The sequence below is a fragment of the Hylobates moloch genome, unplaced genomic scaffold (genome assembly GCF_009828535.3).
Source record: "Hylobates moloch isolate HMO894 unplaced genomic scaffold, HMol_V3 SCAFFOLD_24, whole genome shotgun sequence".
Taxonomy (NCBI): domain Eukaryota; kingdom Metazoa; phylum Chordata; class Mammalia; order Primates; family Hylobatidae; genus Hylobates; species Hylobates moloch.
The window spans coordinates 17,929,594-18,073,772 of record NW_026652299.1 but is presented as its reverse complement, the minus strand read 5'-3'; the positions used below and the strand labels follow the sequence as shown (position 1 = coordinate 18,073,772).

Here is a 144,179-nt window from a genome sequence, read left to right as displayed (position 1 = left end):
ATATGGGATTATAACTGGAGGTTAAGAGCTAAAACATGGATTTTAGAAAGTCATGGTATCAAATCTGGCTCCACCCCTTACCAGCTCTGTGACTTGGGGAAGCCACTTTACCACGTAAAGCGCCTATTTCCTCTCTGCAAACAGAAGTAATGCCTGCTGCATCAGGATTTTGTGCAGAATAAATGGGATAATGCATGTGTAGCATATAGTATAGTGCAGGGCTTATCATAAGCCCTCAGTAAATGATAGTGTTAGCTGGTAACCTGAATACTCCCATCCCTGAGCACACTGATTAACTTCAGCTATATGAATATATTTCAGTTTTGAAAAAGAAGGTATGTTTCAAAGGTGAGATTATTGCCTATAAGTAGTCTCCATTTCCCACCTCAGAGATCTTTCTCACGCTAACTCATATACATGAATCTCCCTTGTGTGTACTACATGCTACCTTATTATAAACCACAGACTTCAAGAAAACATGTATTCCATTCATGCATGCATAAATATAGCATCAACATGTATTGTGCATATTTCATGTGGCAGGCAGTAATCTCAGCACTGGTGTAGGGTGATGAACAAGATCCCTACCCTCATGGAGATAACCTTCCAGTAGATGATGCAGGCAGATTACAGAGACTCCATTTCATCATTAGAGACTCAAAAAACTAAGATTTTAAGCCAAGTATTTCCCTAACTCCCTCATAGCTTGAGCTCTGTTGCTATTCATATTTCATCCAGGAGGCCCCCTGTAGTGGGATTTGAAAGTCAGAGTGAAAATCAGGAGTTAGGTGCTCAGTTTCTGCTGTTCCTACCAGAGGTGTCAGGTAACCTGCAACATCTGTAGCAAAGGCCCTAATATCCTATTTCTAGCTTCACTTGTTTCAAGAAACAAAGATGCAGCCAGGAGCAGTGGCTCATGCCTGTAATCCTAGCACTTTGGGAGGCTGAGGCGGGTAGATCACGAGGTCAGGAGATCGACACCATACTGGCCAACACGGTGAAACCCCATCTCTACTAAAAATACAAAAAATTAGCTGGGCGTGGTGGCAGGCACCTGTAGTCCCAGCTACTCAGGAGGCTGAGGCAGGGGAATGGCGAGAACCCAGAGGCGGAGTTTGCAGTGAGCCAAGATCGTGCCATTGCACTCCAGCCTGGGTGACAGAGCAAGACTCTGTCTCAAAAAAAAAAAAAAAAAAGAAACAAAGATGCTTGTTTTGGTGGAGGAGATGAGAGCAGAGGCAATGTGATCCTGGAGGTAGTGGTGGTGGCATTAGTGCAACAATGTGAATATCTGTCCCCTCCAAAACTCATATTGAAATAAAATCCTCAAAGTGGCTGTATTAAAAGGTGGAGCCTTTAACAGGTGATTGAGTGATGAAGGTTCTGCCCTCATAAATGGATCAATTAATTCATAGATTAGTGGGTTAATTGGTTAATGGATTAATGGGTTATCATGGAAGTAGGACTGGTGGTTTTATAAGAAGAGGAGGAGAGACTTGAGCTCACACGCTCAGGCCTCTCACTGTGTGATGCTCTACACCACCTCAGGACCCTGCAGTCTCACCAGCAAAAAGGCTGTCATCAGAGGCAGCCCCTCAACCTTGGACTTCCCAGACTCCATAACTGTAAGGAATTTATAAATAAATCTATTTTATTTATAAATTACCCAGTTTCAAGTATTCTGGTATACACAACAACAACAACAAAATGGATTGAGACTATCAGCTTCCTGATATCCAGCTTTGTGATAGCGACAGAGACATAATTGTAAACATGCTGCCATGCCCTGTGGATTACTCTCGAGTTCTGCCTGCTCCCCCATTCCTTCTACAAGATTTTATATGCCTGCTCAAACCAGTACAAAATTCCTTTCTGCTTAAACTAGCTGAAATAGATGGTGCTGTTACTAAATCCTGACCAAAACAAACAAATAAGAAGGAGATAAACAAATAAATAAACTGATAAGTATTGATTGCAATAAATGCTATGAAGAAAGAGTGATGAAAGATGAGGAAAGATTTTTCAGACGGACTTCTTTCAAAACGCTCCTTTGACAAAATGAATTTAAACAGAGACCTAAAGGAAAGGAGGAGCTAAGAGAAGAGTCAGGGAAACAGACTTCTAGGTAAAGCAAACATCAGCAGCAAAGGTCCAAAGATGGGGAAGGGTTTGTTGATTTTACTCATAAGAGAGGAGAGCATCTTTGGAAATTTGGGACAAGTGGCACACGATGAGGCTAGAAAACTATGCAAGGACCAGAACTTCTCAAAGTGTGGTCCAGGAACTGGTGCCAGTCTGTAAACTATTTGTTGCTCATCTGTGATAAGCACAAAAATTAAGAATAAATATTTAGAACTTTTGTAGCAATATGACATCACCACAACATTCATGCAACATTTCTATTATATTTAAAGAAACTATCAGTGCATAAGGGATTCAAAATTTAAAACACAAAACAGGTTCTTCACCACAGATAGTTTGAGAAGCATTGTTCTATATGTCTAGCCTCTCAAACTTTTCCTTTAAAGAACCCAATAGTAAATGTTTTAGGCTTTTCAGGGCCATAGAGTCTCTGTTGCAACTACTCAGCCCTGCTGTGGTAACACAAAAGCAGCAATAGATAATATATAAACAAATGGGTATGGCTCTGTTTCCATAAAACTTTATTTACAAAAAAACACATGGTGGCAGATTTGGGCCTGTGATCTGCAGTTTGTCAACCCCTGTTCTAGGCCACAGGAAGGAGATTGGACTTGACTTTAAAGCCAACAAAACCACCTCATTAACTGAGGCCATCCTTTACTCTTGATCACCCCTCATTACTGCCTGCACATATTCATAAAGTCTTTGTGTGACTGACTCAAAATCAGAAAGGACCTTGGAACTCCTCTCAGCTCTGATTCCATGTTCCTCTCATAGCAATCTTGGAAGTGAAGTTCCTGCTTACAGGACTTGTGTCCAAAGGCAGAGTCCATTCTGTCTCTTACCTGCATCCCCCAAAATGATGATGACACCATATACTCTGCATTAACCTGATGAGCCACTCAGAGCCCCACATGAGGTCACAGTCTTATGTTCTCCAGGACCTGGCCAATCAATCACAGGTTGACATAGTCCTCTGAGTCATTAAGTCACCTCCACTGCCCCGTTTTCAGAGGTGTGCCATCCCACTTTTCTTTTTCTGCAAAGCTGTGCTTTTGTCCAAGTGAACCTCTGTGGCCATGGTACATCTCTGATGCTGTTATGTCTGAAATAGTTGCATTGGACAGGCAGCACACTGCATGTGTATAACCTTGTTTTTCTCTGGGCTCAAACACAGCCACAGGCAGGAAAGCTTTCTGCGTTCACACATGTCTCTGTTTCATGGCACCAATTTCATAAACACAGCCCACCAAGCACACAGCAGAAAGCCTATTCCCTCCCACTCTGGAGCATATACTACTGTGTGTGTGAGGAGGTGGACTCTTCCCAGTAGGTCTCTCACACAGAGGGTACAGAGCTGAGGTAGCTCTTTCTGAAATCTCTTTTATTTAAGGTTTCTTTCATTGACTCAGGACAAACTTAATGGGTAAAACTTTGCTGTTGCAAGTTTCCTTAAAATATCCCCTTCTGGGCCTACCACCGTTTATCTTGGCAGCAGGTCGCTTGGAGAATTTTGGAAAGTCTCAGCTTGGCATAGCCTCAGAGCTACTGGCACATTAAAGATTAATAAAGCACATTTAACTGAGCTCAGGACACTGCAATGTGATCCTTCACCGTGAAATGTGCAAGATTCTTTGTTTGCAATGAACAAAATTGGAGCCAGAAAGGGCCTATCATGACAAGCTAAGATAGGAAACAATCAGGAACTTTGTATGTCTTTCATTAATCAATTGATGATTAGGAATCAATGCCCCTGCTCAGCCATACTCTAACTTAGCATTCTTAGGAATTTAAGATAGCTGTCTGAGTATGATCCAAGAGCTGGGTATTTACTGAACTTGCAGCACCACAGAAATAATGCAACTGCACCTGTCTCCTTAAAATATTAGAAAAGAATGATTCAGAGCGAATTCCCAAGTTAGCAGCTTCTCCAGTGAATATCAGAATAAAGCAAGGCATTTCCAAACATTTTGACTTTGCTTTAGTAAACCAGAATGCTTGGGTCTGGCTGAATATTAACCCAGGAAGAGGGAAAAAAGAAAAACAAACAAAAAAAAAAACGATTGACATGCATAGTGTGGGGCTGGCTGCGGAATGAACCAGACAACATGAAAATGAAAATAAAAATTAATCAGGCATGTACATCATAACTGTTTGTTCTAAGGAGGAATTAATCTCCAGGCACCTGGATACACAGCAGCAAGTACTAGGCTAGGTCAGCAAAGGCAAACATTTAAAAATGTACCATCCTGAATTCTGGAAAAGCACTCGCAGACACCACGTGCCGTGTAATTCCCTGTGTCTATTTACACAGTGAGTGTGATCCCTTCATGTCCTCCAGAAAAATCACAGGCAAACTCTGCACGCTGCAAATCAGAGCTCCAGACCAGAGCACTTAACACATTGGGTGCTTTCCTCTATACCAACATGAACATTCAAGGAAAAAAAAAAAAAAAAAGAAGAGAAAATTCTGTCCTTACCGAGAAGGCATAGCAGACAGGGACGCTGAATGTTTCACTTTAGCCCACTCATTGCTTTCTCTTTCATTCGATCAATGTTCTAATGCTATTGAGGAGAGTTCCTGGGGTTTTCGGATCTTCCTTCAAGAGTTTTAATCACTGGTTTCCCCAGTCCGGGTTTAACAAACACCGCTGTGTTCTGTCAACATTTGTATGCGGCACCACATTGGGCAATCAGCCAACACACAGAGTTTCAAGAGGCAAGGAGAGAAAACTGACACCCTAACAAACATGCTTCCCTCTTTTGTGTCCTGTAAGGTGGTGCTCAAAGTGTCATCTTTGATTCTGACGGGGGCTAAAGATAGCCTCTTTTTATGACTTTCTCCACTGCCCCCGAACGAATGCCTTGCTGGGCTGCTAGAGCTGGGTTTCGCAAAGTTTGTTTTTTGTCTCACTGCCCTGAAGTTCTCCGCACAATCGCATGGTTTGCCTCTCCACCAGCTGCACTTTAAATGTATTTTAATTGGCTGGAATGTCGAAAGAATCCATTTGGCAGTCGTTTACATGTGAAGCACGCCCAGGGCAGCTGAAAGAGGCCCCAGAAGCAGCCGATTACTTCATCAAAAGCTGCAGTTTGAATACCATTGACTCCTACATAACTACAGTGAACTCAATTCTATAGGCAAGAAGGAGTAATTAATAATTTGCTGAGAAAATTCTTCATTCATCTAAATGCCAAAAAAGCAAAGGAAAAAAAATCCCTGCAGACACAACAGTTCTTCTGAAAGGCTTGATTTATAGCCGCCAGTTCTACTCTTCACAAACATTGACTTTGTATAGCGTTACAGGAGGGGTATAATGCATAATTCGGTCCGCCTGAAAAGTTAATTTAAGTAATTTTCCTTTTGAGTGATCCCCTGAGATACATCATTCTATTACCTCTTTTTACATTAACCATATGCTACAATAAATATTGTCAATACTTCTGGCATTTCCTCATTCTCTTTATTTTTCTTGGTTGGTTGCAATAATTAGTTTGTGGCCTCTGCTAGATCCAGCCACAAATAAATTCACCCAGAGTCAAAGTGGATAATCATCACCACACAGAACTTGCAAGCCACACTGAAGTTTAAAACATTCTGAACAACAACAAAAAAAGTCCATTTAAACAGATTCTAACATCAAGCTGGTGGGGAGGGTAGCATACACATGCACAGATATGCATGTATGTCTCAAAAAATCAAATAATGATAAAAGTCATAAGATATATAAAATAACAAATAAATGGAATTGTTTTCAAATGCTTCTTTACCATCGTTTTACTGAGAAGACTTTTCAAGAGCATAAGTAAATTAGGTTTACAGATTTAGAATCCCTGGGCATCTCAGGTAAGCCTGAGCTCACTCCTCATTAAGAACCTCTGGTTTAGACTCAGTATATCTAGTAGGATCTCAGCACCCCAAGGATGCGTCTCTCTGGAAAGTGTGAGCCAATGAACATTGTCAGATTTGTTCTGGCGCCTTTTCCTCACGTCAATAAAATTGTCTGTGGTTCGTAACAAGATGGCACAAGAGAAAGAATGATGTATGCAAGTTGCTTGGGTGGATTTGTTGAACCACTCAGAGTCTAAAACCAGTACCCCGAGTGAACAGGCATCTTTAGCAGGAAAGAAGAAGAGCAGAAGATTGCGGGAAAAGATCAGGGTCAGCCCCATGGGTGTGCAACCTGCAGAGTCACCCGCAGTCCTGTGCTTAAAAGGGACCTGTACTTGGATTAGTGCTGTACTGGCACCGTCTTCTAATTCTTAACTTCTGAACAAGGGTCCCCATGATTTCATTTTGCATCAGGCCTGACAAATTATGTAGCTGGTCCTGAGAGAGATAGTGTGTATCTAATCTGATGCAACACATGGTTGGAGTTGAAAAGCACTGGGAGGAGCATACTAAGGGTGTGGGTGACAAATGTTATCCCTACTCTTGTCTTGCGCAATGTCCTGCCTTAGATTTTGGAACCACTGAGATGGTTGAGAAGGACGATTTAGGAAGGGGGATCTCTCCAGCCAGCACCAGAGGTGGGAGTGATCTGGTAGGTGGTAACTGCTGTGTCCCGAGCTAATGGCTCACTGTTTCTTGCGTGGCTATACTTCATCTGACTGGTTCAGGAAGATTTTCTGTTTCCCATACAGTCAGTTCCCCTCTGCCATACTATGAGAAGAAAACTCCATGAATGTAACCATCATCTATTTTGAAATTATCCTAGAACCATGATTCAGGGTTTGATGAAGTTAAATTCAGCCCCGAATTTCAAAGGCACTGCTGACTCACTGCTGTGAGGTCTGATAACTCTGAAATTACTAGAATACTATAGAATGATTAGGCATGGGTCACCTTCTGCTCCTAAAGGTGTTCTCAAAGACCTGCACTTGCACCCAGACTTGACCTGCTCCAGCCTTTGCAGAAACCATACAGAGAATTTTCCCTCTCAGAAGAGAAGTTGGTCTCGGATGTCAAGAACTTCATGTTGCTGGTATCTTGTATCTGTTAGCAGGACTGCTAATGTGCTCTGACACTGGTACTTAATAAGTAAAACAGATTAGCATTCTAGAAATAGAAGAGAATTTAGAGACTGGCTGATCCAAACTATTCTTATTTTTAAAAAGGAAAACCAAGGCAAGAAGTGACGAATGACTTCTCAGAAAGTTAATAAAACAATATGTCCAGGTTGCATACTTCCTTTTGCCACATATGTTCCTACTTTCAACTGCCCAAATGATTCCCCATTCTGACTTGCCTACTGACTCCGAGGTATTTTCCGGGCTCCAGTCTACTTTTATACTTCCAGAGGTATTTCAAGTGCCCAAGTTCTAATTCCTTGTCTTACCCTTATGAGCCACTTTCACACACAGCACTGAGCATGCTGCACCAAGAGGAAATCTATTGTTACACAGGAACATGGCTTAGCCATCACTGATCAAGGACACCTAAGAATTCTTAGATCCCAGGACATAAATTCCTCTCTGCCACTTACAGACCTTTTGTATGCATCCTGGTAATCTTGTTACACAGGAGAGTCAGGTGTGAGCAGCTCACAATATCCAGGAAATAGCAAAGTGATCCCATTTGTTGTTGTTGTTGTTGTTGTTTTGTTTTGTTTTTGAGATGGAATTTCACTCTTGTCACCCAGGCTGGAGTGCAATGGCGCAATCTCGGCTCACTGCAACCTCCGCCTCCCGGGTTTAACCGATTCTCCTGCCTCAGCCTCCCGGGATTACAGTCCCCTGCCTCAGCTGGGATTACAGGTGCTCGCCACCATGCCCGGGTAATTTTTTGTATTTTTAGTAGAGACAGGGTTTTGCCCTGTTGGGCAGGCTGGTCTTAAACTCCTGACCTCATGATCTGCCTGCCTCGGCCTCCCAAAATGTTGGGATTACAGGCGTGAGCCACTGTGCCCGGCCGAAGTGATCCCATTTTAACTCCCTCCTGGAGCTTGTGGGCTTGTGCTACCCTTCTTTGTCCACCCTCTGAGTTATAGCTATCAATAGGTCAGAGGTTCCTTGGATTGGGGCTGGCCAATAGGGTATGGATATATGATGAGTCATAGGCACAAAGCAAGAAATCATGTTTGGGGAATACAGAACAATCTATTAGAATAATCTGATGGGTTCTGGAGGTCATAGAAACGACAGAGGTCAGAGCCAGGAAGGCAAAGTGAAGGGCGATGTATAGGAATGGGAAGGTCTTGTTGCTGCAGAGAAGCAAACCGAATTCCTAATTGTGGCTTTTCAGGCACTGACTCTGACCAGGCCTTAACTTTCTCATGAGTAGCATGAATACAGCTATGCTAACTATACCCAAGACTAACTTTGGGTGTGTACAGTGCGCACACTTGACTTGCTCTCAATCATAGAAAATGCTGGAGTCATGGAAGCTCAGAGAGCACACAAGGCTCATGTGACAAACCTCGGTCAGCCGAGCGGAGGGTCAGAATCCAAGAAGACAGATGGAGCCACAAAGTCCCAGTTTCCAGCACACCGGAAGACTCCCACAAGGAGATGGCCAAATCTTTGAGAAAACAGTCAAGAAGAGCCCAGGCCACTTGAGTCCTCAGGAAATAAAGAAGCAAATCAAGGCAAATGGAGAGTGAATTGAGATACTGGTGTTCAAAAAACACCAGAGAGAGGCTTCTGCATGGTGAAGCAGGAAGCTTGCTTGTGACATGGCCAGCCTGTGGCTTAGTGATGTTGTTCGAGAGGAGTGTAAATTAAAAAAAAAAAAAAAATTTAGGAGAAAAAGCCAAAGCAGGACATTTGGTTGGTTACATTCAATGAGACTCTCCTTAATGGAGCCTATCTGAATGCCAGGCCTGCTCAGGATAACAGGGCTAGTGAGAAAGGGTCTCAGCATGGGGTGGGGCATGAGTCTGCTGGGAAGCCATAACGAAGTTCCACAGACTGCAGGGCTTAGGCAACCAAAATTTATCTTCTCACAATGCTGGAGGCTAGAAATGTGAAATCAAGGTATCGGCAGTTTAGTTTCTTCTGAGGCCTCTCTCCTTGGCTTGCAGAGGGCTGTCTTTTTCTCCATGTCTTTACGTGGTGTCCTTCCCTGTGTGTGTCTGTTCCAATCTCCTCTTCTTATAAAAACACCAGTCATACAAGATTAAGGCCCACCCATATGACCTCATTACCCTTTTAAAATCCTATCTCCAAATATAGTCACATTTTGAGGAAATAAGGGTTAGAGCTTCAATATATGAATCTGAGGGCATAATTCAGCCCATAACGGGTGGTTTTCAGATCATCTGAGAACTGGCCAATATTTGCTCCTCTTACTGCATTGACAGACTGTGCTAAGAGCCTTGAGGGCCATTTCTAACTTACTCCAAAACTACCTTACTATTAGTCATTTACAGATTGGGAGACTTGGGCTTGGAGAGCTTAAGAAATTTGTTGGAGGATACAGAGCAGAGCCATTATGATTTCAGAGCCCAAGCTCTTAACCTGACACTTAGCTGCCTTTCTGGAAGCCAGGTATGTTGATATATTTGATTAGCATGATTCCTAAAACACCTAGTTCCCAGAATCAGTGTGTCATACTCTCTGAGTTCCTGGGACATGGCCATGACAGTTCCAACTTATCAAGCATGTATTTAGCATCTACGGAAGAGGCCAAACTTTTCTGCTTGCTGGTGATTTTGCCCAAAGATGATGAGGGTAGTCTCAGGGGTAAAGTAAATTGGTCACTAAGTTTCAGAGAAAGATGAGCCCGAAAGAACTGAGCTAATGACTTCATCTCTACTGAGGAGCTTCCCATGGCTAGGAAGAGAGGCTGAGGCTGATGGGAAAATTTTAGGTTGATGTTCAAAATTCTGGGACCTAAGGTATGGTTTCCTGATACAAGCCCTAGATGCTATAATTTAGAATCATACAAGAAGCCCTGGGCAAATAGAAGATCACATATGAGGAAGGAAGAGAGGGAAAGAAGGAAGAGAGGAAAAAAGGGAAGAAAAGGAGGAGACAAAAAGCATTTGACTAACACCTGCCACGTGGCAGGTATTATTTTAGACACTACTTGTATTGCCTTTTTTAATCCTCACAAAATGCTATGCAGTCAATTTTATTTATCCTCATTTTACCAATTTGTAAACTGAGGCTCAGATGAGTCAAAACTTTTGCTCACATTGTCACAGCCAGAAATTGACAAGGCCAAGATTTAAACTCTGCCGTATCTATGTTTTCCTTAAACCTCCCTGCCAACCCTTATTTTTCCTTAAAACTTCTTGCCAACTCTGAATTAAACAACACAAAGCAAGTAAGTAAGCAAGAAGCTTATGCTAGCTGCCGACTGGACCAGGCTGCATGATGTGGTTCCTTTAATGGCAACCTCTTCTGCCACACAAGTCTGTTGCTTATGGAGGTCAACGCCTCTGGGTGTGAAACCAGGACATTGATTTCAGAGTAGATTGGCTGCTGGTGAGGTAGTGCAATCCGGTGTGAACTGAAGTGAGAAAGGTCAGAGAGACTGTCTGCTGATGGATAAGGGCACAGGGCTATTTCTCTGATAACAAAATAAATGGAGTTTATTGATGGGGTTCACTTACTTTATGCAAATGATTCTTCCTTGTGTATTTATTCCTTTGTCACATGGGGATTTGCCTTGGTAAAATATACCAGCTCCAACCACCAGGGAAAATAAATCTTACCAGCCATTCAGAAACCAGACTCCATATTCAGAGTTGGATGAGACAACCTTTTAGTGAAATCAGTGGGCTGCTGAGCACCAGGGAATTCAGATGTTGTTTACCCAGTGAATAGACAACGATTTATGGCCAGAAAAGAGAGAGGGGGAGAGAGAAAGCAGAGAAAGACTCTAAATTGTATCTGTATTCAATGACAGTACTTTAAAACACCAATATTTAAACAGTTGTCAGAAGATTAGGGCTCAATCAATAATTCACTAATATTTTATAAATCCACAGATGGTACACCGTTATACGGTGGTAGGTGCTGAAAACAAACATAGTTACAACTTTTACTTTATCTTGTCCACTGAAGAACTCATCAAAATAATGAAAGATAAATGAAATAATTGCTATGCAATTTTGAAATCCATTTTCAATGAGCAGTTCTTCCTAATTATTGTCACAAATAGGATCATAATGAGCGCTTGTATCCTCCAAAGACTGGATACTGATTAGTTGAGAAAGCAGTTCAACAGCATGCTTGAAAGCCAACTTGTGCACAGTGCTTTCTATGTAACGAGCCCTGTCCCAAGTGCCTTGGCTAGTATAGCTCTATGGAGATAGGTGCCTTTATTACTCCCATTTTACAGATGGAAGAACTGACGCACAATTGCTTATCTTCACTCACAATGATGTAAGTGGGAGAGCTTGTGTCAAACCCAGGCAGTCTAGCTCCTAAACACTGCTTATCCAGCCACTCACGGCCACACGCTGCCCTGGGCTGTATGGATTGAACAATTGTACACAGAGTTCTGGCTCTGTCTGGCTTCACTTTATTGCCCTGCCTGGTCTTCTGCTACTTTCTCCAGCAGTTATGGGTGTCCTCTCATCCTCTCTGTAGGACTATACAGATGCCTAGTTTCATAGAGATGTTCTAATACTTGTTTTTTGTTTTGTTTTGCCCAGGAAGATGTTTTGCTAACGCATGTTGTGCAGATTGACTTTTTTGTCAAGGCTGAATACCTTCAAAAACAAACAAGTGTTTGTCATCTTGAAATGATAAGATCACACTTATTTTGATTCGCATTTTTTGTGAACAGAACTTTCTTTGGCTATTCACTGATAGTGTTGTTAATCCTCCCCAGAGACCAGGGCTTGGGAAAATAAAAACAACAGGCCTAGAGTTCACCATGCGGGGGAGGAGGAAGAAAGAAGTGAGAGATTCTGGGCCCAAATATCTCTCAAGGCTTGTTCTCAGGTTGACCAGCTGCCCAACCCATACCCCCATTCTATGATATATCTCCTTGCTACCAAAAAAGATACCCTTCTATTCAGGTAGAGGCAATGGTTTCCAGTGGAAGAATGGCAATCCTTACAGTCAGACACATCTAAAGTCTGCCTCTGCTCAGCCGTTTATTAGCTGTGTGACCTTGAGCAAGTGACTTGACCTCTCTGAGCCTCAGAGTCTTCATCTCAAAGAAAGGAAGGTAAAATGTGGCTTTGTAGAGAGTATAGAGATCATAAAATGTAAAAATGCCTGGCTTATTAGTGGTCCCTAGTTCATGTTAATTCCTTTCCCTTCCTTATCATCCCTGGATTAAAGCTACTAACACAAAGACAACTGGATCATTCTTACTCACAGACTTCTTCTCAAGTACTCTGGCTTTGAATACATTATAACCAGACATTGAGGCTCCTACTAACATTATCTTTAGCCGCATAAACAAAATTGGTTGCTAAGAGAAGCCCTATGTAATGGTAAATAGCATCATTTAGTTGTTCTCTAGGGTTTCTGAATAAAATGTAGCTGAATTTCAATTGCACCTGAAACCAGAAAACAACCAGCTTACCAGCCAATGTGTTCCTCAGACGTACCCAGTGTGATAAACCTTTAAACTGACATAATAACAAGGGTATACATAATTATTTAGTAGTTTTAAAATCATTTCAAAGAGAACTCTTACCCTATGCTCTTAAAGCAGCAAAAACAATAATAGTTTCATATGTATGGTTACACTTGAAAAGTTAATCTTTCAAAGTCACCACATGTAAAGGGCATTTTTCTTATCCTCCCCATTGGCCATTTTTCAATGTCTTCCCTATTTTTTACTTTTGTCCCTTTTCATTAAATTATGGGAAAGGCATTTAAGAAAAGCAGACTAGGACACTTCCCAGGGAAAAAAAAGAAAGAAAGAAAATTTAAATGCAAGCCAAGCAAAGTTAAAAATAATTTTTGACTATACAAATACGATAAGTTTAGGAAATGGCAGTTTCAGGTCCAGCAAAGACATCTGGAAGAAATAAATAAATAAATAGTTTCTTATTTATCCGTTTTAACTCAGAAAATGGCTTGAACAATGTATGAGAAGAAGGAAAAATTTATAATAGCGATCGAGTACAGGGGTCTGGCAAGATATGTGCAAAATGATGATATATGGGAATGAAAAACTTTCAAAGAGGAAATCAATAAATGACCAAAAGGGAAGCCATTTACTTCGAAGCCAAAGATCAAAATAGCGAGATAGTAATTACAGGAGATTCTTCTAGGGCTGAGTCTCTTTATTCTTCACCTTTAGAAGAATACTGACCCAGATGCACATATGTTAGAAGCTTTTTATTTAACATTGATAGAACAGCTTGGAAATGAACAACGGGGAGATTACAAAGGCTTTTGTCCCAAATGTTGTAGAGTTCCTGGTTTGGGGAATCTGTATAGAAATTACACCCACTTAGGAAAAAGCAAGATGGAAATAGTAAAGGCCTTGTGCTCTGAAGTGCCAGATAAGATTGTGGGGTTCACTTTAACCTACAGACTCAATTCTAACTCTATGTCTCATGTCAGGCTGTACATACTCAGTACTCCAGCTACCCTTTGTTGCCTTGTTTTCTTTCCTTAATGTTTTGGGCTTCTTCACACAAGCATGCACACATGTGCGCATGCACACACACACACAGACACACACACACACCACAACAACCCCTGCCACACTTACCTCTGCCCCAGGGATGGAATTCCCCATCATTCCAGCCCACAGTGAATTACACATCCTCTTTATCTGCAGTAAGTGGCAAATAGTAGAAAAACGTGCCTTCTGCTGGGATTTTCTCATGAATATGTTCCTCCGTCCATTTACAATTGATTATAAGCTCTTTAAGATAAAGGATGTAATTGTGTACCTCTGTGAATTCCAGATTTCTGCATCTTGCACAGGGAAAGTGAGCAGCAGCTCTCCACTGAGTGTATTGGTGCCCTTTCTGACATTAGCAGTCAGGTTAAAATCTGTTGCAACAAAAAGAAAAAAAGCAGTTCCTTGAGTATTGTTTCTCTGGATCAGTCTCCAATGAGACTATGCTAAGGATGAGACCAGAAAAGACGCAATCATAATGGACCATCAGTGGCCCAGGAGAAGGTCGGTTTCTTCATAGGATAAAACAGCTAACCTGAAGTCAGTATGCTGAGTCCCACTGTATGATGTTGAGCAAGTTTTTTTAAACTTTTTTGTGTCTCGGTTTCCCCATTTGTAAAATGGGGATTGTAATAGTAATAAAAGTCAACAGTTACAGAGTGGTACTTAAGCCTTTAGCAAATAACAATTCATTCAGTCCTTAATAACAATACTATGAGGTAGGATCTAGTATTACTATTCAAATTTTACAGATTAGGAACCTGAGGCACAGAGAGGATACATTTCTTGCACAAGTTGTTGGGAGGATAAAATGAGATGACTGTGTGAAGCAGTCAGCACAGAGCTTGACTCCTAGTGTGAGCACATTGAGTCTGGGGCCATTATTATCATGATGATCATGATGATGATGGTTGCCATCTAGGGGCTCAGGTACCATGGACATCGCCTGGGCTCTTCACTCTGTCACTGCTCTGCCTTACTCTGCCCAAATCTCCAGTTGGAATCTGCTTTTTTTTTTTTTGTTGGAACTGATTTTAACCTGACTGCTAATGTTAGAAAGGATACCAATATACTCAGTAGAGTGCTGCTGCTTACCTTCCCTGTGCAAGATTCAGAAATCTGGAATTCAAAGAGGTATATGATTACAGCCTTTACCTTAAAGAGCTCACAATCAATTGTAAATGGACAGAGGAAACATATTCATGAGAAAATCCCAGCAGAAGGCACACTTTTTTATTATTTGCCACTTACTGCAGATAAAGAGGATGCCTAATTCACCATGGGCTGGGATGATGGGGAATTCCATCCCCGCCCAAATCTCCAGTTGGATCAGAGGACAGGATGGACAGGCTGAAACTTATGCCTTAAGGATGGGAGTGGAAAAGAACGGAGGCACCTCACATGGCTTGATGCAGACCTCAGCTTGATCCTGGAAGCTCCAAGACCCAAACATATACTCCACACTCCAGCCAAACTAGATTAGTTTTTCTCTCAAATGCCTTGTATTTGCCCATTGCCACTTCTCTGTTCTGTCTATGCCCTCTACCACTAATGCTTTGTCTCCCAAATTCACTATCTGCCAATTATTTTAATTGTCTTTCAAGTTTTACCACATCTACAAAGCTTTTCTTCTTTCTGCTAAGTGGATCAATGTAGTCATCTATTTATTCTTTCTGCAAACATTTATTGACATCTATTCTACTGGGTGGCAGGCACTTTGGGAGGCACTGGAGGTGATAAAACCGAGAGAGCCTCAATTTCTGCATTCAAGGGGAAAGGAAAAATAAATTATTAAATGTCATGCAATAAGTGTAATGGATGGAATTTTTGAACAATATTGCTCCTTTCTTCCTTGGAACTTCATATTCCTTTCTTTGTATTTTTATGGAACTGAGAATATTCTCTCTGCTATAATAGTTATTTATGCTCCTCTACTACTCCCCGATGAGTATGTAAGCTGACTGAGGCCAGGGAACATGTGTTTTGCTTCAGGATTATCAGGGCAACCTCAAGCTCAGAATCTCCCTAGATGACAAAGAGTGAAATATTTCTTGTATTGAGGCTTGAATACTGCCTTGCTGTAGATTATAGAAAGACAACATTTATAACAAGAACTCTGAGGAGATAGTCATTAGGAAGAAAAAAACACGTTTCTTCATTGTCTCTCGGGGTCCTTTAATAGGCAACACCCAGCCAGCCCTTAGCCACACTGAGAGGCAGAGGAAGAAGCAGGGGGATTCAGAGCTTCAGCTGCTTGAAAGCCATTGCTGTAGCAACATACAATCCACCATGACATATGGTTCTTTATTACCGGTCTTATAGCCCTGAGGAATTGTATCTGCCAATGGGAGAATACTCACTTCAGAATTTTGGATGTAAATATTCAGTCCCTTGTGCTTTGCATGTCATTGCTAATGGTATATAAAGAATGATCCAAGAGAAGTATAAATAATCATTTGGCTCCACAATGAAAAGAGCAGTTCTGACTATAACCAGCCAAAAATGAAATAGTGCAAACTTCAAATTCAAATCAGGAGGTTATCATCTGTATCCACCTCAGAAGGAAATTCTTACTGCCAGAGTACAGAACGAATTAAAAGAAAAATACTAGCCCATTTCTGCAATCCCATTTCAGCCAACAAGCTAGGCAGTTCTCAGATACAAGTGGGTTGTATTTATAAAGGTCTTTCATATGTGGAAGGTTCAGAACCCAATTTCTAGCAGAACAATAATGGCTGTTCAATTTCCAGAAATAAATCTTCCATAAGAGATCCTTGAAAGTGTTCCAATGGGAATTTGAGATTCCAGTTCCAATTATAAAATACAGGGATAGGAGAACAATCTGGAAGGATTGATGTGGCTCATCAGGGTAGATGAGCTAGGTGTTCTCTTCTGTGGCAGATTGTAAAAATGGCCACAAACACCTCGCGTTTCTAGATACTTGCCTCTTTGCAATGTGACTTAGTAGCTCCTCCTAAGGTGGAGTGATAGAGTCAGTATATTCCTCTCTTGAATCAAGCAGTGGAGCTATATCTTAAACTCTTGAATGTGGGCTCAGCCATTATGACTTGCTTTGGCCAAGGGGACAATAGCAAACATGATACAAGCAGAGACTTGAAAAGTGTTTGTACATTGGGACTTTCCCTCTCTAGCTACTCTTGGGAACCCTGTATGGCAAGTATCATCTAAATGAGATAAAGCAAACAACTAGACATGTGAGGGAGTCTATCCTAGACCACTTGGCTATAGTTAACCCAGCAGCTAGCTGCCAAGATCAGCTGAATATTCCAAGACCAGAAGAAATGGCCACCAACCCACAGAATCATGAGGAATAAGAAATGTTTGTTGTTTTAAGACACTAGGTTTTGGTGACATCATATGCCACAAAAGCTAACTGGCACATCTTCATCCCATGCTATCTGATCCATGTAAATCTGTCCCCAAGTTCTACATTTTGAGGAAGGGGACAACCTTCCCAGAACTTAACTTAGACTCAGGACTCACAGTGCTGGACACATCTCCCTCTTCTGGATTCCTGAGGATGACAGTTGCAGATAGAATGCAATGGGGAGAGCTGAGGCTCTGGCAATTTTTGAAAGAGACCAATCCTCCACTGTCTTGTGCAATAGCTGTGTTAGCATTGATGAGTGACTAGGAACTCCAGGATAGAGAATGGGAGCAGAAGACATCCTAACCAAGATTCTCCAACAGTGCCAAGAATTCCAAAGTGAAAGATTGGCATGGAAAAGTCTGCCTTTCCTATACCAACCCACTTAAATCCATTGCAGCATCCATGAAACTACCTTCACACCTACAAGGGAGGCTGTGGGTCCTATAAACAGGGACCCAGAATAGGTTCCACACACTAGAAAGGAGTGGATTAGTCTGGGTGTCAAATGAGCTCATTGCTATACCCACCACTTAACTAAATCCTAACCAAGCCCCTCACTCCCCATCATCTTGCTTAGACATCTGCTTTCCTGGTTGTGTACATTTTCTAGCACCAAATGAAGGGTTTTGTCCTTGGGCTAGCAAATACTCAGCACGCTGCCATGTCTCCCCATCTCCTATAATGACTGCTTTATGGCTAAATCAGTTCCTGCTAAGCCCAGTCTCCCATCACACTGCTCCAAGAATCTACTTACCAATCACTCAGGATTGAAACGTAAGCTGACCTCTACTTGCCATCTCTTTCTTGAAGCCATCTTGAGCTGCAAAGAACTCTGTTTCATCCACAATTATCTTGAACACTGTGTGCATCAATATTATTTTTATGCGCTTTCCCACACCAAGTACATCATTTTGATGGGTAACATTAACTCTTTCCTTGGTTCTTTCTTTGCCCTGGCTTTTATTTTCTTCATTGTATCTCAACGACTTTTAAGTCACCTTATTTTATTTCATACGTCTTTAGAAGTTGCCATACATCTGTATTGGAGCAAAGTGATGTGTAAATATACAAAGTATTTATGTGATTGCCTTTTTTTGTTTGTGATCAGAAAGTAAGGATTTCATTTGCCTTTAAGTTCATCCTGTGATTTTCCTGACCTCTCTAGTACATCATTATTTTGAATAATGATCTTTTGAATTCTGATCTTTTTTCAACCAGCATATGATTTAGCCCTCTCAATATCATGTTGTCTGAAAATAGGGTATGTATGTCTTCCCTGAGTTCATCTAGATCTATGATAAAAATCATCAAATGAGAAGGAAAACTTTGGCACACTACTAGAGATGGTCCAAACAACCTCAAATCATTCACCAGCTATGAATCTCCCTAACATTACAGAATCCAGCATTTCTATAATGACACTACAAGAATCTGTCAAACACCAACAAAAGAAGGAAGGGGGACATTGCACACATGGAGAAATACATGAGAAAAGAGCAGAGAAACATATGACTTACTGCTAAAATGTACTTTTTCTGTATTATAAAATTAATATGAGTTTATGTAAAAAATAACTTTAATGTTTTTGGAACTCCACATTTGAATGTGTTTTTAAAGGTGTAATTGTTTACCATTATTAGGAAGGTTAACTATTCTCGGATCTGTGTTTCCATAGAACTTGATTCATAAGCTCTATTTAGCAGTAGTAACCATTACTGTGGTTCACCAAATATTTCCCCTTCATTTCCTTCTGAATTCATGGTACAATTTCACTTCCTAGCCCCCTCTAAAGTTTGGCATGACCACTGTGACTTGCTTTGGACCAGGAAATTTGAGTGAAAGTGTTATGCCATTCTGGCTGGAAACCCTTAAAACCTGATTTCTCTCTGCCATGGTTCCTTTGAAAGCACATGTTGAGATAGCCTGGCATCCTAGGTAGCTATCATTAGCAGAGCTGCTCTGCTGAACTACATTGAACTTACATGTGAATGAGAAGGTGTTGAGGTTTGCTACTGCAGCATAGCTTCTCCTATCCAAACCGATGCAAAGAATTTGCCTGTGTGTGTGTGTGTGTGTGGACAAGAGTATGTGTCTGTATGAGGGCAGGGAGGATAAAGATGAATTTGGGTATCAGGGATACAACAGTGAATAAAACAGACACTGTTGACCTTACACTGTACTATAGAAAAGCAATAACCCTGCGACTTTTCCTGTCATGTGACTTAGAAATTTCATTATCAGTTTTGTTTATAGTGGGATTTATCTAAAAAAGCCAAATGTTGGACAATGTCCTCTTCCCCTCAGTCAGGCAGGGGTAAGGAAAAGGCACTGTGTTATTCTCTGCCATCTATTTTAAAACATGGCCCTGGGGATAGGGGTCATCCCACTCTTTCCTTAGCAACATCCAGGGCTGCTGCCATTTGCTCCACCCCGAATCCCTCTCCGACCAGTTTCCAGGCGATGCTGCCACTGCTGGTGGGTGGACTACACTTTGAGTAGCAAGGGTGTGGACTTCCCAGAGCTTCAACTAGAGTCCTGACACCCTTTGCTCTTCAAGTTCTCAGAACAGCTAGGGTGGGAGTGGGATGAGAAGGAGGGCCAAGGCTGAAGGTCAGTTGGGGATCTTCAGCTCAGATCTCCTTTTTGATGTGTGTTTCCCCCAGGGTACTGCAAGCATTTTGCTTCCTTTCATTTAAGTTGTACTCACCCTGATGGTTCATCTGAGTCGGTATTTTTACAAAGCTCGCATGCAATTCTATGTGCAACACATTGTGGAGAACTGCTTCAGTATTAGATGCCTTTTCCAAGTTTGGCAGAAAGTTTTTTTCTGCAGAAGGTAAGGTGCTGAGGCCCCTTCAGATAGTGCCAATGATTAGCGGTCCCCCTATATGTAATATAGACTTGCCTTGCATTTTTTGACTGCGGTAGGGATGGGGCCACCTCTCAGGAGTGACATTAACCTGTAAAAGGACCTACCCCTGTTGTCTCATGGATGGGTTCAATTATGTTATTAGGGTTCATTTCTCTCCCATTGAGGGAGGGATTGTGAATATCTCCTGCTATACAATTTACCTTTATTAGATTAAATCTAATATTTATTTTGTGAAATTCATGAATTTTTCGGAACAGATGTGGGTTTTGCTTGTATTAAACCTTCAGCTTCTGACTGTGATTAACAGCGTTTATCCCTTCCTCCTCATTGTCACATAATCATCCATTTGTTCCCAACAGATCTAGTCTGTGGGTTTACTTTTGTGATATTTAAGCCCTGAGATTTCAGGGTTTCAATCTTCCCTTTATTTACATCTCCAAGCCTTTAACTGGGTCATGAGAAGTCATGATCCATTTAACAAATAGTCTTGGCCACTGCTTGAGATGAAAGAAAGAAGGCAATGAAAAGGTTTATTAAAAGAAAAGAAAATGTAAGAATTTATCCACAGAAATGAGTTGTCCCTATCTCTAAAGCCCTTTTATGAAAACTGCAGGTTGCCACTGATCAGTAGGTCATAAAATTAATTTAGTCATTTGTGACCAGCAACTTCAGAAGACATAGAATAGAAAATATCAGCATTTCTCAGGCATAAGGAATGACTATTTATGAAATTGTGTTTCAGTCCTGTGCCTGCAAATGTGTGTGAGTGTTTGCATGTGCCCCTGTGAGTCTGAGTGTAAACTGTGATATAAAACACTGAAAATCATCATCTAAAAGGTCTTGGGTGACGTCAGGAATCCTAAAAAGTGTTGGAATGGCATTTTACCCTATCTTTCACCTCCCTGCTGACCACCTCCTTCCCCTCTGTCTTTCAACTTCTTTAGCATTTCACTATCTCCCCATAAAGCTGGTATTTGTCCAAATAACAGAGCAAAACACATTAAGACTGAATCTACATGAGGCTTTAGATTTCCATCAATCCAGTACTATCCAGTTTGGCTCAAAGGACCTTTTCTTTGTCTAGCTAAAGAGTGTATTAAAGCTAACCAAAGACAAGTGAAGCTAACTCGCCAGCTGCCAATGGAGAAGCAGAAAGTGCTGCATGGAAAATTCCACTTATGGTTGTAGAAACAAATATTTTGAAGGCAAAATAGTATTATACACAGCTTGGGTAATTTTGTTTCAAAACACAGATCTTTTTTTTTTTTCACCATCAAAAATTTTAGCACTAATTAATCTAACAGAGCAATACTGGGAATTTAACATCTATTTTCAGTCATTACTTTCCTGAATCTTTCTGCTCTTACCCCTGGAGGGCTTGTCAAATGAAAGCAGAAAGTTTTAAGGAACAAAGACAAAGTCAAAGTGAAATGATAAAGCTTGGGAGTGAATAGGGAAGAGAAAAATGCATACATAGGGCAACTCCCAAAGGGATAGGAGAACACAAATTGTGGGAGAATGGGACTCCATCGGGGAAGAACAAAACACTTTCAGACCAGCTTCAAAGAATTCTTCATGGCCAGGCACAGTAGGAAAAGGTTAAAATAACATGCGCTTCTCTCAGTGAAACTCAAGAACAAAAAGACACTGAACAGGATCAGGGATTTTGTGCTGTCCCACACCTGTTCAGTACAGAAGGACCTGATAGACTTTGGGAAATGAATTCCTTGCAAGGAAGAATTTACTTTCTTGGGTAACTTAATGAGGAATATAGATAGCATTTTTATTCAAGAGACTGTAACAGCCATGTAGGCAATTATAATGTATAAAGGTAATATGAAAGAGTAGAATTTATAAGATACATAGCTATAAAAATTCCAGGTAATAGAATTGAAACAGACCATTTCCTAGATAGACACCCATCAAATCTCACATCAAAGGCATATTTTGGCAAAGCTTACTAATGCCAACAAGCTTCAAAAGGTACACCAAACTCATTTATTACTGTCAAATCCCAGCTAACTTTTTAAGTGGCCCCACATTAGACTCAAATAAATTTTTTTTCTGGTAAAAAGAACAGAATCAAAATTCAAATATGTAATTCTAATATTTTTTATTAAATAACTAAAAATATATGTCATTTTATATTCTAAACCCTGACTTTCACAAACTAAGCTGTACACAAAACCCTTAATTCACAAATGGTACTTGACCTTTTAAGCAACAAATTTGGCAAATACCAAACTATTTATTTCCTGTTCTCAATCTCTGCTCCATGTTACTAGGGCAGCCAGTTCAACTCAATTCAACCAACATTTATGGAGTACACAATACAGTCATCTTTCCTGGTGACAGAATATCTCCATATCTTTTTTTAAACCATGTATTCAAACACATTTTAGACTTATAGAAAATTTTAAAAACTGCTTACAATTTATATCTTCTCTCTCTTTCTCTCTCACTCTGTCTGGTTAGTCTTCCTAGAGGTTTATTAATTTTATTGTTTTTTACCAAAGAAGTAGCTTTTGAATTTGTAAATCTTTATTGTTTTTCTATGTTCAATTTTATAGATTTTGGTTCTTGTATTTATTATTTCCTTCCTAATGTTTACTTTGAGTTTAATTTGTTCTTCTTTTTCTAATTTCTTAAGATGGAAGCTTGGATTACTGATTTGAAACCTTTCTTTTTTTCTAATGCAGTGGCTCCCCGTCTTTATCCACAGTTTCAGTTTCTGAAGTTTCCCTTACTGTCAGTCAACTGCAGTCCAAAATATTAAATGGAAAATCCCAGAAATAAATAGTTCATAAGTTTTAACAATTCATAAGTTAAATTGTACACTGTTTTGAGTAGTAGAATGAAATCTTGCACCACCCTGCCCAGGATCAACCTTCTTTCCAGCATTTCCAGGCTGTATAAACCACCCTCCCATTAGTTACTTGGTAGCAATCTCATTTATCAGATTGAAAAACCATAATATATATCTAGGGTTCATTACTATCCACACTTCCAGGTATCCACTGTGAGTCTTAGAATGTAGCCACTTTAGATAAAGGATGACTACTGTATAAGGATTTTAATGCTCTAAGTTTTCCTCCAATACTGCTTTAGCTGCATACCACACATTTTAATATGTCATATTTTCATTGCTACTATTTTTGCTTTAGATGGTCAGTTATCTTTTTGCGCATCTATTTATTTTTAAAAAATAAATTTTATTTTACTTATATTTTACTTCTAGGTTCTTTATTTGCGTGAATTTAGGTTCACACTTAAGTGTCAGAATCTTTTGAGGCTTTTTTATAGAGTAGCTGTGCTGGCAATAACTTTCCTCTGTTTTTGTTGTTTTAAGAAAATCTTTGTTTCTCTTTATTTTTGAAAGATGTTTTCACTGGGAACAGAATTTTTTCTGGCAGTGGTATTTTTGTTGGTTTGTTTGCTGCTTTAAAATGCCATTTCATTGTCCTCTTATTTATTATAGTTCTAGTGATAAGTCTGCTGAATTGATCACTATCCTTATTTCTTTCTAGATAATGTATCTTTTTTCTCTGACTGCCTTTAAGATTTTCCTTTTGTCTTTGGCTTTTAGCAGTTTGAATATAATATGCCTAAGTTTTAGAGGGTTTTTTTTTCCTCTTAAGGCGGAAGGTTTTTATCTTATTTCACACTCTATGGCCATTTTGGATCTGTGATTTGATATTTGTCATTAATTTTTGAATATTATCAGCCAATATTTCTTTGAGCATTTCTTCTATCCCATTCTTTCTTTCATTCTGAGATTTCTATTATGCATGTGTTAAATTATTTTATATTGCCTCATAGCTTTTGTATGCTCTGCTCTGTTTTGTTCACTATTTTTTCTCTTTGCATTTTACTTTCTTAGAACTCTCTCCAGTGTTGCTGTGAGCATGCAGTGAGGTTTGTGTGCAGCAAAAGCCTGCAAGCGGAGGAAGACCCTACCAATTGCTGTGGCTCTAAGGTCGTTACCGTCTCCAGGGCACACTTGACCTCTACCCATTTGCCAACATCCTAGCAGAACTGCTTTTACCAGTCAATGTCTGGTTGTTTCCACTCCAGGTAAGTCAGAGCTCTCATCTTATCTGTCCTTGTAGATAGCCCTTTCTTTGTGTATTTTGTGACAGTTTGTTGTGGCTTCATCTCTCCAAAGTTTTCAAAAACAGTTGTGAACTTGGCTGGGTACAGTGGCTCACTACTGTAATCCCACCACTTTGGGAGGCCGAGGAGGGCAGATCACGAGGTCAGGAGTTCGAGAACAGCCTGGCCAATATGGTGAAACCTCATCTCTACTAAAAATACCAAAATTAGCCAGGCGTGGTGGTGTATGCCTGTAGTCTCAGCTACTCGGAAGGCTGAGGCAGAAGAATCACTTGAACCTGGGAGCCAGAGGTTACACTGAGCCAAGATCATGCCACAGCACTTCAGCCTGGGCGATAGAGTGAGACTCCATCTAAAACAACAACAACAATAACAACAACAACAACAAAACAGTTGTGAACTTGGCAGTTTGCTCCATTTTTTTCATTGCAAGGTAGTGGAATATTACCTTTTCCAGCTCTCTGAATCTCAAAATGTAAACCAGAAGTATTCCTTATGCCTCTTAAAGAAATTGAATACATAATTAGAACCTTCCCACATGAAAAATCTCCAAGCCCAGATGACACCCTCACTGAATTCTTCTAAACAGTAAAGATGAAATATGACAAATCTTACAAAAATTCTTCCAGATAATAGGAAAAGAAGTAACATTTCCCAATTTATTTTATTTTACAAGGCCAGAATAATCTTGATACCAAAACAGGACAAAGACATCTTACAAAACAAGATAATTATAGGTTCAACTCTTTCATGAACATAAATTTTAAAATTCTAAATAAAATCTTAGCCCTTCAAATATAGCGACATATTAAAATGACAATATATCATGACCACATACATAAAAGATAGCATATCTTGGGCTTATTTCAGGAATGCATGGCTAGTTTAACATTTGAAAAATCAATCAGTGTGATTCTCCTCACCAAATGAATAAAGTAGATGAAACATATGACCAGCTCAATTAATACAGAAAAATTATCTTACAATATGTGACATCTGTTCATAGTAAAAACTATCTACAAACTAGAAACAGAAGGAAGCTTCTTTAACCTGATAAGAAATAGTTACCAAAACAAATTGAATTTATAGCAAACGTCATACTTAATAGTGAAATACTTGAGAATTTTGAATCAAAAACAAAAGAAAGATGTCCATTTTTTCACCACTTATTTCAGCATTATTCTCAAGATCTTGGACAATGAAACAGGTTAGAAGAAGAAATAAATAGTATAATAATTAGAAACAAAAATGCTATGATTTATAAATGACATGATATTATATACAGAAAGTCCAAATTATTGTACATATTAACTATTAGAATGAATAAATGAATTCAGAAAGGTAATTGTATCTCTGCTTATTAGAAACAAATCACTCAAAATTTTTAAATTAAATTTAAAAATAATCCTATTTAAAATAGCCTCAAAAACATCAAATACCTAAGAATAGATCTGAGGAAAGAGACACAAGATCCCTAATAGAAAGCCACCAATGATTAGTAATAGAAATTAAGACATAAATAGAGGGATACATGTTAAAATGTTTTGCAAAGACATCATTTCTCCTCAAGTTGACCTAGAGTCAATACATTTTCAATAAAAATCCTAGGAGAGATTCTACAGTTTAGATCAAAATTTTAAAGGCTAAGAATAGCCATCTTGAAGAAGGAGAGCAAAGTAATATGGCTTCACTATTAGTATTAAAACTTATTATAAAATTACAGTAAATAAGACAGGGGTGCATGATCAGCAATGAGAGCAATGGAACAGAAAAGAAAATCACCAGCCAGATCCATTCCTATAGGGCTCCCTGCCTTATGATACGGTACTACCACAATGGAATGGGGAAAAGATAAAGTATTTTCAATAGCTGGTGCTTTATAAATTGGATATTCATGAGAGGAAAGAAAAGAAATCCTGTCCCATAAAGTCACATAAAAAAATCAACCTCGGATTCTTCATAGAGATAAATGTAAACTATTAGAGATAAAAGAACAACTTCATGACTTTAGAATAGACATTGTATATTCTTAAATTGAATATACAAATACAGGTCAAAAAGAAAAAACCGACAAACTGAACTGCATTAAAATTAGGAACTGCTGTTTATAAAAAGATACCACTGAGAGAGTGAAATGTCAAGTCACAGATGAGAATCAGATATTTACAATAAATACAGCCAACAAAGAACTCATATCTAGAATATTTTTGATATTTCTATAATAAGAAAAAAGACATATCTATCTCATTATTTTAAATGGAGGAAAAAGAACACTTCTCAGAAATGTTAAATAACAGAGAAACTCTGTCTTTCTCTAGGAAAAGGGGTTTGACTGGTGAGCTTTGGAAATGGGTCATTATCCAGGCTCTTTTTGGCCTTCCCTCAGAACCTCTGAGCCTAAAGGCCATGTTCCTTCCCCTCTCTGTTCTTCCCTCTTCCAATTAGCAAATTCACCCACCAGGGTAGATCCTGCACCTTGAGGGGACGGAAGAGAAAGCTTTAAATGGTTAAATCTTAGGTCAAAGCCACAACCTCCAATCCTACTTTACCAATCATAAATTGGGTATGTGACACCATATCTTATGTCTGTATCTTTTTCTCATTTGGTTTAGAATTCTCATTTTTCAAAACCCAACAGTAGTGAAGGGAGAGGAATTTGATGAAATAAGGTTAAATAAATTGAGAGGTTGAAGGGTGAGAGCATGGAGCACCTTGTCTGGAAGCACAGGAGGAGGTGATCTCTAACTGCTGCCTCTGAGAAGTGCAACTGGGGCATCAGGTCAGTTAGAGTTAATGCTGGGAGAAGAAGCTGCCACACCACACCTGTTGCCATCCTGGGAAAGAAACTGATAGTGGTGACTTTCTGTGAACTATTTCCTCTCCACCACATTCTTTCCCAAATGGCTGTCTTGTTTTTCCAGGGGTTTAGGCAGCACAAATTTTAACAACTTTTTAAGAAATCTTTTTGTAGTGGAACGGTACTTCCAAAAGTTGAGCTGGAATGTGAGGTTTTGCAAATTAATAATGTGTAAGAAAAACAGACGTCCTCTTGATCAGATTGTATTGATCAGAATTTTGTTCATCACAATTCAACACTCCCTCATGTAATGCACAAATCTGCAGGATTTTCTAACATAAGTCAGCCAAGAAGATAATTGGTTTGGCCCCATTGTATATGCCAAGCACCTTATCAGACAAAACCAATAATTCTCCCATTTGTATGCAGATCAGAAAAGAAAAAGGTATTCAAGAGATGTCTACATCATTATCTGAATAGAAAATACTGTAACAAGATATTCGTATTTTGGTCTGCATTGCCAGTAGGTAGATTTTTATTATCATTATTATTTAGTGTATAGCATTTGGCTCAGAGATAAGCTTTCATTCAAAGGAATAATGCATACTATTTGCCTTTGTGATACAGGTGCTATCTGTGTTACATAAAAAGCTTTTTTTTAATGTTGTTGTAAGCAACATGCTGTTTGTAACAGATGTCAGCTCAAAGCAGAATTGTAAACAGTTTATGGCATGGTAATGCTGATATTCTGGACTGTTCAGGTATGGGATACAAAGATGGAGAACAGAAATATAGGAATAGCTCAAAGAAAAAGTTGGAGTGAAAATATTATTTTGCTGTTTCCTAGAAACTTTCAAAATCTGTCTCTTCAAATACATTAGGACTGAACCAATTTAATTCCTACCCATTTGACCTTTGAAGTTTGAGAGCAATGTTTCAATTTATATAAACACAATCACAAAGAAAAAACCAATAATATCAATCCAAGTTTGAGAAAAATTTCTAATGATGAAAAAGGTTTCCTTGAAGGATCAATTCCATGTCCAATTTATTAAAATTTCATTAAGCTGAGAAAATAATTATAAATAGCAAGACACATTTACATTCAGGATAGTTACAAAAATTGTAACTTGATATTAAAATACTAAGCTTAATCATACATTCAAGTACATAATTTTTGAGATCCTATTGTGGTTATCATTGCAATAACTGAATTTACTATCTCTAACAAAGTTACAAAGAAGAATGAGGCAATTCCTTAACTTACAATAAGAAGACACTTTACTAATGAAGTATTTAAATGTATCAACACTTTAAGTTGAGGCATGGGGGCAGAGACTATCAAAGTTGTATTCTTAACATTCTTAATTATTCAAGATTACAATAGTGTTAGAACTAAAAAAGAGAACCAAAGATCCATTTAATATGGTGTTTTCAAACGTCAGGTCACAAGTAATAAGTGGGTCCTAAGATCAGTTTAGTGGATTATAATCAGTTTTATTTTATTATTATTATTTTTTGAAATGGAGTTTGTCTTTTTGCCCAGGCTGGAGTGCAATGGCACAATCTTGGCTCACTGCAACCTCCATCTCCCAGGTTCAATCAATTCTCCTGCCTCAGCCTCCCGAGTAGCTGGGATTACAGGTATGTGCTACCACACCTGGCTAATTTTTACATTTTCAGTAGAGACGAGGTTTCACCACGTTGCCCAGGCTAGTCTCGAACTCCTGACCTCAGGTGATCTACCCACCTTGGCCTCCCAAAGTGCTGGGATTACAGGCACAAGCCACCGTGCCTGGCCCAATCAGTATTTTTTTAGATATCATTTTTAAACAGTATTTTTTAAATGAAAAAAAATGAAATAGAAAATACCAGAATGATTCCATTTAACGAGGGTAAAAAATGTTTCATAATTTTCATGAGTGTGTGTCTATACTGGGTTGTGATATAAAATGTCCATCTTACTATGGATCATGGGCACAAACTTGGAAGTCACTGATCTAATCTAGCCTCAGGCTTCTAATGAGGTAACACTATAAGTGTTCTCAGAGAAAAATAAATTAATAAGTAAAGTATGTAAGTAGAGTGTACATATCACTTTAAGTTTGTGACTGCGAAATCTTGGGGCTTAAGGAATGATTTGACTTTATTACACTGCTAATTCATACTCTCTAATGGGATGATTGAACTGCAGGAAGTTGAGAGTAGGGAAGATGTTGATTTATGCAGATTGGTAATACAGATAGATCAAACCCTGAGTATAATTATTCATAATCAGTTTTACTCTGGTTGAAGATTATTTTCCTTTTCCTATTTCCAAATGAAAGAAATTTTCCAGATGCAAGTAGAATAATTAAAGAATTTTTCATGTTGCCCTTTGCCTTTTTTGAACCCTCAATGGAGGAGAGGGAAGAGCTTCTATCCCAGGAGAAAGCAGGAATCTCAGCTCTCACCATTCCAGAAGAGGGAGCAGAAAGGCAATCTAGTAGTCCATGGGGCCCTGAGACACTCGGGATCAGAAAAAATCAGGAATTCCTTTCATGGTTTCCAGCGGTGCAGAAGCAAAGGCATGTCCAGGCTATCCCAGGGAGAAAGAGCCAGGGGTCTTTTTCTATGAAGCCATATTAATTTCTTATTGCTACCATAACCAATTACCACAAACCCAGTGGCTTAAAATAATACAAGTTTATTATCTTGAAGTTCTGTAGGTTACAAGCTGAACATGGATCTCACTAGGCTAAAGTCAAGGTGTCAACAGAGCTGTGTTCCTTTCTCAACATCCTAGAGAGGAATCCAATTTCCTTGCCTTTTACAGCTTCTAGAGGTTGCCCATATTTCTTGGTTCTGGGACCCTTCCAACTTCAAAGTCAGCAATGCTCCCTCCCTCTCAGATCTTCCACAGTCCCATTTCCTTCTGTCTCTTCTATTCTGCATCATCTTCCACTTCCAAGGCCCCTTGTAGTTGCATTTGTAATCACACCAGAAACCACTCGTATAATCCAGGATCACGCCCCCATCTCAAGGTGCTTAATTTAATCACATCCACACAGTACATTTTTCCATGTAAGATAACATATTCACAGGTTCTTGGAACTAGGAAGTGGACATCTTTGGGGGTCTATTATTCTGCCTTCTACAGGGGCTAACTGTAATGTGCTGTAGTCATAGCTATTATCACCAATGGTTGCTTTTCATGGGCTGAGCTACCCATGCACGAGTGAGCTGCCAGTTCTTTCCAATTACATTGTGGAGAAGCAACCACCCCTTAAAATTTATAAATAACATCCGCACTTACACACTACCATCCTCACATACTTCCTTAGAACATTCTTACCTAAAACTAAATACAAACAGCTTTAAATTATTTCAAGGACAGTTGGAGATCCAAAGCAGAGAAAGTCTCATGATAACATGGCATCTGCTTGAAGGGTCTACTGGTATCATCTGAAAATGTGGAAGTCAGATTTTACTGACTTTCAGTGAAAAGAAAGTGAAAGTCAGAGAAGAGAAGTAATTGTCTATCCTAGTGTTTTTTTTTTAAACTGTTTCATGAAGCAAGAGTCCTTTGAGATGCTAAACACACACACATGTGTGCATGTCTGCATGTGCACACACACATACAGGCAAACAAGATTCTGTAATCACTCAGAAAAATGCTGAATACAGGCATACCTTCCTTTAGTGTACTTTCCTTTATTTCTATATGTTGAAAGTTTGTGACCACCCTGCATGGAGCATGACTTTTGGCACCATTTTTCCAACAGCATGTGCTCACTTCATGTCTCTGTTTCACATTTTGGTAAGTCTCACAATATTTAGAAATGTTTTGCTAAAATTATATGTGTTACGGTGATCTGGTTTTTTTTGTTTGTTTGTCTTTTAGATAGAGTCTCACTCTGCCACCCAGGCTGGAGTGCGGTGGTATGATCTTGGCTCACTTCAACCTCCCCCTCCCAGGTTCCAGCGATTCTCCTGCCTCAGCCTTCCAAGTAGCTGGAACTACAGGCACCTACTACCTTGCCCAGCTAATTTTTGTATTTTTAGTACAGACGGTGTTTTACCATGTTAGCCAGGCTGGTCTTGAACTCCTGACCTTGTGATCCACCTTCCTTGGACTCCCAAAGTGCTGAGATTAAAAGGCATGAGCCACCACGCCCAACCTGTGGTTGGTGATTTTTAATGTTACTATTGTATTTGTTTTGGTGTGCCATGAACTGCATCCATGGAAGTTGGCAAACTTAATCAATAAATACTGTGTGTGCTCTGACTGCTCCACTAACTGGCCTTCCCCACATCTCTCTGCCTCTCCTCTGGCCTCCCTATTCCCTGAGACACAAAGTATTGAAATTAGGCCAATTAATAGTCCTACAGAACCCTTTAAGTGTTCAAGTGAAAGGAAGAGTGGCACATCTCTGGCTTTAAATCGAAAGCTAGAAATGATGAAGCTTAGTGAGGAAGGCATGTCAAAAGCCAAGATAAGCCGAAAGCTAGAAACCATTATTATCGATAGGAAGAAAGCTTGGTTGAGTGATCTGGACAGGTGATAGATTAGGGTGCAGAAGCCATGTATATGTGGCTCGCCCTTTCCTCTCTCTTGGGGACCTGCCTGACTTCCACATGGTATACCCTGTGTTCTGCTCCTTCGCCTGACAGTTTCACATGGGCAGACTCTGCCCCTGCTCAGGAGGCCTGCGGGTGCTCAGTGCTGCCTTTTAATGGGTGTGCACATTTGTTCAGTTCTGGATTTCTGTTTTTGGAAGCTCACTATTGTCATGTGTGTAAGTCACATTCTCTCAGATTTTCCAGTACTGATCTGCGCAGAAACGTTGTTTACCTCTAAGTGGTTCCGAACTGGGTCAGGAAAACTCGCATTGACAAACTGTGGGATCTTGGGGGCTAATTTACTTTAACTCAGTGAATCTTTGCAAGCTGATAACACCTTAGGCCTTGTTGGCTATTTATTAGGTGTTGGCATAGGCTGAGTCCTTTCATTACATTTCTTTATATAATCTTCACAATAACTATATAAAGTTGGGATTATTATTGTTCCCGTCTTAAGGTGAAGAAACTGATACTTAGAAAGGGAATAAGACAATGTGGATGACACCCTGATGAAATTACTATTTGAATAGAGAAGCACAGGAGGCATTCAGAGTTACAGCCTGGGTCTTGATCCCTTCCAAAAGGGCAAACAGAATGGAGATGAGATGTTGAAACAAGGGATCTCATATAAAGTGAGTGACCTATGCCAGCTAATTACTCTTGTTCTCTAGTGGTCCATGGGGTTCAGATCCCTGAAAGCTCTACTCTCCCTACCCCAAAATTTCTTTCTATCCCATATGCGTCAAACTTCAAGTTATGGCCCACCAGTGAGTCATGAAATCAACTTAGTGGGTCAAAGCCAAAATTTTTATGAGGGAAAGGGAGTGGAGGAGTAAGAAGTAGAGAAGGGGAGAAGAGGAAATGGCACGGAAAAGTCTGTATTTTTATATTACTGTATAAGTAATATATATAACATGTATTGTATATGTTATATAAAAATATATGTTATATATGTTATATATTTTTTATATTTATATATATTTCATATATAACATATATATTTTCTTATATAAGTAATATAGTAATATATTACTTATATATAAAATATCAGAGTATATGCCACATAAGACCATATTACATTGTTTAATGAAATGACTCTTTTTGGCTGTGTGTGTGCATGTGTAAACTGCATTTTCTTACTGCAGATCATGATCTACAAAGCTTTAAATCCATGGTTCCGTCTTGTTTGGCTTACCATAAGCTTCTTTTCGTGGTATGAAGGCTAGTTCTCACCTTGCTTAAAGTTCTCCTCACTCATCTCTTTTTCTAAGCTATCTCTAAAGGAGGAAGGTGGGAGGGGGCCTGTGTGCATCAGAGAGGGAATCTGGCAGGACGTGGAAACAGAAGGAGAAGAGGCGTATGGGGCCAAGTCAGGCAGGCCTTGAATAACTCATATGGATTTTGTTCTTAAAAGTAATGGGAAGCCTTGGGAGGTTTTTGATCAGGGAAGGGATGTGATTCCATTCATACTGGAAAATGATCCCTTTTTAACTGTTGTGTGGAGAGTGAATGGTCGGGGCTGGAATGGAAACAGAGAAGTTGCAGCAGCAGTGAAGGTGAGAGACAGGTGGTGTGTTCTAAGTTAGTAGTAACTAAAATGGCGAGGAGGAGAGAGCCACGGTTTATGCACCAGCCCAGGTCTACTTAGAGAATGAGAACCACTAGGGAATATGCATCATGAGAACTGCATCCTACACAGTGGGCCAGCTAGTCACTCAGTCTAGGCAAGGCTATTGTTTCCATGCCTGGTGCTAGAGCCCAAAGGCCACAGGGCATGCAGCTGGGAAGGGAGACCGTACATGAAGTGGAGGATAAGTGGGAACTAGCAAGGCTGAGCTTAGTGGTTCTCTTCTCTGGAACCCACCAGAGAAGACTGGAGTCTGGGCTGTCTCCCCACCTCCAAGCCCTCAGCTCAGATGACAACAGCTTTCTGGGTAAGAAATGGGTGCTCTTCGTCAGGGTGCTCATATGTAGCTAACCCATGATTCAGAGAAGCTGAAGCAGAACGTTTGCAGGAGCTGCAGCTGTGGGCCCAGCGCGGTCCCAAACCAACTAGGTGAGGCAGCAGATAAGCAACAGCATGCGTGCCCTGCACCCACCTCCTGAGTATGTGAAGGAACAAACTGCCCCTCCGCTCCCTCTTCCAAATCTTACGCAAAGTTTTTCTTGAAGCCTATGCTAACTAGGAACCACAAGGGGAGGGGAATTCTGGAAAATGTGTTTCTAGCATAGCTACATTGACACAAAATGAATTCATCAGTGGGGTGTTTCCCTTAACGCACAGAAAAAGGGGACTTCTACTTCAAGCTTCCTGGGAAGAAAATAACTCTTGGAGGGAACTTGGCTAGACAATCCTGCAGTAAACAGCAACCCACAATCTCAGCACCTCAAACAGGTAACAGTTTATCTCTTGCTCACACAAAGTCCACCTTAGATCTTGGCAATTGTGCAGTGCAGCCCTCTGCCAGGAGGTTACAGAGGCATCTGGATGCTTCTGCCTTGTGGATCCATCATCTCAACACACGGCCCCATGATAGCTACAATAGGGAAGAATAATGTACCTTGCTTCCTTTAAGTCAAAAGGTTCATTGCACTTCTGTTCACAGTACTTTGACATCACAGGGCATTTTAGAACAAGCCACATAAATGAATTATTAAATGTTCAAAGGTTTATCAGCATTATCATCACCATCAATATTATAATGTAACACGTGCTGCAGACACTCCCGCCACTCAGATCACTCTCGTTAGGTGATAAAAAATAATGATTTACTGTGGATACCACTGTGTTACAATGATATATCCAAGGGTTCTGCTGCATCCATTGCCAATGTGGTATGATTTCTATACTGCTATAGTGCCGGCCAAATAGCTTTTCTGCACCAGCCTGCCACGCTGGAGCCTCCCCACGGTTGCGGACACCTCTAAAGTAAGGTGTTGAGAGTGCCTCATTAAATGCCAATCTGTTGCCTTGGGAAAAAAAGTTTTACATTGAGATTTTAACAATTTTAATATAAATTGATATGATCCTAACAGAGATCAGAGTCTGTGTGGTGTTTTCAGACGCCACTTCTAATACTAAATGTGTGTGGGTTTTTTTTTGACAAAAATCAGTTCCCCCAAAATTCTCTGACACCAACTGGGCGTTCAAGAGTTCAATTCAATTCTGACACCTAGAGTTAGCATAGACCCCACAGGTTATAAGTTCAGCCACGCAAGACTGCCCCACTTCAGATGGCAGCTGCAAATGGGGTGTGCAGGTTACCTACACTTCTATTGACTATAAATCCACGGGTTTCTATGACCCCATCTCAGGTCCAGTAATTCACTACAATGGTTCACAGAACTGAGGAAAGCACTTTCCTTATTAAGGATACAAAGAAACAGCCAAATGAAGAAGTTCATAGAGCAATGACTGAAGGTCCCCAAGTTCAGGAGGTGTGTCCCCATGGAGTCAGGATGCACCAGCACATTAATACATTTGCCACCCTGCAAGCTCCCTGAGTCTTTATGGAGCTTTCTTTATGCAGGCACAATTGATCAAATGATTGGCCATTGGTGGTTAAACTCAATCTCTAGCCCTTCTCCCCTCCTGGGAGGTTGAGGGGTGGGGCTGGAAGTTCCAATAATGGCCTGCTCCTAATGACCATACCTAATAATGACCTGTTGTTTCTGGCACCAGCCCCCATTATGGAACTATCTACCCACTCCACCCCTAATTCTCTACCATGAGTCATCTGATTAGCATACAAAGGCCGCTCTTACGGCTCAGGTGACTCCAAGGGTTTTAAGAGCTCTGTGCTGAGAGCCTAGGAGAAAGACCAAATGTTTGCTTTTCATTATGCCACAAGTCTGCAGGTGTTATGACAGGGGCAGCACACTCTAGAGCTGGGGGCACTGCCCATACTACAAGGTGAGAGGACAGAGGAAAAGGACCACAGTGTGGGCTCATGAGTGCTGAGGACCAGGGCATCCTCTGAGAAGTACCAGAAGGGCAAAGGGGATGACTGATGGTTGAGTGCAAAAGGATGTCCTGTGAAACACTATCTGGCATAGAAGAGCTGGGCTTCAATCCCTGTTGGACGGTAATTAGCCATGTGTGGAATATATCAAAACTGAGCCTAGCAGAACTAAGAAGTCTATGCATCTCAAACACCCCAGGTCCTTCAGGGAATACAATACTGTAACCCAGTGTGCATTTCAACAGCAAGCTTATTTTGACTATGACTACTTTGAAGAGCAAATAAGGAATATAATATAAACACTTATTTAAAACGACACAGGAAGTCAGGGAACATAATGAAAGTCTGAGGTGTCAGTGATGTGTGCATGACAGAGAAAGAGAGAAAATTAGTCATCTGGAACTAGAGGACTATAAAGAACCTGGGCATTTTCTAATTGACTTCCTTTTCCTGAGAGCCAGAAGACTGTAACTATTCAGGTGAGTGATATGGATAATTATCTCAAATTGAGTAACTAATTAGGTGCTTTCATTTTAAATGAAATACAGCCATGAAGGCACTCCAGGAGAATCGGGAAAATTATTGTTATAATTTTTTTTGCCTGTCCTCAAGACTCTGAATAATAAGTGATAATGTCTAAATGATTAAAAACAAAAAAGTTTTTAGAAGATGACACAAAGAAACTCCATAACACATGCACTATGTATTATGTACTGTTCAGTAGAAAGAAACGTGTTTCTCGGTTTTAGGTAAACATTTTTCCTTTGGGACCAAGTATGTAGGAAGCATCCTTGTGCTTTGTTGCTTACTTGGAACACAGTGGGCCTCACGAGTACCTGCCGGGACACATGATTTGAGGCTTTCTAAGAAGCGTCCCTTTCCCAAAATGTCCCTCCTAAGCAGCACTTAGAATCCAATTATTACCCTCTACTGTCATCTCTAGGTGTATATTTAAAATCCAAGAACCTCTGGGATATGTGGGCTAAAGCCAGTTTTTAGACCCCTCAGAATGACCACAACCAGAGAAGGGATTAGATACCTTTAAGAAAAACAAGAGGGCCTCTTGGGACCTTGGATCCTGGCTTGCAAAGCTCGTTAGCTGAAATAAATGTTAAGTCCTGCTTCCTCTGCTGTTTCTTCCCTCTTGTAGCCTGAACCTACCACGCATTCCTCATCACTGGACTCTATCTCAGCGCCTATTCAATTCTGCATCTCCCTCATCCTTTGATCTTCAACTGTAGTCTGGTGGACTTGGTTCCAGCAGCATCTGCTACTGGTTTGATATTTCTGATGCAAATACATATTGGTTCAAATTTGCTTTCCTTTTCGCTGTCACAGAATGGAGGCAATGCCAGTCACATGTGACCACATGAAGGTTCTTAGAATCTGCAAGAGACTAAACATGCCTGGAGGACCTGAGGTGTCTATCCTGTGCACCACACAGACCTGCTGACACATTCCCATTACATTCATTTCTCATTCTACAATATGGGGTTTTGCCTTAACAAATAAATAATGACAATAATACCAAAGGAACAGATTTTATGGGGAATTAGGTCACCAAAGACCAGGCCACCATATTTTCCAGTTCCAAGGGTGTCATTTTCCCCACAGTGTACGTGAACAGTGCTCTCTGGAGTTGTACAGTGCATAGCCTGTGCAGATATACACAGCCACCCTGACCAAGGGAATGAGATATTCATCTTAGATTTAAATTTTGTTAACTAATTTTATTAATTTTTGAATCAAAGGACACAAAACTCATTCTTATATTCTATGGAAACTAAGATGGCCTAGTATCAGCTTTGGGAGCACCCCTTTATAAACAACAAGCTGTTTAACTCCTGGGATTTAGCAAGGCTGTGTCACTAATACCTTCCAAGATCTTGAACATACTGCAGATTCACTGTATTCTGCTGATTAAAAAGATCCTCGAGCTTTTGATGATTATTTGATTATAACCCTACCATCCAGTTTATCCCAGAGAGATGAAATGTCTTGCCTAATGTCACAATATTTATTGGTGACTATGTCAGAACAAGAATCTAGGTCGCCAGTATTCCAAAATCATTCCCACTAGATTCTGAGGTTTTGAGGTCAGCTGACTATTTCTTTATTTTGTTCATCAAGGAAAACGTACAGTTGTTAGGGTAAATTTGCTCATTAAATAAGAATAATATAAGATAATGTGCTAAAGCACTTGTAGATAATTCAGTCATAAGCACATGTAGGGTAACATTACTATCTCAAACACTGTTGTTACGATTAGGCTCTGGTAGAAGTCCACCACTTAACAGATGTGCAATCATGAGCAAGTTACTTAACCTCTATGTCTCAGTTTTCTCATATAAAACAGGGAATCAAGTAACAGAAATTTAGAACAGAATAAAAATACTTACAACAGAGCCTGGTGCGCAGTACGTGCACAGTCATTGTTAGCTATTACCATCACTTTTCAAACATTAAGAAGGCCTAGGTAAAGCCTAAGAGTTAAATTCGATTTATATAAGAACGAGTAAGGTCAATATCATATTGTCCCAGCTTTAGGTAATTTTATTTACTGAAATGGATTTATATCTTACTTCGGTTCAATCCACCACTTCTTTGAGCATGTACCACTGAACAGCCACTTAATTGGGAACTCACCACTTAATTGGGAAAACAAATAATTTATGTATAACAAATGCACTAAAAGACATAAATGCAAAGGCCTATGGCACAGAGGAGGAACTAACTAACCCAAAAGTCAAGATCTGTGATATTTATTTTAAAATAGATATATATGTGTGTGTGTGCATGTGTATTATACATATGTTTATATATATTATTTACATTATATATATCTCATTTGTGCACATGGCTCCCTTTTCCAACAACGTCAACAATGTCTTTTCCTTCTTTCATCCATCTGTCAAAACCTTTCTAGGGTACTACAAGGTGGCTCCAACGCTCTATATCCCCTATATAATAATATAGTATATTATTTACATTATATGTGTGTATAAAGATACATATATAAATATATATATAAATTTGTAAGTATAAACATTATGTATATATACATATAAATCTATATATTATCCATATATACGGTACACATACACATACATACACACACATATACGAATGTAGAGCCCAGATCTAAAAACAAAAATTTAAATTTATAAATCCATGCTGGTATTTTTCCATTATTTTAGACTCAAAGGTCAGTTGGGACAAGGACCTTGACTCTAACATGCTTAGTTGTTTTACTTCACATTTACAGGGATTTTGTTTAAAATTTTTCTTTCCTTGAATAGTCTCAGAGTTGAGAAAAGCAATGACTTTTACACTTCCTATGATACTTTTGAAAGTTAGTATTTAGTTATCCAGTTAATAAAAAGCATTCTAAGTCCCCACTGAATGACCCTACTTTGAATACAATCCCTTGAATGAAAAATTTCAGAAACTATACCTTGAAATTATAGAACACATTCCCTCCTAAATATAACATCTTAAATTGTGCCATGCTTCTCTTGCAGCTAAATATTCAATTCAGCAAGTATTTTCTTAGAATCCAAATTTACAAGATATCGTGCTGGGTGTCATAGAACTACCAAGATGCACAAGCTCCACTCAAGGAATACACGGGGTGGGGGAAGGTATGAAGGGTGAACAGTTAACAGATCCAAGATGAAATGGGCTATGGACTGCAAGAGTATCAAGTATAAGAGCACTTACAGAGGAAAGTGCAATTGATTCTTACTTGGAAGGTCAGAGATAGCTTCGGGGATACAGGCATGGGAGCCACCATATAGTACCCTAGAAGGGGTTTCAGATGTGGAAGACAGAAGGATAAGACATTGCTGACACTGCTGACAAAGGGAGCCATGTGCACAAAGTCTTGGAGAGCAGGTGAGAGGGGAAGATGGGGAGTTCCACCTGCCAGATTATCAGTGCACACAAGTGGAGACTTGGAGAGGTAACTGAAGCTCAATTATTGATCACTCTAGGAAACTTTTCTGATTCTTCTGGTCCTGGAAAGTTGTTACAAATGCTGAAAGCAATAGACTGACGTGGAGTCATATGCATTTGTGGGGTTCTGAGGGTTTGCAACCAAACAGACCTGGGCTTAAATCTCAGCTCCTTTCTTGAGGTATTTAATGTCTCTAAGACTTGATTTCTTCATCTGAAGAAAGGGAATAATAATCACGGGGTTTTTATGAGATGTCATTGAGATGAGACATGAAAAGAAATTAACACAGCAGCCCCTATACAGTAAATACTCAGTAGATGATAAGAATGACAATAACAGCTATGATGATAAAAGAAGAGGAGGAAGAGGAGAACAAAATGAGAAAAAGCTTATTGAGAATGGGGACAATGTTTGAATTCACTTTTAAGCTTGATAAGGATGGGGAAAATGTTTGAATTCACTTTTAAGCTTGTTGGGAATGGGGACAATATTTGAATTCACTTTTATGTGAATGTTGCTTGCATGAATCAAGTGGGCCTGCCCTTTCTTCCATTGCTGATTGGATAATACAAACACTTATGTTAGCATAAAGCCTAGCATATTGTAGGCACTCAAACTGTTTATTGAATTAGATCAAAGAACAAATTCATCCCAGAGAAGCATAAGTATATTTGTTTCTTATCTTCACCATGCTTGGAGAAATGAGAGGGAAACAAGTGTGAGTAGGAGAAAGCAGCCTGAAGAAGAAAATATAGACTAGGTAATTTGGGGTGCTTATTAGAAAAGCTACGTGATAAGAATAATTACTAATTATGACAACCAAATTCATTATTTTTATGTCACAATTGGGGAAAAAATGTCAAGGTCAGTGAAAATCACAGAGCTGCAATGGAAAACTTGGCACCCTTGAGAGGTAATTGGGTGTTCTGAGTTCCCTCTCATTAGATTTGATGTAATTGTTTTTAAAACATCAAGACATAATGACAAGCCTGTATTTCAATATAACCCTGATGCAATAATCAAAAGGGCATTTAAAATTCGCTGTACAATTACAGTCCCATTAAATCTAAGTTAACTGCCCATTTGAGTCACTCAATCTAATCTGTTACCTTGCAACACGCACACAGCATGTTTCCATCATGACTGAATCATAACCAGACTTCACTCATGGTTCTGGGAAATATTCTACAATAGCATCTTAACAGGAGCCTGGTGATGTGTACAGGCAGTAACAGTTTGCCCGTGGATTCACTGGAAGCCAACTGCTCGTATTATCCCATCAGCAAAGGAAAAAAGGGCAGGACCACTTGATTCATGGAAGCAACAGGCGGCCAGCTATAGGCTACTGGCTCTTCCAACTTAACCATGACGTGGGGGAATCTGAAAGAATCACTTGTCTCTGCACTCAAAAAATTGACTGCAAGGCTCCCCCATCTTGCTGAGGATAACTTCTGTGAGATCAGCCAAAATGATCCCTATTTGCATTTTCTCCACACATCACAATGAAAAGGACTTCAAAAGAATCCAAAATGGGTCTGGCCTCCCAGCATTGAAAACAGTTGTCCCTCCTGCAGCCGGTGGTCCACCATAGTTATTGTGCATAAGGAGTCTTAGGAGGAAATAGCTTTGAAAAGACAGACATCAAGTGCTCCTTGGGGCAGGCAAGAGAAAGAAAAGATCCTGCAGGGAAGCAGCTGGCCCATCCAGCTGCAGGGGAAGCAATGTGATGGATGGCTTCAGCTGGGGACAATGAAGGGCCATGAAGGACGACAGGCCTTTGTTTCCGGGTTTCTGCATCCTCTTTCTGACCTGCCCCCACTGACCTGTGTGCTGTGCGTATAGCAGCAACTCCCTGGCCCTCTGCAACTTAATGCCCAACACAATCGCTTGTGCAAAGGGCCACTGCCTGCTGCCCCCCTCCCATTTCCACACAGTCCAACCAGATGGTGACGGGGTTGAAGGTGAAATCCTAGACTACCAAGGACAAGGCTTCCAATCAGCAAACTCATTCCAGGATTAGCACAAATCAATTGCACACAAACATAAAGGCTGGGGATGGGGATGGGGACTTGGCTTTCTCAGGAGGGGAGACCAAGAAATCATACTCAGGTGGTTACTTAAAGTGTAATTAATTTGTGTTCCCAGAGATATTTTCCAACTGAAAGTAGCAAAAAGGACAGACATAACAGCTTGGTGACATTTGGGATGTTCCTCCCACAACTGCAGAGCTCTGGTCAGTTTCGTGGTGTGGAGGGCGGGCCTAACTCCGCATTGCTGCTGCCATCTCACCCACTGTAGCCTCAGGGTCCTCGCCCATAAAATAGGTCAATACTCCTGTCCCTCCTTAGTCATGAGAGCGTCATTGGAACAAGTGAACTTAAAAATACTGTGCAAACACGAGGCAGACTCATCCAATCACCTAAAATGCACATTTCACAAGACCTTGTAATCATTTGTGAACATCAAAGTCAGATAATAAGCAGAATATTAGCTACAATTTACTATACACCTACTTTGTGGTGAGCACCATGAAAAGTACTGGAAGTAAGCATTACTAAGCCTCATGACCCTGCCAGAAAGCATTGTTATTAACCTCATTTTACAGATGAGAAGATGCAGGCTCAGAAGTGCAAAATAACCTGCCCCAGGTCACGCAGTTCATAAACAGGTGAGCTAGGTTTGAACCCAGTTGATCTGTCTGAAAGCCTGTGCCCCTCTCACCGTATCATGCTGTCTCTGTCAGGTCCAGAGCCCCCGAAGTTGTCCTGGAGCCCAAGTTCAGGTTTACATGGAGCACAAAGACCTTCTGCCCAGAGCACCTGGACAGCGTCATGTCACCATTGATGCATGGACCCCCCTCCCCCTATCCCTAACTCCATGCCCTCATCTCAGTGTCTCTGGATGACTCCTTAGGAGTGTCCCCTCCTCAGGAGTGTCTCCTCTCTACCTGAAGTTTCTACATTGAAAGCACACACAGCCTACCCCACAACAGGCAGGTCCAGTGATTCTATCTCTCCCAGTCACCTGGGTGTGGAAACCTAAGGTCATTGCCTGCTCTTCTCTCTCCTTCCACCTCCACTCCCGAATGCCCCCCACGCTCGGGTCAGGTCTTTATTATATTCCATCTGTAGTCACCATCATGGCTAGTCCTGTTTATCCTAGACATAGGTCTAACATCACTTCCTGGAGCACAGCTGGGACCCCATTGTGACCTTGCTCAGAAAATAGTCACAGCCATCATTTCCACAGTGAACTCTCTACTCTTCAAGAAGCATTCAAGACCCTTCTTGATTTCACATCACTCTACGTCCTGAGATAACACCTCTAATTTTCCCACCCACATATATTAATCTATGAGCAGAACCAGCTAGTCAGAATTCAACTGGGCAGGATATGCTAGGGCAAGGACTAAATACCAGATGGCTACTCAGTAGCTGAGGGGAGTCTGGCAACCATCCTGGAAGACATCTGGGCTGCAAGTGGCCTGGAGCAGACATAGGGTGTCTTGCCACAGCACGGACACCAGAGACAGGACCCACATGCCATATCTGCTAAAAATAAGGTGCATTCATTCCCAGGCCTTCGAAAATTTGAACACCAGGCAGGATACTAGTGAGACAGAGGGGAAATAAGATGGGAACATGAGACTGGAATTTCAAGGTGGGAGTGGACCCAAAGAACCAGGGAACAGCCCAGGTATTCAAACAGGGATGATTTAGCAGAAAAGCAGCAGCAGTAAGGCTGATGCCAAGGGGTTAAGTAGCTGGCCTGGGAAGTCTTCAGTTTTCCTAACTTACCAATATGGTACTCATGGTTTTGTTTGTTTTTTAATTACTGAAGTTAAAATTACTGTAGTAAATGACAGGCATACTCTACCTCCCTCCCCTTGTCAGATTCCTAAGTGGAAAAGTGTACACTGAAATAGCAGTGGCAGATTCCCTCCATGATATGTGCAACCTAGCTTACCCTTACTTTTCATTTCTACTACGAGGAAAAATTTGAAAAATTTGTAATGTCCCTGAAACAAACAGAACTGAAATGCAAGTTTCACAATATGTATAGTTGATTTTGTGTTTCATAGTGTGATGGTTTCATAGTGTGATGGTTAATTATGTTTCATAGTGTGATGGTTAATATCCAGTGTCAACTTGATTGGATTGAAGGATGCAAAGCATTGTTGCCGGGTGTGTCTGTGAGGGTGTTGCCAAAAGGAAATTAAGATTTGAGTCAGTGGACTAGGAGAGGCAGACCCACCCTCAATCTGAGTGGGCACCATCTAATCAGCTGCCAGCCTGGTTAGGATAAAAGCAGGCAGAGGAACGTGGAAGGACTAAACTAGCTAAATCTTCTGGCCTCCATCTTTTTCCCACACTGGATGCTTCCTGCCCTCGAACATCAGACTCCAAGTTCTTCAGCTTTTGGACTCACGAACTTACAACAGTGATTGGCCAGGGACTCTGGGGCCTTTGGCCACAGACTGAAGGCTGCATGTACGGCTTCCCTATTTTTGAGGTTTGGGGACTCAGCCTGGCTTTCTGGCTCCTCCACTTGCAGGTGACCTATTGCGGGACTTCACTTTGTGATCGTGTGAGTCAATTCCCCTAATAAACTCCCCTTCATATATTCATCTATCCTATTAGTTCTGTCCCTCTGGAGATCCCTGACTAATACACATAGTTTTCAAAGTTCCTGGCAATTATATGTTTTATTTTGCCCTAGTTGTGGGCAGTTACATTTCTACATTGGGGGCGGATGGCAATGGAGGAGGAATGATATAAACCCCTCCAATGGAGGGGAAGACACTGGGCTATATGATCGTCTCCCCTCCTCTCCCCTCTCCCACCACACTGCATAACTGCTAAAACAGTTATTCTTATTTCAGAATATGGTTTCAGCTACTCTCAACACATTCTTTTGCCACTGCTATAGACCTCAGAGTCACAGAGCCCTGCAGGCATTGTTAGGTACAAATTCCTGGGCCTGGTGGCATCAGAACTGTTTTGTTTGATAGTCTTGTGTCCAACATTGTCAAAACCAATAAGCTGACAGAGACAAAACCACCTTTAACAGAAATGACACCTTAAAAAGGCTTAATTATGGATATGATACAAGCACTTCACTACTACCGCAAAGAATGAGACAGCCTGCAAGACCTTTTTTTTTTTTTTTTTTTTCCAGAACTGATGTAAATTAGAACATTTCCTAAGACAGGTCAGCCTAGAGTAATTTTCCAGTTGACTTGTCATAAAATCAGGGGACAAGTTCCCATATCACAATGCAGGGCAGATGACAACCCCTTGTAATTTCTCTCGGCTTTTCACATTTATTCATTTATGGTGTGGAAAATCGTCAGTGTGTGGCTCAGTGTTTAAGCAGGCTGATGGGAATCCCTCTAACAGTAAACCTGGCATATAGTGGGTGCTTAATAACTATCTGTTGGTTGCCTCTATGAAAACTGAATAGTCCTTCTGGCTCCTCTGTTCTCAAATGCCCAGCAGATGCTTCCAATATTTCAGCCATTCCAGCAACTCCAGGAATCCCCCTATATGTACATTTTCCTGCCAAATCGGCATCAATGTAAAACTAGGGCTTGGGTCCATTTTAAACAAATATGAAAAAAACAAATACAGCCTTGTATCGTACGCCTGCAACATATATCTATCAGGTTGCAGATCCAATCATCATTTAAATATCCCTCCTGTGTTTGGGGAATGTGCTTCCTTGTGAGCCCCACCTCCCTAAGGTAGAACCAAGAGACATGTACCTTTCCTAGCCTTGGACTTCAAAAACTAGATGCACTCAAGAGAGATGTCCTTGTGAAAAGAAGGCAAGAAGACAGAACTGGGGGAGTGCTTTTCCAGCCAGCAGTGATGAAGAGATATCCTGATGGGTAACAACAGTGGCAGAGGCCCATGTTCGGTGTCCAGCATCTGTACGGGGATGAGGTGTCTGTGCCTAAGGGTGGAACAAGTGGGGTTTTTACGGACCAGGCTCATGGGGTGATTTGGGCATTGCTTCTGATTACATAGTCTCCAAGCCCAATGACGGCACTTCTATAGATTCTGTGAACTCTGAATTAACACATTCTACTTGTACCCTTTCTGCTTAAGCTAGCTAAAGAAGGTTTTGGTGTTTCCAGTTAGGAATGCTGACTGCTACGTCTACATTTTGTTAAATGCCACAGTAGCTATGAGGATACACTGGCAAATAAGAAATGAATGAAGCTTCCAAGATTTCACAGGCTAGAGACAGGAGCAGACTCCAGCACATCAATGTAATACAGTGAGATCAGAGCTATGAGGTAGGTACATACGTAGACACTGGGTACAGCAAAGCAGAGGGGAGGGAAAGCCTGCATGGGAGGGTCTTAGGTGTGCACACTCTACTGCACCTTGGCAATGGGCCCTGGCTATAATGCAGACAGACCCTCAGACCACGACTCTATGGAGGGTTTGGTCCCACCCAGCCCTGGAAGCCTAGGACATCAGACATCTTAATCCTATCACCTAGTAGGGCTGAAAATTATACATGAGCCTGGTCAGGGAGGCACAGGTGCAGCCTCAACTGCTGGGCTCCCTCTATCTTACTGCTAATCAGATTTGCTGTTGGACTTCCTTCCTGATGTGACAGCCTTGGCATGGGAACACACGCATCTACAGGAAACTCTGGTTGCTCAGGTGGGGCATGCAGGGAAAGTGGAATTGGCTGGCAAGGCCAGTATTTAACTTCACACTAAATGAGCCCTAGCTGGAACCCTTTAGTGGGAAAAGGCCTAAATAGTCACATGGGGGTGGGGGCAGCACCTGAAGACAGCACGCTTTCAATATCATCCTCTTGAAAGGTATCAGGATATGCTACCCCAAAACATGGCTCTTGGGCATATGGATTCTTTTAAGCTAAAGGCAACTGAAAATCAAAAGACATAAAAAAGCTCTAAAAACAGGGCACACGTTTTCCTTTTGTAAAGGAAATTTACTTTTGTAAAAGGTGTCTCCCTCTTCCATACCAGGAAGAGGAGGACTCTTAACAACTCTTATCAATGGAGAAGACACGGACTTAAATGTGCAGAACACACCTTGCTAAGCAGCCCTTTTTGACCATACTTTTCCTGGTCACCTTCCCAAAACTTGCCTCCTCCACCCAGAAGCCCAAAGCCCCTTTTCCTTTGTTTTAGCCCAAGACAACATACAAACTAAATTCTAACCACCCCCTGAAGTTCCTCATCGCTGGTGCATCCATGTGTCAGTAGGATGCACATGCTAATAAAATTCTGTTTACTTTTCTCTTGTTAATCTTTCTTTAGCTAGTCTCATTATAGGGCACCAACCGGAGAACCTAAGATGAGTAGAGGATAAGATTTTTTTTCTACACTCTCATGGTCTGACCATCAATGCTGCCATCATGTGTTTCATTCCGCTTCCTTAAACGTCTTTTTACGATAATCTTAACAATCTTAGAATACCATGGGTTGTGTGGGCAGCACAGCAAGGAGCCAGGACATAGCAAAAAGGGAGCATCTGGGGATCAAGCCCAAACCAGAAGCAGAGCAGGAAAATTGGGTGTGAAGAGGCTGGAGAGAAGGGCAGGAATCCATCCACATGTGGGATGAGCGGGGAATGTGAACGTGTTGAGCGGTGTGGTCCCCAAGATCAGGTATGCTCAGAGCAAAAGCCCAAAGGCTGTACAGCCTCAAACCACCACCTCATTCCTTCCCCCAGGCTGGATCTTCCTCCACATCCTCAATGGCTACAGGGCTCTTCTGGTCCTAAGCAGAGATCTGTCAGAACAGACCATAACGGCAATGTCAGACTTCTGAACTACTCTACCACTCAAAAGCCTGGCTATTGTTCTGCCGGTGAAATTGAACCTCCTGGTAACTGGTTTTGCTTAAACCACAAATGAACTATGCTGCATAATGTGCCAGGAACAGCCTCCAAATTGTGATTGGTTCCCTAGAGTGCTGTCTTAGTTTGTTCAGGCTGCTACAAAAATATTACAAACTCGGTGGCTTAAACAACAAACATTTATTGCTCATAGTTCTGGAGACTGGGAAATCCAAGATCAAAACATTGATAAATCTGATGTCTGGCAAGGGCCCACTTCCTGGTTTATAGATAATTGTCTTCTCACTGTGTCTTCACAAGGCTGAATGGGTAAGAGAGCTCTCAGGCCTCGTTTATAAGGGCACTAATCTCATTCATAAAGGTCCCACCCTCATGACCTAATTAATTCCCACAGGCCCCACCTCCTAATACCATCACACTGGGGATTAGGTTTAAACGCATGAATTTTCAGGGGACATAAACACTCAATCCATAGAAAGCGCCCTCCCCTACAGTAGAGTAGGGTTTTCCAAAGTGTGGTCCTCCAAGGCTAGACACCAGACTCCTCTAGGTTGTATGTGGATCTGAGGGGAAATAACACTGTATCACAATGAAAATGTTGTTCCCCTTCAATTCTCTTATAATTCCTTCTTACATCAAAAAGGTAGTCTTAGCCTGGCTTTGGTGTATCTTTCATGCCTCCCTCATAGTTATTAATCTCTCTTTATAACAAAACAACCAGCCTCAAGCTCAGGACTTCCACTGGCAGCAATAATTAGCTAAAAGGTAATAATATTGTTTTGTGTTCATACAAAGGAATAGAAACCTTTATTATTACCTATTGACATTCATGATAGTGATATTAACTTCCCTTTTGAAAACAAATAAATGAATTTGAGTTACAGCAGAAGTGAGTAAAATATTAAAAGAATTATAAGGTCATACATATGGCAGAAATTGAGAAAAACCCCAAATAACAGAAGTTTCTTGATCACCCCCTAAGATCTGGATCCTCATCCCGCTCCCTATTCTCTCACTCAGGCACAGTTCCCAGGGGTCCCACTCTGGGGCAGCCAGCCAAAGTCAGGGCACTTTAAGTCATTGGTGTTTGATTCTTTTATCTTGTTCAAATGGTTTCCATTAATGTTTGTCTTTCACCCCATTTGCCCATTATGGGGCGAACTCCTTGAGGGCAAATCTGACATCTCTGTTTTCTTTCCAACTTGCTTGCAGCTGCCAGTGGCGGTACGAGGCACACAGTGGGTGTTCGATAAACACCACTGATCACCATTCAACACTCAGGCAACACCAACATCCCGGCTCGTACCAGACACTGGAAAACTAGGTCATCTATTTGGCAGAGGCATCATGATTCATCAGGACAGGATCTGTGAATGGTGTAAATTAACCAAACACACACACACACACACACACACACACACACACAACTCAGCCTTTTGGAAAAATTACATCTTTGTTGCAAAGATGCCAGAATGTCTGAAAATGACTAAAACCTGGGGATTTTCCATAGATGAGTCATATGGTTTAAATAATTAGATTTGAAGGCCCAGTATGAGATTGCCCCCAGTGAAACAGGAGCAGGTTCCAGGCCAAGTTCAGTCATGTATAAAGAGGAGAAGCTCCTCAAACCGACAGCAAGGAATTAAAAGAAGGAAGAAATCAAGAAATGACCTGCATCCTGGAGAGGAGAGAGAATGCATGTGTTCTACAGGCTGGGCCTGGAGAGAGATGTGCAGAAAACTCAGGCAATGTGGTGAATATATTTCCAATTTTACAGAAAGGGTCTAGTCTGTATCACAGGCATTTGGGGTATTTGTTTTAATAACATTCTAAGTGAAAGCCTTCTCTCTGGTAATAGAATTTCTTTCCGTTTTTATGAAGTCAAAAATGAAAAATAAGCTACAGCAAAAGAATCTAATTTCCTATAATAAGGTTTTGTTTTTAGTCACTTATAAATGCGAAATCATGGGGCCTTAGACACCAGAAGGCATATGCTGATCATGGAAATGAAATAAGAAAAATAAAATAAAATCTGAGAAACCCACTCATAAATATTGACCTTCCCTTTTCCCTACCTTCAGCTCCCACCTAAAACTTCACACGTGTGTGCCCACACACACACTCGTACACCCAGAGGAGAAATAACAACATTGGCTTTCAGAGGCTGTGTGGGACGGACTGTGAGCTGGCCTGTCCTCGAGATAGAACACATTTGTTCAATAAATTCTTCACCTCAGGGTGGAAGTCCATGGAATTCAACACTGCTGCCAAAAACACCCAAACTTAGAAGTGGTCTGGAATACCATGTGGTCCCAGGTACCCCACTAAGGCTGACAGTCATTGGGGGCCCTTCAACTAGGGCCATCAGAATTTTATACCAGATCCTTTCTCAACAAGGTCAAACTCATCTTTCATGAGCAAAAGGCTATGGTTCTATGCAGGCTACAGAGTCCATGATACACTTCTCAAAATCTATTCCATTTTATTAGTTTCACCCAAGCCATGTACCCGTTATCCTTTTTATATGTCTTTTTCTATATAATATTGCCAAGGAATATTTGTGAATCTTTAGTTTCATCAATTCTCCCCAGGTTTTCTTGCTCCTGAAATAGCAAAGTTGGGACTCACACTTCCTATTGTACATATTTAAAATTGTCATCCTGAGCAGTGAGTCAATACCACTCCCCCTACTTCTCTCCTAACATTTTTGCATCTCTCTGAGACCTCCATTCCATCTATTTCCAGGATATAACAATAATTTTGCAACCTCACCTTAGGAAGCCACATGCCTTCCTCTATATTAACTGCCAATCAGTCCTCCTGTTACCAGGGATAGGGGTCAGTTATGCAAATCAGGCCAGAGCTATGGTCCAGTCCTCTCTCATCCTTCTGTCAGATCACGCTTTCACCTCTTTTTCCTCCTCCTCCACGTTGCCTTCTTCCTCCTAGAGGTCTTCTTGTCCCTACAGCAGTGGTCCCCAACCTTTTTGGCACCAGAGACCAGTTTCATGGAAGACAAGTTTTCCATAGACCTGTGGTTGGGGGGATGGTTTTAGGACAATTCAAGCATATTACATTTATTGTGCAATTTATTTCTATTATTATTACCTTATAATATGTGGTGAAATAATTATATAACTCACCATAATATAGAATCAGTGGAAGACTGAGCTTGTGTTCCTGCAACTGGATGGTCCCTTCTGGGGGTGATGGGAGACAGTGACAGATCATCAGGCATTAGATTCTCATAAGGACCTTGCATCCTAGATCCCTCACATGCACAGTTCAGAAAAGGGCTCATGCTCCTATGAGAATCTAATGCTGCCACTGATCTAAAAGGAGGCAGGGCTCAGGTAGTAATTTGAGCAATCAGGAGCAGCTGTAAATACAGATGAAGCTTCCTTCACTCACCCACTATTCACCTCCTGCTGTGCTGCCCAGTTCCTAACAAGCCACAGACTGGTACGGATCTGTGGCCCAGGGGTTGGGCACCCCTGCCCTACAGTACACTCAGCTCTGAACCTGGTACATACACACACAAGGAAAACTTACCCTTGAGCCCCAGAAGCTAGACTAGATCTTTTATAGTAGTTTTTTTCTATTTTTCCCTGGATATACCCTTTATCTCTGTTTTCCACATGGAGACAATATTCATCCAGAAACATTTATTCAACTAAGAAGTGTTTCTGGTAACATTTCCATTTGTGGACTCTAATTGCCCCACAAAGGGGGTCACTGGAAGGACGGAAAGGAATATTAACATCCTGTGTGCTTATATTCACATTGTTTACACAGAGTGCACAGAAATAGTGCGAGTTTATAGGCTGCCAGACCTGGGTTTGAATCCCAGCTCTACTGACCCTTCTAAGTTTCAATGACCTTGCCTGAAAAATTTAATGGCTGTAGTAGGAGCTGTTGCAAAAATAGTGAGTTGGTACAAGAATTAAACAAGATAAGATCCTTAGCACAGTGTCTGGATCATAATAAACTCTCAATAAATGCTAGCAGAATGTTAGTAATGATAATTGTATAATTATTATAACTAGTAATAGTAACAGTATTATTATTATTTGATGTCAGAAGATCTGGTTTCCAAATTAGCTTTGTGAATAACTTATTTTCCTAGAATAACTCTCTGAATGTTATTTCCTCCTCTGCAATAGAGCATGAAAGTTGCTATGGTCTGAGTGTTTTTGTCTTCCCAAAACTCATACATTGAAACTTAATCACCAACATGATTGTATTAGGAGGTGGGGCCTTTGGAAGGTGATTAGGTCATGACGGTGGAGCTCTTATGAATGGAGTTAGTGTCCTTGTAAAAGAGGCCCCAGAGAGCTCCCTTGCCCCTTTCACCATGTGAGGACACAGCAAGAAGCCACCATCCAGGAACCAGGAAGCTGTCCCTCACCAGACACTGAATCTGCTGGAGCCTTGATCTTGGACTTCCCAGCCTCCTGAACTGTGAAAAATAAATGTCTGTTGTTTTTAAGCCACTCAGTTTATAGTATTTTGTTATAGCAACTCAAACAGACTAAGACTGTGGATTCCAATTCTAACTTCTCCTCCATTTATTAGTTAACAATGTTAAGTTACTTACTACTGTAAGACTCAACTTCTTCGTCTATAAAATGCAGATAGTAATAGCAACTACTCCATAGGGCCATTGTAATTATGAAATGAGTTGATACGTGTAAAATGTTTAAAATTGTCTGGCACATACTAAGTGCTCGATACATATTTTTAAAATCTATAAGAGGGTATACTGGCATCCATCACTTCCATCATTTCCATAACTCTGGTTACAGAAAAAACATAAGATAATGTATAAAAAGTGTCCATCACACTGTCTGGCATAAGTAGTTCTGAAACCATGGTGTAACTTAGAATTACCTGAAGATATTTTAATAAATATTAATGTCTTTGTCCCACCCCACAGCACTTATATCAGCATTTCCGAGAGTGGGGCTAGGTTTTTCTAAAAAGCTTCCCCAGATGATTTTAATATGCTGTCAGGGTTAGAAATCCCTTGTCTAACAACTTGGGTAACTCAATAAGGAGTATTTATTATTAGGCCAGGTGCAGTGGTTCACAACTGTAATCCCAGCACTTTGGGAGGCCAAGGCGGGCAGATCACCTGAGGTCAGGAGTTCGAGACCAGCCTGATCAACATGGAGAAACTCCGTATCTACTAAAAACACAAAAAAATTAGCCAGGCATGGTGGCGCATGCCTGTAATCTCAGCTACTCTGGAGGCTGAGGCAGGAGAATCGCTTGAACCCAGGAGGCAGAGGTTGCAGTGAGCCGAGATCACACTATTGCACTCCAGCCTAGGCAACAGGAGTGAAATTCCGTCTCAAAAAAAAAAAAGAAAGTAAAGAAGTAGTTATTATTACTGTCTATCTATACACATATGTATCCAATCCTATAAAAAGAATAAAAAAAGATCTCTGATTTATAAAGGATTATGCACTTCATAAAAACATTCAGGAATTATTCTGCCTATATCCAAATTCTACCTCACCAACTATTCATTTACTAAGTCCAAGATGGCTGCCAGAGAACATTGAAAAACTGATAGACATAAGTTTTAGGAGCCACAGACAAAGTACAGAGCCACCGAAATGTCTTGCACATTGTCAGGCTCAGTGGCTGTTTGCTAAACTGAGTTGACACTTTGATGTAAGTGAATAGGAAAGATAATTATCAAATGATACTATGACTTAAAACAAAATGCACAGATGCATAGATGCATTCATATGTGCACAGTCACACATATACATACACACACACATGCACACACACACCCGTCTCACTGCCCATCTTTTAATCACTGGAATTCTGCTTCCTTCATTTTTCTTTTCTGAACCCTTCTCATTGGCTCTTGACAGCATCACTATTGGCACACAAATAAACAATGTGGTGGAGAAGTCATACCACACCTTAAGTTCATAGCATATACGCCTGCTATCATTAGTCTCTACTACAAAACACTACAAAAAATAATTCTCTCAGAAATGAAAACTTATGTCCACACAAAACCAAGTACACAAATGTTAATAACATTATTTATAATAACCAAAACACTAAAACAATCCAAATGTCCATCAACAGATGAACAGAGAAACAAAATGTGGTATAGCCATGCAATATAATGGTATTTAGCAATAAAAATGAAGTACCGACACATGCTACATGGTGGGTGAATCTCAAAAAACACCATGCTAAGTAAAAGAAGTTACATACAAAAGGCTGCATATTGTATGATTCCCTTTATACGAAATGTCCACAACAGGCAAATTCATAGAGACAAATAGCAGATTAGGGCTTGCCTAGATAGAGGGCAGTGGACAAGGAGGGGTGGTATGTATAAGGAGTGACTGCTAATGAGTATGGGGTTTCTTTCTGCAGTGATGGAAATGTTCTAAAATTTGATAGCAAGGATGGTTATTTAACTCAGTAAAAACACTAAAAATCATTGAATTGTATACTTAAACAGGTAAGCTTTATTGTTGGTAAATTATATTTCAATAAAGCTGCTAAAAACTGATGTTCCTGAAGATGACCCTGATCTAACAACAACAACCAAAAAAAAGATCTTAAAAATATTTTATATACTTGAGTTTTAAAGACAAAATGCTATCCTTAGTATCATATTTATACTTTAGTAAAAATACTAAACACTAATTTATGTTATTATTATATGCATTAGTATAATTTATACTCTTAGTATTTATACTTTAGTATATTTAGCATAAGTATAAAATATTATACTTTTTAGAAAAATATTTAATATTTTAGCCTTTTAAATGATGTGGACACTGTTAATGGAGTCAACCTCATTTCCCAACAGTCAGAGGAATGAGGCTGATGGGCTTTGCAGAACACAAGTCACCTGCAGCCTCAACCTACTTTCAGAAAAGAAGACTCAGGTGTGGAAGTAAGGGCTAATATTTCCCAATAAAGTCCTAGCTTCTGGTGTTTTCTGACTCCCATTGGGCCAACCTGGGAGGGGAGCCTCCCCTCCATGGGCAGAGGAAAGTCCCAGGAGACCCTGCATACTGGTAGATTCCATTAGAGTCTTCAGCTGACCTGCCAGTTCCAATGCCCTTTTAAAAATCTCTTAATACATTAGTGTAGTGTGGGGGAAAAAATCTCTTAGCAAAGTCTGTTATATTACCTGTCCAAAAGCCATTTATTCCTTCTCCCCTAAGGTTCAGAATCCTAATTCTGCTTAGGTTGCAAAGTGTACAACCTCAGAAAGTCCAGTTGAGGCTATAGTGGCAATGTGTATGACTTGCTTAAAAAAAAATTAGAAATGCTCTAGGAAAGGTCAGCCTCTTGGCTTTCCTCCTTGAGTGTGGTTGTGTGTAGTATTTTGAAACTATAAGGGAAATATTTCCTAAATGCTGATGTTGGAAGAGCAGGAGAATGGCAAGAGCCTAGATCCACAATGAGATCACCAAGCTGATGAATCAATTCTGGGGGTGCCTACCTTCTGACTTCCTGTTATATACCCTAATTAAATACTTTATCACTCAAACCACCATTACTTGGGTGTCTATTATGTGCAATCAAAGGATCTTAATTGGTACATCTACCAACCTAAAGATGCATAGTTTCTTCTAGATCAAGGCTTTCTGATCACACAGTCAGAATTAGGTTTGACTGTATATAAACACAGCCTAAACAAGCAGAAGTGAAAGAAGTTAGGAGACAGAAACTCCAGAGCTCATATGATGGCTCTATCATTATCAAGAACTCACTTTAATATTTTTGCAATACTATCCCTTAAGCTGCTATCCTCCAGATCACTTCATGGCCCAAGGTGGCTGTTGGAGCTCCAGCCATTAAATTCACATTCCAAGACAAAGGAAGAGGAAAGTATGGAAGGACAATAGAAGAGAATCCGCAACAAGGAATCTTCTGGAAATGCCATCCAACAATCTGCTTATATCTCATTGACTAGGACTTGGTCGTGTCATATCTAATTGCAAAAACAAACAAATAAGCAAAGAGAAACGAATAAAAACGCTACACTTTAACTTCACCACCACCCCATTTTTTAACTTTCTGTTGTTTCTATTTATATCTCATATTGCCTCTGTCTTAAAAAGTTATTGTAGTTATTATTTTTGATAGGTTCATCTTTTAGTCTTCCTACTCAAGATATGAATAGTTTACACACTACAATTACAATGTCATAATATTCTGTGTATTTCTGTGTACTTAGGATTACCAGTGAGTTTTGTGCTTTCAGATGACTTCTTATTGCCCATTAGTATCCTTTTCTTTCAAATTGAAGAACCTCCCCTTTAGCATTTCTTGTAGAACAGGCCTGGTGTCGATGAAATTCTTCAGTTTTTGTTTGTCTGGGAAAGTCTTTATTTCTCCCTCATGTTTGAAGGATATTTTTGCTAGATGTAATATTCTAGGATAAAAGTTTTTCTTTTCCTTCAGCACTTTAAATATGTCATGCCACTCTCTCCTGACCTGTAAGGTTTTCATGTGATCGCATCTTATTGCAAAGAAGACTGGGAAATGTCTTCTAACTGGGCACATTGTTGTGAGTTCCTATTTTTAAGAAAGAATGGAAAATGGATATCGCTAAGACAACTAACAACCTCTGTTACATACAGAAAGTATAAGACCTTGCCTAATCTCAGTATATTCTTTCATTAAACAGAGTAACAGAAGATATTTTATGCTAAGGCTGCCCGAGGAAGTCAAGCTGGCAGACAATATGGTCAGTGCATCAGTTACCTCCAATGTGACAAAATTCATGTGCTTTTTAAGAGGACACTTTGAAAATGATTAACATTTTAAAATGAATCTAAATCAAACTCTGGGGTTACATGGAAAGCAGTTTGAAAACTCAGGATGGTGGATCACCAATGGCACCTGTATTGTTCCAGAAGATTCTAGAACCACCCGGGAATAAGACACTAGGTACAACTTGAGACAAGAAGACCAATTAGAAGAAAGAATAGCACTGGGTTCCACAACCAGAACTCACCCCCAAAAATCAGTTTTTAAATGGGGAACAACTGCCATGCTGACTTATTTATAATACAGCTTTTTCTGAAGGAAAACTTAGGATACAGTATCTTCTGCTACCTTTGGTTAATTAGAATATTCTGGGACTAAAGGACAAGCTACTTAAAAACAATTCTTACTGCTCCTTATCTGTGTGAACCACTGTTTCCTCATATCTGTGGCAACAAGGCAACAACATTTATTAAAACAAAATGGATAATGGAATTGATAAAAGACCGGGGCATTCAGTTCTCATTTCAGATATTATAGATCATCAAAACAGACCCATTTTTCTCTCAGATTAACTTTATATAAAATGAATGTTATACACTTGAACTCACAAAATAAATCTATGCTGATAAAAATCCTGAAGTGTATATTCAATGACATAGAATTCCAAGATTTAATTGGAAAACAGGATTGTGCTGCTTAACGAATATCTGGAAACAGTTGCTAAAATTGTTTGAAAGCTACTGTCTTATTCTGAAAGTGAAAGTCAGCTCAAATGTAGTCTGTACTTCTTAGTTTCAAGCCAGAAATATTAAAAATCAGCAGCAGTACAAATCTTGGAACTGGATGAAAACCTTACCCCCAGCCACATTCTAATTTACGAGTGGACATGACTACAGCATATCCCAGGCCATCTGCTTGGATTCTAAGAGCCTACCCCCACAAATCATCAGCACTGCACAATTTCAGGCTGAATTAATAACAGGGATTTTCCCTCTGAATTCCCCCACATGAACACCCCAAAGAAGCAGATGTGAGTCTCTAAATCCACCCCTTCAAAGTCATCTCTCCTCCTAATCCCTAATTCCACCTGCCCCCTTAACTTTTATGTTGTCATATCTATTACTCACTATCTCACCCCTTGACTGCTGCTAAAGTTTCTCATGCCACCAAATGCTCAAGAAGTGGTATTGTATCACAAGATGAAATTTTGTCTCTGTGCAGGCATGGAACTTGAATTTTCCTTGTGGCTTTCAGTGTTGCCTCATAGGCTGCTGTATGCCCAGACACCCTAGGAAGGGCTGTGAGACCCTCTCTTACTCCACAGCAGCAGCTCTTGGATTTGTCTTATGTACTGAGTATTCACACAGAAAGGCATTTGAACAAATGCACACACACATTTCACTGTAAGAACTTTAGAATCCATTGTTTAATTCCCACCTGTGAGTGAGAATATGCAGTGTTTGGTTTTCTGTCCTTGCAATAGTTTGCTGAGAATGATGGTTTCCAGCATCATCCATGTCCCTAGAAAGGACATGAACTCATCCTTTTTTATGGCTGCATAGTATTCCCTGGTATATATGTGCCACATTTTCTTAATCCAGTCTATCATTGATGGACATTTGGGTTGCTTCCAGGTCCTTTTTGCACTATTGTGAATAGCGCAATAAACATACATGTGCATCTTTATAGCAGCATGATTTATAATCCTCTGGGTATATACCCAGTAATGGGATGGCTGGGTCGAATGGTATTTCTAGCTCTAGATCCTTGAGGAATTGCCACACTGTCTTCCACAATGGTTGAACTAGTTTACAATCCCATCAACAGTGTAAAAGTGTTCCTATTTCTCCACATCTTCTCCAGCACCTGTTATTTCCTGACTTTTTAATGATCACCATTCTAACTAGTGTGAGATGGTATCTCATTGTGGTTTTGATTTGCACTTGGACACTGCGTGGGGAACATCACACACCAGGGCCTGTCATGGGGTGGGAGTATGGGGGAGGAATAGCATTAGGAGATATACCTAATGTAAATGACGAGTTAATGGGTGCAGCACACCAACATGGCACATGTATACATATGTAACAAACCTGCACGTTGTGCACATGTACCTGAGAACTTAAAGTATTTAAAAAAAAAAAAAAAGAACTTTGGAATCCACTGCTCGCTGAAGTGGCCTGCAGAAACCGCTCGAGGAACAGGGCACGAGTTTTTGCTCTTCCTGTTTTACAGAGAGTACCCAGCATGCTTCCAGCTGTGGAAAACAATAAGTCTCTCTTTTTGTCTTAGAATAAGAGGGGCCACCTGTTTCTCAACTCCTGACATTGAAAGAACAGTTCTGTGTTCATATTGTCCATAATCCAATGGTTGATTTTATGGACTTGGAGTAATATTCCAACGCAGTCTTTCATGTTTTGGAACTGAAGATTAATTTTTGGAAATTGGTCCTTACGCGGAAACCTCTTGATCCTTCCAGCTGCATCTCTCATTACTATCTTGACCATAGGGATGTCTGTCTTCAGGACTGGCATCAGCAGCCAGGCACAGCCCTAGCATGCTGTCCCTTTTGGTGCTTACAATGCACTGCATTTGCATGCTGGTGGCTGGAGAGTATAAGGTAAAGGCACCTGATAGCAATGACTTAAACATACCCTTAAAATGATGCTGTATAGCAGATGCACCAGAATGTGTGTTCCAAGCTAGGGAATCTGGGAGTGGCCAACCCAGAGGTGCATTCCTTATCTACGATAAACATCTGAGGCCCCGGCCCATCCTGTGGAACACAGGCTGTACAGGGAATTGAGGCCCTGAGTTTTGGGTTGGATGAAGGTTGCTAGGTGGATGTTGTTAGGGGGAGGGTGTTCAGTGAAAATGCTGCATATAAACTGCATGATGTTTGTTAGCGGTTGTGGTTTTCTGCCCAGCCCGCTGCCACTGGACTGTAGGAAGGAGGATATGTTGTCCAGTCCACCGCCACTGGACTCTCTTTCTTATATTTAAGCTCCCAATGAAACTCCACGTCTTTTTCTGCTGGCTCTAGGTCTCTTCTTTGGCCTCTCAAACCTGGTCCCATCCCTACTGAGGTTAATAGACATTTGGCACTACAGCAGCTTTGCAGCACATCTTCCTGTACTAACTTCTACAGATGACTTTCAGAAGGCCATGCTTTTCTTTAAAAACCTTCTGCATTTCTTCATTTCCTAGAGGAGCAGCAATTTAGTGTAGCAATTGAGCCCATGAGCTCTGGCGGTGGACTGCCTGAGAACCCCACTTTGACACTTACCTGCTGTGTGACCTCGAACAAGTTGCATAACTTTGCTAAACCTCAGCTTCTTCAGCAGCAAAGTGCATATTCAAAATATCACCTACTTCATTGGGTGCTGTGAGAAGATAATGTACAAGGATAACTCAGCCCAAGTCTGGCAATGTTTGGTCTATATTAGTTATTACAAATTAAATGCATGCCTGTGTCTCTGCTAAAATATAAGCTTCCTAGCAGCTGTGTGGCTGACACATAGTAGTGCCCGATAATCATGTGCTGAATAAATGAGTGAATGGATCCATAAAGTCCAAGCTCTTCTGCTGAGTGTGGACTATCAGAAAGCGCGTGGGCTTTGCTGCCAGGCAGATATAGGTCCATATCCAGGTTTCCTCCATGGTGCCAGCCAGTTGCTTCTGATGCGTGGTGTCTGGGCTGCCTAGGATGTTGAATGATGAATGTAATGTGTTGTGGATGATTATGAGGATGGAACAGGGTTACTCTGCTGTGTCAGGGTGGACTTGAATGGAGTCTCCTCCTCCCCAGGGAAGGTCACCTGGGGCTCTGTGAGCTGGGCAGAGCTCACTCTGTGGTCCAGTAAACACAGGCTGCTTTGGGAAGGAAGCAAATGCGTTCTTAGCAGAACACAACCAGGGTTATAGTTCTTAGCGAATAGTGTGAAGCTCTGTGAATAGGGGGTCTGTGAAGAAAAGTCATCTTTGAGCTGTGAGGTTTGATGCATTTTAAAGATTTTTAGCCAAGAACAAGCTGCAACCAGTGTGGAAGTTCTCTCTTTGGCCCTCCCCACTCTCCAGAGGATCAATGCTCACCCACTTCCCTCCAAGCCCTTGAAGCCCCCACACTGAGAGCCCTTGAAACAGTGTTTCACTGTCCCTACCCCATGGCAGCAGAAACTGCAAAGGAGCAGAGCCTCAGCATTAAGCGAAAATCTATGGCTCAGAAACATGTCAGAGGCAAGGGAGAACCTGAACCATGATGCTTGCTGAGGGAGAGTAGATGGTCCCAGAAGTCTGGTAGGAGAACCCTGAGGAGGAGAAGAGGGGTGAAATTCAGGGGGGATGTGGAGAAAGCCTGTGACAACTGTGGGAATGCTGCTCAGATCTTCCTCTGAGAATTGCTGTCCTGCTGTAGGAAAATGGTTAGCTGAGCCAGGCGCAGTGGCTCAAGCCTGTAATCCCAACGCTTTGGGAGGCTGAGGCGGGTAGATTGCTTGAGGTCAGGAGTTTGAGACCAGCCTGGCCAACATAGTAAAACCCCGTCTCTACTAAAAATACAAAAAATTAGCTGGGCTTGGTGGTGGGTGCCTGTAATCCCAGCTACTAGGGAGACTGAGGCAGGAGAATCGTTTGAACCTGGGAGGTGGAGGTTGCAGTGAGCTGAGATCATGCCATTCCACTCCAGCCTGGACGACAAGAGTGAAAATCTGTCTAAAAAATAAATAAATAAAATGGTTAGCTGGTGGCCTCCAACTGTTAGCATCTTCAGGGTTTGTCTCAGCTCCTGAGCCAAGACCACACTCTTCCTGGTAAGCCATCAGCCAGTGAATAACAACAGCGAGGGAATGCAGATCTGACCATTACACCTGATGCAGGACCCTTCTCATGGGCATCTTTGCTCCAACACATATCTCCTGCATACTACAGGGCTGTCATAGATCAGTGACTCCACATAAAATTGTATTTTTTCACTTTCATAAGAGAAGTCCAGAATTGGTATGATGGCTCCGTGGTCAGCAGAGATCCTGGCACTGTGTAACTTTTTGCTCTGTAATTTTTATCTTGTAGTTCCCATTGTCAAGATTACCCCACCTCATAAAATAGCCACTGTAGATACAGCCATCAAATCAATGTTTTAGGCAAAAGAAAAGAGGAAAAGGCAAAAAAAAAAAAAAAAATGCTTTTTTACAACTACATTAAGCCTTTTCAAAGATCTATCCTGGGAGTCCCAGCCCACCCAAAACTTACCGCATCAGCCATTTTTTTGCTTCAAAAGAAGATGAGAAACATAGTTTTCTAAGTGAATATGTTACTATCTACTGATTCAAATGCTAATCTCTTCTGGAAACACCCTCACAGACACACCAAGAAATAAAGTTTTACCAGCTATCTGGGTATCCCTTAAACCAGACAAGTTGACACATAAAATTAACCATCATAGCTCAATGGTTACCCCAGGCCCAAGACTATGTTGACCATGTGACTCCTGCACTATCTTCTCTAACTGCCAAATCCAACCCCTCATCCAAGCATCCAGGCATGCCTCACTTCCTCCATGAAGCCTTTCCTGACTACCCTAGACGAGAATGAACTCCCCTTCTCTGATACCTCAGGGAAGTTATTCAGTTGGCTACCATTTAACTTTTCAAGTATTAGTCCTAGAAATAAGGGATTATCATTACCTCTCAAATCAACAGCACAGTGCTAGGCACAATTTTAGCTACAGCATGAGCTATGTGCTAGATTAATTATAAACTCTTTGTAACTCATTTTTTCTAAGTAAAGTTTGGATTATTTTCCCCTTACGTTGCACTTAAATGACATTTTCTTTATCATCTCGGAGTCCCATGAATTCTTCCTCCTGCTAATTCCCATTCAGTTGGCATTTCATCTCACTAATGGACTCTGTGAAACATGTCGCCTGGAGCTTAGACTGTGTACATGCCCTCCATCCAAGCAGATGCCTTAACTAGACACAGATTCCTAACCGACCTTCTGGCAGGAGGCCGGTAGGTTTCATCTTGTGCCAAAAACTGCCAGCTGCTCCCTATTTCTACCTTTCCTCATCAGCACAACCCTGATTCAAGGTAGGGAAGGCTAGAAGGCAGCGATGCTTCCAATCCTCCTTGCGGCCATAGATAGTCATATGACACAATCCTAGCCAATGAGATGTCTATGTGGCCATGTGACACAGTCCTACGCAATGAAATGTCTAGGTATCCATATGACACAGTCCTAGCCAATGAGACCTGATGTCATAGTGGAGCCACAGCCTAGGAATGGCTACCTTCCAAAACTTCACTTTATGTGAGAAAAATTAAACCCCTCACAAAGTTTAGCAACCAATGGCCAGGTTTCCGTAACCCTCAGCAGGAAGCCATCATAACTGATACCCCCGCTAGGAGGATGTCCCAGCAGCCACGCATTCTGATCAGGCAGGAAGTCGTTTGGACTGCAGCACTCTCCTCACACAGTCTTTCTATTCAGGCTTCCTGGAGCTCTGCTTTTTTCACTGGAATTTGCGGCTGTGTTGCTATTGCCAGACCTCCCTCAGACTCTGTAATTTCGTTCCCTTCAATCTGGCATAATGGATAATAAGTTTTCATCATTAGTGGTACCCAAAATGTCAACAACTTATACATTCTCATAAAATCTCCAAATGAACGGAGAAAGAACGGTAAACCATGCCTCATCTAGACTGCAATGAAGGGGAAGCTGCTGAAAATAAGATGCCGTCCAATTACTTTGTATTTACCAAGACTCACTTTTTAACCTCAGTGTGACATACTTTTGAAAATGGCTGTCATCTCATGATGCTTAATCCGATTCTGATACGTTGAGAATAAAGCATAAATCTTTGGGCCTCACTAAATTCTGAGAAATACTTTTTCGTTACATTTTCTTAATTATTGTAAGTAGCTGCTAAGAAGTCAGAGCTGGCCCTTCAATTATCAGAAAAATTTATCTCTTTATTAGCCAGCTTCCTGACCAAATTTGGCTGAGTGAGGTGACCAATCAGGGGGTCCCCGTTTGCCTGGGAATGACGGTTTGTAAGCATGCAGGACTCTAGTGTTAAAACCAGGAAATTCCAGGGTGGGTTGGTCACCCTACCATCCCAAGCCTCTGGAACAAAAACCACGGAGCAAGCAGAAAGGGCCCATTGCTCCCCTAAACTACGGTTCCCCCCTCAGGCCCTTGTTTCCAATGTCTGTAGCAGTTATTTAATGACTATTTTTAACAAGCCTGGGTCTCTGTTTCATCATTCATGTGCCAGCCACTAGGGATAGAATGGTGAGCAAGAGATGTGAGAACTTTGCCCTCCTAACATCAATTTCAGTAGGGGTGATTGATAATAAACAACCAAAAAATAATAAGAAACAAGATAACTCCATAGTGGTAAGAATGATGAAGAAACACCAGAATAGAAGAGGCGCATGCTGAAGAGGGCCAGCGACAGTAAAGTTGAGTGGATTTGGGGATTTAGGGACAGTAAAGTTGAGTGGATTTGGGAATGGGAGCAAAATTAGGGTGGGCTATGGTCATGGGTCAGGCATGGGGGCTGTTTCTCCTTGCACTGCCATGTTCTGGCACAAAACTCCAAAGAATCTAAAATTTCTGAATGGGAATCTGGCCTTCCTATTTTATCAGGGTATGAAGGCAGAATATATTTTATTTAACAATTTGCTGACTGAGTACACACACACATCTGTACATGTATATGTACACACGTATATATTTATGTGTGTATATACACAGGCATATGTGTGTGTACACACAGATATATACACACACACACTTTGGAACAATAAGATTAATGGCTGGTTATGTGGTTGTCTTCTAGCCTCAGAGATCCTTGAGGATTTGACCCTTGGTCAACATTGCTTCAGGGAATAGCAAAGCATTTGGAGAATGCCTGTACTGGTTCCAGAACGAATGCAAATCCAGCTGAGCACTGTGTGCCCTTCCAAGGACCTGAACCTCATTATTGAGACTTTATTGAGAACTGAAGAGCCAGTATGGATGAGCAACAGCTGCAACAGAAAACCCTCGCCACCATCTCCGCCTTGCAAGTCAGACCCCTGGGAGTCCCTGAGGGGGTCCAGGGAAGCTGCCACTGAGAGGGAGATTTGCATGCAGGAAGTTTCTGGAAGAGAGCTCCCAGGATCCACAATCCTGAAGGAGCAAAGGTAAGGAGATTCGATAGACAGAGAAAGTGCATTTCGACTCATTTGCAGGAGAGGCCTCAGCTGACCTGGGAGAGTGAGTGAGATGGTCCTTCAGAGATTTCCCATATTGAGGGTGATTCCTGAAAGACAGTCAGCTGTAAGCTGTCAGCAGCCAACATGCCCGGGGAGGATGGGGGAAGGGAGGCAATAGGTGCCTTGGTTTTGCTGTGGAAGATCTAGGAAGAGCTCCCCAGAATCCACCTCAGAGGATATGTGACTAGCTACCGATAAATCTGAAGGGACCCCAAAGCTTATGGCTTTCTGTAGCTGAGATGCCCTCTACCTGCTAAGCTCTGTCTCTTGTGACCGCCGTGTCATACCATGTTGTTGCCTGTCCTTGATGCCAGTAAAGTTGATTGGGGCTTGTGAATTTGAACGTCAGTCTGAACTCATGGCCACTGCTACTGGACAACCCCCAGGAGCACTGCTGGACTTCACTGAGGCTCCAAGCCCAGAGAGGTCAGTGGTTGGCCAGGAGGGTGAAACATACAAGGAGCTCAGTGCACATCTCTCTGAGGAGGTTATAATAAGTGAATGTTCAAAGATTTCTGAAACAGGTCAGAGAACACATAGACCATAGAAGAAATGTGTGTTAAGTTTGACTTCAGACCTTCCATTTATCAAAAACACTATTAAGAGAGTGAAAAGGCAAGCTTTTTCAGATAGACTGGGAGAAGATATTTACAAAACATCTATCTAACAAAGAATGCATACTCAAAATATACCAAGAATTTCTATAAATCAATAGGAAAAAGTGAGGCAATCATTTTTTCTAAAAAATGGCAGAAATATTTGATTGGTACTTTATATAAGAGGCAATCAGCCACTATGCATATGAAAAGATGCTCAACCTTGTTAGCAAGAAAATGCAAATTAAAACCATAATGAGATACCTCTACACATCCACCAGAATGGCTAAAATTAAGTAGTCAGTACCAAGTGCTGACAAGGATGTAAGACAATGGGAGCTCTCACATACTGCTAGTGGGATGGTAAATTGGCACAACCCTTTTTGAAAAACTGTTTAGTAATACCACCTACTATAAACATATCCTTATCTTACAGCCCAATAATTCCACTCTTGATGTATAACCAACAAATTCCCCATAGCAGTGTTATTCATAAAGACTAAAACTAGAAACCAAATGTCCTTAGCAATGGAATGGATAAACTCTGGTATGTACATGCAATGGAATATTACATAGCAAATCAACCAACTACTGTTATAAGAAACAACATGGATAGCTCTCATAGTCATTATACTGAACAGCAGAAACGACACAAAAAGGGATACAAATTGTACGACTGCACTCAGATAAACTTCAGAAACAGGCACAAATGATCTATGGTAATAGAGTTCAAAATACCTTTTGTGGAGGGGGCAGATATTGACTGGCAGGAGCACAAGAGAGCCTTCTGTGGGCTGGAAATGCTTTCTGCTTGATCTGAGTGGTGGTTTTATGGGTGTATATGTATGTGAACATTCATCAGGCTGTATAGTTAAAATATGGGGCCATTTAGTGTATAATGTTATACCTCTAAAAAGGGAATTGCTTTAATAATAATGATGATGATGAAGGAGGAGAAAGAGGAGGAGGAAGAGAGAAAGAGGGAGCTGGAAGGAAAGTGAGGAAAAGGGAGAGGAAGAGGAAGAAAACAAAAAAGAAGAGACGGGGGAGGAGGGAGAGAAGGACGAGGAAGAGAAGGGGAGGAGAACAAGCCATCGCCATTTGTAAGGCAACCAGGAAGATTTCAGACACAGGAAACAGAACGTGCCAACTGCCTGAAATGAGAACAAGTTTGGCATAGACAGCAACAGGAAGGCCAGAGTGCAGGCACCTGATGAAGCTAAAAAGGGGAGAGGGCTGCTCAAACAGGGCTTTATAGGTTATGGAAGAGTTTAGATTTTAATCTAAGGGCAATGGGAAGCAATTGGCCAGTTGTAAGCATAGATGGTGCATATTACTTGATTTATGGCATTTTTCTAAAATAACCTTAGCTGCTGAGGGAAAAAAACGGTTGTGTTATAAGGGGCAACAGTGCATGCAAGCAAGCAGACCATTCATGAGGCTGTTGGAGTTAAAAATAGTGGCAGAAAAGGCTGTTAGAAGCAGACCTGGTAACAAAGATCAGGAGAAGCTATGCTGTACATCTTTCATTTGCCAATCCAGACCTCCTCTCCATCCTTCTCACCCTGCTGTCTACCCCAGAGAGTGCTGTATGGATGCCTTCAATATGCCCCTGACCTTCTCACTCCTGGTTGGACACAGCAAATCAGAGGGCAGGAGAATGGCATGGACATTTGTCACCCCCAACTCCCTCCTGCTGCATTCCCACAGGTCGGCTGAGGGTTATAGCTCCTACGGGGCAGCCTTTTCCTACAGCTATGCAATCTGGGTTCTTGTAACTGCTCCCGCTCTTGTCCCTTCAGCCTTGCCTACACCTTTGTGGAGATTCTCTTTAATTCTCCCCTATTCCCCTACTTAAGTGTGTCATTTGTTTCCTGCTAAGAGACTGACCGATATATGAACTCCCTACAGTATTAAAACATAGACCAATGCTGAATGCAGCAGAATGACTCAGAGTTCTAGAAAAGTATAATGTATCCCTCTCACACATGCCCCTTATAAAACAGAGAATCTTCTAATGTATTTTCGTTGGATTTCCATCCAAAATGGAAATGTTGCATTTGATGTGGTAAGAGTTATCTGGAATATTTGTTCATGTGAAACATTTTATTCTAAGGCAAGCTGAGTAAATGATTTCACTTATACACTTTAAAGGCCTCTTACGTTTCTCCTCAATAGCAGGTCTCACAATTGAAATTATTTGTATTTTTTATGCCCATCTTCCTTCTTGGACTCTAAGCTTCACGAAGTCAGTCCACAGAAATGGTTCACGAAGAAATCTGTCTTATTGCCTGACATATCCTAAGACCTAGAACAATACTTGGGCATAGAATTTCATAAATGAATACTGTTGAATTACGGAACTGAAAGAAAAAAGGCTAAGAGGAAAGAGGAATGGGGATGGAATTTAGAACCAGAAAATGAGAATGGGGATCCCAGCACCCCCAACTGCCATTAGGTATGTGTTCTTATACATCTAACTTCTCAGGGCTTTCATTTCCATATAATGTATATAAAATTAAAATAAGAATCTCCTCTCTATCTAATATTTTTGAGGATCAAATGAGATAATACTTATAAAAGTAAATGAAGCAGTAAATGAAGCTGCCGTCAACTATGAATATCATTATTATTATTATAATAAAGGCAGCATCAGTGAAGATGGGTCTAGGCTTGGTTTTTATGCAGCACACATCAGATTTTGCAGGGCCTGGAAAGTTATTATGATTTTTACAATTTTCATTTAAGAATAATTCAGCTCAAGTGGCTGCAAACCTTGGAATCTGGTAATGTGCATCTAGGTGTTAAGGAATTCAGACAGCCGTGTACAAAACATGACAAGATAACATGTGCCTTATTCTCCCTGGTTCCTGAAGCAATAAAGCGAAGCAACAGGCCAAAAGACACAATCATCTCAGGCAGCTGCAAGAGCATAGCGCACAGTCAGTGCACCTTAACTCTGTTACATCCAAAACACCACTTGATTGAGGCCGTGTAAGAAGCAGTAAGGTTGAACAAAACCCAAGAAGCAGCGAGTTGACAAAAACAGAGGATGAATCCAACAGTGGAGTCCAATCTCTTTTTAGGAACTCTGAAGCCAATAGCTTGACTTGATATTGCATATGACCATAATTCATATCTAAGTAAGAATAAGCCCTCTCAATTTTATATACACTCTTAACTGTGAGATTTTATATTGCATTAGTCAGTGTTCTCCAGAGAAACAGAACCAGTAGGGTGCATATAAATATATAGAGAGAGATTTGTTTTAAGGAATTGGCTCATGCAATTATAGAGGCCAGCAAATCCAAAATCTATATGGTGGGGCTGCAGGCTGGAGACTAGGAAAGGGCTGACATTTCAGTTCAAGTCCAAAGGTCATCTATTGGCAGAATTCTCTTTTGCTCTGGAGAGCAAAAAAAGTACCATTTTAATATATCATTTTAAAACTTGGATCTAATGTGTCACTTCAACAATAAAACACATTTAATGGTTCACCAATGCTCACACAATAAAGCACAAACTCTTAGCTTTGCATTCAAAGTCTGCCATCACTTGCCTACAACTGACTTTTCTTGCTTACCCCTGCCATCCTGGAGTGCTGATTTTTCCCAGAAAACACTGAACAGTCGTGTCCTGTATTAGTCCATTTTCACACTGCTGATAGGACATATTCAAGGCTGGGAAGAAAGAGGTTTAATTGGACTTACAGTTCCACATGGCTGGGGAGGCCTCCGAATCACAGTGGGAGGCAAAAGGCACTTCTTACATGGTGGCAGCAAAAAAAAAAAAAAAAAAAAAAAATGAGGAAGAAGCAAAGGCGGAAACCCCTGATAAACCGATCAGGTCTCATGGTACTTATTCACTATCATGAGAATAGCATGAGAAAGACCAGCCCCCATGATTCAATTACCTCCCCCTGGGTCTGTCCCACAACATGTGGGAATTCTGGGAGATACAATTCAAGTTGAGATTTGGGTGGAGACACAGCCAATCCATATCATTTGCCAACCCCTGGCCCCTCCAAATCTCATGTCCTCACATCTCAAAACCAATCATGCCTTCCCAACAGCCCCGCAAATCTTAACTCTTTTCAGCACTAACCCAAAAGTCCAGAGTCCAAAGTCTCATCTGAGACAAGGCAAGTCCATTGTGCCTATGAGCCTGTAAAACCAAAAGCAAGCTAGTTAATTCCTAGATACAATGGGAGTACAGGTATTTGGTAGGTACAGGCATTCCAAATGGGAGAAGTTGGCCAAAACAAACGGGTTACAGGGTCCATGAAAGTCTGAAATCCAGTGGGGCAGTCACATTTTAAAGCTCCAAAATGATCTCCTTTGACTCCAGGTCTCACATTCAGCTCACGCTGATGCAAGAGGTGGGTTCCCATGATCTTGGGCAGCTCTACCCCTGTGGCTTTGCAGCATAAAGCCTCCCTCCTGGCTGCTTTCACAGGCTGGTGTTTAGTGTCTCCGGCTTTTCCAGGCACACAGTGCAAGCGGTCGTCAGTGGGTCTACCATTCTGGGGTCTGGAGGATGGTGGCCCTCTTCTCACAGCTCCACTAGGCAGTGACCCAGTAGGGATTCTGTGTGGGGGCTATGACCCCACATTTCCCTTCTGCACTGCCCTAGCAGAGGTTCTCCATGGGTGCCCCACCTTGCAGAAAACTTTTGCCTGGGCATCTAGACATTTCCATATATCTTCTGAAATCTAGGTAGAGGTTCCCAAACTTCAATTCTTGACTTCTGTGCACCTGCAGGCTCAACACCACATGGAAGCTGCCAAGGCTTGGGGCTTCCACCCTCTGAAGCCATAGCCCGAGCTGTACATTGGCCACTTTCAACCACAGCTAGAGTGACTGGGACACAGGGTACCAAGTCCCTAGGCTGCACACAGCACAGAGACCCAGGGCCCAGCCCACAAAAACACTTTTTCCTCCAGGGCCTCTGGGCCTGTGATGGAAGGGGCTTCCATGAAGGTCTCTGACATGGCCTGGAGACATTTTTCCCATGATCTTGGAGATTAACATTAGGTTCCTTGTTACTTATGCAAATTTCTGCAGCTTTATTGAATTTCTCCCCCAGAAGATAGGTTTTCCTTTTCTATTGTATAGTCAGACTGCAAATTTTCCAAACTTTCATGCTCTGCTTCCCTTTTAAAACTGAATATCTTTAACAGCACCCAAGTCACCTCTTGAATGCTTTGCTGCTTAGAAATTTCTTCCACCAGATACCCTAAGTCATCTTTCTCAAGTTCAAATTTTCACAAATCTCTAGGGCAGGGGCAAAATGCCACCAGTCTCTTTGCTAAAACATAACAAGAGCCACCTTACTCCAGTTCCCAAAAAGTTCCTCATCTCCATCTGAGACCACCTCAGCCTAGACCTTATTGTCCATATCGCTATCAGCATCTCGAGCAAAGCCATTTAAGAAGTCTCTAGGAAGTTCCAAAGTTTCCCACATTCTCCTGTCTTCCTCTGAGCCCTCCAACTGGTCCAACCTCTACCTGTTACCCAGTTCCAAAGTCACTTCCACATTTTTGGGTATCTTTTCAGCAACGCCCCACTCTACTGGTACCAATTTCCTGTATTAGTCCATCTTCACACGACTGATAAAGACATACCCCAGGCTGGGAAGAAAAAGAGGTTTAATTGGACTTACAGTTCCACATGGCTGGGGAGGCCTCAGAACTATGGCGGGAGGCAAAAGGCACTTCTTACATGGTGGCAGCAAGATAAAATGACGAAGAAGGAAAAGCGGAAACCCCTGATAAACTGATCAGATCCCGTGAAACTTATTCACTATCATGAGAATAGCACGGAAAAGACTGGCCCACATGATTCAATTACCTCCCCTTGGATCCTTCCCAACACGTGGGAATTCTGGGAGATACAATTTAAGTTGAGGTTTGGGTGGGGACACAGCCAAACTGTATCATGTCCCATGCCACAGTGCCTTTTCTGATGCTATCTGCTCTTCCTCAGATATTTTCTTCTCCACTTGCTAAAATTCTGTCTATTCTTTAAGAGCATTCTCAAATGTTATTTAAGTGAAGTTCTCCCTGATACCCCATGGATTCCCCTCATTGCCTTTTCCCAATCAGAATGAATTACTCCCCGCTTTGGGATCTCGGGCACTGTTTGTAATCCACTACTAAGAGGGCTAGACATGGTCTAATTTATTTTATAATTTGCTGTGTACATGTCTCTCTCAGGTTGCTCCCCTCAACCAAAATTATTATCTCTTTGAACATAGATACTAAGATTTCTTCTTTGTTAAATCTTCTAGTAGATAATCCAGTGTCTAGTATAGAATACATAAATGTATTATATTTGTAATTTATTTTATGCATTTATTTGTCATCTGTATTAGTCAGTTCTCATACTGCTAATGAAGACATAACCAAGACTGGATAATTTATAAAGAAAAAGAGGCTTAATGGACTCAGTTCCATGTGGCTGGAGAGGCCTCAAAATCGTGGCAGAAGGCAAAGGAGAAGAAAGTCACGTCTTACACAGTGGCAGGCAAGAGAGTTTGTGCAGGGGAATTCCCATTTATAAAACCATCAGGTCTCATGAGACTTATTCACTACCATGAGAACAGTATGGGTGAAACTACCCCCATGATTAATTAATCTCCACCAGGTGCCCCACTTGACGCAAAGGGATTATTACAATTCAAGGTGAGATTTGGGTGGGGACACAGCAAAACCCTATCTTCATACAATAGAAATATTCGTTTGGCATATTATTGGTACATTTATTTAGCTCTAACTTGGGACTAGGCACTATACGAACTATATATACAATACCTCGAATCCTTACAAAAACCTAAGTTACATATTATCCCCATTCTACAGATGAAGAAACTGAGGCTTAAGGGGTTAACTGGTTTATATAAGAATACATAGTAGTTAATGATGCCACCTGAATTTCAATGCAAATCAATGTAACTCCATTATAAACTTCAAGAAATTGAATACCCTATTCATGACAAGCATAGGGTGTTTTTAAAACAAAGGAGATCACACTCACAATAAGGGCATTTGCTATTTATCACTTTACTATGAAATCTCAGGGAATGAAAATAATCATTCTCTTTTCCATGTCCAAACAAGCACAAATACATGTATACAATTTTGCTTTAAAAATTACACTAAAAACAAAAATATTGCTTATTCTTATTTTGTATAATTGACTAGGAAATGTTTTATGGATTAATGAAATTGAGGGATGAGTAGCTACCAAATCTAGCCACAAAAGGAGACATTCTGGATCATAAAGTATATTTTATTCATCTTGACAGTTGTTTAATTTTAAGTATTTATGATGTTACTTCATAGTAAATATGTCTAAATTATGAAAGCTAAGTAGTATGAGACCCAACTTTGGAAATTTGCTCAAGTTTCTGCCATTAAAGCTATATTTAAATGGATTTTGTCCTAAGAATTATGGGTTTTATATAGTAATGACATGAAAATTATCCATATTCTACTCTACAGTATAATGGCACTACTCCCACTGCTGCTACCATTACTATTACCAAGACAACTACAGTTGATTTTATGTAAGTAAATCAACTAACATATCCCCTGTAAATCAACTAAATCAACTAACATATCCCCATATCATTTGAACTGAATATGAAAAATGCCACAGTGGGGAGTCTTTGTAATACAGAAAAAAAAAATCCCCTTTGAGCTTACTTTAAAAAAATCATTATGTGGTATAGGTTTTGTACCCGAAAGAATTACACTTTCTTATGTCAACAATGTTTTTGCTTTAAAAAGAAATCATTTTTTGATACAGTAAGTCTTCTTTATGTCAGGAGTAAGGGGATGAGAAATAGGCTTTTAAGTGATTTAAATCCTAATAAAGACCACAGATCTGACTCTACCACCAGCTGTGAGGGGAACCAGTCTCCAGGTCAAACATACTGTGGCATATTTACAAAAGAAAGCAGAAAACATAACCTTTGGCTTCCCTTAAAATCCTCCCATAAAGGACTTGGCATGATTTAGGGAGACACAGTGAGGAGTGGTCACAGCAGGTTCTGACCCCACTCATATCATGGGCAGTTGTTAGTCATATGAAACCTCTGAGTTTTGAATAACCCTCCATGTTACTCATAATTTACATCTGGAATATCAAAGAGAAGGACTCAAGAGTGTGGAAGAATTCTAATTTTTAAACAGCAAAAATTAAAACTAAGAAAAGTCTTGAGATCACATTTCTAGCCTGTGGAGGAATGGAAGACAAGGAGAGGAAAGAAACAAGGGCACTGGTGCTCCAGATTAACATCCTTTCATTAGGGAGTTTCTCTGCTCTAAAACGCCTTGGAATTTCCAATCAAAGTCTCTCCATCAACGTCTTTAAAAAGCATCAAGAAGCTTTTCTTGGTCATTCATCACTGATTTGCGATGCAGGCAAATCCCATATCTTAGCCAAGGGATGGGGCCATGGAAGGCTTTTTCTTCCTTCAAGGGCTCTGAAGTAATTGCAGACTGTGTAGATTAAACTCTGTCCCTTCTGGAAGCCTACCTAACATGATAGAACATTCAGGGAACAGGCAGGGGTGAAATGTGTGAGCTAGAACTGGGTCGTCCCAGGCCAAACACAAAGCACACCCATAACATTCTCAGCAGTTATCTTCTTAAGTTAAAAAAAAAAAAAAATCTCCACTGTAGCATGTAGCTAAGCCAGAAGAACCATTTGTCCCCACCTTCCCATTCTCAAGGGGCTTTTAAATGAAGACTTCTGAAGTCATCATCAAAGAAGGTTGTACATATAATGAGTTACAGAGATATAATAACAGTATTCAAAGTGAAGATGATGATCATAGGCATTTAATTGTTTGTCCATGGGCTGAACTACACCAACTTTAGTGAACAAATTGATGCATATAATAAATCCTATGATTATCTTTTGTGCTCAAAATTGTTATGTTTCTGTTAAATTTATATTTGTATTTAAATATTTCTTTTTCAATTAAAAACTTTTAAAATTGCCATTTTTAATAATATGATCTTTAATGTACTAAAAACTTCAAATGCTAAAGAGTTGAGAGAGAACGAATGAGAATGAAAGAGAAAGGGACCCACTTGTTCATCTATGCAGACTCTTTCCATAGTATAGAATGAACTTTCTTCATCTCAGTGCCACAAAATCTATTTTTTCTGTTTTTTTTTTTATTATACTTTAAGTTCTGGGATACATGTGCAGAACATGCAGGTTTGTTACATAGGTATACACATGCCATGGTGGTTTGCTGCACCCATCAACCTGTCATCTACATTAGGCATTTCTCCTAATGCTATCCCTCCCCTAGCCTCTCACCCACTGACAAGCCCCAGTGTGTGATGTTCCCCTCCCTGTGTCCACGTGTTCTCATAGTTCAACTCCCACTTATGAGTGAAAACATGCAGTGTTTGGTTTTCTGTTCCTGTGTTAGTTTGCTGAGAATGATGGTTTCCAGCTTCATCTATGTCCTTGCGAAGGACAAAGCTTTTGTATGGCTGCATAGTATTCCATGGTATATATGTGCCACATTTTCTTTATCCAGTCTATCACTGATGGACATTTGGGTGGGTTCCAAGTCTTTGCTATTGTGAATAGTGCTGCAGTAAACATACGTGTGCATGTGTCTTTATAATGGAATGATTTATAATCCTTTGGGTATATACCTACTAATGGGATTGCTGGGTCAAATGGTATTTCTGGTTCTAGATCCTTGAGGAATCACCACACTGTCTTCCACAATGGTTGAAGTAATTTACACTCCCACCAACAGTGTAAAAGCATTCCTATTTCTCCACATCCTCTCCAGCATCTGTGGTTTCCTGACTTTTTAATGATCACCATTCTAACTAGCATGAGAAAAACTGAAACTGGACCCCTTCCTTACACCTTATACAAAAATTAACTCAAGATGGATTAACGACTTAAACTTAAGACCTAAAACCATAAAAACCATAGAAGAAAACCTAGGCAACACCATTCAGGACACAGGCATGGGCGAAGACTTCATGACTAAAACACCAAAATCAATGGTAATAAAAGCCAAAATTGACAAATGGGATCTAATTACACTAAAGAGCTTCTGCACAGCAAAAAAAAAAGAAAAAAAAAAAAAAAAAAAAACACTATCATCAGAGCAAACAGAGAACAGGCAACCTACAGAATGGGAGAAAAATTTTGCAATCTATTCATCCAACAAAGGGCTAATATCCAGAATCTACAAAGAACTTAAACAAATTTACAAGAAAAAAAAAAAAAAACATCAAAAATGGGTGAAGGATGTGAACAGACACTTCTCAAAAGAAGACATTTATGCGGCCAACAAACATGAAAAAAAGGCTCATCATCACTGGTCATTAGAGAAATGCAAATCAAAACCACAAACTCTGTTTTAGCCTTCATGTGGTCCCTGTCCTCCTGTCTCTGAGACATGCAACTTCTCCCTCCCTAGAATCCCCATAGTCCTTCAGCATTGTGGCATTTAACTATTTTGATCCTTCAGTCAAGGAAACTTTGACTTTAATGTTCACTCCTCCAAGTCCTATTATGCCTCAAGACTCAGCACAGGCTCATGTCCTCTAAGAACTCTTCCAAGACTCACCTCTCTTTGGCCACTCACCCCACTGAGTGCCCTCCCCCACAGCATGTGCTCCTTTAGCATCCTGGACACTCCTATCTCTGCCCTTGCCACAGCAGAGAGAGGATCTGTTCATGTGTTGGTCTCACTGCATTGCGATCTGTGTTAGGCAAGGGATTCATCTTAAGCATCTTTCTCTCCCAGCAGCTAGCACAGTGCATGGCTGAGAGCTATAACTCAATAAATATTTGTTTAGCTTCATGAACTGCTTTGAATTTATTATCCCAATTTACTTCTTATCTCCCTTGTCAGTCTCTCTGCTCCACAAGGGTGGGTAAGATGTGTATCTGATTGTCTGCCTATCTCTAACATTTGCTGCATATCAGGGCTTTATAAATATTTGTTGAATGACTGAATAAGTCTGTCCCGACCTTAGCCTTCCACCACAAATTACAATATGCAGTAGAAATGAGAACATGAAAATTCCATCTGTGAAAGTATTTTTTTTTTATTTGCAACTGTTGTTTTTTAAATTCACTGTCAAGAGGATACTGTAGATTTCCTCTCTTTGGTTTTTGCCAGAAGAGAACACCTGCTGGGGCCTAGAAGGAAAATATACCTATGCTTAAGGGCGGGGAAGGAAAGAAAGAACTTTCCAGGTGTTTTCAGCAAACCTCTGATTTGTAAATGTCCAGGGAATGTCATCAATGAGAAGTAGCCTAGGCAGAGTAAAACAACCTCCAGTGTCCATTCATTCATTCATACAGTCATTCAACAAACATTTGTTGAGCATCTTCTCCAGACCAGGTGAGGCTCTGTGCTAGGTGTCAGGGAAACAAAGATTTGGGTTAACAGACAAACCTTTGCCCTTTAAGATTTTAGGCCCAGCCAGGCACAGTGGCTCATGCCTGTAATCCCTGCACTTTGGGAGGCTGAGGTGGGCGGATCACTTGAGGTCAGGAGTTCAAGACCAGCTTGGCCAACATGGTCATTTTTAGTCTCAACTAAACATGGTCATTTTTGGTCTCCACTGAAAATACAAAAATTAGCCAGGCATGGTGGTGCATGCCTGTAGTCTCAGCTGAGGCACGAGAATTGCTTGAACCCAGGAGGTGGAAGTTGCAGTGAGCTGAGATCACGACACTGCACTCCAGTCTCATTGACAGAGCGAGACTCCGTCTCAAAAAAAAAAAAAAAAAAAGTAGATTTTAGACCCTTCTGAAAACTTGACAGCAATTAAATCAACAACTCCAATGCTATGTGGTATAAGTGCTGGGATTGCAGTAAACACAGGATGTGAATGAAGCAAAAGTTTGTGTTATTTGCTCTGGTCGTTCTGAATTGCCCTTTACTTGCTGAATGGGCAAGGCCACTGTGGTTGTGTGAGGCTGGTGATTCCCTCGTAAGATGCAGATAGCACTAAATCTGAGGGTGAACTCAGATGATGATCCTGGCACAAGAAAGAGGAGGTCACAGAGTCTTGTCTACACTGGGATCTTGCATTCCCATGTGCCCCGAGTACAGACCAGGTCCTCTCAGACTTTCACATGCGTATGAATTATCTGCAAATCCTGCTAAAAATGCAGCTTTTGGTTCAGTGGGGTGGAGGAAGGGGCTTGGGAGTCTGCATTTCTAACAAGTTCCCAGGTGATGCTGAGGCTGATGCTGCAGGTTCATGGACCACATTTTGAGTAGCAAGAACACAGATGAAAGAGCACTATCTTGCAAAGCCTAACACACCTGCACGTCAAATCCTAACTCTAATATTTACTATCTGAATGGTTCTTTGTTGATTGCTTATAATTCCTGATCCTCAGTTTGCAGCATTTGTAAAAGAGGATAATACAATCCAAATCATAAGGTTGCTGTGAGGATCAAATGAAAGTGTCTAGAACAGGAACTCATAATAATAATTACTAGCTATTGCTCAGTGGGTTTTCATTCTTCCCTCAAATGTGTTTGGAAACTATCAGAATAATTTTAATCATTTTGAACTCAATGGAATCCTATTTACTTGTGGTCACTATTCTCTGCTTTTCTTTATGAGAGTCCATTGTCAGCTTGGGGTTTCTTTGTTATTCCCAACACCTCTCAATCTAATATCAGATGCTATTCATGAACTAGATGGCTTGTTTATCTGGGTTATTAATGAAGTTGTTAAATGAGGCTGGAGGGGGAAGACAGAGGCATCCCGCTCTCTACCGCTCCATAAATCACCACCCTGAATGGAGACAGCTTCTGCTGCTTGTCAGTTCCTATCATCCCACATATCTCAATGAATTTGAATGAATTTCATGATTAAAGTTTCATGAGATGCCACATCAAACATTCTCTAAACCTCAAGGTCTAATACTGCCACAGCACTTGCTTTTGTTTTCTCATCCTCCAGTTTTTATCACAAACAAAGCATGCAGGTGCACCTTGCAGGATGGGATTGTTTTTTCCTTCAGACACCTCACCACTGATTCTCCATAAAGCAGTTATCTCCTCAGTGTTGAGCAGCCCGTTTTCAGTCTCAGCTCTCCACCTGACAGGTGACCAGCTGGCTCTACATACGATGTATGCCTTTTACCTTGGTAATAAATCTGGCGACCACACATCTGACAACCTGCCCATGGCTCCGGACACCTGCATATCCATGCTCCTGGACCCAGGCTGGCATTTCCTCATCCTGCTCTCATACAGAAAACAACGACCTCCTCCACATACAGCTATCTGCTCCTAGAGCCACAAGAATGACCTTGCTCTGATTCTAACTGTCTTGGGTCAGACAAGTTACACAAATGTTACACAACAGAGAAATAGGCCTATTTTCTTTTGCAAATGGAAATAGAAACAATTCCTTGCCTAGAATCGCAAGGCTTTTCACCATGCAAATATATCTGCATGTTAATATCATCCAGTGAGCATTTTGGGGGCCTCTCTGAACTATTCAGTATCGAGATTTAACAGCCATGTCCCCAAACTCTTAAAACACTAATGCAACCCTACAGAAAAGATCAAAGAGATTTCAAAAGAAAGCTCATCTTTTTCCCCAGAAAAGAGAAGCGAATATAGAGGTAGGTCATTAGGTTTGTAGATTTGGTACAGCCTTCCTGAAAAAGAGATGTGTGATATGCAGAAAAAAGCTGGGATGCAGAATTGAGGCAGACAGTTTACAACCTTGAAAAGAAAGGGCTATTGACTAGGAATCTAAAGGCCAAAAATGCATGCTCTCTTTTGTCTAAATGTCCTCTTTTTCAGATCCCTAAATCACAAAGAGATACAAAATGGGAATTTTTCTAAAATTCGACAATAATTTCCAACAGAAAGCATCTGGCTACTCCTTTTGCATTCTCACCTGCATTCTCTTTTGCTGTCATCATAGCCACATGTGCATGTACACGTACGTGCACACATGCACATACACGTATTTCTTTCTCTGTTTTTTTTTTTTTTTCCACAACCATCTACACCTATACTGTCCTATAAGGTAGCAATAGCCACAAGTAACTCTGTCACTTAAAGTTAAAAAATAAAAAATCATTTACTTGATCACACTAGCCATATTTCAATACCACATGTGCCAGTTGCTACTGCATTTAACAGCACAGATATACAGGTTGAGTATTCTTTATCCACAATGCTTGTAACCACAAGTGTTTCAGATTTCAGGTTTTTTTTTATTTGAGAATATTCGCATTATGTCTACTTACCAGTTGATCATCCAAATCCCAAAATTCAAAATACAGAATGCTCCAATGAGCATTTCCTCTGCAAGTCACATCAGTGCTCAAAAAGTTTCAAATTTTGGAGCATTTCATATTTCAGATTTTCAGATTTGGTATGTTCAACTTGTAGAACATTTCATTCATTACAGAAAGTTCTACTGGCCAGTGTACACACCTGTATGGTTCGTGCAATATGATAAACACTTAGGAGATACGTGTTAACTAATTGACTAAATGAATGGGTGACTACATATTGCAGTTTTTCCAAATACAATTTTTCCTTTTGTCTCTCTTCAACTTCTCCAAAAATTGCCTATTTCTTAAGGATAAATAAAGTTAAATTTACCTCACAACATAGTACTCAGAGCTATCTTACTTGACATACATTTCATATTTTTTTAAAAAAAAATAAAAACTACTGAAAGAAAATATAGGAGAATTACATAAACGTGAGATGGGGAGAATTTTCAAACCAGAGAGGAAAAGACACGGATTTGTCTATGTGTGAACTGTAGGTTTCTAATGAGGTAAAAATATGAAAAGACCAACAAACATGTGGGGAACTTTATAGCACATGTGAGTGATAAGGGATTAAATCCTTAATATATAAGAATTGTAAAAATCCATTAAAAAAACACCCGGTAGAAAAAAAGACAAAAGATAAGAATAGCCAATTCATAGAATACAAAGTCATTTTATTCATTAAAAAAGCCTAACCTACTACTAATCAAAGAAATGCAATTAAAATAACAATAAGACATTTTTCACCTGCCAGTCTGATAAAGATTTTTAAATGCTCTCATAATTAGCACTAGCAAGGTTATGGGAAAATAGACACATCCAATCTTGATGTTCTGAATTGTAAATCAGTATGGCCTTTGGGGAGGGCACTTTGGCAGTTTCAACCAAAATTTTAAATGTGCATACATTTTCCTCAGCAATTCCACGTCTAGAAATTTATCCGACAGCAATACTAAGGCAAATGCATAGAGATTTATGTACCTAGTAGTTTATTAAAGCATTGTTTATAAGAGTAAAAAACAGACACATCTAAAAGTCTATCAGCAGGTTATACATATATAATAGAATATTGTGTAACTGGTGTTTTTAAAAAGCAGTTTTATATAACTCAAATAATATATTGTTCTGTCAAAAACACAAAACAGCAGGAGGCTGAGGCATGAGAATCGCTTGAATCCAGGATGCGGAGGTTGCAGTGAGCTGAGATCATGCCACCGCACTGCAGCCTGGGGGATAAAGTGAGACTCTGTCTCCAAAAAAAAAAAAGGAAATACAAAACAGAAAAAAATTTATATACTGTCATCCTTATGTGTACTAATATACATACATACACAGAAATGTAGATTGTATGCTCATTGAGGGCTTATCATGTGCCAATCTCTGTTCTAATGGCTTTATATAATAACTCATGTAATCTTCACACACACTCATGATGTAGGTAACATTATTATGTCTCTTTTACATATAAGGAAACAGAAGCCTGGAGAGATCACTAGCACAAAATCACGTTGCTAATTAATGGCAGAATCAAGATTTGATTCCAGGGTCTGTCCACTTAACACTGCCAAGTAGTTGTGTACATGTTGGGTGGAGGGGGTGGGGAGGAATAGAGATAGAGAAAGAGGTACATTCTAAATTGTTAACCTTTATTACACCTGGGGAGGGGAATTGGACTTAGAGATGTGGTTAGATAAGAACATGCAAGTGAGTTTTAGTAAAAGCAGCAAGCAAGGAATTTTTCACTTATTACAATTTTGTAATATGTAAATTTTTATAACAGGCATTATCACTTTTGCACATAAAATATTTAAATCTGAAAAAAACATATTCTATTTCATTTTCTCCAAAGGATTAAGAAATATTGCTTCTTATTCTTAAAACTGAGAGAGTATAAATGTGATTGGTAACTTCTCGGATACCCAGGAATCTAGAGAGAAAGCATTCGTCTCCTGGCAAAGGCTGAAGATGAGTGGAGTCCGCTGGTTTCAGGAGACTTGTAAAACCCACGAGCACGCTGGCCAGGTGCCAAGCTCTGGAGCCAGCTGCCTGCACTGTGACTGCAGCTTGTCCACGAAGCTGTCTTTGTCCTTGTGTCATGACTTGGCCACCCTAACCCTTGGTTTCCTCACCTGCATAAGGAAAATGATGATTGATCTCCCTCTACAGGCTTGGGGTGAGTTGGAATGTGGTCAGAGTTAAGGTTTTTATGGAATGTCTGGTGTATTTTTTGTCTCAATTAACATTGGCTGCCATGCTCCTCATTGCCACTTCAAATTCTCATCACCACCCTCTCCTGGCAATTTGAAATCAAGATTGCAAGCTGATCTGAAATTATCTAAAGCAGCCAAAAGACTAGGACCACTAACTTGGCATGTGGGTATAAATGAGAGACAATGGCCAAATAACTACTGATGAAAAGAATTAGAAGACCCTGTATATGAACACAACGATCACCTCTTGAAATGCTACAGACATTTGCGTTCCAAGAAATCCAACCTATGTTCATCTGCTCTTAGAATAAAGGGATGGTTTTATTCAGAAAAGTGGTATCTATCATCACTCTCCTATTTGCTCAGTGTCTTAGTTCATTCAGACTGCTATAGCAAAATATAGGTTGAGTATCCCTAATCCAAAATTTTGAAACCCAAAATGCTCCAAAATACAAACATTTTGATCGTTGACATGATGCTCAAAGGAAATACTTATTGGAGCATTTTAAATTTCAGATTTTTGGATTAAATGCTCAATTAGTATCATGTAAATATTCTAAAATTTAAAAAAAATCTGAAATCCAAAACACCTCTAAGCATTTTGAATAAGAGATCCTCAACCTATACTATAAAGTGAGTGACTTATAAACAACAAACACTATTTCTATAGTACCAGAGGCTGAGAAGTCCAAAATCAAGGTGTTGGCAGATTCACTGTCTGGTGAGGGCCCATTTCCTGGTTCACAGATGGTGCCTTCTCACCGAGTCCTAACATGGTAGAAGAGACCAGGGAGCTCTGTGAGGTCCCTTATATAAAGGCACTAATCCTGTTCATAAAGGCTTCACCCTCATGAGCTAGTTATCTCCCAAAGCCTTCACTTCTTTGTACTGTTACATTGAGGATTAGGTTTCCACCTATAAAAACAGTTACACCACAGCACTCAGTAAGGATGAAAAGTCCCCAATAATCTTATAAGTCCTTCTCATATCCAAAGTTCTTGCTCTTGGTTCATAGCTCCTTCTTACACTTATAAGAAAAGAGTATGTATTCAGGAAGTGCTCATGAAAGAGCCCGTGTTAAAAAAAAATAGAGCAAAATTAAAAATAGCAGAAACTTCTTTTACAGACAATGGCTCAGAAGGGTTCCACCCAAAACTGAATTGCCATATGATTGAAATGTATGGTTTTGAGGATGGCTGTGTCAATAACCCAATGTCCATCTTGCTCCACATTGCTTCTGTGTGGGGACACATACATACATGCGCAGACACACACATATGTGCATACACACATACCCATGCACAGCTTGCCTCCCACATTCTCAAAGACTGTCTTGAAATACAAGGCACAGCCAGGTTAATAAAACAAACTTGAGGATCTGTTATGTTTGTTCATAAACTATAAAGCATTTGAAACCTGTAATTAATTCTAGGTAAATTAAAGGCATGACACAGCCATGGTACTATTGCAAGAGCATTGGTGCTATTATCTTACATTTTTTTACACTAAAGCACCCTGCTGAAAGGTTTAACAGCCATTCATATTTATAACTGCTTTCTAGATTTTTTTTTTTTTTTTTGCCTTCTCAGTTGTCAAAGCATTAACGAAGCTGGCTTTTGGGAAGAATTCCAATTCAGAGTTATTTTTCCATGAGGTACTTAAGACTCCACACAGCAGCTCGTGATTATGTTGGCAGTGGCTTTGCATAACTGTAGGTTTCCTGTAGTATAAATAAGTGAACAGCTAAGAATGCTAATGTTTTGCCTTGACCAAGGAAAAGCTCTCCATAAATGACAAGGAATCACCCTCATTGGACTATTTAAGTTTGAGTGTTTTTTTTTTTCTCTAAAGGGGTAAGTTAAACCAAAACAATAGAGATAAGTGATCATATAATACATACTACTGCTTTGAGAGCGTTATGTTATAGAAAAAAAAGTTTTAAAATTGTTTAATTTCCGAAGTCCTTTCTAGTTGGCAAACTCAACTGGAGAAAGGCCATGAGAGTCACCGATGAACACCAATTCAGTCAGCAGCCAGTTGTAGCTAAATGCAGTCAAAGAAGGTCAGAGCCTTTGCCCTCTTGAGACTCAGATGGAAAGGGAAGAAAAGGAAGCCTGGGCTGGGAACGAGGACACCCAGGGAGGTTAAAAAGGAAAGGCTACAGCAGAGAGATCTTGGCAAGAAAGGAGCATGCAGTTGGGATTCCGAGGGGCAGCACCCAAGGGCAGCTTTGCTTCTCATCAACCATCACAGTAGAGAGCAGTGCGAGCCCCTCTGTGAGACAGGATCTTCAGGACTTTGCACAGAGCAGTGTGACCTTTGCTTCTTCCACATCCTCCAAGATTTTTAGCACAAAATGCTCACCAACCACCCTACTCCCTCTTCACTCTTCCCCTCACACTCTACAGTCCAGCCCTGTTTAGCCAAAGCCTGGTAAATGCCCTCTCTGAGTGCCTTGCAGTTATCACTGCCTCCCACCTTCTCTCACCTCCTGCCCTGTCCTTTTACCTAATGAGGGCTCAGCCTTCCAGCCAGGGCAGCCTTCTCTCCAGGACAAGTGGGCTGCCCTCCCTCGCTCTGCATTAGGTACCATAGCTAACAGGCCTGCCTTTCCACTTTCTGTGGTTTCTCATTTGTCCATCTTCCCCAGAAGAAAATGAGCTTCTCCAGGGTCACACCACGACTTAGTGTATTAGTCCGTTTTCATGCTGTTATGAAGAAATACCCGAGACTGGGTAATTTATAAAGGAAAGAAGTTTAATTGACTCACTATTCTGCAGGCCTGGGGAGGCCTCAGAATCATGGTGGAATGAGAGGCAAACACATCCTTCTTCACATGACAGCAGGAAGGAGAAGAATGATAGCCGAGTAAAGAAGGAAGCCCCCCATAAAACTATCAGATCTCATGAGAACCCACCCATCACCATGAGAACAGCACAGGGGAATCCACCCCCATGACCCAATCACCTCCCACTGGGTCCCTCCTATGCCACAGAGGGACCATGGGAACCACAATTAAAGATGACATTTGGGTGGGGACCCAGCCAAACCACATCACTTAGATAATTTTTATCCTTAGAGCGTGACCTGGTGCTAGCACACAGTGGACTCTTGGAAAAGAAAGAACAAATTAATGAATGTGATTTGTACTGCTTTTACTTATGTGGTATTCCATAATGAAATGGAAACATGAATTATATTAAGCCAATCATTTTTACTGATTATTTAAAAGGTTTTAAATCACTGTGATAACCCGGGAATGATCTAGATAATACAGAATAACATTATCATATTGATAACTTTATATTATAGATAAAGTATTATTTTTATATAGTATAGGTTCACACAGGAAGGTTTCACAATGAATGATTTATAGTCCTATGTCATCTTCCCTAAATGTCATTAAAATAATTAGTTCGAACAACCATGGTTATTTTTGCCAAGATAGTGAATTTTTAAATTTTTTTTATAATAGACATGTCACTCATACACAAATGTGAGAAGAACAAAATAATGAGCCCCATGAGCTCACCACCCAACAATTTTCAACTCACAACTAATCTTGTTTCATCTATACCCTCACCTAACCCTCTGCCAGCAAATCCCAGACATCACATAATTTCATCTATAAATATTTTAGGATGTATCTCTAAAAGATAAGGATTTCTTTTAAAATACAATATCAATATTACACCTAAAAAATAAATGATCATTTCTTAATATCAAATATCTAGTCAGTGTTCAAATTTCCAATTGAAACAGAAATTTTAATGATTTTCATAGTTTGCTTATTGAATCAGAATGCTAAAACATTCATACATTATGACTGATCGATGGATAAATTTCTTGACTTTCTTTCAATTCATAGATTTTCCCCTTCATCTCCCTTTCTTTCTTACAATTTATTTGTTGAAAAAGCAAGGATATTTATGTTATAGAACTTTCCAGTCTGTATTTTGCTATTCATGTGCTGTCTTTGAACATGATCCTCTGCCTACTGCGCTTCCTATAAATTGGTGGTTGCATTTAGAGGCTTGATCAGATTCAAGTTTCATCCATTGGCAAGACTACTTCAAAGATAGTTATGTGTTCTTTGGTCAAGAGGCACATAATGTCTGGTGGTCTCTTTTTGTGGAGTTAGTGGCCAGGATCCACTAATTCGTTAGTGGTTTCATAAGGGTAATATTCCAGTTCTATCATCTCTTCTTAACTTATTAGCTAGATACTTCTATAAATATAAATTTCCTATTATCAACTTATTTAGTTACTCAGTGGTACAGTTTATATAGAAAAGAAAAAATAAATATTTGATTCTTTCTTTTTAGTGTTCAAAATAATGAGTTGGTTCCTTAGCACCAGACAATGGTGAACAATTAGCTGTTGTAGTTTTTCTCCCCTAGTGTCATTTTGAACTCATGGATTTAATTATATTTGATGAGTATCATCCACTGCAGTTATTATCCTTTTTAATGCACAAATTGTTTCATCTTTCACCAATGAAGCCTGGTTAAAATTGGCCCCTGAGTCTTTTTGATTTGACCCTAGTAGCCCAGGACAGACATTTTAAGACAAATTAATATATCCATGGAATAAAGACAATTTTGATGCAGATAAGCACCTCTGTTCTCTCTTAGATAGCATAGCTAGCAAAATACCATGCTACCCATTCAACTATACTTGTTTCAGAGCTACCTTGAGGAATGCTCTAGGAAACGGATAACCCAGGGAATAGAGTCATGTCCTTTTATCTTTCAGATTATTCTCTAAGCGCTCAGGAAATATGAGAATTTTTTTATTAACTCTTATGAGGTTCACATTATTATTTTCTTAAGACCACAAAGCTTCATGTGACATGTTGATTGGTTTGCAAGAGTATGTAACTACAGCAATCGATTTTATAATGGTTTCTGCTAGAAGTAAACATAATGTAGGTAAGCCCCAAGTTCCAATGGAAAGCAGGATTAATCAAGATCATCCAATGGGCTAGGCTTCTCTTTGCCTCATTCTGTTTAGCAATGGTCAGTTTTCCCATCTCAGATGTATGGCCCAGACATTGCCAGACACTGTGGTTACCCTGATCCTAGGCATGCAACCTAGCAATGAGACAGCAACAAGAGGGAAAAGAAGTCATTTCAGAAAGAAGTCAGGCCACCACTGGTAAGTATGGAATATCTATTCCTGATCATTTTTACTAACTGTGGAAGGCAATATTTGCCTACTATGGCTTAAGGTGGGTTATAATTCGACAAAAAAAGTGATTGGGAAGATCGATTTGGATATTTCTTCCGGCTAATGTGGGGGTAATATTGTCTGGCTAGTTAAGCAAAAAGCACAAATATGTGATCAGTCACTAAGCATTTTCACTGCTTCATTTTCATTCCCTTGCCTCACCATTTTTTTCTCATATTCAAGTTTTCATTCATTCATTCATTCATTCATACAATAACTAATGATTGAACAACTTCTATATGCTAGGAACTGGGGATACATTGTGATGAACAGAATAGGCAAGATCCCTGCCTTCTGGGACTTGTTTTCTGGTTGGAAATAAAACAGCCAAACTATAAATAAAAAATTAGACAAGATAGTTGCAATAGTGACATATGCTATGAAGAAAAAAATAGGGTAAAGTGATAGATAGCCACCTTGGGGCTACCTTAAATGGCTGAAGAAGGTCGCAGATAACTAGAATAGGGATCTGCAAACTTTTTTCTGTAAAAAGTCAGATGGTAAATATTTTAGGCTTTGTGGACCAAATAATAGTCACAACGATTCAACTCTGCTATTGCAGCACAAATGGAACCATAGACAATATGAAAATGAATAGTCACGGCTGTGTTCCAATAAAACTTTATTACAAACCCAGGTGGATTTGACCTGTGGGCCACAGTTGGTTGACCTCTTGACTAGAAATCTATTTCATAGATGGCTTGATGGTCAAGGTCAGGTGGCTCAGCTGTCTTTCCAGAACAGCTTTTGTAAATGTTCCAAAGCCAACCTATTACTCAAAGCACCTTGCAGAGAAAATCAGAGGTCTTAAACAACACAGGCTTACTTGGCTCTATTTTCTCTACCCAAGTGTATAATAATTGAGGATTTAAGAGAGTGCCCTTAGGAAAAGAAAGAGGATAATTACCACTTGACTTGAGCTCTTTATTGCAATGATTGAGGCTCCCCCCTTTGGGAAGGCTGGAGGTGCCACCCAATGTGTGCACCCATTTAACAACACCTTGTCAAAAGCCTTTTGGAAATTCTAATAGTTTATGCCTACTGTCTCAAAAACCCTCTGCTTTCTACATTATCTCCTGCATTCTCTCTCTCTTTTTTCCCACCACATTTGTCAAATAAGATTTACCCTTTATGAAACCACAATGGCTAGTTTTTGTCAGTTCATATTTCTCCAGATGTTTTGTGATCTCATTCCTTCTTAATGTCTCTCAGATCTGCCTACCTCTGAGGTTAGGCTGGACGGTCTATAATTTCTCATCCCCTGCCACTCTATATGGGTCCCTGGCTAAGCAACAGCCCTCTTTGGTGAGGTCAGCCAGAGAAAGTCATACATATCGTAAACATGCCGTGAGCTATTCAGCAATAACATTCAGTGGAGTTTGCTTTAGTTCAGAGGCCAGGGGGATTTGGCAGAAAAAAAAAATACACAAAAGGCTGTTCTGTTGGAGTAAGCTTGACAAAGTCAACTGCTAAAGAAAACTAGAGCCAGACTTCGGCATCTAGAAAGGGAAGAAAAGATATTCTCCCCATCCAGTTCTTTGAGGTGCCCAGAATAAGAAAATAGATATTATATGAGGTTGCCTGTGCTTTCATTAGGATTTTATTCTTCCCATTATTAAATCACAGTGTCAAAACCAAGTTCAGAGGCTAGGAAGAAGTAGAGAGGAGAGTAGGGGATAAAGAGAGGTTGATGCCTATAATCCCAGCACTTTGGGAGGCCGAGGTGGGCAGATCATGAGGTCAAGAGATCAAGACCATCCTGGCCAACATGCTGAAACCCCATCTCTACTAAAAATACAAAAAAAATTAGCCAGGCATGGTGGTGGGCACCTGTAATCCCAGCTACTCGGGAGGCTGAGGCAGAGAACTGCTTAAACCTGGAAGGCGGAGGATGCAGTGAGCCGAGATCACGCCACTGCACTCCAGCCCGGGTGACAGAGCGAAACTGTCTCAAAAAAAGAGAAAAAAAATTAACTGGGTGTGGTGGCACACGTCTGTAGTCCCAGCTACTCAGGAGGCTGAGGCAGGAGAATCACTTGAACCCAAGAAGAGGAGGTTGCAGTGAGCCGAGATCTCACCACTGCACTCCACCCTGGCGACAGAGTGAGACTCCATCTCAAAAGACAAAGAGAGTTTGGTTAATGGGCACAAAAATGCAGTTAGATAGGAGTGAGTTCTAGTGTCTGATAGCACAGAAGGGTGACTATAGTTCACAAAAATTTGTTGTGTATTTTAAAATATCTAGAAGAGAAGATCTGGAATATTCCCAAAACAAAGAAATGATACATGTTTGAGGTGACAGATATCCTAATTACCCTGATTTGGTCATTACACATTGTATGTATGTATCAAAATATCACATGACCCCATAAATATGTACAATTATTATGTATCAATTACAAATTATAAGAGCCTAAGTTCAGCAATGACCTCACCCAGAAGTATGGGTTTACCTGCTGGAGGCATATCTTGCCCTATTCTCTGTGACTGGATCTGCCTCATCCATACACTGATGTAAATGTACAAAATTCAGGGGTGAAGGTACATAGGGAACATGCAGTCCATAGTGCTGTGCCATTGTTTCATTCCTGTTCACTGTTTCCCATTTTCATCTTCTTTCCTCTGAGATGCAAACCCAGCCTGACAACACCCTGTGGCTCCTAAAATTTGGATCAGATCTCCTTGCCCTTACAACCTTGGTTCTAAGCTTCACCTTCTTACCCTACACAACAGGGTTGTGGCTAAAGGGTTCTCTCACTTTCCAATCCAACCCTAGAGAGCAAGGCCAGCCAGGCCAGCCCCACCAAGTCTTTTTTATAGAATTGAAGAATTGGGAAAATCAGTTACCAGAAGTTCAAATATAAGAGCTCAGGGATGAGGGGAAATGTACAACCCTAAGCGGACCCTACTCTAGAAGGTTGCATCAAGTCCAAAGCTAAGAGCTTGAGCAGTGTCGAAGGGCATCAGTAAAATAGCTAGAAGTCTGCTTTAGGGAAGTAATCTAGTGTAAAGAAAACCCTAAGAGATAGGATTTCAAGGCTGGAAAACCATCCTCAGGTATACACTGGCAGTAAGGTCAGAAAAGAATCATCAGCTGGACTGAGTGCTTACCAAGACGGAGCTGCCAAAATGGGGCTTCTTCCATTTTCCTGATCCATGGCCAGGTGGGTCCTTGAGAATACACAGCAACAGGGAACAAATTGGAGCAGTCAGGAAATGACCTTTAGTCTTCCTTTGCCTTTTATTCAAATGATTGGAAAGCTCCTTCTTGCTTTGGCTGCATGAAAAAGATTGAAGTGTAAGGGTTTTCTTCCATGTTTGTGCCAAAGTGTTCAAGAGTAAGTAACACCACCTCTGAGCCCTGGCCCAAACCAAACCAGTGAGGAGGTGGTACTGGGGGGTGGGGGGGTGAGCGGGAGCAGAATGGGGGCCATACAGACCAGCAGCCCCTTAACTGTTTTGAATGTTATTCTCAGCATTCTGTTTTCTCTTTAAGAAAGAAAGCATTTCCTTCCCAGATGTCAATCAGTGTGGAAGGAATGTGGGATGAAGAGTCTCTGTCAGGGAAGCGTGTGAAATAAGTGACTTCAGTGACGGAGACAAAGAGTTTCTCTCCAGTCATTAGCATTCTGGTCCCACAAACACCTCACGGTGTTGCAAGCGGCTGGCCCAGATTGCAAGTATAGCCTAGGGCCATGAAAAAAATATTGACTGATTCACGCTAAAATTGAACCCACAAACAAACTCTGGCCCACATCACTAAGCAACAATAATTAAAGATGGCTTTTAAATGTGTACCCCCCATACCACCACCATGACCTGTAATGGAGTGCCAGTGTCTTTTGCTTCTAAGGGGGAACTTGGACATTGGGAAAAATCAAGTTGTTTATTGTCAGCAGCAAACAGAAGGGAGAGATTATTAGAACAAAGCCTGGCAGTGCCAATCAAAACCATACTTCTCTAGTCAAGAGTTTGGTTTTATTACATAATAGAAATGAGCCACGTTCAGCTTATTAGCAGCACAGGATAGAGCTACAACACATCACCCCAAAGCAGGATACAGACAAGCAGAAGCAGCCTGGGACATATAACGTCTCTTTCCAGGCCTCTCTCCTGACAAGGACAAGATGACACATGTATGTGGATACTTTTCCAGGTGCCTGAGCTGCTGGCCTTCCTTCTATAACCTTCTCAGGATTTGCCTATTTTGGGTGCCTTTGCTTCAAACCCAGCTGGAAGGCAAAGTTACTCTGATCAAGTCATCCAGCGTGACATGGAAAAGACAGATGAGGGCTTCTGAACTCATTCCTCTCACAGAAAACATTTTTCACAAACCCTGCAATGACATAACCCAGAAAATGCTAAGTGGAAGAAAGGAGATATTAGCAGGCATTTTTTAATGTAATGATTAGGAGGAAATAAAACACCAAATTTGGAATAGGATAAATTGGGCTTCAAAGCATGGTATTCAATGTGGTTTTGAGCAAATGACTTCACTTTAAGCATGTCATTTCTCCTCTTCTCTCCTGACTTTTCTCTTTTTCTTCTCTTTCAATAAGAACATTTTAGTGAACACCTTCTCTCTACTGGGTTCATATGTACATTGAGGAAAATAATAACTGCCAGGAAGACTGTTAGAAGAATTCAATTAGGAACTATATATAAAGCATGACTAGCAGAGGAGCCATTTTGGGAATGGAAATTCCCAAACTTCTTTGTATAATAACAAAACCTCAGTTAGCTGAATTGAATACTCGAGTTCAGGAAAGAGCTTAATTCTTCATATTAACCCTAGGTGGCCAGACATCTTTCTCTTTACATAGGAAACTTGAATATCCTTAGCATAAATGCATGTGTTCTCTATGTGGGAGAGAAACAGGAAGCTAAAAGGGCTGAGGCTTCATAGGTTGGCAAAAGAGCAAGGACTTAGGCCATGGATTGTTTTTGGGAAGCTGTCCTTTTGTATTCAAAATCCTACTGGTTGAGAAGAGTCCTCCAATTCAGAGCTGAGAATTCCAGTTGATGATTTCTTTACAATCACCACCCACCAGATTCTAAAGACTCCTTTAGAAATTCCAGAGAAAATTTTTGCGATCTATCCATCTAACAAAAGGCTAATATCCAGAATCTACAAGGAACTTAAACAAATTTACAAGAAAAAAAAAAACCCTATCAAAAAGTGGGCAAAGGATATGAACAGACACTTCTCAAAAGAAGACATTTATGCAGCCAACAAACATATAAAAAAAAAAGTTCATCATCACTGGTCATTAGAGAAATGCAAATCAAAACCACAGTGAGATACCACATCACGCCAGTTAGAATGGAAATCATTAAAAAGCCAAGAAACAACATATGCTGGAAAGGGTGTGGAGAAATAGGAATGCTTTTACACTGTTGGTGGGGTGTAAATTAGTTCAACCATTGTGGAAGACATTGTGGCAATTCCTCAAGGATCTAGAACCAGAAATACCATTTGACCCAGCCATCCCATTACTAAGTATATGCCCGTAGGATTATAAGTTGTTCTACTGTAAAGACACATGCACACATATGTTTATTGCAGCACTATTCACAATACCAAAGACTTGGAACCAACCCAAATGCCCATCAGTGATAGTCTAGATAAAGAAAATGTGGCACATATATACCATAGAATACTGTGCAGCCATAAAAAACAACGAGTTCATGTCCTTTGCAGGGACATGGATGAAGCTGGAAACCATCATTCTCAGCTAACTAACACAGGAACAGAAAACCAAACACCTCATGTTCTCACTCATAAGTGGGAGTTGAACAATGAGAAAACATGGACACAGGGAGGGGAACATCACACACTGGGGCCTGTCTGGGGGTGAGGGGCTAGAGAAGGAATAGCACTAGGAGAAATACCTAATGTAGATGATGAGTTGATGGATGCAGCAAACCACCATGGCACATGTATACCTATGTAACAAACCTGCACGTTCTGCACATGTATCCCAGAACTTGAAGTACAATAAAGAAAAAAAGAAATTCCAGACTTGATTTCCTTACAATCACCAGCCACCAGATTCTAAAGACTCCTTTAGAAATTACTTGAATCAGCTGAATTTCCAGCAACAAGAAAATCATAAATAATATTCACAGCTAGAAAGGACTTCAGAGATAACTGAAGGGATCTAGAAAACTAGATGTTTGGTAGATAAAGAGACTGAGAACAAAAAGGGTGAGAGAACTAGTTCAGTGTCTCACAGCTAGTTACTGAAAGAACAAGAACTAGAAAGAAGGTTTCAGGACACCCACTTTCCATTATGTCCCGTGACTTTAAGATTTCCTTAGGAAAACACACACACACACACACACACACACACACACACCTGGGCTTCCTCATGAAAGAAGGAGAGATTGGTATGGCAGAAAGGGCATGGGCCTAAACAATTCAGCCTATGGAATTCAAGCCCAACTCTGGCCAGCAGGATGAGTGGCTTGGTACATGTAATATCACCATGTGCACATCTGTGGTCAGGAGTCCCTTGTACAGCTGCTGAGAGCTCTGGATCCCTTCCCTGGCTCCAGATATTATAGGCATGTGACACTCCCCTAAAGAGCAATAGAACACCCAGGGTGTGCTTGGCTAACAGACTCACTTGGAGTTCTTTCCTCACTCTGTCCAAATAAAGGCAACTGCTCTCTGAACATCTTTTGTCAATAGCATTTTTGTGCTATCATCCACAGAGTCACTGGTTGTTTGTTCTTGGACTGTATTCTGGGAAGCTTTTTTACTGCCACACTGAGCCTTTGCAATGAGCCTAGAAGAGCCTTTATCACACACGATGCTTCAAAGACAGGAAAAAAAAAGGCAGGATGGGGAGGGCAAGAAGTGGGGAAAATTGCAATATTAAGCTGGCAGATGCCAAATTGTATAATGGCAAAACTGGAAAAATAGAATTGTGGTTTCCTTTGCTCCAAAATCCCCTGTTACTAAGGTAGAACAGAGCAGGTCAAAAGCTCAAATCTTTGTAGGCTAAAGCAAGAGTGAGCCTTTGGATGTAAAATCATCTCTTGGCATAAATTCAACTCAACCAGTATGCATTGAGTGGCTACCCTAAGCTGAGCCAGACATTGTGTTAGGGACTGCAAGAGAGATAAAGGTGGGGATGCCCTATTCCTGCCTTCAAGGAGATTATGGTCTGGTGAGATGGAGGTTAAGTGAAAACAGCATAGGAAGCTACTAATTATAATACCAAGCAGAACATAAATTATTCATTTAGTCATTTGTGGGTTCTTTTATTCTACAGACATTTATTGGAATATCTGCTATGTGTCAAGCACTGAGAATTTAAAGAATAAATAAGCCAGGATCTGAGCCTTCTAGGAATTCATGGTCCCACTGGAAATATGAATATGTCTATGCCATGCGACAGAGCCATGGGAGTTCAGAGAAAGAATGACTTTCATTATGAGGTGGTGAGGCCAGCCCCCAAAGAGAGGTGGCATTTAAGGGAGGGCTTATACATTTCCTGACCCAGTCCTGAAATCAGCCATGTCCCCAGGGGCATCTAAAGACATATTAATAGAGACAGAGGAAAGGTAATCCAAGTGAAGGAAGAGCATAAACAAAAGCTCAGAGGTAGGGAAATAAGAGACATGGTCAAGAAACAACTAGTGGGTCCACTTGGCCAGTATGTGATAGGGTGTGCAGGGGAAAAGCAAAGCTGCAGGTAGGACTTCAGGTCAGGCCAGCCTGAGAAGCACATTTGGAATGACCTGGTAGATCAGAGAGGCCAGTGAAAATGTCTAGATGCAAGTGGGACCTGACTAGTTCTAGGGGATCCGGCAGGAAAAACATGGCACATTTGAAGTCTATAGGAATCAGAAGCCAGGAGGTCAAGTTTGCTATAACAGTTCAGGTTCAAAGTAAAGAAGAACCCTAGTAGTCAAACTGTGGTCTTGAAATAGATTTTCCCCTAAAAGAAATCAACAGTCCTTGGAGAGGTGGCTGGCTTCAAGACCAGAGCAGAAGATAAAGAAGATGAGTCTAGGATATCTTGTTATGTCAGATAAGAAGGATGACTGGTTTTTGTACAAAGAACTCAGAGCCAACTTGGAGAAATTACCACAGGCCAAATGCAGGGAAATTCAAGTATCAAATCAGTACATTAACTGTAGTAAATTGAAACACATCACATGTATTAAATCCAAAATTTCACAGTGATTTTAAAAAGAAAGACACTGATTGGTCATTCCTGGAAGATGCTAGGAAACCAGCTGATAAAGTGAGGGAAAGAATCATACATTTATCTTATCTTTCCTATGTGAAATGTACCAGTAAGAACCCAAATGTTAAATGAAGAGAACTTTATCTTTATAGAGGTATTCCTGCCAGTAAATGAATAAGAAATGGTAGAACTAGAATATCACCGTTTTGCTACTCTTTATGAATGAGTCATTCTAAGCAGCAATAACTCTTAGAAGACAGACAAGTCCATGTTCTGTGCCTCCTATGCCACCATGAAGTGGTCTTGCCAAAAAATAACTTAATCTATAGATCAAATCTATAGGTCTACCAATCAATTTACATGAAATACAATGGACAATGGAATATCTCTACTGACACCACAGGGTACAATTAGCAAGATCGAGGTTTTAGGGGAGAAATCTAAGGACAAAAGACCTGGTTTCTTTAACAAATATATTACAAGAGAAACAAAGAAAATGGATGGAGAACCTATAGTTTAAGAGACACTCAAAAATGTTATCAACTCATCACAAATGTGATTTGATTTGGATCTTCATCAAATTGAATTGTGAATAATAAAACCCTTTCTGAAATTTAGGTGTATGATACTATTAAGAAACCAATATTTCCTTATTTGAGCTAAAAATAATACATTTCAGTTATGTCTCTTAAAATTTCCTCACCTTTTAAAAGTGTTTGTGAATAAAATAATGAGTAAGATTTGAGTCAATATTATACTTATGGGTGGGAATATAGAATTGACTATTACTAAGCCTATGATGGGTGTGTGGGAGTTCATTAAACCATATAGTTTTGTATGTGTTTTTAATGTTTCACAATAAAAAGTTAGTAATGAAATCAAAACAATAATAAAGCAATGAAGGATTGAACAGGAAACTGGGGAGCAAGAGGCAAGGACAAATGCCAGAGACCTATCTGTGTAAGCCTGCGGGGAACCTGGCCTCTGGCAGAGTGCCCAGCTGAGGAGGTTCTCAGGTCCTGACAGTTCTTGGCTGTTTCTCTCCTCTTGCCTTGGCTCAAACTCTCCTTTGTTTGAATTTTCCTCCCTCTTTTTGAAAATCTTCCCACCTTTAACATTCTAATTAAGCTTCACCTCCTCATTGCAGTCTTTTCTGAGCACTGCCCCTCACCAGACGTAGCAGACCATGCCCTCCCTGGAGCCCCAGCCACACTCACCATATCCTCCACCACCATGCCTACCTCTTCCTAATCTTTAAAGCCAATGGCAGTGTGGATGCATATTTGTATTCTCCAAGCCTAGCACAATGCTGCTCGTCACACAATGGATGTTGAAATCACTGAATGAAACAAAGAGCGGGTGACTCTGATCCTTGGGTGCCCAGGGCAAGGGTGGAGCTATTCATAAAGGTAAGAAGCCTGAGAAGTTCAATTAAAAGGTGCATGATGCGTTTGGTTTCAGACATATGGAATCTAAAACTCATAGGACTCAAACACAGAAAGGGAAGTTAGAGCCAGATCTACATATTTGGATGTTCCCTTCACAGAGAAGATAATTTAAACCATTGGAAAGGATAAATTACTTGATGACAACATTATTGAGGGTAGACTTGGGAACTAAGGGGACACAACCAAAGAAAAGCACTTTAAAAACAAGAGAGGAGAGAATGATACAAATTTATCTCAAAGAGGAGTGGTGTAGAACAGAATTAAAGATGAGTATTCAGAGGAAGCAAGCTGTGCCAATCGACTGAACTGTGCCAGAAAAAGAGGTCTTTGGTGTCCTACGAGGCTCAAGAAAGTGGGGGCAGTGAGTGGCAGCAGGCAGAAGGCTAGAAGCCAGACTCAACGGTCAATGGAGTTGGAAATTGTCAAAAGGAAGTGTAACTGTGACTCCCCTTTCACGAATAGCTGATGATAAAGAGATAAAGGTAGTAGCAGCATGGTATATTTTTTTCTGACATTGCAAGACAGAGAGGACTATGATGAAAAACACTCCTGGGAGAGATGTGGTAAGAATGAGGAACTTGTAACTTCCAACCTCTAAATATCTATGTTCATTGTTTTGCTTCCGTTTCTGATGGAATTAGTAAAACGCTATTGGTTCTTAGAGACAGGAACAAAAATATATAAAAATAAATAAGATTTATGTAGCAATTACTATGTGCCAGGTCATCCTATGTGTTTTACATCAGCCAATTGAGTCCTCCCAGCCTAACACTATGAGTATGGTTCTAGTATTGTCATCTCATGTTACAGGTGAAGAAACCAAGGCACGAAGAGGTTAAGTAACTTGTGCAAGGTCAGCTTGTGAAAGGTAGATCTGGAACTTGAACCCAATGGTCTGGCTTCGTTGTCTTTGTTCTTAACCACCACACCCTATATTTTCTCTACTGTGAGGTGAGGTCAGTTTTATTACAACCATTTTATAGAGGAGAAAACCAGTTCAGTGAAGACAAGTAACTTGCCAACCAGTCAGAGGCTGAGCCAAGATTCAAATTGACATCTTCTTGTGCCAAATCTAGGGTATTTTCCATTACCTATTGCTACTTCTTGGTAAAGGAGACAAGGATGTCATCCAGGAAGAGTGAGAGAAGGTTCTTGGGGAAGTGGGTACCTATATTTAAAATATTTTTTAAAACAAAAAGGCTTGAAACAGCTTTTGTGAGTAATATGATAATAAATCAATAATAGGTACAATTTTGATGTATATGTTATAACCAAAAAGCATATTCCAACGGAAATTAAGAATCATTAATAAATATTTATTGAATAAATCAATGAATGAAACTGATAGAGACACCTCCTCTGCCTCCCTCTATTGGCTCCCAGAAACATCACCTAAAATACGCTCTATCAATAGACATGAGAGCTAGCATTTGTTGAAGGTTTTTATGTTCCCAGCACTGTGCCAAGCATATTACATGCATAATCTCATTTAATCTTTGTGACAATGCTATTAAGTACAATACTATTATTATTACACCAATTTTATAGAGATGAGATATATACTTTACCTAAGGAAACATGGCTAGTAAATTGATGACCAAGTTTCAGGCCCTACCTTGGCAGGCTCCGGAGGTTGTGTTCTTAATCACTAAAGATGTCGGTCAGTGTTTGCCCTGTCCACAGGGCTTCTAGGAGACCTGGCCCCCACCTTAGATATCTATGTCACAAGGTTCCTATTGCATGAATCCCACCTAATCCCAGCCCCTAAAAATGACTGATGGCTTGGAAGTGGGCATTAAACCCACCTGTTTTTCTACTAGAGGCGGACCTCCTACCTATGATTGGACATGAAAAGGTAAGCTGAAACAATTAGATTTCTCTTGTGGGACATTAGATGCAAGTAACTGAGATACTTACTTAGCAGTTAGGAAGGAGAAATAAAGTTATATGAGTATGAGTTGGATTGAAGCAGAGAGCCCTTATGGGACTGTGTAAAAACCAACTGATGAAATGAGGAGAGCGAGTCCATGAAGTAAAACCAGAAGAGGATGGAATAGATGTGCGGAAAGTAACAGCAATGCCATGCACAAAAGACCAAACAGTCCCTCCAGGAGTCCATAAAAAAGTAGATTTGTTATCTTACAGTCTTCTAGTTCTAGTTGCGGAGGTCTAGATGTTGTTCAGTTCATTTCTCTGGTAACTAGCCTTCCAGATGGCACCAATGATTCCCCTACCCTTATGGAACCTCTGCCCACAGGGCTGGTATGAATGATAGGTAGAATACGGCAGAAGCAATGGTATGTTACTTTAAGGATTAGGTTATAAAAGACTGTTAGATTGGAAGACTAGACTTAGGTTACAAAAGACTGTGGCTTCTGTCCTGAGTTCTCTCTTTTGAATTACTCACTCTGGGGCAGACAAGCCGCCATGTCATGAGGACACTCAGGTGGTCTATGGAGAAGCTCGCCTGGAGGAAAAGAAGTTTTCAGTCAACAGCCAGCAAGGAACTAAAGCCTTCCAACAACCCCATGAGTGGGTTTAGAAGCAAATCCTATTAGTTAAGCCTGGAGATGATTGCTTGACAGCAGCCTCGTGAGAAAGCTGGAGCCAGAACTACCCTGTTAATCTGCTCTTAGATTTCTGAACCACAGAAACTATAAGATAATAAATGTTTATTGTTTTTAAATTACTAAGTTTTCAGGTAATTTGTTACACAGCATTAGACAACTAATATACTTTTCTTAGCTCCTGGGAGATCTGTTTCATTTAATGCCCCATAAGCTTTGTTTTAAAAAGCATCCACTTCCCTCAACAAGTTTGAATATGCTTTTGTTTCTTCTGGTTGAAAGGACCAGACCTGAACCCATGCCACTACACTCGATTCTTGGGGATAACACTCCTTGAAGCCCAGACAACTCACCTTAATTCCCATCCCTGTTTTCATCCCATCTGTTCTGCTCAAGTAATTGCCTAGTTTCATATTCTACTTTGTATCTGCATCCACTAGGTTCCAAGCCATCTGCCTAACTTTAAGCTACTGGCAGGTGGTGCACTTGACTCTTATCCCCTGAGCTGACTGTCCAGACACTCCCCTGGCCAGCTGTGATCCAATGCTTACCTAACCTTCCAGTCTTAGTTTTGAATCTCACAGGACTAACTTCAAATATGTCACCCTTTCCACCATTGTCAAAGTCTCAGCCTTAAGGAACACTTATACGTTTGTTCTCCAGATTGACGTTGTTAAGGCTGCCTTATAGCAAGAACTGATCATGCTTTTTCCAATGGTGAATATGCCACTAAAATTCACTGGCATATTCACCAGTGGACAAATCATTAGCAGTACTTGCTATAAGGCAGGCTTTGTGCTAGTTCTTGGGGATACAGAGATGACATAAGACACAACCCTACTCATCAAGAAATGTTCAGTCTAGTTGGGGAAACAGGCATATAAGTAAATAATAATTTAACATGACAACTGCTCCCATAGAGATATGTGCGCAGTGATAAGAGGATACAAAGGAGGTAGCAATTAATTCTGCCTAGAGAGGTCAATGGAAACTTCCATAGAGGTGGTGACATTAAGAGGGTTCAGGAAAACTAACAGGGAATCCTCTAATTAAAGAGCAGAGGAAGGGTTCCAGGCAAAGGGAGAAAAGTTTTGCATTAAATGAAAATAGAAAACTCCTGAGAGTTTACAATGGTTGGTTACTCAGAAAGCAGCCGTTTCATACATGGATTACTTAGACCAAGTAATTCTAAGAAACTATTTTATAGATACTCTCAACCTAACCAGAAATTTGTCCTTTTGTTTGTTTTGTTTTGTTTTGTTTGAGACAGAGTCTCACTCTGTCGTCCAGGCTGGAGTGCAGTGGTGTGATCTTGGCTCACTGCAACCTCCACCTCGTGAGTTCAAGCAATTCTTATGCCTCAGCCTCCCAAGTAGCTGGAATTACAGGCATGTGCCACCATGCCCAGCTAATTTTTTGTATTTTTACTAGAGATGGGGTTTTACCATGTTGCCCAGGCTGGTCTGAAACTCCTGAGCTCAGGTGATCTCCCTGCCTTGGCCTCCCAAAGTGCTGGGATTACAGGCGTGAGCCACCGTGCTCAGCCTAGAAATTTATCTTATGGATAAACTTGCATGAAGACAAAATATACACGGAGACATAAACACACAGATGTCGTTGCAACTTGTTTTCAATAGAGAAAGGAAAGACACAATCAAAATCCCCATTATTAGTGGATTGGTAGAAACAGATTATATACATTCGCACGATGGAACTTAGGCAATTGCTGATACAATAAGGTGACTCCATAGGTATAGCTGTAAATTATATTAAATGAACAAATGAGGTACAGAGCAGTGTATGTAGTACACTACCATGTGTGAGTGTGTGTTTGCATTTCTGCTTATTCATTTATTCAACAAATATTATTTGAGCTCCTTTTAGATGTCCAGCACTATTCTGGAAGCTGGAGCTGTAATACTGAACAAGAAAAAAATGTAGGACATGGAGCTTACATTTCAGTACATTCTATATGCATAGACTATCTTTGCAATGACAAAAAGAATCAGGTAGCCATTACTTCCTGGGACAGGTACACCACGAAGTTGAGGGACCAGAGTGTGATACTTCACTTTCACTCTATCTTTTGTTACTATTTGTTACTATGCTCAAGAATTTTCTAGCCCCCCTCCCTAACTTTTAATTAGAAAAACACAATAGCCATTTCATGTCATTAAACCTCTTCTATTAAGACAGATTTAATGCTTCTTCAAAGCACACTCACTCAATCTTTTCTATATAGATAAACTCATGCCAAGAAATGATCCTGGAAATCTATTTCAGACTGATGGTTTCTGGTCTGAGTTTATCTCAAGACTAGAGAAGGGTCAAGTGTAATCAAAGTGTGTGATTTTTAAGAAGAAATTTCATCCTAAAGCCACAGAGAGAAATAAATTGATTTTTGTGATGGGCTCTGAGTTGGTTACTAACACAGAGTCCCTCATGTGAAAGAAATAACAGAGTTGCACATGATTAGTATCATTCTAGTACATTGCCACAACAGAACTTTACAAATGATTCCCAGCAACGAGTCAGAAAGAATGTGCCAAGATTCACAGTAGCAGCCCTAATGGCTGGGTTTTGCAATGGCTGAGGGTGTGTGGGGAGGGGCACTTGCTGAAATATTAGACATCATGTTTTCATTCGAGTCCTATGAGAACACCCGTGCTCCCTCCTCCAGCTGATTAGCCTGCTGAAAATATATTACCTTCATCTCCAACCAACATAATTCACTAATAACACTGCAGATCAAGAACTAAGTTTAGGCATGTGTTTGGATTAGGTGTGATCTGTGATGACAAAGGCTCCAAACCAAGCACAAATAACAAGGATAGATTTATGCAGGCAAGGATGCTCATTGTGATTATTTATCACAGTGACATCATTTTGGTTGGGTGTGGGGAAAGGGGAAACGAGAATTTTGTGAACTGAGTTTCTAGACACATGGAACTGGTTCCAGCCATCACAGAGGCAAGCACTGTTTAAGTGGCTCCCCTGTCCTTGTCAGTGTTCTCCTGACATTCTACATCATCCTGGCTGGCCCTGTCAGACATCTGTTTTAAACAGAGGCTGCCATTCAGACCTAGTCAGATGAGAGTCTTGTGATACCTATCCATGTCCCTCTAGAGCAAAATGAGGTCACTAAGTCCCTGGGAGTGTCACTTCTGTGCTTGGAGGCAACAATTCGACCTAAGATTCCAGAATGTGAGCCTTTATCTGCCAGACTCCATTGAAACTCTGAGTTATACTGACTTCAATGTCTCTTTTTGTTCTTTTTTTTACTGAGTTTTATGGGCAGCGGATTCCCCTCCCTGTTGGATATGAGGTGTTGTGGACTCTCTGGGCCAAAAACCACTCTTGGCCCAGAAGTCTCATATTTGGCTTTCAGACAAGCCTGGCAGACACCACCAAGGAGTTGGCTCAGAGCCTGCTCTACAGACTTGTTAAAGCAATGGGACCAAAACAAGGAGACCTTACAATGTAACAGCTAAACATTGCAAGTTCACCTCACCTCATTCAAATGATGGGAGACATATTCCAGTCAATGTTAACTGCATACATCCATATGTCATGTACATACTCTAAGGGTCTGCAGCATTCTAGAATCCTGGATGTCTTCCCTGGATTTCACACAGTGTCTGAAGCCTCCATAGAGGCACCCTCGTGATAAGATGAACCTCATTCTGGGAAAGGAGAGACTCGCTGGGCTCGAGCAGGTCGGTCAGTACTGACAGCACAATCAGACCCAGGCTCGGCACCAGGCACTCTGGGATGAGGCCGGCACGGGCATAAGGATGTGCACTTGAGACTCCTCCTTGGAGGGTGTACAGGCATGAGACTCCTCACAATAAGCCTGCAGGAATAGGATATGGAAAATACCACTATTCCTCTTTTATCCAGGGAATCCCAGTTGGTGCAAAAGTAATTGCGGTTTTACCATCATAAGTAATTGCAAAAACCACAATTACTTTTGCACCAACTTAATACATACCAAAAAAGCTAAGAAGAAGAGATCAATGACTTAGTGAAAGCCCCAGAGCTAGAAACTCACAGAGGCTGGATTTGAACTTGCTCTCATGGCCCCAGAGGACCTGCTTATCCCAGCGGCCTTCCTGATTCTAGTGTTTGTAGAGCCGTTGAGTGTGTTTCTCGTACACAGCAGTGTGTGAGCAACAAACTTGCACAATTACACTCACAAAACCAGGTACTGAATCTTTCATTTCCCACAAAGTCACTGATCAATTCACCACCTTTACTCTACCCAAAAAATCCCAGGGAAGAAAATAAGGAGAATTCAGAAAAGAGGGATTCAAAATAACGAATGAACGGAAAAGTTACGGAAGCTACGATGGTTTCACCTTGAAATGGAGAAGGTTGCAATCATATAATAGATAATTCTCAATTAAATAAAGTGTCAAGACATATCTCACCCAAAAGTGAGAGATGCCAAAAGCTTCCTCCAGCCCAAATTTCTTCCTTGAAGGATCTGCTACCAATGCTCCAAATTCCATTTCCTGGAGCCCACAATTGACATTCATTTGTGATACCTTATGAATCCTTAATACCTTGTCACAGATTCAAATCCACCACTCACAGGTAGAATCGTGACCCTAGAGAGTAAGGCCATGTGGAAAGAGGAAGCTGAGTAGATTCACTTCGGACAGAAGAAGGCACCAAGGCCTGGGGATGGAGGGCAGCTGAGAGCGAGCAGGAGGGCAGCAGGGATGGGACAGGCCAATGGCAGTTGTGGCAGTAGCAAGGTGGTGGTGATGTCAGTGGGGACAGGGCAAGGGAGTTAGGTCACCGGGGCAACACAGACCCTATAGCATGTGGATGCTGCATACGTGGAGCGCAAGAAGACTATTCAGATGGAACTTTGTTCCTTAATTTGACCACACCCATTTTAATATACTTAAGAAAAATTATTGCCAATAGAGCAAGGCTGTTGTTTTATAGATTTTAGTGCTTTAAAACAAGGGTAGGTTTTTTAAAAAGTGATTTGGTGAAGAAGAAAAAAAGATAAACGTATTCTTTATTGCCACTGAACTGTATACTTAAACATGGTAAAGATGGTAAATTACATATGTATATGTACCTCAATACAAAAATAAATAAAATCAATGTGATGGAAAATGCCAAGTTAAATTACAAGGGGTCCTCAGACATGACAAACATTGGGAAGGTGGCATCCAAATGATGGAAGTTTTGAAAACCCTTATTTAGAGCCTCATATTTTCTCAGCCAGCATTGATTTTGCTCCTGCTTTGTGCCAAGCACCATGTCCCAAACAAGGCTGCCCACCCTCTAGTTTACAGTCTCAGGGTAGTGGGACCAGTAAATCATTACAAAAGAATATCCTATGGCCACTGTAGACACAAGGGGCAAGGGACTCACCAGGCTCAGAGGACACAGGGAAGCTGCCTAGAAGAGGGACTGTGGCATGAGTCTAGGAGTTGGACACCACGGTGGAGGATGATGTTCCGAGCACAGGATGCCCGTATCAAGCCTCAGGAGCACCTAAAAAGCAGGTGTTCCTTACAGCCTCCCCTGCCGCTGTGAGCTTCTGATTCTGTGGAGCGTGCTTGAAGGGCACGGTAGATGGGCAGGAAGGCAAACGTGCAAATTTACCTGCCCGCCAAGCGGACCAGGTCCAACAGATAGTCAAAGCCCACAGAGACTCTCTCTCAGTTGGTCTGATTTTAAGCCCCCACATAGCTCCAGCCCTTGAGCTTGGGCTGTGACAATCCCCAGGTACCATGAGTGCTGACCTTCAGATGTCCTAACCCCTGCCTTCCCAGTGTCCAGCGGCTTTTCTAGAATCACCAATTCCGACATTCCCAACACCCCCCAAGCCTACTTCTAGATTGCTTTAATGTTTGATTACGACACAGTTTTTTGACCTTGACCTTGGACTGCATCAAAAATCTGATAACCCTCCCTATTGTGGCTTAAAAGTCAGGGGTCAAATTCCCTCCCTTAGCACTTCCTAAAAGTAGTGTGCAGCTGACCCACAAAATAACCCACTCTGGGTACAACAGCTGGTGGTTGATTTTCCTTTTCCAAAACCAATGCTCTTCATTTCAGAAACCCCGGAGAACCTGCACAATTAAAAAGTGCATTAATTAGAATACTTAAAATCCACCAGCAGCTACATTCAAAACAGCAGTCACATGTAAAGCAGCAGCCGCCTCTGATGCTGCTGCCTCTGACTAGTCCACAGGGCACTGCCAGCTTAAAGTGATAGGCCCAGACAGCACCCAGGGGGCCACTAAAGGACCATGCGCGGCCTTGAGGTGCTGAAGGAAACAGCACACTGTTATGGGCTGACTCATTTGGCAATGATGTAATTGGATACCTTTAATGAGCACCCAAATAAACTTTTACAAATTTTTACAATCACGCCTTTCTTACCACTTAAACACCACTAACGATGTGTTTATCGTAAACTTTTAAAAAATTTTACAGTCATGCCTTTCTTACCACTGGTTTTCGATATTTCTCCACCTTTAAAAAAGGAGAAAAGAAAAATAATCATGTAATAAAAATATTAAAAAGCTTATTTATGGACCTTTGCATCTCTTTTGCTCTTTGGTAGAAGAAAAAAAGGGGTGGGGGCCTCAAACAGTCCCTGGTATGTAGTAAGTACTCAGTAAACACTAATGTTATAAGGTTATGTACACAAAGAATGAGAAAATATATTCGCTCCAAAGCTGAGATGAATATTTCCCTAAAGATGTTGGTAGGAGGCATTTGAATGATGACATTGATTATGTCTATCATAGCATTTTATAAAGATGATAATCATCTTTGCTTCACCTTCTTCACTTCTCAGAGAGTTTTCATTTATATTTTCTATTCCACAACCATATGATTGGGGGCATCAGGTAATATTATTTCCATTTCACAGATGAAGAAACTAAGACCTAGAGGACAGGATGCATCATGGTCTTGTAGCTGGGTAAGGCAGAAGCCCTGGCTCTCTGTTGGCTCCTCTCTTGCACTTTACCTCCATTAACAATTGCACCCCTGGTTCTCAACTGTGACACTCCACACTGGTTTCCTAAATGTGAGCTACTGGGAAGAAACAAATTTGAAAAAAAAAAATTACCCTGAATCTTGTATCTAAAAAAAAAAATCTTTTTCAGACAGAGTCTCACCCTGTCACCCAGGATGGAGTGCTGTGGTACGATCTCGGCTTACTGCCACCTCCGCCTCCCAGGTTCAGGTGATTCTCCTCCCACAGCCTCCCAAGTAGCTGGAATTATAGGTGCCTGCCACCACATCTGGCTAATTTTTCTATTTTTAGTAGAGACAGGGTTTCACCATGTTAGCCAGGCTGGTCTTGAACTCCTGACCTCAACTGATCTGCCTGCCTCAGCCTAGCAAAGTACTGGGATTACAGGTGTGAGCCACCACACCCAGCCAAGAGAATCTATTTTATAAAGCATCACTGAGCACTCAACCAATTCCTCAGTCCTGAGCAAGTGCTTTTATATGTGAGGCATCATGCTTTTAAAAAGAGAGGGTTAGGAGGGAAAAACAAAACTTGACTGAGATTTCGTCAATGGTGAGCAATAAATACTCCCAATTCTAAAAGTAAATTGGCCTCCTCTAGACAAGATAGTTTTTACCCTGAAGTTAGAGTCTACTCTGGAAACTTCATAACTTCAACAGGACATCTCCTCCCATCTGCTCTTCCCTTCATGGCTGAATCGTCAAGAAGTACCAATTTTCTCCCAACACACAGTTTCCCCAAAATGCCATCTACCCAGACTTCATCAAACCGTGCCTCTCTCCTCCATTTTACCAAACGTGAAATTCATTCATCCTCTGCCATTTTTCATCTTTCCTTTTAATCAGGTCAAAATGCAGCCTACTAGCAACAGGTACACTCTATACTTTGCCCTAATTAAGTGACATATACTTCTGTATATCTTACCACATTTTCCTTGTAGAGGGTGATGTTTTCTCTCCTTAGAATGTAAATTCTCAAGGGCAGAAATCAGAGATTCATCTTTTCTTCAATGACTTTCTCATTTCTCTGCCCCAAAACATCTAATTCATTTGGAGATATCATTGATTCTCTTTCTCTTGCTCTCCTCATACTCTCTCATTGTAGTTATTTTCTCATCTAAAAACAACTTTATCTGGCAATTGTCAAGATAACAATTCAATAGGCAATTCCCACATATTGAATGAAATCAATGTAATAAAAAAGTACTAATAGTTTAATGATACTTTATATTTTTAAAAGTAGTTTTGCAATTATGATCTTCAGTTTCACAAATTCCAGGTGCTGTTTCTGACACAATTCCCTGTATCCAAAAGGGAAACCATAAAGGAAAGTGACTTTAATTGCTTAATCCATTCCAGCTATTTAGGTATTACTCTAATCCACACCATTTTGTTGGTATCACTTACTGGCCATTTTAAAAAATAAGTTCGAAATTCCATTTGCCCAAGTAGCAACATTATATTTCAGGATTAGAAGGTGAGGGGGAGGGAGGGGGACGAAAAAAATGGTCGCTGCTTTATTAAGAGTACTAATGCAGCAACTTCACTCTTTCCAGAGGAATTTTACCAATTTTCTGCTTGCTGGCTAATCATCTTACTGGGAATTTTAAAAACACAGAAAAGGTTTAAATTGTTCTATCCACCAACTGTTTCTAAAAGCTCTTAATTTAATCCTGGGAGGTACCTTTTCACACCAAGTAATCCTGCTGACAAGCTCCTTTGTATATTTTGTGAGCTGCTCTCAGGCTTATAAATTGATGAATCTAAAACTATGGATACAGCGCTATCTAGCGGTAGGAATGGGTAGACTAGGAGCCTTGAAGCAAGTTGCTCCCAGTTGACTTTCGAGACCTGTCCTGTTTGCCTGCAGCTTAGCCAGGAAGCAAAAAGTAAGCCTCGTTGTTCTCATGCATTGAAGTATACTACTATATTGTTAGAACACCTAATGATCAGCAAATTCTTAATGACAAGAGCTTCTTTTATCTGTCCGCCCCCTATTACGTCTGCCTCTCCAATTACAGAGATGAGCCTTAAAGGTATAGGTTGAGAGTTGGTCAGGAAAAGGCAAGTAAGACTGGAAGAGGAGAAACTAGACCTTCCCAAAGAGATATGGTAAGTTTGTGAACAAAAAACAATCTATGAACCAAAAAATGGTGTTCACCATATTCAGTATCCAGTACACATGGATTTTAAAGTGATGATGATGATGATGTTAATGATATAATAACAGTGATGATGGTAATGACGGTGATAATGATGGTGGTGATAATGATGGTGATGGTGATAATGATGGTAACGATGTGTTTATTGTGATGGTGGTAATGATAGTAATGGTGACGGTGGTGGTGATGATGATGATGGTGGTGACAATATGTTAATGGTGATGGTGTTAACGGTGGTGATGATGATGGTGCTGGTAATGATGATAATGATGGTGACAATGTGTTAATAGTAATGGTGGCAATGATAGCAATGATGATGGTGATGACAATGGTGTTGATGATGATGATGATGGTGACTATGTGTTAACAGTGATGGTGGTAATCATGGTAATGATAATGACAGTGATGGTGGTGATGATGGTGACAATGTGTTAATAGTGATGGTGGCAATGATGGTAATGATAATGATGGTGATGGTGATAATCATGGTGATGTATTAATGATGATGGTAATGATGGTGATAATAGTGATGGTGGTAATGATGGTGATGATGATGGTGATGGTAGTGATGATGATGATGAGAGTTGACATTCGTGGAGTGCTTATTATGTCTCAAGTTCTGTACACCCACGGTAACTTATTAAACCACCCATAACTTCCAATTTGCTGTTGAAGAAACTGAGGCAGAAAACAGCCAAGTTATTTTCCCTGGACCACACAGCTAATCAGAGGAGATGCCAGATGTGAACCAAGGCAGTTCAAATCCAGAGGAAGTGCCCTTAATAATGATGACATTATTAATAGTTAATGTTATTGATTATTAATAATGATGTTCAAAATAGTACTAATTTTTAAATTTAGAAAAACAACATTACTTCCAGAAGTAGTATCCCATCTCCAAAGTCAGAACAGACCAGAGCAACATAGCAACATCCAAGAGCCCATGGTCCACCTTTGCAGATATTCTGTTTGGGCTGTTTGGTCTTCGTTTCTCATTTATACACACACACACATGCTGACACACACGCACACAGACAATCATGCTGTACCATGACTAACAGGCAATGTGTTTGTGTTCCCCAGATACAGAACAGCTTTGTTGTCAGGAGCTTCATGGGCTGATGCTACTGGAGCAGGAAGAGGCCTTGAAGACAACTTGGGTACAGTTTCCTCTCCATGTTTCAGAAGATTAAACAAAAGTAAGAGATATAGTCATTTTTGCAAATTCGAATTTATTAAATGCTTGAGGATTATCAACCTAAAAATAATCGTGACAGTCATTTTAAGGGGAGAGGCACAAAGATGATCATATCCCAATAAAGTCCGTCAAGAGGAGTGTGGTCCAGTAGGGCAGAAGAGAGGTGATCAAATAACTCTAACGCATAGAAGGAGGGACCAAGGACTATGATGATAATAACTACCAGTGTTGAATGTTCTCTTATTCCAAGTGTGTTACATATATTACAGCATTTGTGTGTGCAAAAACTCTGAGAAATTGATATGATTATCCGACTCATTTTATAGGCAAGAGAGGTTAAGTTTCTTCCACCCATCTATCTATATATAAAGAAAGGCAGAAGTAAGACTTTTAAGCCAGTTATTTTGGATAGCAAGACCAAGGACTTCAAATCTATGAGAAAAGTACAGATTATTATCCAATACAAAGAGAAAACTAAGTCTGAGAGATCATGGAAGGCTTTGTGGAGGATGCATGCATGAGCTGGGTCATTAAAGATAAATAAGATGGTAAGATTTCAGCCAGTAAATGAGGTCAGAAGGGCGCTCCAGGCAGAGGAAGAAGAATCAATTAGTTTCTTGTGTTTGCTGTAACAACTAACCAGATAGTGGATGTCTTTTAAAGAAAAACAGAAATTTATATTCTTACAGTTCTGGAGGCCAACAGTCTAAAAACAAGGTGCTGGCAGGGTCCTGCTCCTTCTAGAGGCTCTGACAGAGAATCTGTCCTTTCCTCTCCAGCTTCTGGTAGCTGTCAGCATTCCTTGACTTGTGGTCGCACCACTCCAATCTCTATTATATTACCTCCTCCTCTTCTTCTGTCAAATCTCCCTATATTTCACTTCTACAAAGACACTTGTTATTGAATTTAGGGCCCACCCAATCATACAAAATGATCTTCTTGTCTCAAGTTCCTTAATTACATCTGTAAAGTCTCTTCTTCAAAATAAGGTAGCATTCCCAGGTTGCAGAGAACAAGATGTGGTCATATCTTTGCGGGGCACCATTCAGCCCACTATACATGAACAAGGGCGAGGGGAGCAAGAAAGCACATGACAAGTCTTGAGAACCAAAAGCAATCTGATTGGGCTTCTGTAGATGAAGTGTAAAGCTGCAAAGTTTGGATGTGGCCAGGTTGTGAGGACCTTCCGTGCTGTGCTGAGGAGGATACACTTTCCTGTATGAAAGGGAAACAACTGAAGACTTTTAGGCTGATGAGTGACATATTCATGATTATGCCTAAAGCATAATCAAAGTGAATCTTGGAGTTAGTGGGGTCTCTAAGACAGGTACATGGACACTAAAACTAATGAGCAAAACTAAGATGAGAAACAGAATACTTACAGGGTGTCAGAGTATGTTCTTATAAAATACTTATTAACTAAAAAGGGAAAACAAATGATTCTATATGAGGAAAACCTGGAAGTCCCCACCTTATCCAAGTGACCAAAGTTAACATCACCACCTCCAGGACATAGCCATGGCGTGCCTCCTCATCTGATGCACTGAGGAGAACACAACATCACTTCTATGGCTGCCCAGACAAAAATGTAAAACCCGAGTCTAATCATATGGAAAGGATGAAAACAAACTGAAAGACAGCCTATAAAATAATGCCCCTGTACTTCTCAAATTGTCAAGATCATGAAAGTCAAGGAAAAATGGAATAAATATCCCATGTTAAATGAGACCAAAGAAATATGGTAACAAAATGCAAAATGTGATCCTGGATTGGATCCTACATGAGAAAAAAAATTTTTTTTTTCCATTTGCTCCAAGGACCCTTGGGAAACATAGATGAGGAAAATTAGACCTATTATGTTGGTGCAAAAGTAATTGCAGTTTTTGCCATTAAAAGTGATGGCAAAAGTAACAGAATACTTACCCAAAGACATGTTAAGTGAAGACATGGACACAGATAACTCGCTTCCGCAGTCCCATGAACTTTCCAGTCTATCCTACGGTCACTCAATAGCTTAAGTTTTATTTCTAGTTTTTAAAATTATTTCTATGTTATCATCAGCTCACCCAAACATGGGTTTATCTGTAGCAATAAGATGCCCTTAAGTAATGACTCTACCTCTGGTCTCAAGACTTCTGAGGCCCATGGAAAATTCTGCGCTGCTAAACGTAGCCATTAAATGACAAAACACTATGGAGTGAAACCCAGCGAGTTGGATGAATTTTCCATTTCTGTTCAAATCCATTGTCTAATGATGTTTCAAAAACGAAAACCCAGGCGATCAGTGGTTGCACTTTGGCAGTATCAGTTCTGGCAGAAAGGTTTATATTTTTGGATTTAAAAGTATTTCAAAGGGCACTGAACATTTCAAAAACTCTGGGAAACTGGGGAAGAAGTTCTGGGTAACAAATGTCTATTCAGGAACTGAGTATAAAGCACTGATAGATTGCTTGGGTTTGGTGCCCAGTAAAGATAAAGGAATAAAAGGAAACCTTTAGCTTGCATTAGGCTTTATGGTGGGCAGATAAAGCTTAATTGAAACACAGTGAGCTATAGTAAAAGATGTATATTATATAATAAAAGCTTAAGGAATAGGCATCACCATAGAGAAAGAAAAAGAAGTAAAAGTAACTTTTTGTACTGACAGAACTACTGACTTTCAGATCTTTTTATTTTCCTGCAAGATGAGAATATATGTTTGATTCTTGGTGTGGCTTCTTGTTTTTAAGTTGGGGCCCAACGTTTTTATTAAATATGAGTGTCTCTGCCTCTGTCATGCATTCATAATTTCCAACATTGAAAGGTCCTCAACTGCTTGCCATTTCATTTCACTCCCTTTTTTAATGAATTATTTTCCACTTAACAAAAGTACTTTGCCACTTTGCCACTTGTTAAAATATCAGATATATATTGCCAAATATGGTTCTGCTGAACATTTTCATCTTTGACTTAAAGATGAGAATAAAAAATTGGTTCATTGAACACAGGGAAATAGTAAATCCAGTGGGAATATCTTAACTACTCGACATAAAATTGGTCTGTCAAAATAAGCTGTGGTTTATAAGAAATCACTTTACATAACACATTAAATGCAGGAAAACTAAAACAATGTATGATAAAGGTTACTGTATGGTCAAAATGAAACTAAGATAAATATTCAGTAATAATATTAGCACGCACTGTGTGCCCATACATAATTCTTAGAAAAAATATATATATATTACTATGCATATACTAGTTTATATATTTTTTATATATTTTATATATATAAAACAATCTTCACAAACACTTGTTGAGGAATGTACTAATATTATACCCATTTTACAGATAGAGAAACTGAGGCACAGAGAAGTTAAGTAACTTGCCCGCATTCCTACAAACAGTGAGTGTCAGAGCTGGGACTTAAATCCAAGCAGTCTGGTTCCAGGATCCATACTTCTAATCACTTTTAATTGGCCAGTAAATATTTCATGAGTACTTCATAAGTACTATGTTTTCTGTACTTCCTGGACCATATTAGTCAGTTTTTACTGTGGTCAGACAACCCCTAATTCCTAGTGGTTTACTGCTATAAATGTTTATTTCTTGCCCACATTACATAAGGGCTGTAAGTTGACCACGCCTCTGATCAGCACTTCTGGGCTCAGTTTGGCTCACCACAGCCCAGCAACGCCCGTCGTCTTGTAGAACCAGTATCCTTCATCCAGGAACCCCTTCTAGGATTTGCAGTGGGAAGGAATGCTATAGTAGTAAAGATAAGCTGAGCAGAACACACGCATTTATGGCCTCTGCTTGAACACAGCAAATGTTTATTTTGTTCACCTCTCATTAGCCAAAGTAAGTCACATGGCCAAGCCCAAAGTCAACTGGGGGAGGCTGTCTAGGTCTCCCATGGGTACATAGACTAGTCACTCAGAGGGAGTGAATGATCAGGAACAATAATCCAATAGTTCAAAGTCTCTTCACCCTGCCCAGGTGATGTCAAAATTAAATTAAGAAAATAAGACTAGCATTAAAAATAACTAGAGAATCATTATCAGATACAGGCCATCTTCACTTTGCATGGTACCATGTTAAGCGAAACTTGTGCACATAGGAATTCAGTCCTTGCTTTGCAAGATTCTACCGTAACTGAGATTTGATCCTGCAGTGCCATGTAAAGCAAGGATTGCTTTATATAATAAAAATAATAATAATACTTAATGATAAATGCTCAACTGTGAGATGGGGCCCTTAGTACCAGTTCTTCTCAGGGCATTTAAAATGAAATTAGAACCCTACACAACTGGCCTTTGCCCACCTCAGCCCTCATCCTCAGCTCTTCCCCTTTTCACTACACTCCAGCCCCAGGGACTTTGTGCCAAGTCCATTTCTGCCCAGAACCTTTGCATATGCCATTCTATCTGCCTAGAGTCATTTCCTCCAGATTTTCAGAAGGCTGGCTCCTTTTCGGCATTGAAGCCTCAAGGGCAAGCAGACCTCTTCAGAAAGACCTTCCCTGACCAGTCACCCTAAATTAGCTCATCGCCACTCCTCCACTTCAGGTCCACTATCCTGATTTGTTTTCTAAACAGGTCTTACCACTCTTTGAGACTCTTTTATCAATACATGTGTTTACATATGGTTTATAATGGTTTGTCTCTTCCACCAGAATATAAGCTCCAAAGAGCAAGAAACTTGTGTGATTTATTCTGTCTTTACCGCTTAAGACACTTGACTGGCACATGTAGGATGTACAATGAATTTAATTAAATGAATGAATAAGTGTAAACAAAGGCCAAATCACCTAGGGCCTGGTAGCCACAGATTAGATTTTATTCCAAATGCACTGGGAAGCACTGGTGCAATTTGATAGTTATAAACAACCAGAATGGTAATTATTAAAAAGTCAGGAAACAGTAGGTGCTGGCGAGGTTGTGGAGAAATAGGAAAGCTTTTACACTGTTGGTGGGAGTGTAAACTAGTTCAACCATTGTGGAAGACAGTGTGGCAATTCCTCAAGGATCTAGAACCAGAAATATCATTTGACCCAGCAATCCCATTACTGGGTACATACCCAAAGGATTATAAAACATTCTACTATAAAGACACATGCACACATATGTTTACTGCAGCACTATTCACAATACCAAAGACTTGGAACCAACCCAAATGTCCATCAATGATAGACTGGATAAAGAAAATGTGGCACATATACACCATGGAATACTATGCAGCCATAAAAAAGCATGATTTCATGTCCTTTGCAGGGACATAGATGAAGCTGGAAGCCATTATTCTCAGCAAACTAACACGGGAACAGAAAACCAGACACAGCATGTTCTCACTCATAAGTGGGAGCTGAACAATGAGAACACATGGACACAGGGAGGGGACAATCACACACTGGGGCCTGTCGGGGGGTGGGGGATTAGGGGAGGGAGAGCATTAGGACAAATACTTAATGAATGTGGGGCTTAAAACCTAGATGACCAGTTGATAGGTGCAGCAAGCCACCATGGCACATGTATACCTATGCGTGTTCTCCACATGTATCCCAGAACTTAAAAAAAAAAAAAGAAAAACAAATAAAAAATAAATAAGTAAACAACTATGTGTGGGTTATCTAATTATTTCTTTGGCTTTCTTAACCTGATAGTGTCCTTGTGGGGCAAGGATCACCATTCCAATCAACAAATATCAACCTTGGCTACATTTTGAAATCAGATGAGGAGCGAGGGGAGAAATACTGCCATTCCACCTCCAAGAAATTCTGATATGACAGGTTTAGGCTGAGGCCTGGACAGGAAAACTTTAAGGACTGCCCAATGCTTCTCAAATCCAGCCACAATTAAACTCTACTGATCTCAATAGTACTGACTGTATAACAGAGGTTCTGAAAATGCATGTCGCCTCATTACATGCTGCTGATTTGAGCCTTTGGCTCCATTTTGACATTGTGGGACACATAATAGGTACTCAGTCTATACGTGTTAACTGGCTTCCTAGTAAATGTTTGATTAATGAATAAATTAATAAATAATTGATGATTTCACTAAAGTACATAGGAGTTTAGAGGTAGCAGAGGTCAGTATGGATTGGTTTAGATAGGCAGACATAAGCTGAGCCTGAGGTCAACACCTCCTTGTTATAGAATGTTCTGAAATTCTGGAACATCTAGGCTAGAATGGGCCATAGGGAGTGTCCAATTCAATGGTTCATAATATTTTGCTGCTCACAGATCCTTTAGACTTTGATGAAAGTTTTGAACACTTATCCCCTTCCCTCCAACCAAAAAGAAAATCCATAGCTATGTATTCAATTTGAGCAGGTTCAGAAGGCTCCTGGACAACGGTTTCCCAAGCTAAACTCCTAAGGTCCAGCTCAACATGCCCCTTGATAGGAAATGCAACTGATGCCCAGAGACAGTGAGTGATTACTCAAAGCAGAAGCTGAGTCAGAAAGTAACTGGGCTAGATCCTGGTCCTCTGATGCTGAATGTAGTTACCCATCTTCCTTTACATACCCACTGAGGATACAGTTAAGAGGATGAATTTGTAGCTAATTATTTTGTGTTTTCTGCTCTACTCCCTTGATTTCTTAAACCTCACACACCATAAAATTCCAATAACTAATCTAATTCCATAGCTGGGCCACTTCATTAAAAAGTGAAAATTGAAATTCTAGAACAACCAAGTCTTCCAAATCTGCCATATTTTCATGCGAACCTCTAAGAATAGAGTGGTGGGAAACAGCCTCACATAAATCAGAGAAACCCTGAAATGAGGTCCAGCCTGTGGTCAGTCACCACTGCGGCCATCTCAACTGGCCCACATTTGTGAATACACACAGCTGAGGGCAAAAGTTGAATTCCATCCCCCCAGATGTCAGGATGAGTATCACCAAAAACAGCTGTGGCAGTCAGCTGGGTAGCAGGTGGTCAGGATAATATCTGGACTCAGAAAGCAATGGGGACAGATGAGATCAAAGGATTCATGGATTTTAGGAGTAGGAAAATAAACTGTTGTCTGCCTAGCTGGCTAGGTGCGAGTCTTCTAGACTCATAGCAGAGTGAACTATTTAAGAAGGGCTGCTTAATCTTGAAGAAGGCTTATTAACCACCTAAATGAAAGTCGGGCTTATTTTTATCACGAAAAGACACTGTAGAGCAGGTTCCCTGTGCACTGATTACCAACTCACCTGAGTCCAGTGAGACAGAACATTTTCATACACAACAAGTTACATGAAGTGGGTTTAGTATTTGCAGCAAAGGAAGACAAGCCTAGGAACCATTGTGTGCTGGCCCCGCAAGGCTCAAGAAGGCTTCCAGGGCAGACAGTCTCAATGCATGTGTCCCACTTGCACCACAGCCGAGTGCCCCGAAATGCTGCCTGCCGTGGTTGACAAACCTGAGGGGAGACAGGACTCATCAGGCAAGTTTTTGAAGGTCATCCTGCTTCCCAGCAAGACAGAAACAAAGCTTGGGCTATCCTGGGCATTCCTCCCTAACTCAAGATGTTACACTCCCTAGGAGGAATAGAAACAGCCCAAACTCTTTCAGGCAGTTCCCCCATCTCAGGATGCTACATTCCCAACTCGTTCTACAGTTATTCTGGAGGACTACCAGCAAGAAAGTAACGAGATCTGGGTCAGTCCAAGGCCACTTGGAGAACCCTCCTGCAGACACAGATGCAATGTTTGAAGGATACAAAAGTGAATTCTCTAGCATGTGTTTCTTTCTCCTCCTCCTCTCTTCTGCTGCTCTTCTAGGAGGTCCTACCTGTTACCAGCACCTCCTACAGAGATCAAGGAAAAGAAGGAAATCTGATTTAATTATTAGGTTGTCTGTGAGAGCCATGAGAAAGAATTTATGCTTTCATCCAAATTGACACTTGAGAACCTCAGGTTTATCTGACTTGAGAATGTCAGATAAACATGTCTTCTCCTAGTTACTAACATATGCATATGTGTATATGTGTATATATATTTCTGTAGATATGTATTTTAAATCACTGTGTATGGCATTAAGACTCAAAATACAAAATCAAATGGTCAGATTCATGGTCTACATGGTCCGTCTTGCCCAGGAAAGGGTCCGTAGAGCATTGTGAAGGAACATGGCAGATGTCATATTAATAACTGTCTCCCGAGTGCCCCTAACCACTCAGTTATGCCAGTATTTATCTACAATCTCCATTTACTATCTTCAACCCTATTTTTAAGTTTTTCAATTTATCATTTTCAACATGTGTGCCGTTTGAATAATTAGCTCCACAGATTGGTTGTCCTGTCTCACTTCCTTCATCACATGAAACTTGAGATTGGATTAATTAATAGTACACTGTACTCAATATGCCAGGGAAACTCAATATAACATTAAGTACTTATAGCTACTCTGCAGGGTGGACACGTGTCTCAGCTTACGACTAAGTATACCCTTCATTTGAAATAGCTGAGTTCCTAAACATGGCACTAAGACAAAGTAGAAATTTGTCATATGTTTTAAATATGAAAATTGTTTCTGCCAACTTGTTGACATATTTCCCTCCATCATGAATACCAAAAGGTTATGACAAGATTCAGGAAGAAGGGCAAGTGCAAGTGATGCATGGTCTAGCGGGAGACCAGCAAATGTGAATTACAACCACACTTCACCTCTCAGATTCAAAGCCTTATCCCATCACTCGGTAAATGCATGGCGCTTTACTAAGAGACGTTAAATAATGCTGGTTGAGGCACCCAAGACCCTGACATTTCTAAGCTTTCATCAATCACCTACCATAGCCAGAGCCAACATCTCTCTACAGGCCTAAGGCATCCCAGGCAAGTCCTTGGCTTTGTAAACACTAGCTAGGGATTTGGGGCCAAAGCTCAGCTTTATGTCTACCTGGTAAGCTGCCTATGAATGTGAGATATGAGGAGGGAACAGTTTGCCTAGATTAGAGGTGGGTCTCAGAAGCCTGCCCTATGCCTGCTTCCCTCTAAGCCCTAACCCAGTTCCTTCCATCTTTGCAAGGGTAAGGTCAGTCATCGCACCAACTACATTAAAATGCACCACGAGGAAGAGAATTCCAAGAACGCACTTACCCCTCATGGTTTCATGTAGATTTCCTGTCGTCCTCCTTCTTCTAAAATAGCTCTCCTTGAGAGATGGCCTCATATGCATCCCTAAGCATTGATTTTTGTCCTTAACCCATATCAGAGCCCCTCTCCATGATGAAGATCCTGGAGTGTGTAGCTCCTGGAAATATATGGGTAGTCACCAACAGTGACACTCCATATAAAGATTTGCAGTAGGGACCTGAAAATGAATAAAATTTGCTTCCCCCCAAACATGGCTAGTAGCTGGACTTTTAAACCAGCCTTCACAGATAAAACAATTGGAGGGGTTGAGGAGCTTCCTGAGAACTAATTGTTTTACAGGTTTAAAATTAGTTTCCAGAGGGCACAGCAGAAAGAAATAAATCAGCAAATTAGCCACAATCATAGATTTTTCAAATCCTGCAGATTGATATCTAGCCTTCAGGCTGAGAGGTATTCTGCAAAAAAGCAGCCATCCTTATAATCTTCTTTGCATAAAGAGCCTGATTCATCCACAAATAATAACAGGTAGGCATTTTCAGTCTAATTTTCTCATCCATTGGAGAGAGTTCCAAAACCTTCCTTTTACCAAAGTGTTTCTCCCTGATATTTATCTGATGTGAATGTAATAGGCTAATTAATGTAGGCACCTGAAGGAGATCTCAAGGGCCGAAAATATCTGAAATGTCTGAGGCTCCTGCTGGCTGCCCTGCCTGATAAGGATGCTGAGAGCATGTTAGCGACAAGCATCATTAGACATTCCTCACTTTGAGTCATTTTCATTCAGGCAGATGCAGAGGACCTTTCAGAAGGACAGACCACTGATTCCCTGTAATTTAAAGAAGAGAGCCACATTATACAGGTCTCTCATTTGAATTATATAAGACTCAGAGATAAGCATTTTCTCTCTGAGATAAGAGTAGAGGCCCATAATATCCATAGAAGTATTTTCATGAAAGTGTTCTCATTTGCACACTTAGCAGCTGCTAGGAAAGATGTGAGCAGGCGACTGGGGTCTAAAGTGAGCCAGACTCCCAAGCTTAAAGGAAAGACTTGAAGGCAGAGCCACTGGGAAGGCTGGCCACTTATTAGACACCGACATTAGTTATGCTGTTAATCTCCAGTCTTAGACCTATTGGTTCCAGGATCCTGCTGAGACCCGAATGAAGCAGGATGGGAACATTCTTAAGTATGCAATCCAAAAGGAAGAGTCACAAATGTGAGTCATTTAGGGTGACAACTTTTTCCTACTTGAAAACCAGAGCAGCTAGCAGAAAGGAAATTATTTTGAAATGACATCAGATGTGTGAGGCCATCCGACCCGGGAGAAAAGTAGCTTCCTCACTTGTGCACCAGCCAGGATTTCAGTGTGTCTCCTGAGTACTCGGGTACAGAGCTCCTGAGAGACCCTGAGGGTCCCAGTACCCAGCATCACAGCAGCATAGTTACAGAGAGGCCAAGTTATCCTCTTTCCTTTTCTTCCTTTTTTTCCTGTCTGCCCTCTAGTAGGAAAAGAACAGAGTTGACCCCTGACAAAATATAAAGAACAAGTGTGGGTACTGAAGGTGAGAAGAGCCTGCAAAAATATTGGCTAGGAGGCACCGATCAGAGATGGGTCCCTAGGAAATAATATGAAATGGGCAAAGAGCAAGGAGAACTGGGACATGGAGAGGAACTGAGTCCATGCACAGTATGGATGAACACAAAGTGGGGAAGCCGAAGTCAGTCTTGATGTGCCAAGGGCAAGAGCAAGCAGGGACCCAAGAGCAAAGCATGTGGTGCAAACTAGAAATAACAGAAATAGATGCAAGAAACAACATGAGCAGAGGCAGAGAGCGAGACCTAGGCAATCAGAGACACAGCAGGGAGGGCCAAGCTCCGTGTTCATGGATACCTCATGCTGCTCTTCCCATACAGCATGTGGGAAGATAATACAAGATAATACAGCATGTGGGAAGACAATACAAGACAACCCTGGGTGAGTGCATAGAAATATCTAAAATCCCTAAATAATACGTGTGGAAAAGGTTGGGATTAAAAAGAAAGTTTTTCATTAGTCTGAACATTCATTCAACCGCTAAGCATTTTATGTTTTTATAAGGTGCTCCAACTTTAATTATCCTATTTGATTCTCATAAACAAGGGTGTATGTGAGAAGACAATTGTAATGGTTAATTTATGTGTCTACTTTCCTGGGTCACAAGTTGCCCAGATATTTGGTCAAATGTGTTTCCGTGAGGCTGTTTTCACACGAGTATAGGGGATTGGCTCCCTAGTGTAGGTGGGCCTTATCCCATCAGTTGAAGGCATGAATAGTAAGTACAAAAAGCCAACCCTCCCCCAGATAAGAGGGAATTTCTCCTGCCTGACTGTTTTCAAACTGGGATGTTGGTTTTTTTCCTTCTTCAGACTTGAACTAAAGAATTGGCTTTCCTGGATGAGCTTAGGATAAGATCATGGATAGGAGCCGGGAGTAGTGGCTCATGTCTGTAATCCCAACACTTCGGGAGGCCGAGATGGGTGGATCACCTGAGGTTAGGAGTTTGAGACCAGCCTGACCAACATGGCGAAACCCTGTCTCTACTGAAAATACAAAATTAGATGGGCGTGGTGGTGGGCACTTGTAATCCCAGCTACTTGGGAGGCTCAGGCAGGAGAATCGCTTGAACTCAGGAGGCAGAGGTTGCAGTGAGCCGAGATTGTGCCATTGCACTCCAGCCTAGGCAACAACATGAAAACTCCATCTCCAAAAAAAAAAGTCACAGCTTTATTTTTTACTTAATAGACTTTACTTTGTAAAATAGCTTTCGATTTGCACAGAAATTAAACAGATAACACAAACAGTTCCCATATACATCACCACAAACTGCTTCCCCATCATTAACATTTTACATTAGTATGATGCATTTGCTAAAAGTAATGAACAAATAATGACATATTATTATTAACTAAAACTTCATTCTTTATTCAGATTTTCTTAGTTTTTACCTAACTTCCTTTTTCTATTCCCAGAACTCATCCAGGATATCATATTACATTTTAGTGTTGTGTCTCTTCAGGATTTTCTTGGCTTTGATGGTTTCTCAGACTGCTTTTATTGACCTTTGAGGAGTACTGCTCAGGTACACTGTACGATGCCCTTCTATAGAATTTTTTTCTGGTGTTTTCTCATGACATGGGATCTGCATTTTTTAGAAGATTACAGAGTTAAAATGCCATTTTCAGCACATCATATGAAGAGTACAAACTACTGACATGATTTATGGCTGCTGATGTTGACAACGATCATGTGGCTGACATAATGTTCGTCACTGTTCTTTACTGTACTTTTTCTTCCCTTTTCATGTTGTACACTTTGAAAGGAAGTCACTGTGTGCAGCCCACACTCCAGGAGTAAAGAGTTGTATCCCTCCACCTTTAGGGTGGAGTAGCTACATAATTTATTTGGAATTATTCTGTGCAAGAGAATGGTCTCTTCTCCCCATTTACTAATGCATTTGATCTTTGATTTATATCAATATATGTGCAAATGGATAGTCATATTATATACTGGCTTATAACCCAACACCATGTTATAATTGTGTGGCTCACATTGTTTCAGCTTTGGTGACTGGGAGGTTTTTCCGTTGGTTCCTGTGCCCCTTTGATATACTACATTAATGAGTTGTTTTTGTTTTGATCACCTCCTTAATTTCTGATACTACATGATGCTCAGGATTAACCTTGTGTATTTTCTGCCGCAGTCTTAGAATCATCCATTTCTCCAAGGAGACATGGTTCCTTTTTGCTGCTGGGGTATTTCTCTTGGAATCTCTCAGCTGACAGAAGAAATAAATTTGTGTATATTACTATCTATAAATATTTCTATATGTAAACATTGGTGTCTATATCAAGTTAAACATTATGGCTGAGTGACTAATGTCTCTAACTTTAATCCATTACCCTACCTGAATCATTCTAACCTCCTCCTCGTGCTTATCTGTAAATTCCCACAGCAACAACGAGAAACCTGGATCTCACCATCCAGCATCCATTTATTTAATTGTTCACTTTCAGTATACATGTATAGCAGTATCAGAATTGTTAACCTGTAACCCCATAAGAAACAACTTTATCAACTAAAGTACAGTTCTTATGTGCAATACGTTTTGTCTTTATTCTTAGTCTCCACTCACTTCCAAAATTACTTAGGTCAGCACCTTCATCACCCCTCCTCCTTCAGTGAGGTTGTTTTATACATTTGCAACATGGTCAGAATCTCTTGTCACACTACACGTTCTTTCCTAGAATCCCCTAACCACCTACATTACTTCTTAATTATATGCATTAAAGTTCACTCTTTATAAAATTCTATGGGTTTGACAACTGTATAATGTCATATCCAACATTACAGTATCATACAGAATAGTTCACCCACCCTCCCCCCACCACCAAAAAAAGTCGCCTGTGCTTCACCTATTTATCCCTCCCCCATTCCCTACTGGCAACTACTGACCTTTTTAACATCTCTATAGTTTTGTCTTTTCCAGAGTGTCATATAGTTAGAATCTTACAGTTTGTCACCTTGTTAGACTGGCATCTTTCACTTAGCAAAACACATTTAATGTTTCCCAATGTCTTTTCATTGTTTGATTAATAATATTCTATTTTATGGATATACCACAGTTTTTTATCTATTCACTTATTGAAGGTCATCCTGATCACTTCCAGTTTGGGGTGATTATAAATGAAGCTACTATAGACATTTGTGGGCAGGTTTTTATGTGGACAAAATTTAATTCAGATAAATGCCTAGGATCGAGATTGTGGGATCACATGGTGAGACTATTTTTAGCTTTGTAATAAACTGCTAATCTATCTTCCAAAGTGGCTGTATTATTTTGCATTCTCACCAGCAACGAATGAGTTTCTGTTGTTCCACATCCTCACCAGCATTTGGTATTGTCAGTTTTCTGGACTTTAGCCATTCTAATAGATATGTAGTGGTATATCATTGTTATTTTAGTTTGAAATTCCCTAACCACAAATGATATCAAACATAAGAGTTATTTGTATATTTTGAATAGAAGTCCTTTACCAGATGTGTGTTTTGCAAATATTTTCTTCCAGTTGGTGCTTTGTGTTTTTATTCTCTTAATGGTGTCTTTAAAAAGAGCAAAGTTTTTAAATTTTAATAAAGTCCAACATCATTTTTTTTCATGAATTGTGCTTTTTCTGTTGTATCTAAAAACTTAATGCCAAACTCAAAGCCATATAGATTTTCTCCAGACTATCTTCCAGAAGTTTTTAAATTTTGCTTTTTACATTTAGGTATATGGCTTATTTTAAATTAATTTTTGTGAAAGGTACAAAGTATGTCTAGATTTGTTTTTTGTTTGTGGATGTCTAATTATTCTAACATCATTTCGTGTTGAGTAAATGACTTCTTTTCTCCATTGAATTTCTTTGCTCCTTTGTCAAACAACAGTTGACTGATTTGTGTGGCTCTATTTCTGGGCATTCTGTTCTCTTCCATTTATGTACGTATGTATTCTTCTGCAATACCATGCCATCCTAATTATTATAGCTTAATAGTAGGACTTGAAGTCAAATAGTATCAGTCCTCCAACTTTTTTTTTCAGCTTTCTTGAGGTATAATTAACAAAAAAAAACTGCATATATTCAAAGTGTATAACAGGATGTTTTGATATACACATATATTGTGCAATGGTTACCACAATTAAGCTAATTAACATAAACATTACTTCACAGTCCTTTTTGTTTATGTATATGGTTTTAATACTTAAGATCAACTCTCTTAGCACATTCCAAGTATACAATAATTAACTATAGTCATTATGCTGAACATTAGCTTTCCAGAACTTATTCATTTTATAACCGAAAGTTTGTACCCTTTGGGGCAAATCTCCCCATTTTCCCTAACCGCCAAACCCCGGCAGCTACCCTTCTACTCTCTGTTTAAAGTTATACTTTTTCAGATTCCACATGTAAGTGAGATCATGCAGTATTTGTCTTTCTATGCCTGGTTTATTTTTCACAGCATAATGTCCTCCAAGGTTCACCTGTATTATTGCAAATGACAAAAATTTGTTTTCTTTTTTGGGCTAAATAGTATTTTATATATATATGGCATATGTGAGATACATATGTCTCACATTTTCTTTCTCTATTAATCCACTGATAGACATGTAAGTTGTTTTTATGTATTGGCTATTGTGAATAATGCTGCAATAAACACGAGAGTGCAAATAGTTCTTCAACATACTGATTTTGTATCTTTTGCATATATACCCAGTTGTAGAATTACTGGATCATATGGTCTTTCTATTTTTAGTTTTTTGATGACTCTCCATGCTGTTTGTCATAATATCTGTAACAATTTACATTCCCAACATTTAAGAGTTCCACATTCTCACCAACACTTCTTATCTTTTGACTTTTTTCCACATTCTCACCAACACTTGTCATCTTTTGACTTTTTTATAACAACCATCTTAACAGGAGTGGGCTTATATCTCGTTCTGGCTTTAATTTGCATTTCCCTGATGATTAGTGATGCTGAGCACCTTTTTGTATACCTGTTAGCCATTTCTGTGAAATGAAAATGTCTACTAAGGTCCTTTGCCCACTTTAAAATTGAAGCCTATTTTTCAGGTGAGGGTTTTGGTTTGGGTATTTTTTTTTCCTTTTGAGTTGCATAAGTTCCTTATATATTTTGGATATTTACCCTTTATTGGGTATATGTTTGCAAATATTTTCTTTCATTTGGTTTTTTGCCTTTTCACTTTGATTATTGTCTTTGCCATGCAGAAGTTTGTTTATTTGATGTAGTCCTACTTGTTTAGTTTTGCTTTTGGTGTCTGTTTTTCATCATATTAAAAAAATCATTGCCAAGGCCAATGTCATGGAGCTTTTCCCCAGTTTTCTCATAGGAATTGTATAGTTTCAGATCTTATGTTTAAATCTTTAATTCATTTTGAGTTGATTGTTATATATAGTACAAGACAAAGATCCAATTTCACTTTTTTGCAAATGGATATCCAGTTTTCCTAACACTTTATTGGAGATACTATCCTTTCCCCCACTGTCTGTTTTTGGAGACTTTGTTGACGATTAATTGACCATATATGTATGGGTTTATTTATGGGCTCTCTATTCCATTTTTCTAAGTATATGAGTTTATGCCAGTACCATACTGTTTTGACTACTACAGCTCTGCAATATAATTTAAAGTCAAAAAGTGTGATGCCTCTAGCTTTGTTCTTCCTGCTCAATATTTCTTTAGCCATTCAGGATCTTTTGTGGTTCCATATGAATTTTAGGATTTTTAAAATCTATTTCTGTAAAAAATGCCATTGAAATTTTCACAGGGATTGCATTGAATCTGTAGATGACTTAGGGTAGTATGGATATTTTGACACAATACTGATTTCTCTGATATCTTTCCATTTGTGTCAGCTTCTATTTCTTTCATCAGGGGTTGATAATTTTAAGTACACAAATCTTTCATCAGCTTGATTAAATTTATTACTAAGTATCTTATCTCTATGATACTATTAAATAATATTGTTCTTTTAATGTCTTTTTCAGATTTTGTATTGTTAGTATCTAAAAATGCAACTTATTGATTTTTTTATCCTGCAACTTTACTTAATTTGTTTATTAGTTCTAACAGTTTTTTGGTAGTGTATTTAGGATTTTCTACAAATCAAATTATGTCAGCTGCAAACAGAGACAATTTTACTTCTTCCTTTCTGATTGGCATGGCTTTTATTTCTATTTTTTGCCTAATTGCTCTTACTAGGACTCCAGTACTATGTTGAATAGAAGTGATGAGAGTGGACTCTCTTGTTATTGCTCTTAAAGGAAAAGCTTTCAACTTTTCACCATTGAGTATGATTCTACTTTTTATCTTTAGTATTGTGTGGCTACTCTAGGCTTTTGCCTTTCTATATAAACTTTAGAATCCATTTATCAATATCCACAAAATAGCTTTATTGGACTTTGACTGAAATTGCCTTAAATCCATAGGTCAAGTTGGAAAGAATTTACATCTTAATAATATAGAGTCTTCTCATCTACAACCGCAGAATATTTATTTAGGTCTTCTTTTATTTCTCATCAGAGTTTATAGTTTTCTTCATATTTTGAACATATTTTCTTTTATAACTAAATATTTCTTCGTCTTTATTGGCACTAATGTAAATGATATTGTGTTTTGAAATCTCAAATTCCAGTTATTCATTTTTGACATATAGGAAGTCAACTGACATTTGTATATTAACCTCGTACCTTGTGACCCTTGCTATAATTGCTTATTAGTTCCAGGAGTATTTTGTTATTGTTGTTGTTGACTCTTTGGGGATTTTCTATGTAGACAGTCATGTCATCTATGAACAAAGACCATTTGATTTTTTCCTTCCCTATCTTTATGCATTTTATTTCCTTTTCTTGTTATATTACATTAGCTATGACTTCTGGTAGATGTTGAATTGAAGTACTAACAGGGGAAAACCTCTTCTTCTTCTCAACTTTAGTGTTAAAGCATCCAGTTTTTTACCACTAAGTATGGTTTAGAAGTAGTTTTTTATCAAGTTGAGAAAGTTCCCCTCTATCTCTACTTTGCTAAAATTTCTTATCAAGAATGGGTGCTAGATTTTGTCAAGAGCTTTTGCAGGATCAATTGATAAGAACATATGATTCGTCTTTAGTATGTTTATGTGGTGGATTAAAATAATTGATTATTGATTTCGAATGTTGAACTAGCCTTGTGTGCCTGCCTGGAACAAATCCCAGTTGATTGTGACACATAATTATTTTTATACACGTTGGATTTGAGATTCTATGGCTTTTTCAACAGATCAGATAATAGAGTCTAGTCTCATTCTTCCAGGTATTAGAATGTTCAGGTCAGTATTATTTAAAACTTTTTTCTTTTAGTATTACAATATTAAAACTTCAATTGTTCATTGTATCAGAAACTTCTTATCTCCCCAGTTTGTACCTGCCCCAGACTTAGGAGAGGATTGGTAAGAAAAGTTGTATTCTCCCCCTCATCTCCTTCCTTACTCACTAGCTGAAATTTGTAGCCACTCCTAGGTTGGACTCGGGGAGGGAGAAAAGGAAGAAAGCACAGTTTACATGGCTGAGGCAGTTGGGATGGGCCTGGAGGTTTCTGGATGTTTCACACTAAGCAACTGCTGATTCTTTCCCTAACGAGGCATTTCGAGGGTTCTCCAGAGAGCAAATTCCCTGCTAGGAGGTCTCCTACCTGCAGGTGCCTTGCTATGGATGATATCTCCTCTGACAATCCATTTCTGATGCCCCTTCAGTCCCTGGGTCCCTATGGTCCTTCCTTCCCTTGGGGTTGCCTCATTCCTCCTCATGGTCCCCTTGAGTAGGATCCTTTTTCAGGAGACTGCTGTGCTTCCCTCCTAATTGGTCCACACCATACCTGCAGGGAACATGCCTGTACACATCCTTGCCCCACCAAACTGCAGGGTGTTTCCAATGCAACCTTGACTTTCACAGAAGGGATGCAACTGTAAGTTTTATCAGGTATAATTTAGGTATCTTTTCTTATATCCCCTGATTTCAAGGGGAATACGAAAAGTTTTCCAAGCAGCTTTTTAAAGTTTGACTTAAGGTGAGGTGAAGCCTTTTACCCCACCTCATCTACTTTCAGTCAAGATGTGGGGTCTGCAGAAGGCATGCTGATGACTCTCTCCTCATGAATTCCTAGCTCCCCCTTGCATGGCTTAGAGGTGTGTGATGAGCTAATGAAGGCAAATCCTTCTTTCATCATCTCCATTAAGTGAGTATCTCCTATCCCCAAACTGACACTCTCCAAACCTCAGAAGTAGGGGGTGGAGGAAAGACAATGAGAATCCAGAAATAGATGCTACAGGGTAGAGATGGTTTTTCCCTAAGGAAAGTGAATATTCCTATCATCAATCTTTCTAAAAAGAAGTCAGTTCTCTGGCAGGAAATGAAAAGTCCTAAAGTGGGACTTAGACTGGGGAAAGGGGAAAACTTTGTTCTCTGGGCTTCAGGGCCGTTAGGACTGGAACTTTTCAGTGCAGACACCACAGAGGATATTAGGAAGGCCAGCAACTGGGCCAAGGAGGGCCTTGCTCACCTGTGGAAAAGATGGTCTCTGTTTATAGACCCTCCAAGAGGGACTTCATCTGCTCCTAGTGATGACTGAGTTGATGACCATTCTAAATACTGTATGTAAGCCTCCAATTATCAAAAGTAACCTGATTTTGGCTGTGTGGTGGGGAAGCCCAAGAAAGAGCTACGCTTTGCTTAGAAAAAGACGGTAGCAAGGAAAGCAATGACCCCTCTCTGCCCACTGCCCCATCATCTCAGGCCAGATGGGTGGTGGTAGCAGGGGGCACTGTGGAGGCAGCAGCAGCAAAGGCATGGCTAGGCAGCCCAAGACGGGACACAGCTGGGGACACAGCAAGCAGCAAGCTGTTTCTGAGGTCTCATGAGACAAGGCTGGGAAGGATTCTCAGGAATCGCCCACGAAGGTGTGGCTGGCACTCAATCTTCTTCTGCATATAACTAACGGAAATGTGGCCTCGTTTATGAGCAAATGTAGACCTACTAGTTACAGGAATAGAGGAGTCAGAAACTTTAGGCCAGAGTCAAGGACATAGTAAAAAATGATGTGGACTAGATTAAGTTTGGGATTTCCCCAAGGAAATCATTATCAACTTCTGTCTACCTTTTCTATGGTGATTAGCAGTAAAGCTCTAAAAGAAAAAACAGCTTCTGCAGTGGTCTTTGTTGTGGCAATAAAAGGGAAAGGGAAAATTGAGGAGACAGCATATGGGTATTCATCAGTTTTACAGAGAAAAAGAATTCCAAGGGGTAGGGGAAGCAGCAACTTCATCACAGAAGAAAGGAAAGTAGCTGCCCTTAAGGCAGAGAAGGAGAGTGTGAAGAGTGCCAGGACCTGAGGAGGCATCCTATATCCTCCAAACAGAAGCAAAAGTGAGCGCCCTCACTCCTCCTCCAAAATTCTGAGTTTTGCAGTCGAACACTTCAGAGTTAGTAACCTACAGAGATTATTAACTGTGTGGCTTCAGGTAGTTTCCCTCTGAGCCTCAGCTTCCTCATTTCTGAAATGCAGCTCACATTCTATCTACCTACCATTGGGTTATTCCAGAATTAAATGAGATAAAATATGTAAAACACACAGAACAACATGCACACTAAGCAAAAGGTAATTTTTAAAGAAAATCTTATTCTATTCAGTACGGCCTGGAGATAACATTTATTTCCACACGGTGCATTAACCCATGCTATTAATGAAGATCCTGAGATATCAACAAAGAGTTAGAAGCTTTAAAGTTTGGCACTTAAAGGAGTCTGAGCTGGGCATGGTGGTTCATGCCTGTAATCCCAGCACTTTGGGAGGCTGAGGCAGGTGGATCACTTGAGGTCAGGAGTTTCAGACCAGCTTGGCCAACATGGTGAAACCTCATCTCCACTAAAAATACAAAAATTAGCCAGGCATGGTGGAGGGCACCTGTAATCTCAGCTACTCAGGAGGCTGAGACAGAAGAATCCCTTGAATTTGGGAGGCGGAGGTTGCAGTGAGCCAAGATCACACCACTGCACTCCAGCCTGGGCAACACAGTGAGACTCCATCCCCTACCCCACCAACTGCAAAAAAAAAAAAAAAAAAAAAAAAGAGTCTGCTATAGATTTCCAGAAAACTCACTTATTTTGGAGGTGTTTCAAATGGTGGCAAATTATTTAACAACCCTCTCATAAAGGGGTGGGTCTATGTGCCCCTCTCCTTGTGTCTTTGCAGGCTTATAATTGCTTAACAAAGTCTCGTGGAGGTGATGCTATATGTCTGTGAGGCTGGCACATCAAAGGCCATGCAGCTTCTGCCTACTTCTCTTGGGATACTCACTATGGGGGAAGCCGGCCAACATGCAAGAAGCCCAGCTGTCCTGAAACCACCACGCTGGAGAGGCCACTTGTAGGCAGCACTATAAGAGCAGTAACAAGAACACTTGTGTAGAATATCTCATTTGCCTATAGTGGGGGATAGACTTAATGTGGCCTGATGAGTGTTCTCATCAGACCATAATAAAAAATCGCCTGCAAGATTAAGAAAACCATGAACCCAGTGTTTCCAGATTCTTCCCAGGTTTCCCTAACCCCCATTTGTTCAGTGAATTCAGAATCCAAAAAATAAAATAAGCCTCTTCTTCATCCCCATTTCTGTCACCTGCTCGACTGTTTTGATGTTGATGAGCAATAATTCTATGTTTCTCATGTTCCTCTAAGTGCGATGAGTGGCCCTCATCCTTCAAACCAGGACAGAGCACCTGTGCCCACGGCAGGTGGGACTGTCATCTGCAGGAGCCCTGTGGACTGGCAATCACAGGCCTCCCTCCATCAGCGCAGCAGTCTCTATGTCAGCATCCTTCTGCATAGAAAAAGGATCATTGTAGGGAGAATTCATGAGCCACCAATTTGTCAACAGTCATGCGTTTGAAAGGAGGAGGGTGAGGGCGGGGAGAAGAAACACGAATCTCATTTTTTAATCCGCTGGGGTTTGATGTCTGTTTCACTGCTAAGATTTCTGAGAGATAGAGAGTGCCTGAGAAATATACTATTGCAGAGGGAGAAGAGCGCAATCGGTTTCCATAGCAACTTCGCAGATAAGAGCAATGGTTCTACCCAGCCTGGAGGGAGTATTAATACTGAAATGGGCTCAAAATAAGCACTGTTATGGCTTTATCTTTTCCTTAAGTATTTAATTTTAATGTAACTTGCACTTGCTTGTTTCACATATTCTAACTCTTACCATGAGGAGTGATTCCCCATGATCACCTGTTTTTGGGGACCTCATGAAATGCAAAACTACACTCTGATACCTAATATATTATACTCTACTAACAGAGAGGAGCATAAAATTTGCAGCGTAAGTGTATCTTAGGGAGTCTAGTCCCAAGAGTCAAAGTGACTTGCCTTGTCATTTTTGAGTGAGTACTTGAAAGCTTAGTGTGCTCACTTCACCTACCTGAAAATGGCTCAGTTGATATCTTCCTATTTCATGGAGCCATTGTGAAGAATGAGACAAAGTATGTTAAAAAGATTTGCAAAGTACAAAACACTGCCAATCTAAAGAGCAGAAGCAGTGGTAACAGGAGCAGCATCAGTAGTAGTAACAGTAGTAATATAATTATTAATATTGGCAGAACCAGCATCTAGGTCTCCCGAGTTTACCACTCACGCTGGTTTCTTTCTACCACTCCCCTCAATACTGAAGTCAAGTCCTCTTAATAAAACTTGAATGTCACAGAATCTATCCAACCAAAGACTTAGTTTATCCCAGTCAGAAGTGCTCAGGGGTCAAAGTAACAAAGAGTAAAAGAATCAAAGTACAGTAAGGTACTGCCCACCTCCCCTGCCACTTACTCTTCTCAGAATCTTTTCTGTTGTTATCAGTACTTAGCTCTACTCAAAGGGTGCTTTAAACATGGCAGCTGTTATGACCCGAGGAACACTAAACAGAATGGGAGTGGGGCGGAGGGAGAAAGCAAATAGGGATGAACAAGAAGTAGAGGCTGCATGTGCACAGCCAATGCTGAACACCCAAACTTTATATTTAAAAATATATAATTTATATATGTGCTATGTCTATAAATATATGTCTTTTGTTTTAGGTTTTTCCATTAGAATCCATACAATGTCGAACTTCAAAGTTATCACCATGGAAGGCTATGGTCTGAGGCTTGAACATTTCAGTGTTGCTATTTTAAAACTGACTTCAGAACTAAAAATTAAATTCTGTTTCTTTAGAATTTAAAACTGATAATGACCAAAATTGTCATCTCTCGTATTCCTCAAATCATTCACCAATGCGGCCTTGAACTACTTTTGATTGTTTACAGAAATTACATTCTTCCTTAACACATGAAAAGTCACCATCACTGAAGATTAGTAGAAACATGTGCTCTGAACGCAACTAATTCCTACAGGAGCTTGAAACTGCCCTGGGCAATAAATGTATTATGGGAATAAATCCAAGTTGATTACTTTGAAGTAGAGAAAAGTTATCTGGATGTAAAAGTCCCAGGGTATTTGTGTTTAAAAATTAATTATACTACTTCATAGTAAGAACTCCACTCATTCACTTATTCATCAATTTGTTCATTCAACAAATAATTTCTCCCCTACTTTACTGGAATATATAAATAAGACTTATCTTTATGCTAATGATTTTCAAAGTTTTATGTTCATTCTCAACTTCTCTTATATTTTAGGTCAATATTTCTATCTGCCTCTGCAATCTCCACCTTGATGTTCCATAGACACTTCAGACTTTATATGTGAAACTTTATATATAGCCTCATCAACTTGGGGACAAAAAAGTTTCTTTTTTTTCTTTTTTTGTTAATCAATGGAGTGTCAACCTGTTCTTATCAATAGGAAGTTGAAGTGCTCCCTCTCTATAGACCAGCATTTACCATGATTCTTGGAGATCCTGAGTGTATTTGTCAGTTCTCACACTGCTATAAAGAAATACTTGAGACTTATAAGTCTCAAGTATTATAAGACTTATATGAGACTTTTAAGTCTCAACCACTTATAAGAAAAGAGGTTTAGGCCGGGCGCGGTAGCTCACGCTTGTAATCCCAGCACTTTGGGAGGCCGAGGCGGGCGGATCACGAGGTCAGGAGATTGAGACCACGGTGAAACCCCGTCTCTACTAAAAATACAAAAAATTAGCCAGGCGTGGTGGCGGGCGCCTGTAGTCCCAGCTACTCGGAGAGGCTGAGGCAGGAGAATGGCGTGAACCTGGGAAGCGGAGCTTGCAGTGAGCCGAGACTGCGCCACTGCACTCCAGCCTGGGCGACAGAGCAAGACTCCGTCTCAAAAAAAAAAAAAAAGAAAAGAGGTTTAATTGGCTCAGGGTTCTGCAAGCTGTACAGGAAGGATGGTGGCCTCAGGGAGCTTTTACTCATGGCAGAAGGCAAAGCAGGAGCAGGCATCCCACACGGTGAAAACAGGAACAAGGAGGTGCCACACACTTTCAAATGACCAGATCTCACAAGAACTCACTCACTGTCATGGGGAAAGCACCAAGGGGACGGTACTAAACCATTCATGAGAAATCCACCTGCATGATACAATCCCCTCTCACCAGGCCTCACCTCCCACACTGATAATAACAAATTCATCCTGAGATTTGAGTGGGGACACACATCCCAACTATATCACTGAGGCCTTTGTCAGACCCAAGGGATCAATGTGACTTCCAAACGCCAAGTAGAAAGAAAAAGATTTAATTTGCCCACCCTCACCCTTGCTTATCTGACAGCCACAACACAGGTCAATCCCATCTAATTTGCTATCAAAGCCACAGAATAAATGTTGATTCCACACAGGTCAGTGGTGATTTGCCTTGAGTGGTGTTCTGGGACATCCTGATTGTGTGCTATGCACCAAAGTGGTGCTCTTGGCTTAAATTAGGGTTCCAGCCTGCCTTACCGTGTCCTCCCATGTTCAACAAGTAGCTAAAACCAGACAGCAGCCCAACATGGCCTGCCAAGGTCTACTGGCCTCAGCCCAGACCCCTCTCTTGTGGTGTTTCTCTCCAATGTGCTGTCACTGTGTCCTTCACCACCCTCTCCTTTGTTTCAAGGAGCATCTCTAAGTGCTGGTAGTATGTCAGCGCTCTGACCTACACATTTCCTCACTGCACTCAGAACTCAGGATTTTGAGCACTTGCTCTATAGCAGGCACAATCATTCTGATAAATAAAACTGAATCACTACGATCAAGAAACCTAGAGTTCAGAGGATATACTGATAACTTAAACAGTAAATAAACATGCTAGGCACTTCAGCAAAGAAGCTGCTGTGAGAGCCAGAGGAGGGACATTTAAGGTATTTCAACTACCTAAGAGTTTTCCTGAGGCTTGACTTTATTGTTCCTCTTTGGTTTCAAACCTTTAGGCTTGTGGTCTTTGAACAAAGCAACTGAGGAAAATGATCAGATACATCAGAGTCGTTTCCCTAAACCAGCAAACTTACAGGGATTCCCGTAGCGTTCAGGAAAGGAAAACCACACTGTGACCTTGTTTTCCCCTTTCCTGGAGCCTTCCACATTCTCATCCCTAGCTCCTTTCCTTTCCCTGTGAAATAATTTAATTGTATATGAGCAAAAATGGCTCGTCAAAACCTAGCACACATAGGGTTGATAGCTCCTGTGGGGGATTTGACATGGGCAAAGGAGCTACTGGTTAGACAGAGTAAGTGGATTAAATTTCTGTACCCATAAGCAATCTTTGCATCAGCAAATTTTGAATTGTCAGCTGCCAGGTGGTAGAATGCTGGCTAATTGGGTGGATGCAAACATCTGCAAAATGAACTTGATTCAAATGGACATGAGGTTGATACCATTTTAGAAAAAAAGAGTGTCACTTCAATTTTTTCTCTATATGCTGAACTCGCTTATTTGGTCACATTCAAATTTTTAGAACAAGGGGAGCTCAGGCCTGATACACATGCACAAATATATGCAGCCTCTCCCACAGCACCTTCAGGAAGGGGAGGAACACCAGCCCCATTCACCAAGACACAACAAGAGAAGCTCAGTACAAAACTACCATGTCCCGGGCCCTTACCATGGTTTGGGAAATATTTAAAGGTTAAGGAAGGTGGTAGAAGATGGACAATCAGATTGGAGAAGAGTAAAATCAAAGACGCATCATAATAAGGCAATGTAGGTGGCTGATCATGGCATGTCATTTAGGAGACAACTTGACCAGAAATACTGCTCAACAACTGGATGTTGCTGAAGAGGGTAAATGGGATTTTCATTGCATTGGATTGACTTCCTCATTAGAAAATAAAGACATGTGTCTGCAAAACTGCCAGTACAGAGAAATATGTGATCCAATTGTTGGAACTGCTGCATTGCCATGGGTTGGAATATCAAATTACTTAGCTGGTCACCTTGCAAGACCTTGAAAAAGCAATGAAGCATATAGAAAAGCTTCTGAGAAAGGGAGGTGACAGCTATGACCTAGAAAAGGGTACAAAGAGAGAGGGGTGATCCTGTGGGGCGAATTCTCATTCAGTCTCTTATTCATCCAACAAACATTTCCTGACATCTTACCAGGTCCCAGGCACTACAGATGGGAATATAAAAATGAACCAAGCCCTTCCTTAATGAAGGTACAAGCATAACTGTGTGTGCACGAAATGTGCAACTCTGTAAGGGAGAAAGCAGACCCATTAACATCCAGATGTATTGCAAACGTGAAAAGTGCCCTCACATGAGAATACACCTACAGCAAAGACATCAGAGACACAGGAACAGTTAATTCTGCCTTGAGAAGAGGAAAGGGGCATAGGTCTCTGATGATATCATTGACAGAAAAAAATGACTTCAGTGCCAAGAAGGTTGGGGCAGTGGATTGAAAGGACCAAACTGGGAGGGCCCTTTGGGTGAATCCCGGCATCCTCCCCACACATAGAAAAATGCTTTTTTCTCAACAGATTCCCAGTCAGAAGCACATCTGCCAGTCCCGCCTTTATGTTCATAGCTCCACATTCCAGCTGCAGCACAGCAGAAACCCTCAGGCTGACTGAGGGGATGGGGAGGTACCAGGCCAAAGCCACTTGGCCATCAGCTCTTGGGCAGGCTGGTGGCCAGAGAAGCCTATGCAGGGCCCTGTCCTGTGGGCCCCATGCTGCAGTGGCTTGCAGGCTCTTGGTCACCTTCTTCATTCTTGTCCCTCAGTTTCTACAGACTGCCCCCCAAATTTGCTGTTTCCACAGACTTTGAGCAGCCTTCTGGCTATGTTTTCTGACTTTGGATTACTTAACTGTCTCCGGACTGCCTGCTACCTAGAATGGGGAGCAGCCCTTCCAGCATCCCAACAGTTCCCTTTGCTGGTTGCCAATCTCAACTCTGCTTAATAAAAAAGGGATTCTTCTGGGAGCACAGCAGGAGAGCTATTATGCTACCTGCCTTCCCTCAGTCCTTCCAGATCCTCCTCTAAAATCTGTACCAGACTCTCTGCTCCAGGCGGGCTGACTTTACAGATCTGTTTATTTCAAGAAAAAATTCAGGATAAAATTCTTTCTAATAATTTTTTCTCCTGATAAACTCTTTCCCTCCCCTCTATGTAAGAAGATATAGTCCGCCCTGTCTTCAGTGCTTTAAGGAGAGTATGTGCCAGAAAGGAAGTGCTTAGTGAATCTTAGAGGATTTCGATCACACGCAAGATGAAGCATTATTAAACAGGTTTCCTCTTTACCCAAGGCCTCTGGGGACAAGGGACCAGGAAGGTAATATGGAGCAAAGGAGCCAGTAGAGTGGGCTGAGCTGGACTTGAGGCTCTTCTAAGGGAGCAAATGATACTCAGCTGTACCCAATCATGAAGAAATGCAAACCCTGTATCACCTCTTATTCCATTGTTTAAGAGCAGCCAGAAAGCTGACTCTTATATGAAATCTTCTGATTTTTCAAATGCTGACAACTAATTCAAAAGATTTTGTATAACACTTTGCCAGCTAAATACAATGTATCTGTGGGCTGCCTTTGTTTTCTGGCCAGATTTAGCCTGTTGGCCACGAGTTTGCCACCTTTACTTTAGAGAGGGATGAAATTCACACCGCAACATGGAGATCTAAAACCCGTCATTGGCCCCAACCCATCATTACGGTCTGCTACAGAAACACTGTGCAAGAGACATTTTCAGAAGGAAGGCAGGAAAGTGGTGGCATTTTATATCTGAAATGCTGCAGCTCAGAATAGACAGAGAGCACAGGACTGTAAAAAGACCCATTTCTTGCCGGGCATGGTGGCTCACTCCTGTAATCTCAGCACTTTGGGAGGCTGAGGCAGGTGGATCACCTGAGGTCAGGAGTTCCAGACCAGCCTGGTCAACATGGGGAAACCCCGCCTGTACTAAAAATACAAAAATTAGCTGGGTGTGGTGGTGGGCACCTATATTCCCAGCTACCAGGGAGGCTGAAGTAGGAGAATCTCTTGAACACGGGAGGCAGAGGTTGCAGTGAGCTGAGATTGCGCCACTGTACTCCAGCCTGGGCAACAGAGTGAGACTCTTTAAAAAAAAAATAATAATAATAATAATAAGCCATTTCTTCAACACAGCCACCGGGGAAAGACAAAGCAACCCCCTCACCTATAATCTAGAGAGATGCTGATCCCACCCACCCACCTATGCACAGTGGATGGGGTTCAAGCCAATTTGATCTGGAATAAAAAGAAAGCATAACTCAGCTATCAAGTAGATTGCCTAAGATGAAAAGATTGGAGCCCGGAGAGATGGAATAATCTGCTAGGTTCCACACAGTTAAAAGGTGGTGGATGCAGGATTTGAATGCTTGTCTCACTTATTGGAAAGCAAATGCTCTTTAGGAACCCCATTCCAAACTCCACAGCGATCAAAGCTTATCTACTGGGAGGACAAAGATGACGAAGAAGAGGCGGTGGCAGCAGAGGCGGAGGAAAGATAGAGATAGATGGGGAGCAGGGAGAAAGGAAAGAAAAGAAAGTAACAAATGTAAGGGAAGGGAAGGAAAAGAGAAAGGGAAAGTAAAAAAGAAAAAAGCAACATAAGGGAATCAGGAAAGGGAAGCAAAACATGGAAGAAAAGTAAGGAAGAAAAGGGAAACAAGAAATGAAGCAAAATATGCAAGTGAGCAAACAGAAGCAAAACATGGAAGCATGAAAAGGGAAGGAAGAAATGAAATTGAGCAAGGGAAGTGAGTAAAGGGAAGCAAAAAGAGCAAAAAAAGAGAAATGGGACAGGGAAGGAAGAAAAAAGAATCATGAAAAGGTAGTTGGAAAGGAAAGTGAAAATGGGAAGAGAGAAAGAAACAAGAAAGGGGAAGCATATAGGGAACTATGGAAGGAAGAAAAGAAGGCAAAAAGCAGGGGAAGAAAGGAGAAATGAAAGAAAAGCAAATAAAGGGAAGAGAGGAAAAAGGAACACTAAAAATGTGAGAAAAAGAGGAAGAAAGAGTGATTAAAATAGGCAAGTAAAAGAGGGAAACATAAAAGAGAAGAAAGGGAAGCAGGAAAAGGGAAGCAGAAAGGGAAGAAAGAAAGGAAAGTGAAAAGATGGGAAGAAAGAAATAAGAAAGAGAAATAGCAAAAGTGAGGTGAGAAAAGGTGAGAGGGGAAAAAGTCAAGAAGAGGGAAGGAAAACAGGAATGGAAGAATGAGAAGCAAGAAAAAGGAAGCGAGAAAAATGAAACAAGAACGGGGAAGTAAGAATAGGAAGCAAGGCAAGGGTAGCAGTTGAGTGTGGTGCACACCTGTGGTCCCAACTACTCGGGAGGTTGGGGCAGGAGGATTGCTTGAGGATGGGGGTTTGAGGCCAGACTAAGAAATATCATATGATCCTATTTCAAAGACAAAGAAAGAAAAGAGTTATGAGAAAAGAGATGCAAGAAAGCAGAAGTGAAAAATGAGAATGCAAAAGGAAAGCAAGAAAAAGTGAGAAATGTAGGAAAGTAAAGGAAAGGGAAAAGGAAAACCAGAAAGGTGAAGAAAAGAGAGAGACGCAAGAAGAGGGAACAAAGTAGGAAAGAATAAAAAGTAAGAAAAAGGAGGCAAAAATGGGGGAGGGGGAAGGGAGTAAGAAAAGGGAGAAAGGGAAATTTAGAAAGAATAGTAAGAAAGAAGTGAGAATGGGAACTGAGAACATGGATAAAGTGAGGAAGAGAAGCAAAAAGAGTGAAACAAAATAAGAAGCAAGAAAAAGGAACTCAGACTTGGGAAGCCAAGAATGGGAATGAGAAAGGGGGAATGTGCAAAGGAATCTAGAAAGAGAAGTGAGAATGGAAACTTAGAAAACAGAAATGATGAAAGGGAAATGAGGAAAGGGAAGTGAGGAAGGGGAAGTAAAAACTGCAAGCAAGAAGGAAACTAAAACTGGGAAATAGAAAAGGAGGGCAAAAAAGAGAAAACAGACAAAGGAAGCCAACAACAGAAGTAAGAAAAGGAAAGCGAGAAACAAGAAAATAGAGGAATAAAAAGGGAAGCATGAAAGAAGGAACAGGAAAAGGAAAAGAAAGAGAAAAGAATAAAGGAACACAAAATAGGAAAGTAGAAAAGGAAAGCAAGAGAAAGGTAGTAAAGGAATAAAGGGTATGAAAAGGCAGGAAGCAAAATATGTAACTAAAATAGAGACATAAGAAAGAGGAGTGAAGTAAAGGAAAACAAGGATGTGGGGGCAAAATATGAAAGCAAAAAAATAAAAGAGAGAGAGAGAGAGAAAAAGGGCATGAGAAAGGGAAGTATGTGATGAGTAACCAGAAAAGGAAGTGAGGAATAGGAAGCAAGAAAGAAAAGCAAAATGGAGAAGGAAGACAGAAAAAAGTAGCATCGGGAAAGCAAAAGAAAAAAGCAGGCAAGGAAAGGGAAGAAAGAGAAAGTGTGGATGAAAAGGAAAGCAGGAAAAGCAAGTCAAAAAGAGGGAGCAAAATAGAAGAGTAAGACAGGGAAGCAAGAATAAGGAAGCAAAAAATGAGAGCAAGAAAAGAGAAATGAGGAAAAAACGCTAAAAAGAAAAATGAGAAAAGAGCAAGAAGGGGAAGGAAGAAGAGAAGGAAGCAAGAAAGGGAAGCTGGAAAAAAGAATCAAGAAATAAAAGTGAGAAAGAGAACCTAGAAAAGGAAAGCACAAAATAGAAAATGAGAAAAAGCAAGCACACAAAAAACAGTGAGAAAAGAGATGAAAAATTAAGACTAAGAAAGAGACACAAGAATAGGGAAGCAAGATGGGAAAGTAAGAAATGGTAGTCAATAAAGGGGGGTGAGAAAGGAATTGAGAAAAGGGAAGCAAGACAAGGAAAGTGGAAGAGGGAAGTGAGAAAAAGGTGGTGAGAAAGGAAAATGAGAAAAGGGAGGAGGAGAACAAAAGTATAAAAGAGAACAAAAAAGAGGTGCAAGAAAAGTGAAGGAATAAAGGGGAAGAAAGACACATTAAAATACAAGATATTTTTTAAGGAAGGAAAAAGAAAGGAGGTTAAAAATTGGATCAATAGAAGGTAAAGAAAATAGGAAAGTAAGGAAGGAAGAAAAGAAAATGGGAACAAAATAACAGAAGCAATAAGTGAAAAAGGAAAGAGAAAACTGAAAATCAGAAAAAAAATCCAAGTAGGAAATTAAAAAAGAAAATCAAGAAAAGAAGAAGGAAGTAAGAAAAAAAGAAGCAACAAAAGGAAGTATAATGTGGAAGTAAGAAGAGGAACTGAAGAAAAAGAAAGGGAAGTGAGAAAACGTTAAAGAAAAGCAAAATAGAGAAGTGTGAGAGAGAAGCTTGAAAGGGAAGCAAGAAAAGGAAATGAGGAAAGTAAAGCAGGAAATGAGATAACGAATGTAAGAAAGAGAAGGGAGAATAAGGAAGCAGAAAAAGGAAATCAAGTAAAGGCAAATAAGAAAGGAGAAGTAAAAATGACAATCAAGGAAAGAAAAACCAAGAAAACAGAAGCAAGGGACTAGAAGCAAAGAAAAACAAAGGTAGAAAAGGGAAGATAGAATAGGGAAGCATGAAAGAATGGGAACTGGGAAATGGAAGCATGAAACTTGGGAAGTAAGAATGGGAAGGAAGAAAGGGGAAGGCAGAAACTTGAAGCAAAGAAAAGAGGAAGTGAAAAAAGGGAAGTGAGAGAGGGAAACAAGAGAAGCTAAATGAACAAAGAGAAGTAAAATAAAGTAAGAATGGGAAGAAGGAATGGGAAAGCAAAAAATCAGGAGCAAGAAAAAGGAGGCAAGAAAAGAGAAATAAGAAAAGGGAAGCAATAAAAGGAAGTGAAAAAAAGAAGAAAGCAGAAGCATGTAGAAAGATGCATGGAAGGGCAGCAGGAAGCAAGAAACAGAAGCCAGAAAGAAACAAGAAAAGGAGGGCAAGAAAGAGGAGCAAGCAAGAAAGGAAAGGGTCGCAGGAAAGGGTCGCAAGAAAGGGGAGAAGAAAGGAAAGCAACAAAGGAAGTAACACGAGGAAGGAAAAAAAGGAAAGCAAGAAAAGGGAAGACAAACAGATAGGAAGGGAGGGAAGAAGGGAGGAACACTTTCAGATACACACAAGAAGGGTCAAGTGATGGCAGCCATTTACATACTCAGTTCTCAATGGGGGTTCTCCCCAGATTCATAGATTATCTTGTCCTAAGCCCCACTACACAAGAAATTAGACAGAAATCAAAGCAGAGGAGAGAACAGAAGGAAAGACAAAAACGCTTTGCTTCCTGTGCCCAGGGCATTGTGAGGAATGGGCATGTGCTGGCAGGGGCCAAAGAAAAGTCTTGTTGAATAAAGTGGTTCTGTAATGAGGGCCTGATCTGTCAACTCCACAAAGTGAAATCTTTGTTTTCCAAAACATGAAAGTATAAAGGAATTTATTATATTCATTCATGTTTCTCCAGGTAGGTGATGCTCTGGTCATCTGCTCCATCTTCAGAAGATGCATAGGGTCTGGATACACTGGGCAAGTTTTGCAAGTAGATCATCTATTATTTACTCTAAAGCTGTGGTGGCTTATGGAGAGAGTTTTGAAGGGTTCCAGAGGATATGCAAGATAGGTTTGGTATTATTTCTGCTCTAGCATTAAGCACTAAGCCAGTCCCTACCACTAGCATCTACATGGAAAGAAATGAAAAACAAATCCAAAGAACCATTTTGCACAGTGCCCAGCTCACAGCAAATGCCCCAAACATGTGAGTGGAATTAGATGGAATGTTGATCTCTTTCTAATTTCAAGATGCCATGCTGTCAAAGGATGTCAAAGAAACTAGCTGTGGTTTCTGGTAATCTCCCGAATGTTCTGCCTCACTGCTTTCTGGATCTGGGAAATGAGGATACCATCTCTATCAACTGGAAGATGAGCCAACACACTATCTTCTGTTTACAATAGAACAAAAATGCATGAAAACTATCATTTCTTAAGCATAGCATGGAGATTTTTAATGACCTTAAGAATAAATGAGCACCTCGTACTCCCCTAAAATGCCAAAAATCTAACAGGGAATCTGTGGGTTACAGAGATCTGCTCAGTACTGAAGCAGTAGGGTAAATGGGAAGGTGCCTTGGACTGGGATATGTTTTCTCTCTGCTTTGACAATAACTAAAGGTGAGTCATCAAGTTAGTCCCTGCACTACATTGATTGTCAATTTCCTTGTCAGAAAAATGAAAGACCTTCTTGAGTTTAGGTCTCAGACTGAATCTGGATAACAGAACCGCTGTGTCTGAGGCAAGTGCTGTCTCACACCAGATCTGCCTGGCTCTTGACCTGTCTGTTGATGCACACTGCTTGTGTACATCTCTCAGGCTGGTCAGTCTGAAGGCCCTTACTGTAACAATGCAGTGCCTATTCCCACAAGTGAAAAACTAACAAGGTGCCACTCTCTCTTCCAATCTCCCTTCCACCTGTGATCTTCTTCCCTAATCTCCTTTGAGGACTTTCCTTCTTCCATCCATCTCTTCAGTGTTGAGGTCCTTTGGGATCCTCTTCATCCCAGTCTATACACCTCACCCTGGGTGCTCATTTCAACTCATTGCTCACAAGGCTGAGTGGTCATGACTCCCCCAACCTGCATGTTTAATCCTAATCTGTTCCTTTCCCTAGACATGAATTTCCAACTTTTCCTGGGCATCCCTATTTGGATATTCCAAAAACACCTCAATCTCAACATGTCCAAAATTTAAACCACATGTTCTCTCTCTCTCTCTACCACTCCACATCTAATTGCCCTCACTGTTACAGAAAAGGGGTCCCAATCCAGACCCCAAGAGAGGGTTCCTGGATCTCACACAAGAAAGAATTCAGAGTGAGTCCATAGAGTAAAGCTAAAGCAAGCTTATTAGGAAAGTGAAGGAATAAAAGAATGGCTACTCCATAGACAAAGCAGCCTCAAGGATTGCTGGTTGACCATTTGTATGGTTATTTCTTGATGATATGCTGAACAAGGTGTGGGTTATTCATGCCTCCCACCATATAGGGTAACTTCCGGACGCTGCCATGGCATTTGTAAACTGTAATGGCACTGGTGGGAGTGCAGCAGTGAGGACGGACAGAGGTCACTCTCATGGCCATCTTGGTTTTGGTGGGATTTAGCTGGCTTCTTGACTGCAAACTGTTTTATCAGCAAGGTCTCTACGACCTGTATCTTGTGCCGACCTTCTGTCTCATCCTTTGACTTAGAATGCCTTAACTGTCTGGGAATGCAGCCCAGTAGGTTTCAGCCTTATTTTACTCAGCTCCTATTCAAGATGGAGTTGCTCTTGTTTATATGCCTCTGACATCACCACTGCTCCAACCTCTGACCTTTGTTATTTTAATGGTTGAAATAAAGCCAACGCTTCTACCTCTCTATTCTCTGGCAAACTCCTTCTCATCTGTCAGATACCAGCTTCAAAGAAGCTGATGAAAGAAGAGCTCTTCTTGACCACCAAGACTGTGCTTCTCTGTGCTCTCACAGTACCCTGGATTTTTTTACCTCTCTCAAAGCACGATTTGTGCAGTCATAATTTATTCATTTACCATGAGTTCCTTAAAGACGAGCACAATGTCTTCTTGTTCACTGTTGTTTCTTCTTCTGTACCTAGCCCAGTAAATAACTGTTGAATAGGAAAACCAAACTAAAAGATTGGAAGGCTTCAAGATGGCTGACTACAGGCATCCAGCACTCACCTTCTTCACAAAGAATAACCAAAATAGTGAATAGATAATCACAATAATCACACTTTGAATAAAGCACTTAAGAGAGAACACTGGAATTCAACAGAGAAGGGACAGGAAGCCCCTGAGGCACAGAAGGAGAGGGAAGTGAGGTAGTTGGCTCAGCTGCAACTGGCTGGGGGTGGAGAGAGGCTCCCCATTGCAGGGAAAGGGTAAGAGGGAGATCC

General features: G+C 40.5%; 1 protein-coding gene across 1 annotated transcript in view; it reads right to left on the bottom strand.

The window, feature by feature from the left end:
• NCKAP5 (NCK associated protein 5) overlaps positions 1-4,737 on the bottom strand; it is a 998,748-nt gene extending 994,011 nt beyond the window's left edge. The window contains exon 1 of the mRNA XM_058434310.1: positions 4,623-4,737. The gene's annotated coding sequence lies outside the window, so the exon portion shown is untranslated. The remainder of the gene's footprint in view (positions 1-4,622) is intronic.
• Positions 4,738-144,179: the final 139,442 nt, after the last annotated feature.